This window comes from Aquarana catesbeiana, linkage group LG03, assembly GCF_042186555.1.
Source record: "Aquarana catesbeiana isolate 2022-GZ linkage group LG03, ASM4218655v1, whole genome shotgun sequence".
NCBI classification, from domain to species: Eukaryota; Metazoa; Chordata; class Amphibia; order Anura; family Ranidae; genus Aquarana; species Aquarana catesbeiana.
Window position 1 is genome coordinate 189,360,168 of NC_133326.1, and position 144,179 is coordinate 189,504,346.

Here is a 144,179-nt window from a genome sequence, read left to right on the forward strand (position 1 = left end):
CAAGCTGTACACTCACTACTTTACATTGTAGCAAAGTGTCATTTCTTTAGTGTTGTCACATGAAAATATAGAATAAAATATTTACAAAAATGTGAGGGGTGTACTCACTTTTGTGAGATACTGTATATACTGTATATATTCTGTAGGTAGCGCTACTCCTGTAGGAGCTGCAGGATGTCCAGTTCTTCCCCACAGGCTTTGCCCCGCTGCCAGGCACACAGGCTCATTGACAGGTTTTTTTCAATGACCAGAAAAATTGTGATGAATCGCACACCCTGTTATTTATTACAGCATTAACATCATAAAGTGCAAAAATAGTGCAATATCATGAACGACCGCTAGATGTCCTCAGTGGATTAATTACCATAAGTGAGCATGCAAGATATAAAATATTTGATACGATCACATAATTTACTCTAAAGTGCTAATAAACAAATATACATGAAAATTGGTACCCAATGTCTCCAGCGGATAACAAGATATAAAGTGCAGTGTCCAAAGAATTAATTAAATTATTATTGAAATAGTGAAAAGTCCAAAAACTTCCATCAAATGGTTTCCAATGGTGCATATGATTTAATTGATCCAACAATAGAGTGACTAAGGGTCTTCCTCCACCAACGCCAGTCACACAGCCTACTCGCCAGATTTATATGACCCCCATTACAGGAGTCATATACAGCAGATTGGTACAAGGTTACTCCCGATGTCCATCTCAACGACTCAGCAGAAAGCCTCCAAGGGCAAACCAGATCAAAAGTCACCAGATCTCCAGATATCAATAAGGGAATGTAAGGAAGAAACAATTTTCCATGGTGAAGTACATATATTTTATTAAAATAGCGCTAAATAATTCCACTTTAAACAAGTGCACATAAAATACAAAAGAAGGTGGAAGCAGGGATGCCAGCTGCGCTCCACCTGCGTTCCACTATGGGCAGAAGTGACTTTTCACACTCGACCACACCCAACACGTTTCGTCAGCATGGCCGACGTAATCAGGGGTCACATGACTGGACACGTTGCTTTCATAATTAAATACTACCACCCATCAAGGATATCCAATCCTATTTAACTGCTTAAGGACCAGCCCCTGCAGTTGTACTGTGGCAATGTGGCTGGTTCCCAGGAATCGCCATCATTGTACTTTAGCTCATACACGTCGATTTGTGGGCGTGCACGCCCACTGGCCAGCAGGGGAGCCAATCAGTGGGTGGGGCAGACTCGGTGTCCACCGGCCACCCGCGATCGTTCCCCGCAGTGACAGAATGGGGATCTGCCTGTGTAAACAAGGCAAATCTCCGTTCTGACAGGAGAGATCACACAGATCCTGTCTTTCTGCTATGCAGGAAGACGGATCTGTGTATTTCCCCAGTCACACAGTCCCCCGTACAGTTAGTAAACACACTGAGGGAACACATTTATCCCCTTGATCGCCCCTAGTGTTAACCCCTTCCATGCCAGTATCATTAGTACAATAACAGTGCATATGTTTAGCACTAATTACTGTAATAATGTCATTGGTTCACAAAAAAGTGTCAAAAATGTCAGTTAGGTGTCTGATCTGTCCGTCGCAATGTCGCAGTCATGCCATAGATCTTAGATCATGCCGTAAACGCTATAACTTATGCGCAAACCAATCAATTCCTAGATTGTAAGCTCTAACAAGCAGGGCTCTCTGATTCCTCCTGTATTGTAATTGTACTGTCTGCCCTAATGTAGTAAAGCGCTGCGTAAACTGTCGGCGCTATATAAATCCTGTATAATAATAATAATAATAATATCGCTTATTGCGATTATTTTACTAAAAATATGTAGAAGAATACTTATTGGCCTAAACTTCTGAAGAAATTTTTTTTTTTTACATTTTTTTGGGGATATTTATTATAGCAAAAAGTAAAAAATATTGTTTTTTTTTTTTCAAAATTGTCTTTTTTTGTTTATAGCGCAAAAAATAAAAACCACAGAGGTGATCAAATACCACTAAAAGAAAGCTCTATTTGTGAGAAAAAAAAGGACATCAATTTTGTTTGGGTATGTCATCGCACGACCACGCAATTATCAGTTAAAACTACACAGTGACGGATCGCAAAAAATGGCCTGGTCATTAAGGGGGAAAATCTTCCTGTCCTTAAGTGGTTAATCCTTCCAATTAGTGAACAAAAAGCTCATGCTCGAATTGGCAATGCAACATTTAGCGCAATTCCCAACAATTTTTTGCTATATTGGTCTGATACAAACTATTTTAAGTAGTTATAATAGTCCTTACATTAATTATAATAAATCTATTTGGCAAACAGCCCCTAGTGGAGACAAGAGGAATATCTGCTCCCAATGTTAAATTTGGTATTGCATCATCTTGTGGTGGTAGGGATTATTGCCCATATTAGTTATAATGATTCTTACATTAATTATAATAAATATATTTGGCATACAGTCCCTAGTGGAGACAAGAGGCATATCTGCTCCCAATGTTAAGTTTGGTGTTGCACCATCTTGTGGTGATATGGGTTATTACCCAATGATGTTTAATGGATTAAAGCGGTGTTCCAGCCGAAATGTATTTTTTTTTTTTTAAAAGTCAGCAGCTGCAAACACTGTAGCTGCTGACTTTTAATAAGGGCACTTACCTGTCCAGGGAGCCCGCAATGTCGGCCCCCCGAAGCCAATTCGTCCATCACATCGGGTGCAGGCGCTGCCATTCCAACTAAGGAAAACCGGCAGTGGAGCCTTGCGGCTTCACTGCCGGTTTACGACTGTGCATGCTCGAGTCCCACAGTGCTTTGCGAATGGCCAGCTTGTCTTCTGAGACACACACATGTCCCAGAAGACAACAGGGGGCTTGCCGCAGAAGAGGATGTGACTTCCTCAGCTGCGGCCCGGCTGGATCGGAAGTACTCTTAGTACTTCTAAAAAGGTAAGTTAGAAAGTAAAAAACATTTTTTAAATATCCAAAAACGAGTTTTGTTTTTTATATCCTTTGGGTCATATTACCCCCTCTCCAGTAAGGTTCCACCCTGTCAATGCCAAAAAAAGTAGCTAAACTTGGGTCTTTGTTATGGTGTATCCTAAAAAGATTTGAAAGGCTATGCTTTGTGAACTTTCTTTATATTATTTGGGTGCTCACTAATTCTGGTTCCCAAATTCCTTGTGGTATGCCCAACATATTGCAACCCACAAGGACAGGTTATTAGATAGGTTACATGGGTCGATTTACACATAATAACCTTTTCAATACTACATTCCTTCCCCGTACTAAATTATTTAAATTTGTCAATTTTATTTTTATTTTTCCTTGTGGTATTTTACATTTTCAACAGTAATAGAAGCCAATTAGATCCAGGAAAGTGACTCTCTTTTTAGAGGGTCGTGAATATTAGGGGCTAGTCTTTTCCTTAGGTTAGGTGCTTTGCAATATATAAATACGGTACGCCTAGGGATTTAGTTTGATAATGTCTTATGCCATAATAATGTTATTGACATTGTGTTCTAATGTTTTGTAGTCTTGGTTAAAATTAGTTAGGAAGGCCAGGTGCTCTCTGGTTCTTGTCTTTTTTTTTTGTTTATCCTCCAATAATTTCTTTCTATCCATTTCCATGACCTGTTTTTGTATGGGTACCAAACTTTGGTCATGGTAGCCTTTTTCTTTAAACTTATTGACAACAATATCAGACTGTTGCAAATAGTCACCTAGACTTTCACAATTTTGACAAATGCGCATTACTTGACCCTTTGGGATCCCCCCAGGCAACTTGGGATGATGGCAATTGGCTGTGGGGATATTGCAGTTCCTGTCAGTTTCTTTGAAAAAAGTTTTGCTATTGATTTATCCATTATGTTTCATCAAAACCAGATCCAAGAAGCTGAGTTCTTGCGAATCCCAACTCCCAGGGAACTTAAGTCCATACCAGTTATTGTTAATACTAGCTAAAAATGTTCTTAGAGATTCCTCTATGCCATACCATAATATAATTATATCATCAATAAATCTTTTGTACAAAGGTATTTATGGTATGACTTTACCAAAAATACTTGTTTCCTCCCATTGGCTCATCAGTATGTTGGTCACACTGGGAGCGTACTTAGCTCCCATGGCCACTCCCTGATCTGGTTGTAGTGAGTACCCTCATGCCAAAAATAGTTATTTGACATGGCCAAATTGAGAGCTTCTACCAAAAAATCTTTTCGTTCCCTCCTAAGATCAGACTTAAAGGTTAAGTTCACCTTTACAGATAAATCTGTAAGATGAACTTACACAGGACCCCCACCTCACCCCCCCCCCCCCCCAGTCTCACTGACCTGCATGGCGGTGATCGCCGGTTCTGAGCCCCGGTAAAGCAGCCTCACGGGCCCAGGGCTTAGAAATGCCTGGAGCTTAATTTCCTAAACGTATCCCCTCAGGAGGTACGTTAAGGAGCATTCTAATTGGTCAGCGCCATCACACGGGCAGCGCGGATTTTTCTGTAACAGTGAATTTACACTTTAAGGTCTAGGGCCTTTCTGGTGGTGAATAATACATCCTGTTTTCCCAAATTGGTGTACAATGATTCAACATCTATCGTAACAATCAATGTGTTATCATTGATTGGGGTATCTTTTAGGATATTCATGAGATGTTTACTATCTCTCAAGTAGGATGGATAGGTTTGTACAATGGGCTGTAAAAAACAGTCCAGGTATTCACCTATTTCACGCTAGTGAAGCGTCTGCTCTGGTACTCCTTCAGAACTCCATCCCTTGTACACTTGCCTCCGGCAACAAGAGTGGTTGTCCCTCTGGCAATGGCTTCTCCTTTGACGTGAATATTCAGGGAGGTATCAGGAGGAGGATATATATATATATATATATATATATATATATATATATATATATATATAAATATATAATATATTCTGTAGGTAGCGCTACTCCTGTAGGAGCTGCAGGATGTCCAGGTCTTCCCCACTGGCTTTGCCCCACTGCCAGGCACACAGGCTCATTCACAGGTTTTTTTCAATGACCAGTCTAGGGGATGTTGTTTTTGTGGTTTATATTTTTGGAGAACTTGGATGGGGTTAAAGGAGAAGTACAGCCAAAGCTTGTTTGGCTGTACTTCTCCTGTGGATCACAGGAATGCAGTTCATTCTGGACAGAGCCGGCGGGGGACAGATGCAGCATCGGACCAATGCTGCATCCAACTAGGTAAGTATGATTCTGCAATAAAAAAAAATAGAAATACCTCTCTTTTAACGGTAGTGGTGGAATACTCTAAAAACAACAACTATATATAACTGAGGATTTAAGATATTTTATCAGGACAAGCTATGTTGAAGTCCAGGCTTGAAACAAACAGTAGACTTAAGCTCTAAGGTAGCAGTATTAGTAGTTAACTACGAGCAGAGTCCCTTTAAGTAGTAGGTTAGGTGGACAAAGCTCTTCAGGACACCAGCCAGCCTGCCCTTTAAATAGATCCACAACTGACTATATAGTACCAGAGGGGTACCAAAAGCACAAAGGTCCCCAAGATCTCTCAAGTGTCTGTACAAGGCCCAAGGACAGCTGGTAGCCTCCATCCAATTTCCAAGTGAAACCTTCCTGGGATACCAGACCAGATCTTCAGCAGGCGACCCCCCTCGGTCAGCTCTCTTTAGCTCCTAGGTCTCAGCATTCAGGCCCTTCAGGTCATCCACCTGAGGCATTGCCAACAGCAGTTTCCACCTGAGAGGCCAGCGTGCCCCCCAGGCTGGACTAATTCACTCTGGGAAAAGACCCAAAGCTCAGTCTGCACACAGAATATATACAGTCTCCCAGCATGCCATCAGAGCCTGCCTCTCTGGGATAGGCCAGGGCTGTATCAATATTCATGCTGCCATCTGCATAGCTCCATACCTATCATCCAGAAACTTCTCAAGTTCCCTGGATACAGAGGAAGCTATAGACCAGACTGGCAGCATCTGAACACACTGAGCAGACCTGACAAGCAGATTGCAGCTTCACGAAATACAGCGAACAGAATATGCTTTCACCTAACAAACCTATACAGCCTCACTGACTACAGTGTTGGCAAATAAATTTACATGTCAAAAACACAGCTAGGAGGGTTCTACTTGTACAATTACAGGCGGTCCCCAGGTTACAAACAAGATCGGGTCTGTAGGTTTGTCCTTAAGTTGAATATGTTTGTAAGTCGGAACAGGTACATTTTTTAAGTGTAGCTTCAGCCAAAAAAACTATTTTTAAGCTTTTTGGATAGCATAGGGAAGGGTTAACACCCCTGTAATGTTTGTTTTGCTGTCTGTGCCCCTGTTCAGAAGATTTCACCTCACTTTCTGTCCCAATGACAATTGGATTTTGAAAATTTTGAGTTGTTGTGGAAACAAGCTGTCACGGAACGTCCCACACTCCGCTTGAGTGCTTCCGTCATATACCACTTCCTCCCAGTCTGTATACAGATATCCCAACCTCTCTGAGCACAAAACAAGGCGACACTTGCTTGTTGCTACCAAGAACTCACTTTATTTAGAATCAAAATTACAAGACTTTATAAGCCGTTGGAACCTCCTCTAACAATAGAACTGTAACCTAATTAACATGAGCTAATTATCTAATCCTTTATACAGCCTAGGTGACTGAGACATGACCTTTCGCCCAGACTTGTGGTCACCGAGCTTCACACAGTTATATCAACACAATAGCAGCTCCAATAGGAGTCGTCCCATCTCCTACATTGTATAGAGGACAATGTCATTAGCTCATTCAATTAACATAAACACAGGTAGTTGGAATTGATGACACCAGCATCTCCTCACAGGATGTGTCCCAACAGAATGAATCAGTCTTATCAGCAGGGGGCTGCTGGAGGAATCCCCCCTCCCTCTTCAGGGACACAAATCTACAGTAAGGAGTCCCCATACAATATATACATATATACACGACTGAGTCCGATTAGTACAGTTCAGCCTGGATTTCTCATTCACCTCACAAAGAGTATTGTTCCATTGAAAATCCAGGGCTCATAATCAAAAGGCAACAGGCTTGCATACAGTCCTCTCCAACAGCCTCTGTTTTGGCTAGGTCTGTCACATTTCTCCCCTTTCAGCAGGAGACTAACACAGGAGGAGACCCCAGACGGGTTGACTCCGAAGTTAGTCCATAGTTCCAGTCCTCTACTGCCTGTACCCACACAGTACCCCAAACAAATTGTTCCAAACACAGTATTACTCACCCAGCCATCCTCTGCCTCTCTCAGAGAACATATCCGCCGCTGGGGAGAGGCCCGGACTGGCCCTTCTCCCTGGAATCCTTTCTGCCGCTGGAGAGAAGACAGGGGGACTGGGCTCACTCCATCCTGCTGTTGGGGATCTGGGCCGACTGCCCAGCATCCCTGGGGTATACAGGTGGGGACTGAAGCCCCATCAACCGACACCAGATCAAGCTGCAGTTGTGAGGTGATGACTGCATTCTCTCCTTGGATCCTGATCTGCAGCTCGCGATAGACTGCCACCTCCTCACCTTGGGCCTCCACAATTGCTGCAGGTGTGGGGCAGAGATCTTGGACCCTCTGTCCGGTTGCCAGCACTTCTGCTGGGGGTTTGCCAGGTGGTTCCTCCTCTACAGAAACGTCTATTAAATCCCCAGTCTCTGGAAGTGGTAAAAGTGTGGGACAGAGGTCTTGGACCCTCTGTTCAGTTACCAGATCTTCAGCTGGAGAAGTTTGTTTTAACTCCATAGATGCTGCTGGCAGAAAATCACATGTCCCTGTCAGTGTTGTGGGAGAAAGGCCGACTACCTCTTCTCTCAAGAAGGCCGAAGCCACTGTTGGTGCTGGGCAGAACACAGTGAACTTTGGCCCTGATAGCAGCTCTTCTGCTGGAGGCTCATCAGGTTGTTTTTCCTCAGCAGAAAAGTCTATCAAATCCCATGTCTCTGCAACTGATGTCTGGGGATAGAGGTTCACCATCTCCTGTCCATGGAACCCAGAAGATGCTATCATTTCTGGGCAGAGGTTAGCAGAGCTCTGCCCTGTTGTCAGCACTTCAGGTTTGGGGACGGCAATCTCCGGATTTTCCACTGCCGATTCTCTGGCATGCTGCTGAACTTGTTCTAGCAGTTTCCTGTATGCCCTTTCCAGATGCTGTTCCTTCCTTAGTAAATGGTCCAGATCAGGTTTGAGCTCTGAGACCCCTGCAAGACCGAGCATAGACTCTCTATATTCTCTCAGGTCCTCAAGGTCAGGTTCCCCTTCACTTCATCGCCAAACATAAAAAGATCTGTAAGGTTCTCCCACAGCAATCCAGGGCCGCCAAAGTCATATCCCTCCGGAGAGCATTCTGTCGTCTCCCCTAAATATCCCTCCTCTGCGTGCCATTGCAGAGCCCGATAACGATTGTCCAGCTCTATCTCCTGCTGGACCAACCTGTCCAACTCAGTCACCCATTGCTCCTGGGGCTGCTCTCCCAGGAATGCCATCCGCAATGCCCGTTGGTCACTGGCCCATTGCTCTTGGGTTGGAAAGCACTTGCCCTGTTTTATACCAGCGAGACGGAGGGCTGCAATCCAGAGCTCCACCCGAATTTGCTGCCTAAGCTCCAGGTATTCATCCTCAGACACAGTCCTGGTGTATGTTGAAAGGATGATTCGCAACAGCCCCGGGAATTCTGATGCCAGGTCCATATCTCCGCTGGGGTGACTGAAGTCTGCTATGCTGATCTTGGATCCAGGTGGAGGTTTAAATTTCCCAGACTGCAGGAAGCTTTCCCGCTGCTTGCCACCAATGTCACGGAACGTCCCACACTCCGCTTGAGTGCTTCCGTCATATACCACTTCCTCCCAGTCTGTACACAGATATCCCAACCTCTCTGAGCACAAAACAAGGCGACACTTGCTTGTTGCTACCAAGAACTCACTTTATTTAGAATCAAAATTACAAGACTTTATATGCCGTTGGAACCTCCTCTAACAATAGAACTGTAACCTAATTAACATGAGCTAATTATCTAATCCTTTATACAGCCTAGGTGACTGAGACATGACCTTTCGCCCAGACTTGTGGTCACCGAGCTTCACACAGTTATATCAACACAATAGCAGCTCCAATAGGAGTCGTCCCGTCTCCTACATTGTATAGAGGACAATGTGATCAGCTCATTCAATTAACATAAACACAGGTAGTTGGAATTGATGACACCAGCATCTCCTCACAGGATGTGTCCCAACAGAATGAATCAGTCTTATCAGCAGGGGGCTGCTGGAGGAATCCCCCCTCCCTCTTCAGGGACACAAATCTACAGTAAGGAGTCCCCATACAATATATACATATATACACGACTGAGTCCGATTAGTACAGTTCAGCCTGGATTTCTCATTCACCTCACAAAGAGTATTGTTCCATTGAAAATCCAGGGCCCATAATCAAAAGGCAACAGGCTTGCATACAGTCCTCTCCAACAGCCTCTGTTCTGGCTAGGTCTGTCACACAAGCCTTGGTGATAATGCTTCAGTGCAGACACCTTTTTCCCATAATAACCCTTACAGGAGAGAATTTCCCTTCCTAGGGGTAGATTTTCCCTCACTTCCTGTTGTCTCCTTCCGTTTGTAAGTAGGAGTTGTTAGTAAGTCAGATGTTTGTAACTCGGGGACCGCCTGTAATCATCACTGAAAATAATCTCCAGTCAATGACTACAAATATTCAGATTGATGGGTGAATAAAAGTCACGTTTTTATTGTAAAAAAAAAAAAAAAAAAGCAGTTTCCTGTTACTATAGTATATAGCATACAATATTTCTTTCCACATTTTTGCTTTTTTATGAGTCTGTTGCAGTCCTAAAAGCAGGGATTTATTTCTAGTGATACAATTGTGACATTACCAGGTGACTCCAAACTCTACAGATCCCAGTAGCACACATACAAACCCTCGTTTTTTTTTAAATAAAATTAACAAACATGCCTATACTTACAGTGGGGATGGAAAGTATTCAGACCCCCTTAAATTTTTCACTCTTTGTTATATTGCAGCCATTTGCTAAAATCATTCAGTTCTTTTTTTTTCCTCATTAATGTACACACAGCACCCCATATTGACAGAAAAACACAGAATTGGTGACCTTTTTGCAGATTTATTAAAAAAGAAAAACTGAAATATCACATGGTCCTAAGTATTCAGACCCTTTGCTCAGTATTTAGTAGAAGCACCCTTTTGATCTAATACAGCCATGAGTCTTTTTGGGAGAGATGCAACAACCTGGATTTGGGGATCCTCTGCCATTCCTCCTTGCAGATCCTCTCCAGTTCTGTCAGGTTGGATGGTAAACGTTGGTGGACAGCCATTTTTAGGTCTCTCCAGAGATGCTCAATTGGGTTTAAGTCAGGGCTCTGGCTGGGCCATTCAAAAACAGTCACGGAGTTGTTGAGAAGCCACTCCTTCGTTATTTTAGCTGTGTGCTTAGGGTCATTGTCTTGTTGGAAGGTAAACCCTTTGGCCCAGTCTGAGGTTCTAAGCACTCTGGAGAAGGTTTTTGTCCAGGATATCCCTGTACTTGGCCGCATTCATCTTTCCCTCGATTGCAACCAGTCGTCCTGTCCCTTGCAGCTGAAAAACACCCCCACAGCATGATGCTGTAACCACCATGCTTCGCTGTTGGGACTGTATTGGACAGGTGATGAGCAGTGCCTGGTTTTCTCCACACATACCGCTTAGAATTAAGGCCAAAAAATTCTATCTTGGTCTCATCAGACCAAAGAATTTCTCACCATCTTGGAGTCCTTCAGGTGTTTTTTTTTGCAAACTCCATGCGGGCTTTCATGTGTCTTGCACAAAGGAGAGGCTTCCGTCGGGCCACTCTGCCATAAAGCCCCAACTGGTGGAGGGCTGCAGTGATGGTTGACTTTCTACAACTTTCTCCCATCTCCCGACTGCATCTCTGGAGCTCAGCCACAGTGATCTTTGGGTTCTTCTTCTACCTCTCTCACCAAGGCTCTTCTCCCCCGATAGCTCAGTTTGGCCAGATGGCCAGCTCTAGGAAGGGTTCTGGTCCTCCCAAACGTCTTCCATTTAAGGATTATAGAGGCCACTGTGCTCTTAGGAACCTTAGTTGCAGCAGAAATGTTTTTTGTAACGTTGGCCAGATCTGTGCCTTGCCACAATTTTGTATCTGAGCTCTTCAAGCAGTTCCTTTGACCTCATGATTCTCATTTGCTCTGACATGCACTGTGAGCTGTAAGGTCTTATATAGACAGGTGCGTGGCTTTCCTAATCAAGTCCAATTAGTATAATCAAACACAGCTGGACTCAAATGAAGGTGCAGGACCATCTCAAGGATGATCAGAAGAAATGGACAACACCTGAGTTAAATATATGAGTGTCACAGCAAAGGGTCTGAATACTTAGGACCATGTGATATTTCAGTTTATGTTTTTTTAATAAATCTGCAAAAATGTCAACAATTCTGTGTTTTTCTGTCAATATGGGGTGCTGTGTGTACATTAATGAGGAAAAAAATTAACCTAAATGATTTTAGCAAATGGCTGCAATATAACAAAGAGTGAAAAAATTAAGGGGGTCTGAATACTTTCCGTCCCCACTGTACCTGCTCTGTGCAATTGTTTTGCAGAGAGCAGCCCCGATCCTCCTCTTCTGGGGTCCTCTGTGGGCGCTCCTAGCCCCTCCTCTTCATTGGGTGTCCCCCACAGAAAGCAGCTTTCCATGGGGGACACCCACGTGGGCTCGCTCCTGAGTCCTGCTGCTGCGTCCAATGACACAGACAGTGGAACTCAGCCCTGTCACCTGCTCCTGTATCACTGGATTTGATTGACAGCAGCGGGAGCCAATGGCTTCCGCTGGTATCAATCTGTCCAATAAGGAGAGACAGAACGGCTGGAGCAGCTGAGCTCGTGCACATCGCTGGATTGGATTGGACTCAGGTAAGAAAAAGGGGGGGCTCTGCAGCACAGAAGGTTTTTTCACCTTAATGCATAGAATGTATTAGGGTGAAAAACCTTGAGACTTTACAATCACTTTAAGGCTGGCCATTCATTATACAATTTTCTTGTTCAACTTACCTTAGAGTTACCAAAAACATATAATAGGAGGTCAAACCTAAATGTATGCAATCAGGCAGGCTCTTGCACTACACAGTTGAAGGTAAATCTAAAGAAAATTGAATAAGAAATTTGTGTGGTGTATGGCCAACTTAAGTGGTAATCATTTTGTATCACGTGCAGTTCCTGAATATGTACACTAGATGGCGCCGATGTCCATAAAATAATTCAGCAAACACCTTACAAGAACGGAAGAAGTGACAACATCCAGAGAAGAGAAGGCAAGTGCTGGAGGAAATATGGTAAGTAGGCTGAAAGGCGGCTCGGAATGTCTTTCTTATTTATGATGGAGCAGATTAATCAGTCAGAACATGTATTCAGTGAGCACACTCTATGTCCGAGGCAGTGAGCTGTGATTGGGCGGCTTTTCCTGTGTAAGATGGGCGCGTTGAGATGACATAGCACAGGAGCTGAGGAAGGGCCCCGGATGGAACGTCCTCCTCACACAGGGGCCGCTCAGCTCTGTACTCTGATAATGAGGAGCTGTCATCTCATTGCCTGCAACACCTACACTGTGTGCTGCAGGAGGGCCGCCTCTCCTCTGGGGGCGCTCTAAGTACCTACACCTCAACTCTCTTACTACCATCTGTCAGCCTTTCCCAGGGACAGTCCCCGAAATCTCTTACCCCACATGGGGTGGCCCACCTCTGATTAGACAGCTTCCTGGCGGGATAGGTCAGGTGGGTTCAGACTGTTGTCCATACATAATCCTGATCCCTGAACTCTGTGCAATACCTAATTGTGACCCCTGAACTCTGTGCGTTACCTAATTGTGACCCCTGAACTCTGTGCGTTACCTAATTGTGACCCCTGAACTCTGTGCGTTACCTAATTGTGACCCCTGAACTCTGTGCGTTACCTAATTGTGACCCCTGAACTCTGCAATACATAATCCTGAACTCTGTGCAATACCTTATTGTGACCCCTGAACTCTGTGCAATACATAATCCAGACCCCTGAATTCTGCAATATATAATCCTCACCCGTGAACTCTGTGCGTTACCTAATTGTGACCCCTGAACTCTGTGCAATACATAATCCTGACCCCTGAACTCTGTGCAATACATAATCCTGACCCCTGAACTCTGTGCGTTACCTAATTGTGACCCCTGAACTCTGTGCGTTACCTAATTGTGACCCCTGAACTTTGTGCGTTACCTAATTGTGACCCCTGAACTTTGTGTGTTACCTAATTGTGACCCCTGAACTCTGTGCAATACATAATCCTGACCCCTGAACTCTGTGCAATACATAATCCTGACCTCTGAATTCTGCAATATATAATCCTGACCCCTGAACTCTGTGCAATACATAATCCTGACCCCTGATACATAATCCCGACCCCTGAACTCTGTGCAATACATAATCCTGACCCCTGAACTCTGCAATATATAATCCCGACCCCTGAACTCTGTGCGATACCTAATTGTGACCCCTGAACTCTGTGCGTTACCTAATTGTGACCCCTGAACTCTGCAATACATAATCCTGACCCCTGAACTCTGTGCGATACCTAATCCTGACCCCTGAACTCTGTGCGTTACCTAATTGTGACCCCTGAACTCTGTGCAATACATAATCCTGACCCCTGAACTCTGTGGAATACATAATCCTGACCCCTGATACATAATCCCGACCCCTGAACTCTGTGCAATACATAATCCTGACCCCTGAACTCTGCAATATATAATCCCGACCCCTGAACTCTGTGCGATACCTAATTGTGACCCCTGAACTCTGTGCAATACATAATCCTGACCCCTGAACTCTGTGCGATACCTAATTGTGACCCCTGAACTCTGTGCAATGCCTAATTGTGACCCCTGAACTCTGTGCAATACATAATCCTGACCCCTGAACTCTGTGCGATACCTAATTGTGACCCCTGAATTCTGTGCAATACATAATCCTGAAACCTGAACTCTGCAATATATAATCCTGACCCCTGAACTCTGCAATATATAATCCTGACCCCTGAACTTTGTGTGTTACTTAATCCTGACCCCTGAACTTTGTGTGTTACTTAATCCTGACCCCTGAACTTTGGGTGTTACTTACTCCTGACCCCCTGAACTTTGGGTGTTACTTACTCCTGACCCCCTGAACCCTGTGCATTAGATACTCCTGACCCCTGAACTCTGTGTATTACTCTACTCCTGATCGCTGTGCTTTCCTTAATCCTGAACTCTATGCTTTACTTACTCCTGACCCCTGAACTCTGTGTATTACTCCTGGCCCCTGAACTTTTTGTGTTACTTCTAAACCCTAAACATATGACATTTTGCCAAGCTGGACCAATGTAAGTATATACAACACAGATCATACCAGGAGTTCGGCTTTAAGCACTACTAGTACATGTTTCTGAGAACTGGGTTATCAGATAAGAAGGTACTGTTAAAGGTTTTGTAAAAAAAAATGTAGACAACTATGGTTTTAGGCAAAGTATTCTGCTATTTTCATGGAAGAGGCATTCTACTTATCTCCCACCAGCCACATACACATGAGCTCCTAAATTCCAGGGGGGGGGGGGGGGGGTATGCAGCTGCACAGTCTGTATAACCAGTATGTCCACCTCTGAGTGTACTTCTCCTTACTGCCCAACAAGCATAGCCTAAAGTAACCCAGTGTGTCCTGTCCTAGGTGATTACTTATCCTGAGAGGGGAGTTGGTCCCGTTACTGGAAGGGAGATGGTCCTTGTACTGGACTTCTGTTATGTCTCTGCACCTTTAAGGAGATATTAGTTCCCTCCAGGATTACCTGCCTATTTATTGTATCCCAGGATGGGAACTTTGAATTCATTTTGTTCATTTCAGACTGGTTTTGCATGCCCATTCAAGTCTATGGCAGTGCAAAACAAGCTAAGTCTAGGTTCATACTGAATGCGGCTTTGAAATCGTGCAACTTCACTTGAAATCGCACATCAGTGCGACTTGGCTGACATCTGTGTGACTTCATGCACATATGTCTAAGCAAGTTGCACCTGAAATCGGCAAAAGTGATGCAGGAACTACTTTTTCCAAATGCAACCTGTCATTGAGTTCTGAATGATCTCAGAACCATCTCAAACTGATGTCAAACTAATGGCCTCAACATGGGCAGTGGATTGCTTTTCAGAGGCAACTAGGCACGGTCTGATTGTTGGACGACCGAGCGTCTGATTTTTGTCAAAAGGGCGTGTGCAGGATTTTGTCTAGCATACTAACTATCCGCAAATTGTCATTTGACAAACACAAACGTAGTGATGTACTATGAGAGTATAAAGAGGAAGTTCATTTCTCAAGCACCACCCTTTGGGCCCCTTCTGATAATTTCATGTTAGTAGAAGTTTGGTGAGCATTGATTCTCAATTTTCAGATTGTACAAAAATAATTCCTTTTAAAATACATTTGGCATGCAAGGCAACTTCATTATTATCCCATTAAATGAATTTTGACATTTCATCAATTGCCACGTCACAAATGTTAATTCTAGATTACGACCAGCAGTTTACAAGAACAAACTCTTCCCAGTCGTTCCTTGATTCCGAGCATGCGTGTTTGTACTTGAATTCCTAAAAAGGAAATTTATATGTTCAGTTGGGTTGTTAAATTTAGCACCAGCAGCCTAAGGTGCTTTGAGCTAGACCTATATACATGCACCTTATGACCTCAATCTTATCTATAGATATTTGAGTGTTTCCTGTTATCATTTTTGGTGAAATTGGACAGCAATCATGTCATCTGAGACTGTAGATAAGCAGACAATTGTATTTATAAAAATTTTCATAGTTCACCCATCTAAGCTGCATGTACCTAAAGTATTCAGACCACCTTCACTTTTTTCAACTTTGTTTTATTGCAGCCTGATACTACAGTTGTTTAAATTAATTTATTTCCCTCATGAATCTACACTCAGTACCCCAAAAACTGAAATATCACATGTACCTAACCACTTGATGCCCGCACTGTAGCCGAAAGACGGCTTACATTGCCCAGGAGGGCATACATGGACGATCACGGCTGTTTACTACATGGCCAGCTGTCAAGCCAATGACAGCTGCTCACATGATGTAAACAGAAGCTGGTAATCGGCTCTTTTTTCCCCTCACACTGTTATAAGACCAATTGCCAGCTTCCACACAGTCACCACCAGTGTTGCTAACTAGTGCCACCTACCAGTGCCCATCAGTACTGCTAACCAGTGCCACCTATCAGTGCCCATCAGTGCTGCCAATCAGTGCCACCTATCAGTGCCGCCCACCAGTGCCACCTCATCAGTGCCCATCAATACCGCCTTATCAGTGCAGCCAATCAGTGCCCATCAGTGCAGCCTCATCAACGCCCATCAAGGAAGGAGAAAAATTACCTGTTAGCAAAATTTTATAACAAACTATGATAACTGTTTTTTTTTTCAAAATGTTTGGCCTTTTTATGTTTCTTTAGCAAAATATAAAAAATCCAGTGGTGATTAAATACCACCAAAAGAAAGCTCTATTTGTGTGAAAAAAAATTATACAAATTTCATAGGGTTACAGTGTAACATGACTACGCAATTGTCATTCAAAGAGTGACAGCCCTGAAAGCTGAAAATTGGCCTGAGCAGGAAGGGGGTATATGTGTAGTAAGCTAGTGGTTAGTATTCAAACCTCTTACTCAGTACTTTGTTGAAGCACCTTTGGCAGCCTCGAGTCTTTTTGGGTTTGACTTTGCACACCTGGATTGGAGGATTTTCTGTCATTCTTCTTTGCAAATCCTCTCAAGTTTAGTCAGGTTGGATAGGGACTGTTGGTGGACAGCCATTTTCAGGTCTCTCCAGAGATGTTCAATAGTGGTCAAGTCTGGGCTCTGTCTGGGCCACTCTAGGACATTCACAGAGTTGTCCTCAAGCCACTCCTGTGTTGTTTTGGCTGTGTGCTTAGGATCATTGTCATGTTGGAAGGTTAATCTTCGACCCAGTCTGAGGTCCTGAGTGCTGTGGAACAGGTTTTCATTGGGAATCTTGCTGTACTTTGCTCCACTCAGCTTTCCCTCAACCCTGACCAATCTCCCATTCCATGCAAAAACACCCCCACAGCATGATTCTGCCACCACCATGCTTCACTGTTAGGGTGATATTGGGCAGGGGATGAGCTGTGCCTGGTTTCCTCCATATATAACATTTAGAATTGAGGCCAAATAAACCTTGGTTTCATCAGACTAGAGAATCTTGTTCCTCACAGTCTGAGAGTCCTTCAGGTGCTTTTTTGCAAACTCCAAGCAGTTTTTCATGTGTTTTGCATTGAGGAGAGGCTTCCGTCTAGCCACTATTCTATAAAGCCCAGATTGGTGGAGGGGTGCAGGGATGATTGTCCTTCTTAATGAGAAAAAAATAATTAAAACTGTAGTATCAGGCTGCAACATAACAAAAAAAGTGAAGGGGGACTGAATACTTCATGCACTGTAAATGTTTTCTGTGTAAATGGGGCAAAACTAAATGTTCTCAGGCTGTATTCTCTGCAATTTGAAAAAGAAAAATACTGCATTATCGCCACTAGATGGCACTGAGCTTCTTGGGAATAAACCTAATAGGAAAATTACTGTGAAGATTCGTGGAGCCTGTGCAAGTGATTGACAGAGTAGATTTTTTTTTTTAATACATAGACCCCATAGTGTGTAGTATTAATACTGTGATGCATATAGGCCTGTTCTCAGTTAGCAGTTTGAGTTTAAAGGATTAGTTCACTTTAAAATAAATACTCTATGCAGTCCACAAACACATTCCATATTTCTAAACGAATCCAAATTTACAAATATGCATTTATGCTCTTTTCATACTTGTAGGCCATTTATGCACAGACTGAATCTTGGTTTGATAGGATGAGCGCCTCCTAGCATTACAGGAGCAAGTGCTATCCTTTTTTCAAACCCGGTACATGCACATTGTGCTCGCTGCTGAGCAGATTACCTCATTGGCTGCAATGGGAGAGAGTGTTGCAGCTGCTGAGGGCATCTGAAGTGACAAGATATAGCGATGCGCATGTGCAGTGCTCAGAAGGATGGTGCTCACTCTTGTACCACTAGGGGGCATGCTTCCTAACAGTTGTTCCATCCTAGAGAAGAGGACAGGACGGAGCTATGAAAACATGCATTTGGAGCAGGCTCCACTATATGCATAAATGGCCTACAGGTATGGGAAGCGCATAAATTACTGTTTTAAACCAGATTAGTTCAGCATTATGAAATTATGTTTATGGACTATGTAAGGTGTTTCTTTTTAAGGTGAACTAACCCTTTAAATGTATTTTCCTGAGCAGCAGACTGTGCACTTTGCGAAGTGCAGTTGCTCCAGAGCTTAGTAAATGAGGTAAAGCCTCACTTTTCTAAGAATACGCAATTATGTGCAATGAAAGTGTATAAAAACTGCATTTTTGCTTGCACATGATTGGATGATGGAAGTCAGTGGAGCTTCTGCTCATAGCAGAAAGACAAACACTCCTGGGCACAAGTGAGTCACCAGGTGGACTAACGTTTGTAGTGGATAGTGCCTCAGACCTTACTGCCCTCAAGGATAGGGGTATCCTAATAGTCACAAGAGAAGACTGCTAAGCTCTGAGGAAGAAGGTATCCCTTCGAAACTCGTCAGCCGGCAGTGACCCTTGAAATCTCCCTTGTTACCATCTGGAGTCTGTTGTCAGTTAACTTATTGTTGTCATCTGGAGATCATTTGTATTGCGAACCTTTTCCCACATGTTTGTGAGTAGTTTTTATCCTATTCTTAATAAAAAGACGTCTAAGGATAATGCACAAGGCAGGTGCGCCCTCTTTTTCTTCTTTCTCTTTTGAGCTTCTGCTCATTTACTAAGCTCTGTAGCAACTGCAAAATGCACTGTCTATTTGCCTTTAGTAAATCAACCCCTTTGTGAAAAGGTACAGATATTTTTGCCTTTTAAGCTGTTAGCAAAACATATATATCTGTTTTACGTTTTATTAATGGACACAAATAGTTGTCTGGTCACTTTAGTAAATGAAGGTGTGTCTGCCCATCCAGATGACTAATGTGCAGTCTATTTAAATTGGGACTTTTTTATTAGGCTGATTTTTTTTTTTTTAATTATTATGAAGCTGAATTTTGATTGTTCCTGAGAAAGCACACAAGCTATCTCCAATCTTAGTGCATTGCTCTGTCTCTTTAAAATCTGGCATAGAGTTGGATAAGTGAAATGTTGCACAATAACTATATTGTTTTCTGTTTGAATATCCTCTTTTAGCATCTGCAGGGCTGATCCCATGATGTGATTTCACAGTCGGCTTGTGTTATTAACACACAGCACATACAGTTCAGGGCTGTGACAGTCACCAAAACAACAATCTCTGCACATGAAAGGTTGTAGAAAGCCTGTAATGTAAATACAATGTAATGCAGTCATGTTTTCTTACTGTAGATTTGCACTTTAGCTGAAGTCTTTGGAAATCTAAACATGTAAATGTAACCAGTTATTAGTGTTGGAGTTGAATGGTGAATTGTATCTTGGGATGAGTTCAAAAATGTTAAGAGGAAGTAAATATTGTGAAGTCTTTTAGTAAACAAAGAGCTTGTAAGTAACTAGGAAGTGAATGGCTCAGAAACCCCCATGATGTCAATGGTAAGGTGATAAGTGAAAGCATAGTGAGATCTCATGTTATCCAGTAACCTGTAGTAATGTCACAAAGTTCCCTCAGTTTAAATTATGTTCTTTGTAATGCAATTTAGAATGTTTGGACATAGGTCCAAACCTGCCTGAGCTATCCCACCAAGAAGCTGTCAAAGCCTTGAGTCCATCTTAGGCGGTGGAGGCATTCCCCCCAATCACAGGTATGCAAGGGACATGTATAAAGTTAGGTTCACACCTGTGTATTTTTGAGTGTATTTTAGCTGCATTTTTATTTTTAGTATTTTTAGATTTGCAGCAAAACTCACTGCAGTCCATTTAACATTCGTTTCTATGGGTCACGTTCACATCTATGCAGTTTCCATCAGGGCATTTTTTGAAAAGGGGCGGGGACTTTTTTTTACACATGGCATGGTGCATTTTTGGCTCCGTAGACTTCAATGCAATCGCATCAAAAATGCATGAAAATTGCATGTACGTGTATTTTAAATGCCTTTTCCTGCATGACAACAGCAGCTGTGGGGTGCGGAATGCCTCTGCCTCCTATAAATGGCTGTTGGCTTTGCAAGCTGGCGGGATTGCTCGTACTCGTGTCTGAACATTGGATTAATCCTTGTACAACCGAGGTGCTCAACCTTTTAAAAGCGACGGCTACTGTGCATCCGGAAAGTATTCACAGCGCTTCACTTTTTCCACATTTTGTTATGTTACAGCCTTGTTCCAACATTGATTAGATTCATTATTTTATGATTTTTTTCATTATACAACGTGAAAGAAGTTTGTTTGAAATCTTTGCAAATTTATTAAAAATAAAAAATGAAACAAATCAAATGTACATAAGTTTTCACAGCCTTTACTCAATACTTTGTTGAAGCACCTTTGGTACAAATTACAGCCTCAAGACTTTTTGAGTATGATGCTACAAGCTTGGCACACCTATTTTTGGGCAGTTTCTCCCATTCTTCTATGCAGGGCCAGTGCACAGCCATTTTCAGATCTCTCCAGAAATGTTCAATTGGGTTCAAGTCTGGGCTCTGGCTGGGCCACTCAAGGACATTCACAGAGTTGTCCCATAGCCACTCCTTTGTTATCTTGGCTGTGTGCTTAGGGTCGTTGTCCTGTTGGAAGATGAACCTTCACCCCGGTCATAGGTCCAGAGCAGGCTGGAGCGGGTTTTCATCAAGGATGTCTCAGTACATTGCTGCATTCATCTCACCCTCGATCGTGACTGGTCTCCCAGTTCCTGCCGCTGAAAAACATCCCCACAGCATGATACTGCCACCACCATGTTTCACTATAGGGATGGTATTGGCCAGGTGATCAGCAATGCCTGGTTTTCTCCAGACATGACGCTTGCCACTCAGGCCAAGAGTACAATCTTTGTTTCATCAGACCAGAGAATTTTGTTTCTCATGGTCTGAGAGTCCTTCAGGTGTCTTTTGGCAAACTCCAGGCGGGCTGTCATGTGCCTTTTACTGAGGAGTGGCTTCTGTCTGGCCACTCTACCATACAAGCCTGATTGGTGGAGTGCTGCAGGAATGGTTGTTCTTCAGGAAGGTTCTCCTCTCTTCACAGAGAAAAACTGGAGCTCTGTCAGAGTGACCATCGGGTTCTTGGTCACCTCCCTAACTAAGGCCCTTCTCCCCCCGATCGCTCAGTTTAGCCTGGGTGGCCCGCTCTAGGAAGAGTCCTGGTGGTTCCAAACGTCCTCTATTTAGGGATGATGGAGGCCACTGTGCTCATTGGGACCTTCAATACTGCAGAAATTTTTCTGTATCCTTCCACAGATTTGTCCCCGATACAATCCTGTCTTGGAGGTCTACAGACAATCCCTTGGACTTCATGGTTTGGTTTGTGCTCTGATATACACTGGTAACAAGGGGACCTTATATAGACAGGTGTGTGCCTTTCCAAATCATGTCCAATCCACTGAATTTATCACAGATGGACTCCAATCAAGTTGTAGTAACATCTCAACGATGATCAGTGGAAACAGGATGCACCTGAGCTCAATTTTGAGTGTCATGGAAAAGGCTTTAAATACTTATGTACATGTGATTTTTTCCATTCTTTATTTTTAATAAATTTGCAAGGATTTCAAACAAACTTCTTTCACATTGCCATTATGGGGTATTGTTTGTAGAATTTTGAGGAAAATAATTAATTTATTCCATTTTGGAATAAGGCTGTGACATAACAAAATTTGGAAAAAGTGAAACGCTGTGAATACTTTCCAGATGCATTGTATTTAAGTGATTTGCTAACCGGTTGCAGGCTATAATAATATGAAATAGTTTAGAATTTCTAATTTTTTATTTTTAATAGCAAAGATTTTAAACAACAATCAGAGTCATCATTTTTCATGGGACCAATCTCCATTGGATGTTTAACCACTATTACACCTTGCAGGTGTGGTGCACTTTCTGAAAGTGCACCAAAACCACAGGTTGAGCAGCACTCCTGATCAAGAGATAAAAAGTAGGGGTGTAGTTCCTTAAAGGGGTTGTAAAGGTAAAATTATAAAAAAAAAAAAAAATAACAAACATGTTATACTTACCTTCACTGTGCAGCTCGTTCTGCACAGAGTGGCCCCGAACCTGGTCTTCTGGGGTCCCTCGGCGGCTGTTTCAGCTCCTCCCCGCAAGCATTAACCACCTTAATGTGAGCTCCCTCGCATGGTGGTTAGTGCTTGCGGGCGCGCTCCCGTGATACAGCCGGCGGCTATAGCCGCTCACTGTATCACTCGGCCCCGCCCCCCAGCGCGCCGCGTCATTGGATGTGATTGACAGCAGCGCGAGCCAATGGCTGCGCTGCTTCCAATCCATCCACTGTAGCCAATCAGCGGCCAGTGTGAGCGGAGGAATAGATGTCGGGAACGAGAAGCTGACTTTCGAGGCATCAGGTAAGTAAAACGGGGGGGCTGGGGGCGGCGGTATTGTCAGAAGTTTTTTCACCTTAATGCATAGAATGCATTAAGGTGAAAAAATTTTTACCTTTACAACTCCTTTAAGTCTGTGTAACTTCTATGTTCTCTCTGCAGCTTACATCACCAAAACATTCACACTTCCAAGCCACGTTGGACTCCAATTGGTAACTCAGGGCCTCTGATAAGGCAGTACAGCCAGCCCTCCTTTGCTGGGCCTGGAGCCTATCAGTTCAAAAGGGGGGACCCAGACATCTGCTAAGCAGTAGGGTTGACTGTACTGTTTTATTGCACACACCGATCCTGTTCTGCCTCCCCTTCATCACTGCCAGCTTCTCATCCTCTCCCTCCCTCCAGCTGCACTGCAGGGGGATTGGTTCTAGCACATGCGCCCCTTCCATCTGCTGTTTTGGCCCCCATGTTTGCCCCTTTCCTCCACATTGCTGCCGGCTTCCCTCCACTCCCGCCGGCAGCTGCTGCTGGTACACAGGGAGATGTTTCAGGATCGAGAGGGGCAGGGGCTGGTAAATATGTCACTTATTTGCCCCTTCCTTTCCTGAATGAACAGTAAGTGATCGGTACCAATCACGCCTGTGTCCATTCATCATCACAGAAACATAGTAAACTGTGTTTACTATGCCTCAGTTTGTGAATGAGCAGCAAGCTTCAGAGCACTTCCTTTTTATTCATCTGTGCAGCTGAGGCTGTAGAGAAAGGGACTGATCAATCTATGACCTCAGTCACTTTCAGCCAGTGGGGGGGGTGCTGTTAGGTAAGCTGTATTGGGCCCTGTGATTTATAACAGCATCCCTGTGGTAACTACTTAGAGCCCTTTCACACTTTTTTTCTTCCTAATGCCGCGTACACACGATCGGTTTTGTAGTCAGACTAAACTCCGAAGGTTTCTCTGACGGAATTCCATTCAAGCGGTCTTGCCTACACACGGTCAAACCAAAGTCCGACCAAAGTCCGACCGTCCAGAACGTGGTGACGGAACTAGAAAAGGGAAGTTCAATAACCAGTAGCCAATAGCTCTTGTCTCGTACTTGCTTCAGAGCATGCTTCGTTTTTGGTCTGTCGGAACAGCATACAGACGAACGGTTTTCCCGATAGGAATGGGTTCCGTCGGAAAGATTTAGGACATAGTCTATTTCTAGGTCCGTCAGGATTTTCGAAAGAGAAGGTCCGATGAGGCATACACACGTCCGGATTATACGATTAAAAGACTCCCTCTGACTTTTTCTATCGGACATTCTGCTCATGTGTACACGGCATAAGGGTTACCATTTTATTGATTATTGATGTGGCGTTCCCTGTCCTAGCCATCCGCGGGTATTGCCCTCAGATCCGGCGGCGCAATGTCTCCTGGGGCGGTGCACTGACTCCTGGGAGCTATGAATCAATCTTCCCAGGAGTCAGTGTGGCTAGCTGCCAATAATTATTGCGATCTTCCGAAAGCGGAAGTGACATGATGACGCCAGGACTTTGCCATCACAACGGGGCAGGCACTTCCAATGACGCCGCCCGTTGTGATGGCAACGTCGAAAGTTTATGGTGCTGCGACGTGTACCTAATGCGCATGCGCGGGAACGGGCGGTGCATGCTGGTAGCTCAGCATGCACCGTATCCCGGAAATGCCTTCACAGGCAAGTTGACAACTTCCAGGAACAGATTATATAAGTTATTTTTATATACGAAACCGGACATCACGGGGTAATTTAGAAAAAACAAGTGCGTTGCACACTTACATTATATTAACTTAGGAATTTAGAAAGAAAAAAATTGATTAAACGTTGGAACTCCTCTTTAACAGTACTCAGATTATATTAATTTTTAATTTTCTAATGGAAAGATGAATTTTGGTTGGTTGCAATGATTTTCTGTATTTGGCACATAGCTGTGCTGCTTACTGTGTACTGCAAACTGTAAGTGGAAATATGATCATGGAAGAGTTCACTCAGAATAATGTACATAGGACCACAGGCCAAGTGCTTTAATATAAGGCTTCATGTACACTGCAGCTGCTAAACTCATGTTTAGGAGCAGTTGGGCTTTTTTTCTAGCAGCCCCTAAACTCCCCTCTGTTATCTTATGTGTACATGTACACTGATCCATCAACATGGGGACAAGGTGCTTTGGGGTGGGAGCCCCCCCTGCCCCAAAACACCCCCCCCCATGATGGTGTGTGGCCTGGTATGGTCCTGGGGTGGGGGGTGGGCACTCGCTCGTTCCTGACCTGCCGGGCAGCATGCTCGGATAAGGGTCTGGTATGGATTTTGGGGGGGTCCTACGCCTTTTTTTTTTTTTCTTTTTTGGTGTGGGGTTTCCTCTTAAAATCCATACCAGACCGAAGGGTCTGGTAAGGTCTTAGGGGAGGGGGAACACCACGCTGTTTTTTGTTTGTTTTTTTTTTTTTCATTTTGGCGTGGGGTTCCACTCTAAGATCCTCAGAGCTCAAGTCGCACCACAAGTCGGATTATGATGATCCGCCTTGGATGCGACTTCTATTCAAATCAATGGGCTGAAAGTCAGATCAAAGGCGGCTCTCATAGGGAACCATTGATATTGAATAGAGCCAGAGAAAGGCTGCTAAAAGCTAACGTGGCTAAACCTGCTTTAATGCCAATGCAAAAAGCTGCTAAAAGCGCGTTTTTACAGATGCTTTTTCCTGGCATTGGTAGTGGCTTTACAGCTCGTTTCTTCTAACACCCCATGTGCAGGAAGCCTAAGTTGTAGGTCCCAGAGTGAGCTTTATTCTAGGTTCCCACTAGCACGTGCTTTGAAAAGCGATCTGCAGTGAATCACTTTTCAGAATGTGGCTAAGCAGGTGTTCAAGGGGCAAACTTGCCACTTCCTGAATGCCTGTTTTTTATTTTTATTTCTGTTACTAATACAGGCCTTCTTGACTTGAATTGCTGAGTTTGACCAGCAATGCCACCTGTCAGGCCGCGCTAAATTTGCATGTAAACAGCCCCCATCAGCTGTATTGTAGGCTTTTAGTGGGTGATCAGGGTGAGGTATATCTGTTTTTAACACGCTCCCATGTGAAGGAGACCTGTAGACACACTTCAAGTGAACTTTTCAGGCAATTTGAACATTTAAATGTAAACGTGCTGCCTAAGGCTGTTCATACACTGTGGGCTGAATGAAAAAAAAATCCAACAGATTCCTCCATTAAGGCTATACAGCATTCCATGAATGATACTCATGCCGAGCGAGCAACCTCCTGTGTTCACTAGTAACAGGGCAGCCACTCATCACAAGACCTGAAAGCTAGGAGTGATCACTGTACTAACACAGTGCCTACTATAGTGATTTCTAGTTATTTGTGGTGATGTACTCACACTTTGTTCAATTGTTAAATTCTATCTGTGTCAACCAAATCATTGAAACAAAATTGCAAAATTAAAATTAAGGTAAGTTATGAAGCTGCCGCTATAGTATTGGGTTAATGTAACCGTGTTAGATCAATATCAGAATAAAATAAGCTATGCTTAATACACAAATTTTTGTGCTCTCTCCAGTAAATCAATAAATGTGTTAATTACTTCAATAGTACAATAAACTAACTCACAAAGTTGTCCGTTTATGAAGCAGTGAAAAAATGTCACTGCTTCATTCTCCGCCATTCTCAGAGGAGATCGTTCTCCTTGGTGTGTCAGTTTATGAAGCTTTGTAGATCGTTTCTCCTTTGGAGGAGTGAAGTGATCTACAAACGCTTCAAACAGTGGAGAACGGCCCCTGATACTGGAATCTCATGAGACTTTACGACATTACATTACCAGAAATTCACTGAAACACCGACATGACAGGGGGGCATGGTTACTGTCTTGGGGGGTCTGATCGAGACAGAAGGAAGTTAAAAATCTTCCTCCCTCCCTCCTCAGATCCCCCAGGATTCTCTCTTCACTCCCCGATTCTCCACCTCTAAGCGGGTGAATCGAGTGTGAATTCTGACATAGATCACCAGTGAAGTGCTTAGATCGCAGCTTCATAGACTGGCCGTTTCTGTGTCAGTCAATGAGGATTCTCAGTGTTCAGAGATCATCGGCACCAAAGTGTCTATACATATACAATAGGGCTGCAACTAACCATTATTTTCATAATCGATTAGTTGGCCGATTATTGTTTCGATTAATCGGATAAAATCATTAAAAATAAATGAATATGCCATTTTTTTGTTTTTTTTTCAAATAATGAAATGTGTTACACTCAAACTGCATCACAACATAACTACTAAAGTAAATTCCTCAATCATTACTGACAATGCAGTGAGGGGGCTGGCCCTGAATGGGAGAGGGGACCGTACTGGAGGGTGGGAGGGAGTTAGCTAGTTTGAAGACCAGGCGTTAAGTAGGTTGGGAGGGGGGGAGTTTGGAAGAGAGGCATGTAGGACAGGAACTGGACCAGAGGGGGTTGCGATAGAAAGCGAGTTTGTTTGGACAGGGGATAAGACCCAAAAGGGGCAGAGCGGGCTGGAGGAACTGGACCAGAGTGTGGGAAGGGGAGGTCTGTGTATTCCTCAAACTGACACCAATGGCTCTTTTCAGGAAGGGGAGCGACTCCTCGTGTCCAGTCCGGCCGCCTTCCTGACACCGTCTGCGGCATGGCCGACTACCTGATCAGCGGGGGGACCAGCTACGTCCCGGATGACGGCCTCACTTCACAGCAACTGTTCGGTGCCGGAGACGGACTGACCTACAATGACTTCCTCATCCTCCCCGGGTACATCGACTTCACATCTGATCAAGTGGACCTCACCTTGGCTCTCACCAAGAAGATCACATTGAAGACCCCCCTAGTCTCCTCCCCCATGGACACCGTAACGGAAGCCAACATGGCTATCGCAATGGCGCTGACTGGTGGGATCGGCATTGTCCATCATAACTGTACGCCGGAGTTCCAGGCCAACGAAGTGCGAAAAGTAAAGAAATATGAACAAGGATTCATCACAGATCCGGTCGTCCTGAGCCCCACACACAAAGTACGAGACGTATTTGAAGCCAAGGCTCGTCACGGATTCTGCGGCATCCCCATCACAGAGAGCGGAAAAATGGGAGGGAAACTAGTGGGGATCATTTCATCCAGAGATATAGACTTTCTGAAATCTGATGAGCATGACCTGCTTCTAAACGAGGTCATGACCAGGCGGGAAGATCTGGTCGTCGCCCCAGCTGGTGTTACATTAAAAGAAGCCAATGAAATTCTGCAGAGAAGTAAAAAAGGCAAACTGCCGATTGTTAATCAGGACGATGAGTTGGTGGCAATCATCGCACGTACAGATTTGAAGAAAAATCGGGATTATCCGCTGGCGTCAAAGGATTCCAAGAAACAGCTGCTGTGCGGCGCCGCCATCGGCACACACGAGGATGACAAATACCGTCTGGATCTCCTGGTGCAAGCCGGAGTGGATGCTGTGGTGCTGGACTCGTCGCAAGGAAATTCCATCTTCCAGATAAATATGATCCAATACATAAAGGAGAAATACACAGATGTACAGGTCGTCGCTGGAAATGTTGTGACGGCAGCCCAGGCGAAAAACCTGATCGATGCCGGAGCCGACGCTCTGAGAGTCGGGATGGGAAGCGGATCCATCTGTATAACACAAGAAGTGCTGGCGTGCGGCAGGCCCCAGGCCACAGCGGTGTACAAGGTTTCAGAATACGCCAGAAGATTCGGTGTCCCGGTCATTGCTGATGGTGGAATCCAAAATGTTGGACACATCGCAAAGGCTCTGGCCCTTGGTGCCTCTACAGTCATGATGGGATCGTTGCTGGCAGCGACCACAGAATCGCCAGGTGAATATTTCTTCTCGGATGGCATTCGGTTAAAGAAGTACCGTGGCATGGGCTCTCTGGACGCGATGGACAAGAACGTGAGCAGCCAAAAGAGATATTTCAGTGAGTCTGACAAGATCAAAGTTGCTCAGGGAGTTTCCGGTGCCATACAAGACAAAGGATCCATTCACAAGTTTGTTCCTTATCTGATTGCTGGAATCCAGCACTCCTGCCAGGATATAGGCGCCAAGAGCTTAACGCAACTCAGGGCGATGATGTACTCTGGAGAGCTCAAGTTTGAGAAGAGGACCAGGTCTGCACAGGTGGAGGGAGGAGTGCATGGACTCCATTCGTATGAGAAGAGATTGTTCTGACACTACTGAGCCACATCACCTGCCACCACCCACCGTTCAGAATGTAGCAGCTGCCATCATCGCATGCCACGTGTGTGGAGCCTTTTCCAGCTGCAGCTGCCTTACCCTCATCCGCTCTACTGTCAAAGGATTCTGGGTACTCAGAGGAAATCGTGTTACTGATCACTAATTACTACTGTGCCTGCTGTTTTTACAATAAAAGCATCAAAATTTAAAAAAAAACAAAAAAAAAAAAACTGACACCAATGACGGGTCACTATCCCCCCCCCCCAGGAACACCAATGATGGGGCACTATCCCCCCCAGGAACATCAATGATGGGGCATTATTCCCCCCCAGGTACACCATTGATGGGGCACTATTCTCCCCCAGGAACACCAATGATGGGGCACTATCCCCCCAGGAACACCAATGATGGGGCACTATTCACCCCCCAGGAACACCAATGATGGGGCTCTATTCCCTCCCAGGAACACCAATGATGGGGCACTGTTCCACCCAGGCACACCAATGATGGGGCATTATCCCCCCCAGGAACACCAATGATCGGGCACTATTACCCCAAGAACATCAATGATGGGGCACTATTCCCCTCCCAGGAACACCAATGATGGGGCACTATTCCCCCCAGGTACACCATTGATGGGGCACTATTCTCCCCCAGGTACACCATTGATGGGGCACTATTCTCCCCCAGGAACACCAATGATGGGGCATTATTCCCCCCAGGAACACCAATGATGGGGCACTATCCCCCCCAGGAACTGGACCGGAGTGTGGGAAGGAGAGGTCTGTGTATTCCTCAAACTGACACCAATGATGGGTCACTGTCCCCCCCCCCCCCCCCGGAACACCAATGATGGGGCACTATCCCCCCCCAGGAACATCAATGATGGGGCACTATTCCCCCCCCAGGTACACCATTGATGGCGCACTATTCTCCCCCAGGAACACCAATGATGGGGCACTATCCCCCCAGGAACACCAATGATGGGGCACTATTGACCCCCCAGGAACACCAATGGTGGGGCTCTATTCCCTCCCAGGAACACCAATGATGGGGCACTGTTCCCCCCAGACACACTAATGATGGGGCACTATCCCCCCCAGGAACACCAATGATCGGGCACTATTACCCCAAGAACATCAATGATGGGGCACTATTCCCCGCCCAGGAACACCAATGATAGGGCACTATTCTCCCCCAAGAACACCAATGATGGGGCACTATTCCCACCAGGTACACCATTGATGGGGCACTATTCCCCCCCAGGAACACCAATGATGGGGCACTATCCCCCCAGGAACATCAATGATGGGGCATTATTCCCCCCCAGGTACACCATTGATGGGGCACTATTCTCCCCCAGGAACACCAATGATGGGGCACTATCCCCCCAGAAACACCAATGATGGGGCACTATTCACCCCCCAGGAACACCAATGATGGGGCTCTATTCCCTCCCAGGAACACCAATGATGGGGCACTGTTCCCCCCAGGAACACCAATGATGGGGCACTATCCCCCCCAGGAACACCAATGATCGGGCACTATTACCCCAAGAACATCAATGATGGGGCACTATTCCCCTCCCAGGAACACCAATGATGGGGCACTATTTCCCCCAGGTACACCATTGATGGGGCACTATTCTCCCCCAGGTACACCATTGATGGGGTACTATTCTCCCCCAGGAACACCAATGATGGGGCATTATTCCCCCCCAGGAACACCAATGATGGGGCACTATCCCCCCCAGGAACTGGACCGGAGTGTGGGAAGGAGAGGTCTGTGTATTCCTCAAACTGACACCAATGATGGGTCACTGTCCCCCCCCCCCCGGAACACCAATGATGCTGCACTATCCCCCCAGGAACATCAATGATGGGGCACTATTCCCCCCCCAGGTACACCATTGATGGCGCACTATTCTCCCCCAGGAACACCAATGATGGGGCACTATCTCCCCAGGAACACCAATGATGGGGCACTATTCACCCCCCAGGAACACCAATGGTGGGGCTCTATTCCCTCCCAGGAACACCAATGATGGGGCACTGTTCCCCCCCGACACACTAATGATGGGGCACTATCCCCCCCAGGAACACCAATGATCGGGCACTATTACCCCAAGAACATCAATGATGGGGCACTATTCCCCTCCCAGGAACACCAATGATAGGGCACTATTCTCCCCCAAGAACACCAATGATGGGGCACTATTCCCCCCCAGGTACACCATTGATGGGGCACTATTCCCCCCCAGGAACACCAATGATGGGGCACTATCCCCCCCCAGGAACACCAATGATGGGGCACTATCCTCCCCAGGAACACCAATGATGGGGCACTATTCCCCCCCAGGAACACCAATGATGGGGCACTGTTCCCCCCCCAGGAACACCAATGATGGGGCACTGTTCCCCCCCAGGCACAACAATGATGGGGCACTATCCCCCCCCCAGGAACACCAGTGATGGGACACTATTCTCCCCCAGGAACACCAATGATGGGGCACTATTCCCCCCAGGAACACCAATGATGGGGCACTTGTCCTTCCAGAAATACAAATGATGTGCACAACCCCCCCCCCCCCAGGAACACCTGGTGGGGCACTTGTCCTCCCAGAAATATCATTCAGGTCACTGTAAGTAAGCCGCTATATGTATACCTTATTGATATTGCAGCTTGGCACCCACGTGACTGGCTGCTTCTCTCTTCTTTCTCTCTCCTCTCACAAGGCAGCAAAGCGGGCGGGGCTGAGAATCCCCCCTCTGACATCATCAAAGAGAAGGAGAGAGGCGGCTGGGCCCGGTCATATGAGCGCTGTTATGCGAAATGTATACAGCGGTGCCGCCGGCTTGTACAGAGGGGATTATTGTAGGCTCTAACGAGCAGGACCCTCTGATTCCTCCTGTATTAAATTGCATTGTACTTGTACTGTCTGCCCTAATGTTGTAAAGCGCTGCGTAAACTGTCGGCGCTATATAAATCCTGTATAATAATAATAATAATAATTATAGAAAGAACACTCAGACGGAGGTGGAGCTGACAGGCAGGGAGGAAGGTGCGACAAACCAATCAGAGCAGCTAATCGATAATGAAAATCGTTGAAAACGAATTTCATTATCGATTATTATCAATTTTATCGATTAGTTGTTTCAGCCCTAATATACACTAGATAATGTAAATTAAAGTGCCAGTGCAACAATCTTAATTCATATAGTCCATAAGTGCACATCAAAGTGCCAGTGCACGAATCTTTCAAGTGAGAACCCCCCCGGTGCTGTGCTCCCCACCTTTATTCTCCACTCACCGACAGTGTCAGAATGGTTAATTAGTATCCTGGTATGGTTTGGATGAGCTGTATGCTCCACACTTTTGATTGTATGGTCCGTAACAATGCAGTATATTCATGGCATAAGGATCAACAGAGAGCTCTCCATAGCCTAATACCATTTGGTTTTATTAAAAAAACTTTAAAAGTAATTACACTTACAAAAGTAGTTGTAATACAAGCATGTATTATAGGGTCAGAGTGCCACCTCAGCGTGCGTTCCAATTATCAGAAATTACGTAACTACTCATCCCGCTTCAAACGTTTCACCCCTCCCACTGGGCATCTTCAGAAACAGGCGGGGAGCACGGCACTGCGGATTCTCACTTGAAAGATAATTCTGCACTGGCACTTTGATTTGCACTTATGGACTATTTGAATTAAGATTGTTGTACTGGCGCTTTCATTTACATTATCTATTGTATATGTATGTAGCATCCTCTACCTTTAGGTAGGTGCTAGAATAAGATTCTTCTGGGTTTAAAGCTTTCAGTGTAGGCAAATTTAGACAGGCCTGTGCTTTAGGTTAGGCCTGTTTGTTTTGATTTGAGTTTGGGAGTGTTCAGTGTAGTGGTGGGTGTGACCACCTGTGCTTTGACTCAGAGACGCCTCCCCTGCTTTCAGAAAGATTGTTCTGGAACAGAGGTTGGACCTGAGGTTTGAGTGGCAGGCAGCTCATGTGAGGAGCTCCGACCAATTACTATTCGGTATTGGCAAGGGGCAGGCCTCCCATATAAGCTGGGGTCACATGCTGCCCGGGAGGTTCTGACGGTGCAGGAAAAGAAGAATGGAGCATTAGGTAGCTGCCGCAGGGTCTCCCCACGTGGGGGCTCGCCGAGCGCGGAGGAGGGATGGAGGAGCTGCTAGGATGTATTCCTGGATAAAGATCTTCACCATGGTGTTGGTGTCAAGCTGCTGTGACCGGGGAACACAGGACTTGCACTTTGGAGAAGATCAGTGAAGAAGAAGCAACATTAGGACTGAGGACAGTAAAACAAAGTTCTGTGACCGGGGAACACAGAACTTGCCCTTTGGAGAAGTTCAGTGTGAAAGAAGCCAAAGGAGAATTGTTGAGAGTAGTGCAGAATGCTGTGGCCGGGGAACACAGCATTTGCAGTTATGGACTGGCTGGGAACAGTATTCCGCTTATCACCTTGTGCTAGACCATCGGGGAGAGGTACACCATTCAAGATATTTTATTACAGTAACAAAGAACAGCCAGCAAGCTGGGATTATTGAGAGTGATACCTTCTTGTCTTACTGGAAGTGAAGCAACAGTAATCTAACAGTTTTGCAGTAAAGGATTTGTACAAGAGAAGTGATATTCTGCAGGAGTCAGTGCAGAGGAGGAGAAGCAATAGTCTGCAGCGGAAGTATGCAGAGGAAATAGACTGTGAATGTTAGAGGTGCATCATTTCAAGGCTAAAGCTGCTAATCAATGTCTTACCAATGTGATGACATTTCAATAAGTGCTATGGGCATCCCATATCTTCCTTTACCCGAACCAAGTTGTATCCTGCAATAAATGCAACTAAACTACGCAAATGACTGCTCATTTTCTCAGAGGGGATAGGGTCTGGCAGCAGGGTGATTTGGCGGATTGTTTGTCAGTAGTGCTCACACCATGGCTACATTTGGAGGTGCCACCGAGATCTGCCTTCACTGTTAAACTGCTGGCCGTCGCCCCTAGCAACCGTTAAAAGCCAGGGGAGACTGCATGTTTTGCCAAGTTTGGGATACACTGAGGAAAAGGACTGTGTGTTTGCCTTTAAAACTGACTTTGTTACATGCCGTTGCCCATAGCAACCAAAACTAAGCTTGTTGCCAAGTGCTGTTGTCCATACCAACTGTCCAGGATCGGCTACTAATGGACACTCACAACAGCGGCAAACCTTGCAACTCAGTGACTGTAACCATGTGCTATTACCCATGGGAACCATGGCGAGCAATCACGCTCATTGGATTACAAATATATCCGGCGCTTTGCGGGCATTACCCACTGTTTGCAAATGACTTTATTAATCCTGCCAAACACAGTGGAGAGTGGAAAGTGAGTTTGTGAATGTTTACTCTTGCCCTTAGTAACCTAGCCACAAGGGGGTGTCGTTGACGGGGTCTACACGGTCAGTCCCTAACGGTAGGACATTGCAATGGAGAGACTTTCCTGTGTTAACGGTGACCGCTGCAAAGTTTGCCTACAATTCAACAGCGCCTGCCACCAGGTGTCACCCTGGCGCACACTGAAAATGTAGGCTTACAGTTCCTCGCACGCTGAACCAACAAGTGGGGGGTGGAGTTACGCCCCAGCGGAGAGCTAATAAGTATTCAGCGTGCTACGCGCCAGACACGAGGCAGAGCAAGATGGCGGAAGGTGGTCGGAAGACGCCCGCTATGCAGTGGTCGCCTGATGTGCAGGATCGGGTTTCGGTTGATACCGGCATCCAGCTGGAAATCACCGGAGGACTTGCCTTGGGGGTGGTCGGAGGAGTGGGGTGGCTGTGCATGATATGCCCTGGATGCCACAGACCTATGGCTGGAGTCAGTGCCTGGGCCCTGTGGGGATCCAATGACTCGCTTAGGGCCGGTGCAGCAAGAAACCAGGTACTACTTTACGAGTTTACTAACCGGACTATGCATGCCACAGACAGTTGCAGGTGACCCGGAAGGCCGGAGAGGGCCATGTGTCACCCACCCCAGTTGTGGAGGAGTTTTCAGCGGGCTCGTCTATCTCTGAGTTCCAGGATGTCAAAACAGAAGAGGATGTCGGGAAGACCTGTGGCCTGGCCAGGGGCCCGGAGGTTGCAAGTGTTAGTGTGCGACCTCCGGTTGATCTCCCTGAAGAGCCGGCTCCAAGTAAGACCCTTTCTGTGCCCGTTCGGAAGGAGCCTATGTTGCAGGAGGGGGATCCCTCAGGTGAGCCGGATGAGGTGAGCGAGGGCTGGGTTGTGAACTGGGGTTCACCCAGAATGCAATGGTTCACAGGGAACTCTCCATCCACCGGAACTCCAGCTGAAGCAGCGGAGGAACCACAACGCCCAGCACAAACCCCGGATCAATCCCACAGACTCTTCATAAGTCCGCCCAGCACTACTCAGACCAGAGCGCCCACCTACCGTCAATGGGTCAGTAGGGCCTCTGATTCCTGCCTGGCAGGGGGAAGTCTAAAGAGCTGCCCAGGTTCTCCCGGTTCCAGCGGGAGGTACAAAGGAGGGTTGCTCTGGAGTGGGGCCTGGACTTTCTGTATGTCTCGTCCCAGATTATGGACGTTGTTGAGGACTCCCGAGAGCAGTGGGAGAATGACCTAATCTGGGACTACCTGCATGTCCCCAAGCCAAAACGGGTGCCTGAGAGTGAGGTTTGGGCCCGTTTCCAGGACATCCATCGGGAGTGGAGGCTTGGGCGTGCCATATACAGAGACAAGGTTCTGGTTGTCAAAGCAGGTCAGAACACTAGAAGTTACTCTGTGTTTGTTAGAGGAGAAAGGGATAGGTGTAGGAAGGTTGCCGGACCCACGCTATTACCTGTGATCGGACTACTGTGCTGTGTAGCCTCAGGTAAGGGCACCCACTAGGACTGCCAGATTGCAGCCGGGTTAGGGTGGATTTCCCCAATAACAATCATTATTGCAAGGTACAGCTAATGTCTGTCACTCAGGGTGCCTGACAAGGACAATGTCATGGACACTAGGGTGTGCTATCCTTGCTAAAACCCTTTGTTAATCATTTCTAAAGAAGGACTCCTTTTTCAAGGAGCCAAAAACTACTTTTTCATGAAGGACTCCTTCGCTTAGGAGCCAAACAGCAAGTTTATCTGCCTACGGGCACATGTTTTTAAATTGAGCTTACCAAGAGACATTTTTCTGTGTCACCTTTGAGAAGTTTGAAAAGAATCTGTTTCTGTCACCAAGTCGAGGATTACAACCCCCTCTGCCTGGTGAAGTGTTAATATGTAGTTAGTTTGTGTGTTTGTTTGTGTCTTCTTTTAGGAAAACCTTGGGATGTGATGGCTGTCCATCTCCACCGTTGGGATAGATGAAGACCCGTGGCAGGCAGAGTATTCCTCCCTAGGGAGCAGTGCTCTGGTTCCACTTGTATGTCACAATAGTGATAGAGATTTGTAGTTAGGATGTACAAAGTGTGCAAACATATGTATATGGTTGCAGTGTACATGTTTCATTTTGTACTTTTATACCATGTTTCCCCATCCAAGTTTGTCCCTTTTTCCCTTCCCCATCCAACTAATTGATATGGGATGCCTTTCTTCCTGGGTTCAGGAGGTATTTTTCAAATGTATTCCTCCACAGCTGAGGACAGCTGTGATTTTAGTGGGGGTGAATGTAGCACCCTCTACCTTTAGGTAGGCGCTAGACTAAGATTGTTCTGTGTTTAAAGCTTTCAGTGTAGGCAAATTTAGACAGGCCTGTGCTTTAGGTTAGGCCTGTTTGTTTTGATTTGAGTTTGGGAGTGTTCAGTGTAGTGGTGGGTGTGACCACCTGTGCTTTAACTCAGAGACGCCTCCCCTGCTTTGAGGAAGTTTGTTCTGGAACAGAGGTTGAACCTGAGGTTTGAGTGGCAGGCAGCTCATGTGAGGAGCTCTGACCAATTACCATTCGGTATTGGCAGGGGGCAGGTCACTCATATAAGCTGGGAGGTTCTGATGGTGCAGGAAAAAGAAGAATGGAGTATTAGGTAGCTGCCGCAGGGTGTCTCCACGTGGGAGTGCGCCAAGCGTGGAGGAGGGATGAAGGAGCTGCTAGGATGTATTCCTGGATAAAGATCATCACCATGGAGTTGGTGTCAAGCTGCTGTGACCGGGGAACACAGGACTTGCACTTTGGAGAAGATCAGTGAAGGAGAAGCAACAGTAGGACTGAGGAAAGTAAAACAAAGTTCTGTGACCGGGGAACACAGAGCTTGCCCTTTGGACAACATCACTGTGAAAGAAGCCAAAGGAGAATTGTTGAGAGTAGTGCAGAATGCTGTCGCCGGGGAACGCAGCGTTTGCAGTTGTGGACTGGCTGGGAACAGTAGTCCGCTTATTACCATGTGCTAGGCCGTCGGGGAGAGGTACTGAGTATCTCTGGCCGGGTAAAGCACTCTAGTAATACCTTCCAGGAGACTGTGTAGCTACCAAATTCAATGAGCCACCGGGGAGAGGTATTGTATGCCTCTGGCTTATTGATTTGCTAAAGCAACACCATTCAAAATAGTAACAAAGTACAGCCAGCAAGCTGGGATTATTCAGAGTGATCCCTTCTTGTCTTACTGGAAGTGAAGCAACAGTAATCTAACAGTTTTGCAGTAGAGAATTTGTACAAGAGAAGTGATATTCTGCAGGAGTCAGTACAGAGGAGGAAAAGCAATAGTCTGCAGAGGAAATATGCAGAGGAAATACACTGTGAATGTTAGAGGTGCATCATTTCAAGGCTAAAGCTGCTAATCAATGTCTTACCAATGTGATGACATTTCAATAAGTGCTATGGGCATCACATATCTTCCTTTACCCCAACCAAGTTGTATCCCGCAATAAACGCAACAAAACTACGCAAATGACTGCTCATTGTCTCAGAGGGGATAGATGGGGGTCTGGCAGCAGAGTGATTTGGCGGATTGTTTGTCAGTAGTGCTCACACCATGGCTACATGTATAAACACTTTGAGTTTGTTTATTGTACTTATGAGTTCATTAACACATTTATTGATTTATTGGAGAGAGCACAGAAAATGTGTATTAAGCATAGGAGCTGCGCTTGGTTTTTTCATATATAGTGTTTCTAGCTACATTGATTTCTAGTTCATGGGTTCCCACCCCGCAGCCGCCGTCACATTTAAAGCCGGCACGGCTGTATGGGCAGATTCCACACAGCTGTGTCATTCATTCATGGAGATCTGTAAATGAAAAAATACAAGTCCTACCTGCCATGCAGCAGACCTATTGTTGTTCTCAATGGACTTTTCAAGCGCGCTGATCAGCAAGTTTGTAGTCCATTCACATGTACTCCAGCTTTCTAAATAAAAGCTTGTACAGAGGTACATACAGAAAGCTGGAGGATGTATCGGAGCAGAAGGCTAACATTACACCCATCATCCACTGTTTGTGGGTGCAATGCTTTGTAGGCTCCCATGGGGAAAAAAACAATGCATTTTATTTTCCTGCTAAAAAAATGTGCATTTATTATTATTCCCTTAAATGTGAATTTAACTTTTAATTTGTTTTTCTTCTGGCTTGATGATAAGTGTGCAGGGAAATACTGTACATTTTGTTTTATTTGCTCAGTGCAAAGCCCTTCCATGTGCACCTTACTCTAAAAGCTAGTTATAAATTAGGGCAGTTGTCATTTTTTGCTAAGAAACATAACCAGCCTCTTTTGTTGTTCTAGATATCTTTTAGTAAGGTAGCATAACTACCTTCTAAATATTAGAAATGACATCACCATTCAGCATAGATCGGCATACATATCACTATTTTTACAGCTTATCATACTATTGCATGAATTGTACAAACATAGTTTTTGATGATATATCTGATATAGTGCTGTAGCCAGGGGAAGTGGTCCGTAGCTTTTCTAAATATGTAATCAAATGAATAATCAATGTGGTTAAAGCTTCCTTCCTGATACCAGCAGTACTTCCTCTGTAGATGTAAAGAGGAGAAATAAAGTTACAGCTCCAGTGGCTGTGACACACTCCTGACAGGCAACAGCACAGGCAGTCTGTAATCTCTGCAACTGTACACAAATGAATCTTCAGGGCCAACACCTCCTTCCAATAAGCAGGTAATTTATCCTTATTGCATCCCGTCTTGTGTGTGGGGCTCATTCATTCGGCACAGATGTTTGATTATCTAAAGTTCAATGGTATTTGCTGGGTTGAGTACTTTGTTGCATGCATAGACATTCTGATCAGCATTGTGCTCTATCTTTTTTGTTTTCTTGGTTGTCCTAGATGTTTTCCTGCAACATCAATGTCAGAGTGTATTTTCAATGTCTAATTTAGACGTAATATTTAGTAACTAGACATAAGATTAGCATCACAAAACTATTTCAGCTGTTATAATTTTGTATATAGATCATTATTTAAAAAATATTATTATTATTTACTATTCTTATTATTATTTTGTTTTCTTGCTTTTTGGGTTTTTTTTTTGCATGTGTGTACAAAATAAAAATGTATAGGGTTACCATATGCAAAAAATTGTATTGTGCAATAATAATGGAGAGCAAATGCATAATGCTATTTATGCAAATGTTAAAATGCAAAAGGAGTTTAAAGGTCATACTTGTATGGTTAACTAGAAAAAAAATTAAAATTCAAGCTTATGGAGGATTATGTCCCTTTGCCAGATTCATTTTAATCACCCTGTTTTGCTTTCCTAATTAGTGATTAAAAAGTATCACTTTGGCAATATTTCTGCCTTTTTTTAAACACAATTATTTGAAATTATTTAACATAATGCATGGTGAATATCTAATTATCAATTGCAATAACAATACTATCATAATATTTTTGTTGTGGTCCATCTTCCATGCAATTTATTACAAATTAAATTCGTTAATATGACATTTAGGGTGGAGGAATTCAACCTATGTTTCTATGTTTTGCCTCACAAATAGTTGTTAATAGGGTAAATATTTAACATGGAAATAGCACCCTCATAAAAAATAATAAAGTGTATAATTCCTGCACAAGTTATCTTGTAATGTTATGTTAATAAAATGGCCATTCCAATTCCATTTCCATTGTCATTAAAGTATAACTTTATAAGGAAGGGAAAACTTATTTTATTAGTTTTAGAATGGAGTTGGAGTAGAACACCTTTTAGTTTTTTGCTGTCTGTGTCCCCATTAGGGAGCTTCACCTCTCTATTTGTCTTGTTTACCATTATCACCAAAAGTAAAAGAAAATCCCAAATGTTCAGTTGTCACCAGAACAGAAATAAAAGGGTAATCTTCCAATGAGGACACAAGTTCTGGTGACCAAATTTCCATTCGTTTGGAGGAATTTCTTCTCACTTCCTGTTGAGGCTATGGGGAGAAAAATCTCCCTATTGGAGGATAACTCTTACTTAATCAAAAATGAAAAAAAAAAACATGCCTACAATTCTACTGTAAATTCAAATGTTAATTTCTTGCAACCATGGCAACCTGGAGGTGTTTTGTACACTGTATATAAAACACCCTCAGAAGTAATATCTGGTGTGATTTAATCAGGGTCACTCCCCCATCCCCAGAGCTTGGAGCCAAATTAAAGACATCCTCTGCAGTAAGTACTTCATTTTAATGCAACTTACTGATTACTTTTCTCACTGCTATTACAGCAGTTAGTCTGCTCAGGTAGTTGGTTTGGAAGCATCCTCCAATTAGTGGTCAGTTTCGAGGAGAAAGGACATTGTAAACCTGCATGACTATTTCTAGAACTGAAGTGGGTAACAATCTACAAGAATGTTTGCTAAAATTCTTGCCATGTACATAGTTGATCAGGATGTGAACTAGAGTTTCACTTAAATGATACCAGCACTGAGTTTATGATATACTGTGTGTGTGTGTATATGTATATATATAAATATATATATATATATATATATATATATATATATATATATATATACACACACACAGTGGGGAAAATAATTATTTGATCCCCTGCAGTTTTGTAAGTTTGCCCACTTACAAATAAATGAAGGAAACACATGTTATAAATTAAGTTGCAGTTCAGTGAGTAAAATAAGTATTTTATCCCCAGGCAAAACATGACTTAGTACTTGGTAGAGAAACCCTTGTTGGCAAGCACAGAGGTAAGACGTTTCTTGTAGTTGGTGACCAGGTTTGCAAACATCTCAGGAGGGATTGTTGTCCACTCTGCTTTATAGATCTTCTCTAAATCCTTAAGGTTTCTTGGCTGTCTCTTGGCAACTCAAAGTTTTAGCTCCCTCCATACATTTTCTATAGGATTAGGGTCTGGAGACTGACTAGGCCACTCCATGACCTTAATGTGCTTCTTTTTGAGCCAATCCTTTGTTGCCTTGGCGGTATGTTTTGAGCCATTGTCATGTGGGAACACCCATCCACGACCCATCTTCATTGTTCTGGCTGAGGGAAGGAGGTTCTCATTCAAGATTTTACAATACATGGCCCCATCCATTGGCCCCTCAATGCAGCAAAGTCAGCCTGTACCTTTAGCAGAGAAACAGCCCCAAAGCATCATGTTTCCACCTCTGTGCTTGATTGTAGGGATAGTGTTTCTTGGGTCACGGTCAGCATTTGTCTTCCTCCAAGCATGGTGAGTCAAGTTAATGCCAAAGAGCTCAATTCTGGTCTCATCTGACCACAGCACAGCTTTGGAACATTCTGCTTTGGAGCTGTTTCTCTGCTAAAGTTACAGGCCGACATTGCCACATTGAGGTGCCAATGGACAGGGCCATGTATTGTAAAATATTGCCTTCTTCCCTTAAACCGTCTTCACTCAGCCAGAACACTGAAGATGGGTCATGGATGGGTCTTTCAGCATGACAATGACCCAAAACATATTGCCAAGGCAACAAAGGAGTGGCTCAAGAAGAAGCACATTAAGGTCATGGAGTGACCTAGCCAGTCTCCAGATCCTATAGAAAATTTATGGAGGGAGCTGAAACTTCGAGTTGCCAAATGACAGCCAAGAAACCTTAAGAATTTAGAGAAGATCTGTAAAAAAGAGTGGACCAAAATCCCCCCTGAGATGTGTGCAAACCTGGTCACTAACTACAAGAAATGTCTTACCGCTGTGCTTGCCAACAAGGGTTTCACCAGCAAGTACTAAGTTATGTTTTGCTTAGAGATCAAATACTTATTTTGTTCACTGAACTGCAACTCCATTTATAACATTTGTATTGTGTTTTTTTCTGGATTTTTGGTTGATATTATGTCTTGATCATAAAGCGTTACTGGATCTACTGATTACCAAAAATACAGACCTGATCATGGGTGTGTAAATACGGGGCAATTTCAGAAACAGCGATCACAGGTCAATTGGCTTCAGTATAAATCACACAAATAAGGAAACATAAGGGGAATACAAAGACACTGAATTTCAAAAGGGCCAACTTCCCTAAACTACAAACCTTGTTAGAAGGCATGAATTGGGATAAAATCTTAGGAACAAAGAACACGGGGGAGAGATGGGTTTGCTTTAAGAGCATATTAAATAAGGGCATTAGCCAATGCATCACATTGGGTAATACACTAAGAGCCCTTTCACACTGGGGCGGGGGGCGGCGTCAGCGGTAAAACGCCGCTATTATTAGCAGCGTTTTACCGTCGGTATTCGGCCGCTAGTGGGGCGGTTTTACCCCCTGCTAGCGGCCGAGAAAGGGTTAAATACCACCACAAAGCGCCTCTGCAGAGGCGGTAACACAGCAGGACCATGGATCTGTGTGTGTAAACACACAGATCCACGGTCCTGTCAGAGGAGAGGAGACCGATGATGTGTTCCCAGTACAGCGGAACACCGATCGGTCTCCTCCCCTAGTGAGTCCCCGCCCCCTACAGTTAGAATCACTCCCTAGCAACACAGTTAACCCCTCGATCACCACCTAGTGTTAACCCCTTCACTGCCTGTCACATTTATACAGTAATCAATGCATTTTTATAGCACGGATCGCTGTATAAATGTGAATGGTCCCAAATATGTGTCAAAAGTGTCCGATGTGTCCGCCGCAATATCGCAGTCACGATAAAAATCGCAGATCGCCGCCATTACCAGTAAAAAAATTTAAAAAAATAAAAATGTTATAAAACTATCCCCTATTTTGTAGACGCTATAACTTTTGCGCAAACCAATCTATATACGCTTATTGCGATTTTTTTTTTTACCAAAAATATGTACAAGAATACATATCAGCCTAAACTGAGAAAAAATTTGTTTTAAAGAAAAAAAAATTGGATATTTATTATCGCAAAAGGTAAAAATGATTGTGTTTTTTTTAAAACTTGTCACTCTTCTTTTGTTTATAGCGCAAAAAATAAGAACCGCAGAGGTGATCAAATACCACTAAAAGAAAGCTCTATTTGTGGGGAAAAAATGATAACAATTTCATTTGGGTACAGTGTTGTATGACCGCGCAATTGTCATTCAAAATGCGACAGCGCTGAAAGCTGAAAAATGGCTTGGGCAGGAAGGGGGCGAAAATGCCCAGTATTGAGGTGGTTAAAAGGGGATCAACTCCAGAGATAAAACGATAATTTTTCCACTCTATAAGACTCTGGTCCGGCCGCACCTAGAGTATGCTGTCCAGTTCTGGGCACCAGTCCTCAGGAAGGATGTACTGGAAATGGAGCGAGTACAAAGAAGGGCAACTTAGCTAATAAAGGGTCTGGAGAATATTAGTTATGAGGAAAGGTTGCGAGCACTGAACTTATTCTCTCTGGAGAAGAGAGGGAATATGATTTCAATTTATATATACCGTACTGGTGACCCCACAATAGGGATGAAACTTTTTTGCGGAAGGGAGTTTAACAAGACACGTGGCCACTCATTAAAATTAGACGAAAAGAGGTTTAACCTTAAACTACGTAGAGGGTTCTTTACTGTAAGAGCGTCAAGGATATGGAATTCCCTTCCACAGACGGTAGTCTTAGCGGGGAGCATCGATAGTTTAAAAAAACGATTAGATAAGCACCTGAACGACCGCAACATTCAGGGATATAAATTGTAATACTGACATGTAGTCACACACATGGGTTGGACTTGATGGACTTTTTTCAACCTCACCTACTATGTAACTATGTAATTTAAAATACACCTTTGATAAAAGTTATAGACCCTTCAAGTGGGCAAACTTGGGCAAAATCTGCGGGATCAAATATTTATTTTCCCCACTGTGTATATATGTATATATATATATAATATCTATATATAGATATATCTATATATATAGATATATACAGATATATATATATATATATATATATATATATATATATATATATATATATATATATATTACAAACTAAATTACCAAAAGTATTGGGACGCCTGCCCTTACATGCACATAAATTTTTAATGGGATCCCAGTCTTAGTCCATAGGGTTCAATATTGCGTTGGCCCACCCTTTGCAGCTATAACAGCTAATAATTTGTTCCAGTATCACTGCTAGTGTATGCAGTACCGAATGTGGCCAGAGGTGGGGGGGCCCCGGAGACACTCGGAAACACTCAGAGCCGCTCGGAGACACTCAGGAACAGAGTGTTTCCGAGTGTCTCCGAGCGTCACCGGCACCCCTGCACCTCTGGCCACATGCGATACTGCACAGCCCAGAGGCTTGAGCAAACCGAGTCAGGATTAAAAAAAAAAAAAGTTTGTGTTGCGAAACGCTTTTAAACAGCGTTACTCGCAATCCAAGGTTTTAATGTACATGAAGAAAGAGTATTTATTTGTAAAAAATTTTAATAGAAACTAAGAATTTTCTAAATTTTTGGTCTTTTTTCATTTATATAGCAAAAAGTAAAAAACACAGTGGTGATTCAATGCCACCAAAAGAAAGCTCTATCTGTCGCAAAAAATAACTTCATTTGGGTACAGTGTTGCATAACTGAGTAATTGTCATAAGTATGACAGTGCTGAAAGCTGAAAAGTGGTCCTGGGTGAAAGAGCGGACTTGAGGTGATTAAACCCCCAACTTTCTGCAATAATTGATGGCTAACAGTGTACAAGACTTTGCTATTCTAGTTATTTATAAAGTACCAAAAATAAAAGCTGTGTAAGTGCCAAAAATTAAATAATAGCAAAATAAAAATGGCAATTTGTATATTTTATACTCTATTTCTGTTCATAGCTTGAAGCTGGCATGGCGCTGGAGAATTATGACCAGCCTGTTGTACTAAGAGATGAAAATAAAAGGAGAAGAAGAAAAATGAGACCCCACTCAGCTGCAACATCCAACGTGTTCTCCATGGAGCTTATACCAATAGAATTCATTCTGCCCACTAGCCATAAGAATAGCAAGGTTCCAGATACAATTCTCTTGGAAATTGCTGGAAATTGCACAGTTGAGCAGATGAAAGCACAAGTGTGGATGAATGCAATAGAGAAAAGTCACAATAGTGATTTCTACCACAGACTTAGTCCAGACCAGTTCCTCTTGCAGTATCAGAAAAAAGGTCAGTGGTATGAAATATATGACAAACATCAGGTGATTCAAACATTAGACTGCATAATGTACTGGAAGGTTTTACAAAAAACTGTAGGAAAGATTTATATCATCCAAAAGCAAAAATCCTCTGAAGAGACAGTGGAGTACCAGAAAAAGTTAAATTATCTAATTGGATATGATGTGACAGATGTCAGCAATGTACATGATGATGAACTAGAATTCACCCGCCGTAGACTAGTCACTCCACGTATGATTGAGCTTGTTAAAAGAGATGCCAGGCTATATTCTATGGACCCTTGGGTAACATCAATGCCACTTTCAGAGCATTTATCTAAAAAACTTACTTCCAATAATATTTTCATAATTATACACAAGGGCATGACAAGCCATACAATCAGGGTGTCCATCGATGACACACCAGATGAAGTACTTCAGTCGTTCTTTACAAAAATGGCCAAGAAGAAATCACTGCTGGACATTTCAGAGGAACACAGTGAGCAAGATTTTGTCCTAAGAGTGTGTGGGAGAGATGAGTACATCATTGGGAACTCACCACTTAAAGATTTTTTTTACATAAGACAATGTATTAAGAGTGCAGATGAGATACATTTTGTTCTTGATCTCCCTCCTGATCCATCTGAAGACATTGTCCAGAAAGAAGAGTGGCCTTTGGTTGATGACTGCACTGGAGTAACAGGTTATCACGAACAGCTTACTATTGAGGGAAAAGACCATGAGAAGATATTTACAATATCTCTTTGGGATTGCAATAGAAAGTTCAGAGTAAAAATTATTGGAATTGATATCCCAGTTTTGCCAAGAAATACTGAACTAATAGTGTTTGTTGAAGCCAACATTCAGCATGGACAGCAGGTGCTTTCCCAAAGGAGGACATCTTGTAAGCCATTTACAGAAGAAGTTCTATGGAATACATGGCTGGAATTTGATATAAAAATCAAAGATTTGCCTAAAGGAGCCCTTCTGAATCTACAAATAATTTGCTGTAAGGCTCAAACTGTCTCAAACAAAGGAACTCCCCATGCAGCAGACGCTACGGGCTCAGACTCAAAATGTAAAAACCAGCTTCTTTACTATGTAAACCTGTTATTAATTGATCACAGATTCTTATTAAGACAGGGGGAATTCGTCCTTCACATGTGGAAAATACCTGGGAAAGGGGAAGAGCAAGGAAGTATTAATGCAGATAAACTGACTTCTGCCACTAACCCCGATAAAGATACTTCAATGGCCATTTCTCTGAGTCTAGACAAATACTGCCATCCGGTAGCCCTTCCTAAACACAAGTCCGTGTCTGATCCTGAACTTGACAGGGCAAGGTCTGAAATGCCCAACCAGCTACGGAAGCAGCTTGAAGAAATTATATCCACAGATCCCCTGCATCCCTTGACACCAGAAGACCAAGAGCTCATGTGGCATTTTAGATATGAAGTTATGAAGCACCCGGAGGCTTACCCTAAACTGCTAAATTCAGTAAAGTGGGGAGATCAGGAGATGGTGGCCAAAACATATCAGCTATTAAATAAAAGGGAAGCATGGGATGACTGCTCTCTGGATGTTGGCCTAACAATTCAGCTACTTGATTGCAACTTTTCTGATGAAAATGTACGAGCCATGGCAGTTCAGAAACTGGAGTGTTTGCAGAATGATGAAGTCCTTCATTATCTTCTACAGCTGGTACAGGTAATCCATATTTTGCATAAAAGCACGTGTAGTTTCTTAGTACCTCTTTTTATTTGCGTGAGTACAAAGGCTTACTAATAATTTATGAGTATGTAGCTTTGTTTCCTTGGCATACTGTAGATGCTTTTATTATTCATTTATAAATATAGTATTTCTTTGTTTATTCTTTTGCATGCCAGTTTCTTAAAGCAATATTTTTTTTTATCTCTGTTCTAACATCAGTATTTTTATAAATACATACAGTATCAGTCGTTTTTATGTAATATACTTGTGTATATTGTACCAATAAGAGTCCGCAGTGCTTTAAAATAGCTGTAAAATATTTAGATCAGCCCTTGACTCTGAGCATTCTTGCAGTTTAATGTTCTTTATAGACAAAGAGGGTATTGGATACCTGTGCGCACACCCAGAAGATAATTTTAAAAAATAAAAATAAAATATACAATAATTAATACAATTACTAAAAAATTAAATGTTAAAATAGCACACACTAAACAAGGATAAAAATATTGAAGTAGTAGCTGCCACAAATGAAAGTGTTCACACACCAATTAACAAAATAATTAAATAGTAGATTGCGGCGCTAAACTACATACTAAATTTGTGCAACTCTCACCATACCAGGAAGGTCCAGAAATAGAAGCTCCAGGTAAATGCAGTCTAAACAATTAATCTTCCACTAGTATTGTGCAACCAAAGGTCACAGAGACACCAATATTGCATCAAACAATGAATCAAAATAACTGATAAAGAGGTCCCTATAATAAAGCTGGTATGAGGGATTGAATCAATCAAAATGGTTTCCAATCAATAACAGGTTCCTCAAAGTAGATGAAAAAACTGGGGAACAAACTGATATTATATGAGTAGCAAAACTCCAGAAAATATAAATTTAAAGTGTAAAACGAGGGTTAAACCCCGTCCCAGGTGCCAAGTGTACTCAAAAAATATTCAAACTCCTAGAGTATAGCCACAAAAGTGCTACTTAAACAATCTGATACAATTGTGACAATAATGAAACCAATAAATAGGTCAAAGAAAATAATACATTAAAGTGCATAACGTGCATAAATCCAAACAGTGCAGCATTAAATATTCTCAAGCTACAAATTAAGCAATAAGTGCACAAGAAATATAACGATGTGTGCAGCGTTCAGTTTGCATAACCTGGCAACCAATTATAAAACAAGTGGTTAAAAATAATATTGATAACAGTAACTAAATGTATCAGAGTGAATCCCTCCAAGTGTATCACATAAATGTGAAAGATACGTGAAATAGGTGATCAAATTATAAATCACATAAATAGTCCATAGAAAGTCCCATACATAGTCAAAACCCCCAAACGTGAAGTAATGAAGAAATGTGTCCAAAGAGTTCCTCCAGGTGCAACCGAAAAATAAGTGATGGTTCCCCCAGCCTCTCACAAATTGCACCCACTGTAATAACTTACAAAATTTCTTTAGCATGTTTGGTAGTCTATGATACTGGGTATCGATTAACAACATTTTGACAGCTGAATAAATTACTTAAATAGGAAACACTGTCACCTTGCACATGCACGGCAAGTTAACAGGATCTCTGGAAAGGACATTCCATGTCCCACTAATACTCGCTTTACCTTTGCTTCCTTGCAGCTGATGCTGAGATCAGGACATCAATTTCCCAGTCATGTGAGAGTGCTTGAGAATAGCGATTGGCCTCTAGGCCTGGGCACTGTCCTATGCTCCCCCACTCCCAAAAGTGTTGGGTATTTCCCTCAACTGCGAAGTATAAAGATGTCTGTGTCTTTTTAAATTTAAAGAGCAAAATATTAGACCCATTTCTTATGTGTAGAACCAACTCATACCTCGGATGTGAAGAACACACCGACAAAGGTTTTGATAAAGTAAGAGATAGAGATGCAGTAATGGCATGTTGCCGATTGTAATAAATACCCCAAAAAATATTTTGCCCCTTTTGCTCCAAATTTATTTTACCTAACTAACTTTGATGGAGGCTAGTTTAAAATTTAGATCATCAGAGAATAAATATCTGGTGATTCTACTAGTGCATATTATTTTTTTGTTCAGAATGGCAAAACTGTGCTGGCCAATCTGGAGCTGCCCTACAACAGAACAGGAAAGTAAAAGAAGGTTAATGAAAATAAATAACTATTAGTTTTATGGGCTTTTTGTAAAACAATTTTATAGATATTTAGAAGGATATTCTTTTTTTAACAAATAATCACATGACCGCCAGAGCATTTATTGTGCTCTGTGTGGTCCCAGCCAAATGACAAGAACACACTGCACTGACATGTGCAGTACACGTCACAATCTGGTAATGAGCCACATATCACCCACTGAGTTGCAGAGGACCTGGGAAAAGATCACATGAAGTTAATGAGTAGCTACAGTCCCCTAATAAAAAATTCAATAAAAATATACACATGCTCCTTTAAAAAACAATAATTTTTCTGAAAGCTAAGAACTATGTGCACAGTAAGAAAATGTTGTTGCCTAAGGTGAAATCCACACATTTTTCTATTGAATTGGCTTGTAAAAAAATATTCTGATTCAGTTATCTTCATTTTCTTTCTCATGTACAGGCTGTTAAGTTTGAGCCATACCATGACAGTGCTCTATCAAGGTTCCTGTTGAAGCGTGCATTGAGAGTAAGCTATGGATGGTGACTTATTTTATTTTTCATACATATATTCATCTTGGCAAGTCAGTGTCTTAGGTATGGTGCAGCTTCCTAGTTATATATAATGTAATGTCCATCCTTGCAGTGAATAGCAATTGGATTCTGTAGTTGCGTCGAAGACAAGTGGACAGCTGCAAGTAATGTTAACCTCAGAGCTCCTGGCAATGATCTCTGAGCTCCTGGCAATGCTGATCAATATTTTGTTTTTCTGCTTGAAACTCCCGCCAATCTGTAGCATGGGACATGCGGGCAGATGGAAAACGTACCTAAAGGGGAAGTTTGGTTAATTTTTTTTCTTCTACATAAACATTTTTATTAGAAATAGGAATCTGCACAACACAGAGTTCAAAAGCAGTAGCACTTCATTAAGGCAATCATAAATGATATTCATGCTCCGAGAAAACTCAGGAGACCATAATAGAGTACATATGAGGAATCATAAAGACAAGTAAAGTAAAAAGTTTTAGGCACTTTACACATGTATTGCATGACATAAGCACATCTTGTCCTTTTAAATAAGTAAAGGGGAAGGAAAAAAGAAAGACGAGAAAAAAGTAAAAAATATATATATATATATATATATATATATATATATATATATATATATATATATATATACAGTGGATGTAAAATGTCTGCACACCACTGTTAAAATGTTAGGTTTCTGTGATGTAAAAAAATGAGACAAAGATACCGTATATACTCGAGTATAAGCCGACCCGAATATAAGCCGAGGCACCTAATTTTACCAAAAAAACTGGGAAAACTTATTGACTCGAGTATAAGCCTAGGGGGAGAAATGCAGCAGCTACTGTAAGTGGAAAATAGGGTCAACATTGCCCATTTGCAGCCTCACTGTGGCCATCTGCATGCCTCAGCCTCACTGTGCCCATCTACATGCCTCAGCCTCACTGTGCCCATCTACATGCCTCAGCCTCACTGTGCCCATATGCATGCCTCAGCCTCACTGTGCCCATATGCATGCCTCAGCCTCACTGTCCTCAATTATGTAACACTGCATTTACTGTGGGGGTTTACAGGCATCTGCAGTGGGGTTTAATTGGCCATCAGGGAAAGCTCCCTGTCTCATGTACCTGATCTCCCGGCGCAGCCTGTGTCCATCTGGAGCCTTACGAACTCCTGGCTGTCCTGTCAAGGTTTCTGCCTGCAGTGTGGTAATGAAGGGTAATGGTCTGGGGGAGGACGGAAGGAATTCTCTAAGATCTCCTGATGTCCTGTCGAAAAAGGTCCCCCGGCGGATAATGCCCCGCCATACTGCGCAGGCGCAGTGCTTGCGCAGTACGAACCACACCGGAGCCGACAAAAATAGCCGAAGGTGAACAGCTGTAGTCTAGTCAGCGGCCGTGCAGTGTACCAAAGCCCCACCTCCTCCTCGTCCGTGACGAAACACTGACTCAGTTTGCCAGTAGGGAGTCTGTATTCAGCCTGTCACGGGCGAGGAGGAGGCGGGGCTTTGGTACACTGCACGGCCGCTGACTAGACTACATATCACAGCGCCGGGAGATCGTAAAGAATTAATTCCTTCCTTCCTCCCCCAGACCATTACCTTTCATTACCACACTGCAGGCAAAAACCTTGACAGGACAGCCGGGAGATCGTAAGACTTCAGATGGACACAGTGATGAAGGAGACTTGAGTATAAGCTGAGGGGGGCATTTTCAGCACAAAAAAAGTGCTGAAAAACTCGGCCTATACTCGAGTATACACGGTAAATCATTTCAGAACTTTTTCCACCTTTAATGTGACATAAAATGTACAACTCAGTTGAACAACAAACTGAAATCTTTTAGGTGGAGGGAAGTAAAAATAAAAAACTAAAAAATACGGTTGCATAAGTGTGCACAACCTTAAACTAATACTTTGTTGAAGCACCTTTTGATTTTATTCCAGCACTCAATCTTTTTGGGTATGAGCCTATCAGCATGGCACATCTTAGTGGCGGAGCGTCCATAAGGGCGCACGGATGCCGCCCCCTTTCTCTAGCCACCCCCTCTATGACCAATGGATAGATTCATGCATAGCATGAATCTATCCATGGCCGCCACTGCCACCCCCTATTCAGGCGCCCAGCCTCTTTTCGGGCGCTGGGCGCCTGAATTACAGCAGCGGGGGGTGTTTTTGAAGCACCTGATTAGAGCCATATAGGCTCTAATAGGTGTCAAAAAAGGTAACCTGCAAGCGCCTTGCTTGTTGCTCGCAGTTCACCCAGGTGTGTTAGAACAGCAAATTAATATTTGCTTTCCTAACACTGAACCGCCTCTCCGCCAGTCAGGTGCTCGGGTCTGTTACCTGTCAGCTGATTGGCTGAAGCGACATGCGCCTATCAGGAGGAGAGGACGGGAGGAGAGGACGGGAGGGGACTCATGGAGATGCATGGAGAACACTGCTTACTGCCACCCAACCGAGACTGGGTAAGTGCCAGGCAGGCGGCGAGTGGGCTTGGGTGGGTCAGAGTGGCGGCATTCCATGGCAATGTGGCAACATTTGATGGCACAGTGGCCGCATTTGATGGGCACAGTGGCAGAATTTGATTGGCACAGTGGCAGAATTTGATGGGCACAGTGGCTGCATTTGATGGGCACAGTGGCAGCATTTGATGGCACAGTGGCAGCATTTGATGGGCACAGTGGCAGCATTTGATGGGCATAGTGGCTGCATTTGATGGCACAGTGGCAGCATTTGATGGGCACAGTGGCTGCATTTGATGGCACAGTGGCATCATTTGATGGCACAGTGGCAGCATTTGATGGGCACAGTGGCAGCATTTGATAGTACAGTGGCTGCAATTGATAGTACAGTGGCTGCAATTGATGGCACAGTGGCTGCGTTTAATGGGCACAGTGGCTGCAATTGATGTTTTTATTTCAAAAATTTTCAGTTTGTTTGCGCCCCCCAAAAAAATTTTGAGCACCAGCCACCACTGGCACATCTTGACTCTTGATCACCCCACAGATTTTCAATCGGATGCAGGTCTGGGCTCTGGCTGGGCCCTTCCAAAACTTTAATCTTCTTCTGGTGAAGCCATTCCTTTGTTGATTTGGATGTATGCTTTGGGTTGTTGTCATGCTGAAAGATGAAGTTCCTTTTCATGTTCAGCTTTCTAGCAGAAGCCTGAAGGTTTTGTGCCAATATTGACTGGTATGTTGAACTGTTCATAATTCCCTCTACCTTGACTAAGGCCCCTGTTCCAGCTGAAGAAAAACAACCCCAAAGCATGATGCTGCCACACCATGCTTCACTGTGGGTATTGTGTTCTTTTGGTGATGTGCAGTGTTGTTTTTGCGCCAAACATATCTTTTGGAATTATGGCCAAAAAGTTCAATCTTGGTTTCAGCAGACCATAAAACATTTTCCCACATGCTTTTGGGAGACTTCAGATGTGTTTTTGCAAAAAAATAGCCAGGCTTGGATGTTTTTCTTCATAAGAAAAGGCTTCAGTCTTGCCACTCTACCCCATAGCCCAGACATATGAAGAATATGGGAGATTGCTGTCATATGTACCACACAGCTAGTACTTGCCAGATATTCCTGCAGCTCCTTTAATGTTGCTGTAGGCCTCTTGGCAGCCTCCCTGATCAGTTGTCTTATCGTCTTTTCATCAATTTTGGAGGGACGTCCAGTTCTTTGTAATGTCACTGTTGTGCCATAGTTTCTCCACTGGATGATGACTGTCTTCACTGTGTTCCATGGTATATCTAATGCCTTGGAAATTCTTTTGTACCCTTCTCCTGACTGATACCTTTTAACAATGAGATTCCTCTGATGCTTTGGAAGCTCTCTGTGGACCATGGCTATTGCTGTAGAATGGTAATAAGAAAGACCTACTAGAACAGCTGAACTTTATTTGGGGTTAATCAGAGGCACTTGAACATGAGTTTGAATGTGATTGCTTAATTCTGAACACAGCTACATCCCCAGTTATAAGAGGGTGTGTACACTTATGCAACCACTTTATTTTAGTTTTTAATTTTTACTTCATCTAAAATATTTCAGTTTGTTGTTCAACTGACTTGTACAGTTTATAGGTCACATTAAAGGTGGAAAAAGTTCTGAAATTATTTATCTTTGTATCACTTTTTTACATCACAGCAACCTGACATTTTAACATTTAGGGGTGTGTAGACTTTATATATCCATTTTGTATTTTTTTTCAAAATAACCAAAAATGAAAAACGCCTGTAAACGAAACGTGATTTACCGCGTTTAGCCAGGTTCATAAGCGTTTGGCGCTTGAAATGCCTCTAAACTCAGCGTCTGAACCCATTTTTTTTTTTTTTCAAATATAATTTTTATTGAATTTTTGACAGGGAAAAGAGAAAACAAAAACAAATACGAAAAAAAAAAGCATATCATAATCGATATAATACATCCGTGGTCTTTCTATTAGCATTCTGACAAATACCGTCATCATATATCCTTTCCATTAAAGTGTTCCATTCTATCTGCATGGAAACTGGCCTATGACATCATTTATCCTCTTTAGATTCGTGAATCCGTCTTTGTAGTCCATAGGTATATTAACCACCATACAGTATTACAATATAACCGGAATGACATCTTCCCAATATTTGCTTATTCTTACATAATTCCATCATAGTTGGTGTGAATGGAAAGTTGTCTGTTACTGAAATAATAGACCACTTATTGCACAGAGAAAAGAAAAAAAATATATATATAAGAAGTAAAGGCAGAGTGGAAGGGGTGAGAAAGGGAGGGGGGGGGGAGGGTTATAGATAGACGCAAGCGCGATGGATCCGGCCAAGGTTCTATCCCGTAGCCGCTACCTAGTCAAGGGGTTCTCAAGAATTTAGTAAGGTTTGTCCTTCATCTGAGAAAATATATATGTTCCAGGATAACCAGTTTCTTGAATGTTTGTCTTGTTTGTGTTGGGCAGTCAGTATTAGGTCTTCCATCTTTTTGATTTCTTCAACTCTACGTAGCCACATTCCCACCGTAGGGGGTGTACTCTGTTTCCACAGTGCTGGAATACAGGACTTCGCTGCATTGAGCAGATGTCTGACCACTGACTTTTTATATGATTTAATTGGGGCTGAGGTGGCATGTAACAGAAAAACGGCTGGATCTCTTTGCGTTATGTGATTCGTGAATTTTTTAACAATTGTCTCTACTGCTACCCAAAACTGCTGTACTAGTGAACAGGTCCAAAAAATGTGTAGGAGCGTCCCCTCCTCAGAACCGCACCTCCAGCATCTATCAGAAGTGCCGGGGAAAAATTTGTGTAATAATTGAGGTGTGTAATACCATCTAGTCAGAATTTTGTAATTTGTCTCCTGAATTTTTGTACAGATGGATGATTTCAGTGTAAGTTGAAGTATGTTTTGTGTTTGTGCTGCTGTAAAATTACATTTTAGATCCTGTTCCCATTTTCGTAAAAATAACAAGTCTGGTTGTTCAGTCGGTGTGTTGAGTAGCGAGTATGTCTTGGAGAGCACCTGAGGCAGAGTGCCCTCCCCTCTACAGTATTCTTCTAGCGTCGTCATATCACGCTTATATCGCATCGGTTCTGGTATTGAGTAAAGGAAATGGTGTAGCCGAATCGCTTTCCAAAATGACAATTGAAAACCCCCGTTATCATTCGTCAGAGACTGAATTGAGGTCCAGTGGTCGTCTTCCACATAATGTGATGCACAGTCTTTACCTGCCTCCCAGAGCGTCTCATAGTTTGAATAGTCTAGCCCTGGTTCGAACGCTGGATTCCCCAGAATAGGGAATAAGGGGGATTGTTTGGAGGTCAATGAAGTGTTTTTAAGTATATTTAACCCTACTGACAGCGTGGCACCAATGGTCGGGTGTGAAGTCATGTCCCTAGGTAATTTATCGTAGCACCAGATAGCCCCCTTCAAGGGTATATTAACCTGATGGTTCTCTACTTGGATCCATAGTTTGGTTTTGTCGTGTCTGTTCCAGTCAATGATCCTCCCTAGGTGCACAGCTTGATAATAGTGCTTTGCGTCCGGGAGGGCGAGACCTCCATAATGTTTCGGTAGAGTCAAATAGCATCTTTTTAGTCTAGGCTTAGAGTGTGACCACACAAATTTTATAAATAGGGAATGTATTTGTTTAAAATAGTTACCGGGGATTCTTATAGGTAAGGCTTGAAATAGGTATAGAAATTTTGGGAGAATGCACATCTTGATTAGATTGCATCTCCCAAACCATGAGTGAAGACCTTTGCCCCACTCTGCGAGTAACTCTTTAACTGTGCTCAGGATTGGAGGGAAGTTCAGTTCAAATGTGCGTTTCAGATCCCTGGGTATGTTAGTGCCCAGGTACTTGAAGTGACTGTCTGACCACTTGAAATTGAATTTGGACTTCAGAGAGGAAAGTTGTTCCATCGGCATATTGATTCCCATTGCTGCTGATTTGTCAAAATTAATCTTTAGGTTGGACATGTTCCCGTATCTCCGAAATTCTTTAATTAAATTTGGGAGGGAGATAATCGGATTGGTTAAGGAAAATAGAAGATCATCCGCGTATGCGGAAATCTTGTATTGTCTGTGCCCTATGGAAATCCCAGAGATATCTGGGTTCCTGCGTATCGTGTTTAGAAAGGGTTCGAGTACCAGGGCAAAAAGAAGGGGTGACAGCGGGCATCCTTGTCTGGTACCATTAGAGATATTAAAAGGAGCAGACAGGATTCCATTAGCCTTGACCCTAGCCGTAGGTAACGAGTAAACATTAGAGATCCATTGCAACATGTGGTTACCTAATCCGATATGCTTGAGGACTGCTGTCATAAATTCCCAGCTCACCCGATCAAATGCTTTCTCAGCATCTGTGCTGAGAAAGGTACAAGGCGCTTTAGATACATTAGCTCTATGGATCAAATTAAGGACTTTTGTGGTGTTGTCCCTAGCTTCACGCGTAGGGACAAAACCCACCTGGTCTAAGTGTATCAGGTTAGTCATATGTTGGGATAATCTATTTGCCAAGATTTTGGTGAGGAGTTTAAGATCTATATTTAGAAGAGATATGGGCCTGTAGCTACCACAGGCCGCGGGATCTTTCCCTTCCTTAGGTATAAGGGATATGTGCGCGCTTAATGTGTCTCTCTGCAAGTGGCCCCCTTCCGTAAGCTTGTTAAATAGTTTCAACATACGTGGGCCTAGAATCGGCAGCAGAGTCTGGTAGTACTGCAGAGTCAAGCCGTCCGGACCCGGAGCTTTACCTGGTTTCATGTTTTTAATTGCGCCTTGTAGTTCTACCATTGTGATGGGTTCTTCTAGGGCAGCTGCATCTTCTGCTGATAGTTTGGGGGTATTAGCTAGAGAAAGATATTCCCTTATTGCGGTGTCAGTGACTCCTGACTTCGGGAGGTTATATAAGGAGGAGTAAAAATTTTTAAATTCATCTGCTATTTGCGTGGGTGTCGCCCTTTTTTGCCCTGATGGGGATATGATTTGTGGTATATATGCGCGTAACCTCTGTTGTCTAACTGCCCTTGCAAGAATTTTCCCACATTTATTCCCCGATTCATAGGTGAGTTTTCTACACGCTTGTAAAGCTGCTTTCGCTTGGTAATGTAATATATCTACCGTCTGTCTGCGTAATGTAAGGAGTTCTGTTTCTATGGATGTGGTCGGGTTTTGTTTATGTGTTTTTTCTAAATCGTGGGTTTTCTGTAATAGAATTAATAACTGTTTCTCCCGTTCCCTTTTGATATGTGCACCTTGTTTAATCAGGATTCCTCTGATCACAGACTTATGGGCTTCCCAGAGTATCCCAGGGTCACAATTGTCAATATCATTCGTCTGAAAATAAAATTTAAGTTCTTTTGTGACATCAGCTAACACTGTGGGGTCCTGAAGTAAACTTTCGTTTAGTCGCCAAAATCTTGATTTTGTCGTCGCTGTTCGTGAGAGGGAATATTTCAGGGTAATAGGAGCATGGTCAGACCAGGTGATTGTGCCTATGTCGACTCTGTCTATTGCCTCCAGTTGGTTATGAGGCAAAAGAAAAAGATCGATGCGGGAATATGATTTGTGTGGTGATGAGAAGAATGTATAATCCCTCTCTCCGGCGTGTAAAAGTCTCCATACGTCAATCAGTCTGGTCTCATGTAGTGTCTTGGTGATTCGTTTGTGTACACCCCTCCGGAGAGAGGACGTTCCATTTGATGTGTCTACCGATGGGCACAGAGGAACATTAAAATCGCCGCCTAGTATTAGTTGTCTTTCTGCAAAAGGTAGCAGTTCGTTCAATGTTTTGGATATGAAAATATCCTGTCTGTCATTTGGGGCGTATACAGTCGCTAGAGTCACCAGTACATCACCAATCAGTCCTTTGAGAAACACATATCTCCCCTCTGTGTCAATTCTGGTGTCTCTACAGGTCCAGGGCACATTCCCCGAGATCAGTATAGACACTCCCTTTGATTTGGCTGAGGGATTGGTAGCGTGGTATGTAGTTGGGAAACATCGGTTTCTCAAACACATCGGTGCACCCGTCTTAAAGTGAGTCTCCTGGATAAACGCCACATCTGCTTTAGATCTTTTAAGATCATTTAGGAGCATGCGACGCTTTTCCGGCACATTCAGCCCTTTGGTGTTTAGGGTATAGATAGTAATTTGATCCATCGCGCTCACGCCAGTAAAAAAAAAAAAAAAAAAAAAAATTTTTTTCTTTACAAAGAAAAAAAAAAGGGGGGGGGGGAGGGGGGGGCAGTAATGAAGTAGGGAATGGAAGACTTGAAGGAGCAGGGGGAGGAAAAGGAAAAGGTAAAAAGAATAAGAGCAAAGAGAGCTCTAGAAACAAAACAAAAACAATGAAAAGGGGTGAACGATCAAACCAAAAGATCGTCCTACACGTACTAGTTGTCGTTAGGCAACTAGGTGCAATTCCTTGCAATGAAACACACTCCAGTTATCACCGGGAAGGTGTTTCGGCCTAATGGGGATGAGGTTAGACTACGACCGGGGGAGCTAATCCCGGCCCGCCCCCTCCCCTACCCTTACATATAAGATAGGCATGTAAGCATTGTAACCATCACAAACCTTATTAAATGAACAGATAAGGTAAAACACCAACCATATTCTTATTATTGGTAACTTCTTATCTATCTGCATCCCTTGTATTGTCTGCCCCCAATCTTATCCTTCATTGCTATTGCCATATAACTGAGCAAATTCCAACTGGCCCTTCTTACAACAATCTAATTAGTGTTTCCCTCCTCCCTCCATACCGATCACTCTTACTCAAAATATAAATGTTCTGTTTTCCCTCTCCCCCCTCCCCAGTTGACCTTCCTCCCGCAATACTGATATGCAATCGTGGCTTACAGTGATCCCTAAGTTTTCAAATTCCTGAGAAAAAGTTCCCTGCGGTAATACACAGACATATTTAAAGTGTGCGTAACTTAGTGCAAGATAGTTCCAAGAGAGAAAACACACTGGTGTGGAACCAGGATAGAACATTTCCGGCACAGGGAGCAGTGACATATTGATACACAATATTCCCAATACTGATTGTCCATTGCGTAGCGTGGAGACAGGGTTGGGAGAAATTAACTCCTGCCGTCCGTATGGCACAGGCAGAGTCACCATCAAAACCCCTTCATCAATAGAAAGTTCCTTATTCCAGGGACTACCATTAGGGGGTGCAGTGTTAACCTGACTCAATTCCAGGACTCCTTCTCCAACTTCCCTGGTCACAACAGTAACCATATCCTGTCCCAAGTAGCCAGATTAGTGGGGGGGGATGGCTCATATCTGCAACTCTGAGGGGAGGACAGTCGGTTCTTTTGGTATGTTGTTAGGGGAGTTCAGACTACACAGCCTTAAGAATGGGGCCTTAAGCGGTGAACAGTAAAATATGAAAAATAAGAAAAATAAGAAATCCAAACAAACGTGGATAAAAAGGCAAAAGTCAAAGCATCTGGGGCAACATACATATTCTCACCACAACAGACGACTCTAGGTTTCTCTGTCTTCTGCTGGAGACGTGATCCTTGATCTGCGTTGAGTGCGTTGTGGTCTTGCTGAGCCTGGCCTTCTCAGATTTGGACCTCCTGGGCGGTTAGCAAATCTTGGGATCAGTTGAAGCCAGTCTGGAACCGTTACTGGATCGGTTTCTAGAAAATCAAACAGTGTAGGAAGTTCCGCATAGGATCGTAAGGTGAAAAATTGTGATCTCTTCTTGAAAGTCACCGATATGGGGTATCCCCAGCGATACGTGACGCCCGCGCGTTGGGCCAACTCAAGCACTGGCTTCAACATCGCTCTGCGCTGCAGGGTGGCTCTGGAAAGATCAGGCATGATCCGGATAGATGCACCGTCAAATTCCACATCTCTCATCTCCCATGCTTTCCGCAGGATGATCTCTTTATGGGTGTACTGGTGTACTCTGCAGATCACATCTCTTGGGCGGTTCGGATCCGTTGATTTCGGCCCCAGCACCCTGTGAATCCGGTCAAAGGACATCGTCGCAGGAAAGTCCGCTCTTGCTATGTCTCTGAAGATGGCTATAGCAGTAGCTGTGAGATCCTCTGTACCCGTGGCTTCGGGTAGGCCCCTTATACGCAGGTTGTTCCTCCTGCTGCGATCTTCAATTTCTTCTAGGTGAAGTTGCTGGTTCAATAGTGATTTTGTTTGATTTGCTTGGATATCTTCCACTTGCTTTAGGTGCTGTGTAAGTTCCGTTACTGTGGCTTCTCCTGCACCCATGCGATCTGAGAGTGCTGTGATGTCGGTGCGCACTGCTGCTATGTCTCTGCGGTGTGAGGCTTCCAGCCTGCTGGCTAGAGATTCAAAGTCTGCTCTGGTAGGTATTGCTCTCAACAGTGCTCTCAGCTCCTCATCCGCGTGCAGGGTCAGGGGTGTATTATGTGAGACCTGTGTGTCTTGGATGACATCCCTGAGCAGCAGAGGGGTAGAGATGGCTCCATCCGATGTACAGGGTGCCATGGACGGTGTTGGTGAGCAGTGCTGTGAGGTACTCATAAGCTCTGTTGTCCGGAGCAACAGAGGTGTAGTAATGTCTCTATCAGATGCACCGGGGGCCATGGGCTGCGTCAGTGAGCAGTGCTGTGGGGTACTCACATGTTCGTTCGTCTGCATGGCGGCCGCCATCTTTGAAGCGGGGGATGGGTCACTGGGGTCCGAAAGATATTGTCTGATGGCTCCGTTCTGCTGTGTTTTTGGCGGTGGTCTTTTATGTTGTCGGTTGCTCTTTCCTCTGCGTCTTCCAGCAGAGTACATGCCGCTGATTAAATGCTGGTATGACTGGTTTAAGGGCAGGAAAGGCCGGGGCGGACCGGGAGCCGCTCAGAAGCGTGTCTTCACACGGCCATGTCCAGACCACGCCCCAGAAAGGTCTTTTATAAACATGATGGGGTCATTGATCAGTAGCCCTGTGGACTTGTATAGTATTTGTGGGGGGGTGATTGTTAGGGCAAGTGGATCCTGGTGCTCCGTGAAAGGATGGCCAGCCGGGTATCATAGGACAGTCAACAAACACTTGTAGTCTCCCCCCTTCACAGTGACAGGCAGGCAGAGGCCAGGTATGATGGGTGGTATATCAGGGGTGCCAGTGTGCAGAAGGCCCTGAGCAGTGTGGCAAATGCAGCAGCCAGTGGGGCACACTAAGCTATCCAATACCTTGGGTCAGTCAGGCAGTCTCTGGTAATGTCTCAGGCCCTGGCAGGGACCAGGGTGTTTGCCCAGGCAGGTGAGGAAAGGGGGCCTGTAAATAGCTGTGGGCCTGACCGGTCCCGATGACCTCCGGTGGGGATGCGGCCTCAGGAAAGAGCGGGGATCCACAGGCCTCACTAGGCCGCACTAGGCCGGACCAGGCTGCGGCCGCCACGAGCGTCCCAGGAGCCCAGCAGAGCCACCGGACCGTGCCTGATGCACAGGGGGATAGTCTGTGTGTGTGGATGAGGGTCCCCTTACCTCCGGATCCGTCCGGATTGCGATCCCTCTGGGAGGCCCTGGGCCGGCAAGATGGCGGCGGCCGCGGGAGTCCGGAGGCCTCTTGTAGGCCAGATTTCTCTGAAATATCCCCGGATAGTATAGCAGGGAGTCCCGGTGATTAGCCTGGCGGCTTTTTGTTGAGTTTTTTGGGGTGTAAATACACGGATGCCGGTGGATTAGCCAGCAGGGCTCTGGAGCTCTCCACCAAGACGTCCGTCGCCGCTCGCATCCGGACACGCCCCCTGAACCCATTTTTTTGCGTTCCAAAAAAAGCCTCTAAACTCAACTGCCTAGAAACAACTATAAACGACCCTGTGTACATCTACTGATAAGATAACAGAGGAGAGTTCAGGAGCAGTTGAAAAAAATGCCCAACTGCTCCTAAATGTCAGCAGTGTACATGAGGCCTTAGAGAAGTTAAAGGGAAGTTCCACAGAAATACATAGATAACAGAACAAAACAATATTTTTCCTTGCTTGTAGTTATAATATAGTTTGTTTCAATTTACTGCATGAACAAAAATCTGTTTTAAAGACAATTTTCAAAATGTGGTTCTTTTTGCAGAGCAAGAGAATTGGTCACTTCTTGTTCTGGTTTCTGAGAAGTGAGATTGCGCAGTCAATGCATTATCAGCAGAGGTTTGCTGTCATTCTGGAAGCTTACCTAAGAGGTTGTGGAACTGCTATGCTAAATGACTTCATTAAACAGGTTCAAACTACTGAAGTCTTACATAAAGTCACCATGGAGATTAAAAGTGTCTCTGCTGAGAAGTACGATGTTACCTCACAAGGTAAATGCTGATTACTATTTCTTAGTAGGTTGCATATTGTAATGTAGTACAGTTCAACAGACCTTCTGTGATTCAAATTGGCCAATGAGCAGCAGATTATAAATTATATATGCTATCCAAGTTATGCCTAGACATTTGATTGTGTGCCACTTAACCACTTAAGCCCCGGACCATTTTGCTGGCCAAAGACCAGAGCACTTTTTGCGATTCGGCACTGCGTTGCTTTAACTGACAATTGCGCGGCCATGCGACGTGGCTCCCAAACAAAATTGACGTCTTTTTTTTCCCACAAATAGAGCTTTCTTTTGGTGGTATTTGATCACCTCTGCGGTTTTTATTTTTTGCGCTATAAACAATAAATAGCGACAATTTTGAAAAAAACGCATTATTTTTTGCTTTAATAAATATCCCCCAAAAATATATAAAAAACCTTTTTTTTTTCCTCAGTTTAGGCCCATACGTATTCTTCTACATATTTTTGGTAAAAAAAATCGCAATAAGCGTTTATTGATTGGTTTGCACAAAAGTTATAGAGTCTACAAAATAGGGGATAGTTTTATGGCATATTTATTAATACTTTTTTTTTTACTAGTAATGGCGGCGATCGGCGATTTTTATCGTGACTGTGACATTATGGCAAACACGTCGGACAATTTTGGTGCGATTTTGGGACCATTCACATTTATACATCGATCAGTGCGATTACATTTGCATTGATTACTGTGCAAATGTGACTGGCAGTGAAGGGGTTAACACTAGGTGGCGCTGTAGGGGTTAATTGTGTCCTAGGGATGTGTTCTAACTGTAGGGGGGATGGGCTAGCTGTGACATATCACTGATCGCCGCTTCCAATCACAGGGAGCAGAGATCAGTGACACTGTCACTAGGCAGAACGGGGAGATGTTTGTTCACATTAGCATCTCCCCGTTCTTCCTCTCCGTGAGACGATCGCAGGTATCCCCGCGGACATGAAGTCGCGACCCGACTCACGGAGCTCCCGGCCGGCGGGACCCGGTTAAAGACTTGAAGTATAACTAAAGATAAAATGTATTTTTAAATTTGTATGGAGTGGAGAAGGATTATAATTAGGGATGAGTTGAACACCCCCCAGTTCGGTTCACAGCAGAACATACGAACAGACAAAAAATTTGTTCGAACACGCGAACACCATTAAAGTCTATGGGACACGAACCAGACAAATTAAAAGTGCTAATTTTAAGGGTTAATAAAGTTATTGTCATAAAAGTGTTTGGGAATCTGGGTCCTGCCCCAGGGGACATGTATCAATGCAAAAAAATGCCCCCCAGTCCATTACCAGGACCTTTGGGTCTGGTATGAATATTAAGGGGAACCCAGAACCAAAATGTAAAAAAAAAAATTGCGTGGGGGTACCCCCACATTCCATACCAGGCCCTTCAGATCTGGTATGGATATTAAGGGGAACCCTGCGCCAATTTTTTTTTTACAAAATGGCGTAGGGGTCCCCCTCAAAATCCATACCAGACCCTTCAGGTCTGGTATGGATTTTAAGAGTAACCCCGTGCTAAAATTTAAAAATAAATGGTGTGGGGGGTCCCTCCCAAAATCCATACCAGACCCTTATCTGAGCACGCAACCTGGCAGGCCACAGGAAAATAGGGGGGGACGAGAGAGCGCCCTCCCTGAACTGTACCAGGCCACATGCCCTCAACATGGGGAGGGTGCTTTGGGGTAGCCCCCCAAAGCACCTTGTCCCCATGTTGATGGGGACAAGGGCCTCATCCCCACAACCCTTGCCCGGTGGCTGTGGGGGTCTGCAGGCGGGGGACTTATCGGAATCTGGAAGCCCCCTTTAACAAGGGGACCCCCAGGTCCCCCCCGTTTGAAATGGTAACGGGTACATTGTACCAGTACCATTTCACAAAAAAAGTGTCAAAATGTTAAAAAAAAAACAAGACACATCTTTTGACAAGTCCTTTATTAAAAAATAAAAATGTCCCACGAAGTCCATTCATCTTCTTCTATGGCTCTGCCGATGGACCGAAAAATAAAATAAAAAAGATCCGCCTCTATGGGAGGCACCCGCCTTATGACGCTTCAGCGCAGATGACAGTTCTTTTATAAGTGAGGGCGGGGCCACCCGGTGACGTACCCGGGTGGCCCCGCCCCCCTCTGACACCACAGAAGATGAATGGACTTTGTGGGACATTTTTTTTTTATTTCTTAATAAAGGACTTGTCAAAAGGTGTGTCTTGTTTTTTTTTAACCTTTGGAAACTTTTTTTGTGAAATGGTACCGGTACAATGTACCTGTTACCATTTCAAATGGGGGGCCAGGATCTGAGGGCCCCCTTGTTAAAGGGGGCTTCCAGATTCCAATAAGCCCCCCGCCCGCAGACCCCCACAACCATCGGGCAAGGGTTGTGGGGATGAGGCCCTTGTCCCCATCAACATGGGGACAAGGTGCTTTGGGGGGCTACCCCAAAGCACCCTCCCCATGTTGAGGGCATGTGGCCTGGTACAGTTCAGGGGGGGCGCTCTTTCGTCCCCCCCTCTTTTCCTGCGGCCTGCCAGGTTGCGTGCTCGGATAAGGGTCTCGTATGGATCTTTGGGGGGACCCCCACGCCATTTTTTTTATTTTGGCATGGGGTTCCCCTTAAAATCAGGTCTGGTATGGATTTTGAGGGGGACCCCTACGCCATTTTTTTAAAAAAAATTTGGTGCAGGGTTCCCCTTAATATCCATACCAGACCTGAAGGGCCTGGTATGGAATTTGGGGGGAACCCCACACAATTTTTTTTACATTTTGGTTCGGGGTTACTCTTAATATTCATACCAGACCCAAAGGGCCTGGTAATGGACTGGGGGGGATCCAATGCCGTTTTTTTCAGTGACTTTTATCTGTATTGCCGGGACCCGACAATTCAATATAGCCACGAGTAATTTTAAATGACTTTTTTTCATTTAGAAATGTCATTTTGTGCAGGGACTGCAGGGACTGTTCTAAACACGGGAAAAATGCGCCACTTTACAGGCATACTATAGACACCCCCCAGGTACGAAATTTAAAGGAATATTTCACTTTTATTGTTTCACTTTAAACATTATTAAAATCACTGCTCCCGAAAAAACGGCTGTTTTTAAAACTTTTTTTTGCATTGATACATGTCCCCTGGGGCAGGACCCAGGTCCCCAAACACTTTTTATGACAATACCATGCATATAAGCCTTTAAAATTAGCACTTTTGATTTCTCCCATAGACTTTTAAAGGGTGTTCCGAGGCTTTCGAATTTGCCGAGAACACCCCAAATTGTTCGCTATTCGGCGAACACCCGATGTTCGAGTCGAACTTACGTTCGACCTGAACATCGGGCTCATCCCTAATTATAATAGAAGTCAGATTTTTATTGTTGTTCGTGCCCCCATTAGGGAGATTCATCCTCTCTATTTGTCCTGCTTACCATTATCTTCGAAAGTAAAAGAAAATCCCAAAACAGTAATAGAGGTGAAATCTTTCAATGAGGACACTGGTTGTGGTGACTGGTGACAACTGGAGATTCCCTCTCTTTGAAGAGATTTCCTCTTACTTCCTGTTTTGGCTATGGGACAGAAAGTGAAGGGAAATCCCCTATAAATGGGATACAGAAAACCTGACAAAATTGCATTTAATTCTAGTTTAATCACTAGCCGACCAGCGTGCGACGATGTACGTCAGCACAATGGCACAGCTGGGCAAATGGGCGTACAGGTACGTCCCCTTTAAATTGCGGCATTGTGGGCGCGCGCGCACCCGCCGCGTACTCCGTGCCCACCGGTCCCGCAGGCTCGATGTCCACTGGGGGCCCGCGGTCGTGTCACAGAGTGAAAGAACGGGGAGATGCCTTTGTAAACAAGGCATTTCCCTGTTCTGCCTAGTGACATGACAGGGATCTACTGCTCCCTGTCATCGGGAGCAGTGATCGCTGTCATGTTAGTGGTAGCCCATCCCCCCCACAGTTAAAATCACTCCCTAGGACACACTTAACTCCTTGATCGTCCCCTATTGTTTAACCTCTTCCCTGCCAGTGTTATTTAGACAGTAATCGGTGCATTTTTATAGCACTGATCGCTGTATAAATGACAATGGTCCCAAAATAGCATCAAAAGTGTCGCAGTCATGATAAAAATCACAGATCACCACCATTACGAATAAAAAAAATTAATAATAAAAATGCCATAAATCTATCCCCTATTTTGTAGACGCTATAACTTTTGCGCAAACCAATCAATATACGCTTATTGCGATTTTTTTTTTTTTTTTTTTTACCAAAAATATGTAGAAGAATACATATCAGCCTAAACTGAGAAAGAAATTAGTTTTTTTATATATTTTTTTGAAGATATTTATTATAGCATAAAGTAAAAAATATTGCTTTTGTTTCAATATTGTCGCTCTTTTTTTGTTTATAGCGCAAAAAATAAAAACCGCCGAGGTGATCAAATACCACCAAAAGAAAGCTCTATTTGTGGGGAAAAAAAAGACATCAATTTTGTTTGGGTGCAATGTCGTACGACCGTGCAATTGTCAGTTAAAGCAACGCAGTGCCAAATCACAAAAAGTGCTCTGGTCAGGAAGGGGGTAAATCCTCCTGGGGCTGAAGTGGTTAAAGAGAAATTCCAATTTTGTTGAAAAAAAAAACCTCTGGGTGATCAAAGTTCATTGTAAGGATTTTAACAAACTTTGTAGTAGATTCCTACCCTTAGTTACTGTTAAAAATAACTGTCGGTTTCACCGGACTAATCATATATACATTTTGAATCGGAGGGACTGGTTCATTATGAATTAGCTGATGTACTCTCTGTCTTCTAATGAGAAGAGCTGCAGTGTCTGACACACTTTAGAAGTGATTAATGCCGCGTACACACAGCCGGACTTCCCGACAGAAAAAGTCCGATGGGAGCTTTTGGTCGGACATTCTGACCGTGTGTATGCTCCATCGGACTTTTTCTGTCAGCATTTCCGACAGACTCAGATATAGAACAGGTTCTAAATCTTTCCGTCGGAAATGGCGACGGAATTTAGCCCGTTGGCAAGTCCGTTCGTGTGTATGCGGCATTACTCTCAGGAAGTATCTCACAAAAACATATATTTCTGTTGAAAGGGGTGCCTAAAATCTGGCTTGTGTTTATTGGAAACTGTTAAAATCAGTGAGCCAATAACACAAGCAGTAAATGATGTTTTTTGGAGACCAGCTGTATACAGAACGCCTCCAGGTTACCATACTGCACTGAATATTAGAGAAAATATTAGAGAAAATTAATAGCGCTGCCTGAATAGGAAAGATAATTGTATTTTGTTTTGTTATGAATGATTTTTCCATAGATATTAACCTTTCACTGACGACAGAATACATACATACAGCAGCGGGAAAAGTGGGGTTTAATGCCCAGCAGCCCCATATGTCTGCAGCTGCTTTGAAATCAAAAATTGTGAGGGAGAATTCCGTTGATATCACTTTTCTGTGCAAAGATATTTTGGCTGCCTTCAACTGTTTTCTTTTCGTATATGAAACAAATTCTTTGTTAATGAGTGTGAATTATTTGATTATTAAAAGATAAACTCTAGATAATGGGGGACATTTATCAGAACTGTAGAATCTTGAGCAGATGTGCATGGCAACCATTCAGCTTCTATTTTCAGCTTGTTTAGTTAAAACAGAGTTCCAGGCAAAAATTAAACTCCTTAGAAAACGAAACCACACCCCCCCCCCCCCCCCCTCATTTTTGGATACTTTTTTTTCATACCTTTTTCTTCTATTTTCTTTGGGCTTCCGTCCCATAGGGCCGCGGTGACATACGTCACTTCCGCAGTTTTATTTTGCCCTCTTCCTTCCCATTTGTCGCCTTCTGGGACCTGTGTGTCTGTGGAACTTTTCAAAAGGCACTAGAAAACAGCCTGTGAAGCCGCAAGGCTTCGCTTCCTGTTTCCCTTAGTAGGGATGCCGGTGCCTGCACCCAGAGCCGATGGACGTGATGGGCTCTCTGGAAAGGTAAGTGTCCTTGTAATAAAAGTCAGCAGCTACAGTATTTGTAGCTGCTGACTTTTAATTATTTTTTCACCCAGGCTGGAACTCCTCTTTAAGCTTTGAAAGTGAAAGATAGAAGCTGATTGGTTGCCACGCCCAGCCACTCGAGATTCTGGCTGCTCCAGTTTTGATAAATCTCTTTCAATTTGTTTTAGTTTTGGATTGATTGGTATTGGCACTTTGGTCAGGTGAATAAAAATCAACCAAGCACAGGGACGCATGAATAAAAAAATCAATGGAGTTGCAACCACTCTGCCCAACAATAGAAAAAATGTTGTGATTGAATTCTTCTTTAAAGAGTAGCTACTGTCTTCCAGAAGAATTTTAAATAAACACCTTTGTTCTTCTTAATTATCGCTCTTCCCACATTGGGTATTGTTATAAATACTAATGGTATGTCAAATATTTAAATCCCTACCTGAACTGGCACTCTCGAATGGCTGGTTAAGTGCCATGTCAGCTACCGGCATCTGAAGCCACCAGCTGTTCTCTTCCTGTATTTTGTACAGCTGGCTACACAACATGCATATCCTGATCTCGAGCATGCGCGGTAAAAACACTGTGCGAGGCAGCGGAGGATGCCCGTTGTTTCCTGAGCTTTATTACACCAATATCCCGGGAGTCAAAGTGGCAGGAATTTTAAATAAAAAAGGTACTTATGCCAAAAAGAAATAAAAAGCAATTTCCAAATATTTTAGACAGAGGCTATAGCTACTAATAGGAACATGGTTGTTAGGTAGGGTAAAGCTCCGATTTAAAGAACATGAATGCATGATAAACTATCATTTACTGGATACTATGTTTGTATTGTGTTGAGTTTTTGAGGCATTTTGTCATATTACTTTTCAGTTATCGCACAACTACGCCAAAAGCTGGAAAAACTCCAGGGATCTCTACTTCCAGAAAGCTTTAGAGTGCCCTATGACCCTGGACTGAGAGCTGGTGCATTGGTTGTAAGTCAAACATAAGTTCATCAAATTTGTTTTTTTTGACAGGCCTGACATCCCTCTCTGAAGGTGAACTTAAAGTGGATGTAAACCCGAAAAAATTATTTATTTATTTATTTTTTTTATGTCATAATGTAGAATATAAGATTTCCTATCATTTGAGCCCAGTCTTGCCACAAAGAGTTAATCCATCTCTGAGCAATCCTCTTTTATTGTTCAGTGAGATAAATCTTGACAAACAGAGAAAAACTTTGTCAAATTCTCCCCCTTGCTGTGAGTGACAGGTGATTTACATCTCGTGCACTAGCCTAAGACATGCATTATTTTTTAATTCCCACCCCCACTCCTTTCTTCAGCAGCTCTGCAAGGATTGGCTGTTCCACACCTCAGCATGATTTGGCATGCTGAAGTCATGTGGTTACTTTCCTGTCTTTTCACTGGATGTTAGAGATCATAGCAGAAGTTCAGAGTAAGAAATACACAGGAGAAAATGCATATTGACAAGGGGAGTGTAGAGGTGGGCGGGGAGTCTACTGACATCACAACTCCACCCACCGAGCTCCAGACCCACCCACAGAATCTGCAGTTTTTCGGGTCTCATAACAGACAGAGGGGGACGCTTGGCGGTTAAAGATACATGCAGGAGGCATGTATATCCTTATAGATAATCCCTATGGCAGTAGTTTAGAAAGGATGACATTGGGTTTACATCCACTTTAATGCTCTGCACCATACCATCATTATTGGCTATTTTCTGTTGTTTTTAACCACTTCAAAATTGGGCCAATTCTGAATTTTCTTACATACATGTAAAAATGTACCCCCCTTTTTTAAACCCCCCCAAGAAAAATTGTGGTTGTTGCATTTTTTATGTCACAGCGGTTTACAAACGCAGATTTTTCAGGAAAAAATACACTTTAATGAATTTTACTGCACACAAACACAATATAATACCCAATTTGTTGGTAATATATAAAAGATGATGTTACTCCAAGTAAATAGATACCTAACATGTCTCACGTTAAAATTGCACACACCCGTGGAATGACCACAAACTACAGTACATTAAATTATCCATAGGTGACATCTTAAAAGCCTTTACAGGTTAACAATTTAGCCCCAGGTCACACCAGTGTGACTTATCATGCGAGTTTCAAATCGCATGACAAGTTGCACCCCATTGTCTGTAATGGAAGCAGTCAAAAGATTTCAAAGTCGGATTCATTGTGACGGAAGCCTTAGGCTAAGTTCAAACTGGTATTAAAAGCAGGCTTTTGAAAGGTGTTAAAAACGCCCCTCAAACGCCTATGAAAATGATACAATGGACAGCTGTTCACACTATCAAAACATGAAGCGTTAGCGTCACGTCACTTAAAAACTGAAGCCTTATGTCGAGTTAGGAGGCGTTTAAAGTCTTTCAAGGCCTATCATTCAAGTCTGTGGTAATGCCTTGCAAACGCTTTGGTAGGCAGTTGCGGGGTGTTAAGGTTAGCTTATTAACTGTAATGGAATAGGCGTTTGTGGAGCAGTTTTAATGCGCCTTAACGCTGATCAAATGCTTCAAAACTTCCCATAGGGCGTTTGGGGCGCATTTTAACTCCCAATTACACTTGTAGAACGCCAGTCTAACGCCGATACTAAAGCTCATTAAAGCGAGTCCAATGCCCATACTATTGCTCTAGGAGCATTTGTTAAGCATTAAAAATTTAGTCAAGTGTGAACAAGCCCTTAGAGTTACAGAGGAGGTCTGGAACTAGAATTATTGCTCTCACTCTGATGTTCATGAAAATACCTCACACGTGTGGTGCGATTGGGGTTTACATATGCGTGCGGAACCTACGTAGTGCATGTGAGCACTGATGGACAAGTGGTTAAATTCCAAGTGAACACATAATTTTAAACATGTTATTTTAATGCACAAACAAATTTAGGAGAAGATCTGCATTCTTTTCCATACCTTTGGAGCTAAACATGATGTAGTCTGAAGTAAATGGATGCAATTTCGTTAACATCCAGCTGCCCATAGATCAAACATAGGTTCCGAAAGCAAACTATTAAAAGATCCCAAAAGGTGACCAAAAAAGCCAATGGCTGCAGTGCTGATCTGTGTATTCTGACAGCGAAGGAATCCCCCCACTGACAGAATACTGTAGTGGGAAGGATTCCCCTACCCACCTTATGGGTGGATGTGGAAATCTGTTCAGTTGATTTCATTCTGACCGCTGGTTGACCAAAAAAACAGAGCCATGTATGGCCAGCTTAAGTTTTAAAGTGGTTTTAAAGTCAGAAGGTTTTTTATCTTAATGCATTCTCTATCTCTATCCAGCGATGTTGTAGGATTGTTTTGGCTGCTCTGGACTCCCCTCCTCGCTGGCTGAAACAGCAGTACGGGACCATTGGCTCCCACTGATGTCAATCAAAGTCAGTCAGGCAATGAGGAGAGAGGAGGCAGGGCCAGGCAAGCTGCTTGCTGTGGGGGCACTCGTCAGGAGGGAGGGGCCAGGAGTACCGAAGAGGGACCTCCTAATACAGTGGTTCTCAACCTTCCTAGTGCCGTGACCCCTTGATAAAATTTCCCAAGTTGTGGGGACCCCTAACAGTAAAATTATTTTTGCTGGTCGCGTTTGCTGGCACAGTGGCGGCGTTTGCTGGCACAGTGGTAACAATTAAAGGGCACAGTGGCTGCGTTTGATGGCACAGGTGGCAACGTTTGCTGGCACCATGGCGACAATTTATGGGCACAGTGGCTGCGTTTGGCACAGTGGCAACAATTAAAGGGGTCAGTGGCTGCATTTGATGGCACAGTAGCTGCGTTTGATGGCACAGTGGCAACGTTTGCTGGCACAGTGGCAACGTTTGCTGGCACAGTGGCGACAATTGATGGGCACAGTGGCTGCCCTTGGCACAGTGGCAACAATTAAAGGGCACAGTGGCTGCGTTTGATGGCACAGTGGCGGCATTTGCTGGCACAGTGGCGACAATTGTTGGGCACAGTGGCTGTGTTTGATGGCACAGTGGCGACAATTGATGGGCACAGTGGCGACGTTTGCTGGCACAGTGGCGACAATTAATGGGCACAGTGGCTGCGTTTGGCACAGTGGCAACAATTAAAGGGCACAGTTCCTGCGTTTGATGGCACAGTGGAAGCGTTTGCTGGCACAGTGGCGACAATTGATGGGCACAGTGGCTGCATTTGATGGCACAGTGGCGGCGTTTGCTGGCACAGTGGCGACAATTGATGGGCACAATGGCTGCATTAGATGGATTTGATATATATATATATATAATCTCCATAATAAAAAAAATGTTGTCTTGTCAGCTTTTCCTGTGTGTCTGACTTACCAGAAGTCACAGGTGTTCTTATATATATACGTCGTATATATATATATATACGTCCCAGTTGGTTCCTCAAAAGTAGTTATTCCGTGCCAGTGCTAGATACATGTTTGGAAGCTATACACTTTGTGTATCTAGCACTGGCACGGAATAACCACTTTTGAGGAATCAACCGCAACGTTTATATATAAATCAGTGGTGGGGGCGCAAACAAACTGAAACAATCAGAAAAAAACCCCCATTAAAACGCTGCAACTGTGCCATCAAATGCAGCCACTGTGCCCATCAATATATATATATATATATATCTCCATAATAAAAAAAATGTTGTCTTGTCAGCTTTTCCTGTGTGTCTGACTTACCAGAAGTCACAGGTGTTCTTCTTCTTCAGCAAGTTTCGTTGCCTCCCTCTTGGTACACTCGTCCGCAGCAAGCAGATTTCGGTGGGTGTACAAAGATGTCCGCTTGCCGACTTCTAAGTCTAAGCCTTACTGCGGACGAGAGTACCAAGATGGCGGCGACGGAAAGTCACTTCCGTGTAGTCCCTCCTCTCCAGGAAGTGACATCTCGCTGGCCGAGACGGACGGACTCAGGCAGTAACTTCGGGTCTGTCTCGGCCAGCATTCGCGACCCCCTGGAGAATGGGCAATCGACCCCCCAGGGGGTCGCGACCCCCAGGTTGAGAACCGCTGTCCTAATAGGAGGATCCAGGCTGCTCTGCAAATCCACTGCACAGGGTAGGTAAGTATAACATGTTTATCATTTTTAACAAAAAAGGAGACTTTAGTATCACTTTAAAGCCCAATGGTGTGGTAAGATGGCTATCAGGTTGATTATTCACTCTCAGGGGGATAACTTTAATAAAACAAAAAGAGAAGGTGATCCTGGGAGCTCTGCACCATCAAGCAAACGAGAGAGGTACTCGCCTATAATAGTATGAGGAGGGTGTAATCAAAAATTAAATTGTAAAATAAAATAAAAAAGAAAATATAAACGCACCCTATGAAATACCTCTACAAAAGTTTATTGGCATATAAAATGCAGAAAAGTCAGCATCAGGACCCAAACCCCCCCCCAATGATTTAACCTCCCATGTGAACCCCACTACACATAGCAACCCTAACCAGTAATAACCCTCCCTAAATGCACCCTTCCTAATAATGAATACTCCAGTGGGAGCAGATGTATCATTCCCTCAGAGCCCCCGACTCCCTGCCTATCTACCTGCACAAACACAAAAACAATATAAAAGTAATAAATAAATGTGACTGCCTGTACCCTGAGGAGCTAGGACCCCACCATAAAACCACAATGGGTGAATGAGGCGCTAAAGCTCTACACGGTAGAGGCTAGAATCCCGGGCCTGTCTGGCAAGCCTATAACACATATGACCCAGAAAAAGTCCTGTTGAGAAAAGAGTCCATAGATAGCAAATCCTGTTCCATGAACCAAAATGTAAGTCAAAAACAAAAAACAGTGTCATATACAAGTAAGACCATGACTGGCCGTATGGAAACAATATGAACAAAGAAAAATTCCTAAGAGCCAAAATGAACCTAGTGCTAAAAGTAAGCACTACACAGCCGCATACATGAATCACGCCTTGTAATGCGTGTGAAATATTAAATAAATAAATATGATGCGCTAGAGTGTGCTAACCGTGCCCTAATCCTGGCACACGGAGATACAGTACATATACAACAGAGTATAAAATAATTTAACCCCAATATGTGCTATTTCCCCCACAATAAACAAACTTAATGTGCACAAATAAACAGTGCAGTGAGCATGTGAAATGATAATATCAACAAAAATGCTCCAAAATGAATCAGTGCAAACCAGGTGCTAAAAGTGCAATAAACAAATAAATAATAAATAAATAACGTTAATTCATAAATGATTCATATATGCAAACAAAAGCTGAAAAATGACATGTGCCAGCCAAAAAGTGCAGAGTGTCACACAATACATATACTTAATCGTCCATCATAAAATAGACATATATTAAACACAAAAGTCCTTAATGAAAGTGATGACAACTGTGCTTCAGTGATGATGTTTTCAAACATGCTGCGATTCCATGTGCCACATATCATGCGATAGTGAAACAAAAAGTGACCCCCCCCAAGGTAAAGCGCTCACCTTAGGGAATGTGACTAAGTCACTAGACAGAGTCAGGAAACGCTTTTGAGCCACCCAGGGCTCAGTATGGATCACAGGAAAACAGGCTCCAGCATAGGCTCAAATCATAGGCAAAAAGAGAAAGCAACCATATGGTGTGATAACTTTTAAAAAGTGTTTATTAACAAGGTCAGATAAAAAACTCTCCCCCAGAAGGGGGTACTCACATTTTGAGGGTGCGTCAGTGCACCACTCAGAAGAGGCATATAACCTGGATAAAACAAAAGGTAATGGATGTAGCAGTGAGGTTATGGAGACCGTCCCAGCACAGACAGCTGCTGCTGCCTAACACTCCGTCCTTGCCCATCCCCTACGCGTCTTCGACACAGGGCATACGTGTCATCATCAGGGGAATGTGATTCACATGGAAACAATAGACAGTAATATGAAGAAAAATAACCATGTTCATATCCTGGGATAGTGTGATGTGCCCATAGGCTGCTAGATAGCCATGTGAGATCTATAGCTATATCAGTTTGAGATGTAAAAATCCGCAGTTGATATCAAAAGCAGTTAAAGTCAATGCTGTGGGGAATAGAGCTATGATATGCAATAGCAGGAGCAAGCCATCCAATCCAGCTGAGTGTTATATAATGTAGACCAGGGATGCCCAACCTTTTGAAGAGCGAGGGCCACTTAAGTGACTTGGTAACCGGTCGCGGGCCACAATGAGTGGAGCGGGGGGGGAGTGACAGGTCTGTGTCCACTCTGCATATGGAGAGCTGACACGGACACAGCCCACTCTACTCTATGGGCTATTCAATCCGATGCACCCAGGCGGAAGGGGATGGATCCCTTTTAATTTTTTTTTAGCGGATCGGATTGGAGGTAGGCGGTGCACCTGCGGATCAGTTTGAAAGCAGCCCAGTAACCACTGCAGAACGGATATGCCCATTTTTTTATCACTCTGCCTGTGACAGGAGTCAATGCTATACTGGAAGCATCTGCTTATGCAGCTCTGCTATGCAGCCGCTTCCTTTCTCTACCGCCGGCTTCATTCACAACATTGATGCTCTGGGATGACGGATCAGCAATCCGCGATCTGGGCTTGCCAACCAGCCATCCCAGAGCAGGAGGTTGTGGGCCACATCAGATGGCTCTGCGGGTCACATGTGTTCCCCAGGCCACTGGTTGGGCACCCCTGATATAGACTCTCTAAGGTGTTTAAGGTCCGGCCTGTAGCACTAGGGTGGTCCCAAGTTGTGGGTAACCTATCCCCTGTGTCTGCATACAGCCGAATGACCATTAGCAGGAACACCTAGGGTCTGTCATATCTATGGTCTGTCCAAAAGCTGCTCACTCTGCTGTGGTATGTCTCAACTGCTCTCCAGAGGGTAAGTATGCTCGGGTGACGGTTCCCGTTGCAGTCTCAAATCAAAAAAATCAATCATAAAAAAATCAAACAAACTCCAGAACAGGTTGTGTAGCAACACAGGGAGAAGGGAGCCCATCCCTATGTGTACATGTTTTGTTCCACCCACCAGAACTTCGTCAGGACGTACGAGACCGTGAGCTCTCTCCAAGTTAAATCAGAGCTAAATCCCACCCCTTCTAATCCTAAAGTGACCCGGGATTCAGGTCCATAATCATCTCACTAGGAGTTTTACAATAACACTAGCTAAGTTACACCTAAAATGCCTTGTAAGTAAGCCCAATATTACTAATACCCACCCCACATATTTGGGGGGTAGGTTGAAATAAAACAAGTATGTACAAAAAACTTTAATTAATTAGATCTCAACCGTGGACTAGAAAGAAAACTCGGTACCATCCAGATAGGTATATATACACATCCATAATGGATTCATATCCTCCTCACTTGAGCAGCCTAATGCCCTGTACACACGATCGGACATCGATCGGACATTCCGACGACAAAATCCGTCTGATTTTTTCCGACGGAAAATCCGATCGATCGAACGCAGTGAAGTAAAACACGTACGTCGGGACTATAAACGGGGCAGTAGCCAATAGCTTTCGTCTTTTAATTTATTCTGAGCAGGCGTGGCAGTTTGTGCGTTGGATTTGTGTACACACGTTCGGAATTTAAACGATCGGATTATGTTGTCGGAAAACTTTCTATCCTGCTCTCAAACTTTGTGTGCCGGAAATTCCAATGGAAAAAGAACCGATGGAGCCCACACACGATCGGAATTTCCGACAACACAATGCGATCGCACTTTTTCCGTCGGAAAATCTGACCATGTGTACAGGGCATAAGAGGGTAACAGTACCATTTGAGTCATTCCATTGGTTTAGCGAGAATACCAGGAGCCCGAGGAACAGGGAAGTTCTTTCCAGTATTAGTCCCAAGAACAGGGACGGTGGCATGTAACCAATTCTATATGGATAGGCCTTTATTAATGTGGTATAGATCTGCTTTATTGAATCATCAGATATCTTACTAAACCCTGATGTCTTCTGCATACATTGCAGTTGGAGATCAGGGCGATTGAATAACCAATCCCTGGCTTTTCTGTCTCCTTACCTAGGGGCTTTGAACATAAACCTAGATGTATAAATACTGTATATTACCTCCATAAATCACTAAATGCTGCTATGATGAAAGTGTACAAACAGCTACTGAAACCAATAAATAAGTAAGGGCAAATAGTGTGAAAATCATTAATACAAAAATATAATAACAATGTGCAAATTAAGTGTCCACAAATATAAAGTTCCCCAAAATTCACAATCTTGTGTTAGAAAAAATAAAAACCAAGTGAAAACAAATACGTGCTCTTGTTCTTCTTCAAACACCGTTGTATATCACCACTCCTGGAAACAATATATCTTTTCTTCTCCTTCCAAAAAAAACAACAATCCACCTTCATAATATTGTGCGCCACACCCAGTGCTTTACAAGAATAAGGCTGGCCATACACTATACAATTTTCTGATTCAATTTCCTTTAGATTTACCTTCAACTATGTAGTGCAAGGGCCTGTCTGATTGCATACAAATTGAAAGGGTTTAGGTTTGACCTCATATTATATGGTTTTGGTAAATCTAAAGGAAAGTTGAACAGGAAAATTGTATAGTGTATGGCCAGCTTAACTCACCAGAATTTCTTGACCTTAATTAGTATAAGATCTGAAAGAGCTATTTCCGATTCTTAATATAAAACTCCTCCATTTATCTTCAAAAATTGTAATTACACTCAAAAGGAAAGAGAGAAAAGCACTCTTCGTAGTGTTCTACCATTTAATACATTTATTTAAAAACATCTAAAATCGATGCACTCACCTCAAACTATACAATTAGAAGCTCTGATCAAATCAATTCACAGGACTTCAACTCCAGGCTGCTCACTCTGCTTGGTAATCGATTGCAGGAAAACCAAAGTAACTATGGAGTTTATCTACTAAAGGCAAATCCACTTTGCACAACAAGTGCACTGCAAGTGCACTTGGAAGTGCAGTCGCTGTAGATCTGAGGGGTACATGCAAGGAGATTAAAAAACAGCATTTTTGCTTGTACATGATTGGATGATAAAATCAGCAGAGCTTCCCCTCATTTCAGATCTTCCCCTCAGATCTAAAAGGACTGCACTTCCAAAACCACTGACGCATTTCATTGTGTGGACGAAACAATCAGTTATGCAATCGCTTACCAAATGGAGTAGTCTGGAGTCCTGTTAATTGATTTGATTCATTGCCTAGATGTAGCAAATCTGCCATTGGCTACTCACAAGAAAGAAAGCCACGAAGAACTTGTTGCCTTGTTGACAGTGAAAGGGGCAATTGGCTGTATATCTGAAATGTTTCCATTAGATTCAGCACAGTAATTTATTAGATATGTGAGCAGTAAGGTTGAAATAAAACCCTTGTCCATTCTGTAATTAGCTTAATAGTTGTAGACATGCATTTGTGAAGTGTGAAGGTCTGCCTTCTATAATTAGCTTAATAGTTGTAGACATGCATTTGTGAAGTGTGAAGGTCTGCCTTCTATAATCATATGATCAGTCCACGGTTTAAAATAAAAACTGCATCCCAGTGCCGTGCCTTTAGATTTCCAGCACCCTTGAGTTATTAACTTCTTGTTTTAATTGTTTTTGTCATACAAGGTAGAAAAGTGCAAGATAATGGCCTCAAAAAAGAAACCCTTATGGCTGGAATTTAAGTGTGCAGACCCAACTGCTTTGTCAAATGAAACCATTGGAATTATATTTAAACATGGGGATGACCTCCGGCAAGACATGCTCATTTTACAGGTACTTCGTGCATTCAGTTAAAGGTACTCTGTTTAGTTTTGTGTAGAAATGACACATTGCACCCCATCCAAGTGTCTGTAAGTTCTGTGTGTGTTCCTAATAACCATCTTAAAGCTTTATTTTATTCAGTAGTAAGATCTTTTAGATTAGGGGTCTCCAACTGGCGGCCCTCCAGCTGTTGCAAAACTACAAGTCCCATGGGGCATTGCAAGGCTGACCGTTACAAGCATGACTCCCACAGGCAGAGGCATGATAGGACTTGTAGTTTCGCAACAGCTGGAGGGCCGCCAGTTTGAGACCCCTGTAGATAAACCAGTCTGAATCTTCTATTTTTCTGGTGCATTATGAAAGAGAACAAAATGCTCTTTTTTTAAATATTTTTGCTAGCTAAGTGATATACAGCTTTTCCAGTAGCCATAGATTCTGTCACATCCATATAGCAGGATGTCCATAGGGCCTGCTAAAAAAAAATGTTTATTTGCATAGGGCAGTACATAATGTATAAAGTCCCTAGCTGTTACACGTTGCTTTCAATGCAAGAAGAAAGTAACTTATCCTAGATTCACTGTTTTAGGTGTAGGTAAACCATAATAGCGAATATCTTGTAATATACCATTCAAAGTATTTTGTTACAGTATATCTGTTCAACAAAATCCCAGTTGAAAATGGGAGAGTGGAAATCTTCCTGTGTGCTTTGTGTGTACTGTACAGTTGCTCCCAGTTTTTTTCTGAAAAATACAGAACACGTCTTCCTATGTTATTGAGATGAGGAGAAGGGAAGTGTTTTGTAGACCTAAAATACTTCCTGCCAAAAATATATGTATAAGTTTCGTGCATACAGTATGTAACCACTCAGCGCACATGAATATCAATATCTGCCAAAATACAATTTGCCAAAAGTCCATAGCAAAGTCCCAGAATAAAGTCAGGGGGGGAGCAATTCCTGCAGCGCCACAGAAACAAATCTTGGGAAGCCAATCCATCCACAGCATGTGAAAAAAAAATAAACAACAAGGGTGCAAGAATTAAAAGGCTGTCAAAATGTATCCACACAAGTGGTATCATTCACATGTATATTGCTTGCATCCAGCCTGAAGTGCGGGAGAATTGCTGTAAGGCCCCATTCACACTTTTGCAACTTAAAAATCTTGCAATTTCCATTGCGATTTTACTGCACAACTTGATGGACTTTGATGCAACTTTGGATGAGTGCGACTTGTGCTGAACTGAAACTGAACCGAAAAATGTATTAGGTTTCTTTATTTTCTAACAAATTCCAAATTTTCTGAATGATTGGAATTTGAATCGGTCAAACTTGATCGGCCAATTCAAATTATGTGTGAAGAATAGCTGGTTGTTAAGGAGCGGGCTGGGAAGCCGGCCACCGTGTCCTTAACAACCGATGACTCATCAGCTGTCAGCAGGCTTCCCCACTGACAGCTGAATGTAAAAAAAAAGAATGCCAGCAAAAAAAAAAAAAAAAACGGCATGGGGCCCCCCATGCATACGCCAAAAGTTTTTACAAAAACAGCATGAGGTCATCCCCAAAATCCATACCAGACCAGATTTTGGGGTCCAAAGTCGCATGACAAGTCGCACAAGTGTGAATGGGGCCTAAACAGTGTACCAAAGACTCCATGGTGATCAGCATTAGATGTTGTTAAAAATCACACCTCTTTCACATAAACACAGTGAGCTTCTTCAAGAGACCTCCTTTTATTCACTTGGATAACTTCCTAGTTACCTTCCATTGTTTTAAACCAGTAGAATTTGTTAAAAACAATGTATATTTTCTGAAAAAAGGAAATATTTAAATTTTTTTTTGTAATTTAAAGTGGATGTAAATCCTCTCCTTTACCCAGTGAAGTGAACAGCCTCAGATGATGCACAGGAAAGAAGCAAATCTCCCTACATATGTTTTACATGCATATCTGCTATCTTCAGCTTGCAATATTCTTTAGATTTCTTACATCATGTTAGAATTTTTATTTCCTCATTCAGCAGTAGGAGTATAGTCTAGGCTTACACTGTGTGACAGCTAATTGGAGGAAAGGCACACTCCCCCACTCCACATAGGCAGAAGAACGAAGATACTTGCAGAGCTGTGCTGTGACATGACAAGCTCTCTGCTAATCTATTTATAGCACCCATCCCGACACAAATTTCAGGCTGGTTTTATCTTCTGTCTCTGAGAACTTGTCAGAAGTTATCATACTGATAACAGAGGAACGAAACAGCAGATAGACACTGGACTCAGGGCTTTGGAGAGAGATAAGTAAACACTACAGATATATGTGCCTAGGTGAAATTTCATGAATCGGGTTTACATCCACTTTAATTCTAATAGAGTTATAGGATTATGAGAGATTCAATATTAAACAACTCTTCATCATGGCTACCTCCCTAAAAAGGATATGGAACTACAACGTACTTCCATGGTAAAAAAAAAAAATTGAATAGAATTGGGATCGCCTTCATGTTTCTGTTTGTATGCTCACTTAATTTAGAAGCTGCTATACCTGTATAAATCAGCCTTATATGCTGCTGTGATTCCATTGATGCTGACCAAATTCCCCTAACATACAAAGAGGTGTAAGGGCAACAAATGCAATAAACTATATATTATGATTTATTACATCTTTAACGCTACAAAATAATAACCTATCATCTGATCATTTTTGCCTTTTATTATAAGATTGCACATGTAGCAATTTGTGCAGATTTTCCGTGCTGTTTGCATAGTAAAATCCGATCTTTTTTTTCTTTTTTTATAGTTAGTTCTCATTTAATATATTTCATAAACTGTTACATCTGCAAAATGTTGTTGTTGGAATTTTTTTTATATACTCTACCTTTTGTTTAATCCCCTTGAAATTTAGGTCAGTAACTGTCATTCTCCTGCTTTATCACCTATTGGAGAATAATCTACTTTATTTTATGTAATGAGCAAACAGGTTTTGTTTAACAAAAGTGAGGCTCCGCATCACTTAGCAGGCCCAGACGGGATCTTTCCTTTTCCAACCATATGCCAGTGCTCTTAGTTAGCATCATCCAAACGTTTTTGTCACTTTTTTTCTCTCCTAATCCCCCTCATCCATGGACCAGCTTACCATGTTTGACCCCCACACTTCAGGACAGATTTCCACTCTATATCTCACAGTGCTTTCAATCTTTTCCCTAGGCCCCCATCCTATGTTAGTAAATGGGAGTCTAAACTCTGTATCACTGTTCAGCCAAAAGATTGGACTTATATTGGCAGGCCACCAGGTCCTGTTCAGTGAACGTTGCCACACAGAAAACCTCATTCAATGTTTCCCACTGGTACCTGGTCCCAGCTCGCATCCTTAAATATGAATCGCACTAGCTGAATGTTTTTGGGGCTGCAAGGATTTAGAAACACTCCTGCATGTCAGGTGGATGTGCTCCATAGTTTGCAGGTTTAGGACAGAAGTTTTTGCTGTTCTCTCTGAGCTGAGCAAGACTATTGCTCCAGATCCTAGTATCACTATACTGAATCTACATTCCCCAAATGTAACCATTGGCCAGTTCAAACTTCTGCAAATTATTATAGCAACCAGACAGGCAGTGGTAGCCTGGAAAACCCCCACCCTTAGCTTAATGGAAGTGGCAGATTGACATTGGCATGGCAAGCTTGATGCCACCCTACATGACCGTATTCCCAAATACGGTCACCGGTATACATACATAGCCGAGTGTACTCGGCTAGGTTTGGCTAGCTCCGCTCACAGTCACGCCCAGTCCCATCCTATGATGGACATAACATAATGACTGGGCGTGACTGTGAGCGGAGCTAGCCAAGTACACTCGGCTATGTATGTATATCGTCTCTTCTCAGCTCCGCTCACAGTCACGCCCAGTCCCGCCATTGGACCTGTGTTATGTCCATCATAGGGCAGGACTGGGTGGGACTGTGAGCGGAGCCAAGAAGAGCCGAGATACACAGGACCGGCTCTGTGTATCTCGACGGCGGCGCCATATTTAGACTGCAAATTATCTGACAAGGCTGCAGATGAACAATGCAAATGACACTGATAAGGCTGCAAATGATCTGACAATGATGCAAATGACACTGACAAGGCTGCAAATAACACTGATAAAGCTGCAGATGGACACTGATAAAGCTGCATTGATGGGCATTTAAATGTAAGTTTTTTTCTCTTAAAAAGTTTTTTTCTATAAAATTCCCTCCTAAACTTGGGGTGCGTGTTATACGCCGGCGTGTGTTATACGCCGATAAATACAGTAATTGCTTCTCTTTTCTATCCCCACCTGTTTTCATGTTATTTCAGGGATGTCCTCATTTTTGCATATGCCTTCCTCACTGTACTCATTGGTTAATGATGTATTTTATAGGTTTATAGCTGTCTGTATGCTTATTTGGCCTAAAGGCCTAAATCCGTAGGCCTCAGCCTTGTGATTACTGTCTATGTTTTCAAATGTGAGTTCTTTCCTGTTTTTTATATGTAAACCTTGAAAACTTGATTAAAACTTTCGAACAGAAAGAAAAATGTGGCTCCATGGATGTTTTGAAAACATTGGAGATTACATGTTACAGATATTCAGATTCTCCCTTTTTTATATTATGTTGTGGAGAATGTCATAATCATAATCTAAAGACAGTAGTAAAACTGTAGAAGAACTTAGGTCTAATGACATGTCATTTCTTCTAGATTTTCAAGCAAGACCTTTCAATCTAGCATGCCTGTAAGGCACATTATTATGCCATGCTTTAACCAGTGAACAGAAATAAAATATTTAGCATCTAAAATGTGCAAAAGAAACAAGAGGTACACACTCAATAAACTCTTATGCCCTGTACACACGATAGGATTTTCCGACAACAAATGTTGGATGTGAGCTTGTTGTCGGAAAGTCCGACCGTGTGTATGCTCCATAGAACATTTGTTGTCGGAAATTTCCACCAACAAATGTTTGAGAGCAGGTTCTCAAACTTTCCGACAACAAAACTTGTCGGAAATTCCAAGCGTGTGTACACAAGTCCGACGCACAAAAGTCCACGTATGCTCAGAATCAAGCAGAAGAGCCGCACTGGCTATTGAGCATTTTTCTCGGCTCGTCGTACATCTTGTACGTCAGCGCGTTCTTGACGTTCGGAATTTCCGACAACATTTGTGCAACCGTGTGTATGCAAGACAAGTTTGAGCCAACATCCTTCGGAAAAAAAATCCACGGTTTTGTTGTCAGAAAATCCTATCGTGTGTACAGGGCATTAGTGTGTCTCATTAGCACACCTATATCCAAAGGCAGAATATTGTTTTCTAAAAGTGTATGTCAAGATAAAATAAAAAAAAATATGTAGCACATATCTGCAATACATGCACATTTCTCCATGTTTTATCCTTTTTAAAAACCCTGCAAACTATGAAAAATACATTTTGATCCTGGTGGAAATGCACTCAGTGCCTAATTTCCCATTGCTGGCTGGCAAAACAGTGCCTTCACTGAACTGAAATTGCAAGTAATAGCATCAGCCCTGCCCAGTTATCTTTTGATAATCTAAAAAAAAACAACCTTCCTCTCTCCCCAATCAACTAGAGAGGTTAATTAGACTCTTTAAATTATAACAAAGGACAAATCTTTTTATTAGTTTTAGATTAAGTGGATATAGATTAAAACACGTGTCAGGTTTTCATTACTGTCTGTGTCCCCTTTAGGGAGATTCACCCTCTCTATTTGTCATGTTTACCAATAGCACCGAAAGAGAAAGAAAATCCAAAATTTTGTCACCAGAACAGGAATAGAAGGGAAATCTTCCAATGGGAGCACTAGTTGTGATGACTCTGGTGACAAACAGGGATTCCCTCACTATGATGGGATTGTATCTCTGTTGTGGCTTTGAGAAAGAAAATGAAAGGAAATCTCCCCAATGGGAAAAAAATGGCAACAAAAGTATGGGTTATAATTCCCCTCCCCCACCCTCATTCTCTATCTAAAATTAAAATAAAGTTTTGCCTTCAGATTTATTTTAACCACTTGCTTACGGGGCACCTAAACCCCCCTCCTGCCCAGACCAATTTTCAGTTTTTAGCGCTGTCACTCTTTGAATGAGAATTGCGCAGTCATACAACACTGTACCCAAATTAAATTTTTATAATTTTTTTCCCACAATTAGAGCTTTCCTTTGGTGGTATTTGATCACCTCTGAGGTTTTTTTTTAAATTACAAAAGACCGAATCCAAAAAAAAAATACAAAAACGTTTTATATTTTGTTATTAAATTTTGCAAACAGGTAATTTTTCTCCTTCATTGATGTACGCTGATGAGGCTACACTGATGGGCACTGATAGGCTGCATTGATGGGCACTGATAAGGTGGCACTGATGGGCACTATTAGGCGGGACTGGTGGGCACTAATAGGCGACACTGGTGGGCAGTGATGAGGTGGCACTGGTGGGCACTGATGGGTGGCACTGATGGGCGGCACTGAAGGGCATTGATAGGTGGCACTGAAGGGCACTAATAGGTGGCACTGATAGCTGGCACTGATGGGTGGCAGTGATGGGCACTGATGGGTGGCAGTGATGGGCACTGATCAGCACTGGTAGGCGGCACCACTAGGTGGCACTGATGAGGCACCGCTGGTGAGCATAGATAGGTGGCACTCGTGGGCATTGATAGGTGGCACTCGTGGGCATTGATAGGTGGCACTGATGTACTTGTGGGCACTGATTGGTGGGCACTGTGGGCACATATGAGGCTGCTTCACCTCTCCCTGCTCAGGACCGATGTCCCTTCAACAGGAGGCGGTGATTGGCTTTTTTTTCTTCTCACGCTGTCAGCATGAGAAAAAAAAAAACGATTACCGATCCTCTGTTTACATCACGTGATCAGCTGTCATTGGCTGACAGCTGATCACGTGGTAAGGGGTCGGGATCGACCCCTTACTCCGATCTGTGATCACCCGAGTCCCATTGATTCGGGTGATCACAGCGTGCACCGCATGCGGCCTGCTTGCAAAGGGGAGGACGTCTATTGACGTCCTCCCGGCAAAGCAGATCCACGCTGTAGTCATTCGGCTATAGCGCAAATCTGAAGCAGTTAACACAGGTGGAGTGCACAGCATATGAAATCTCTGAATTTCTAACAGAGTTAAGTATTTTTTGCAGGTATCAAATAGATATAACCAAATATTTTAGTGGTATACGAAACAGACCACAAGGGTATATGTTAGGGTTTGCATATACCTTAACCTTATTTCTATAGCCTAAGTGCCCACAGAATAGTGGATGCCTGATGGACGTTTACTGAACCAGACAGACAGACCTAATGCAGCTGGCAGTTTTTTTTACTTTCTTTGCTCTTGTGAAACAACAGCAGAGATTTTTTTTTTGTCTGACATTAGATTACAAATGTAGTAGAAATTGTCACAGTGTAAACACACTTCTTCTAGTTAACCACTTGTTTACTGGGCACTTTTACCTCCTTTATGCCCAGGCCAATTTTCAGCTTTTAGCGCTGTTGCACTTTGAATGACTATTGCAGCACTATACCCATATGACATTTTTTTTAATCATTTTTTTCACACAAATAGAGCTTTCTTTTGGTGGTATTTAACCACCACTGTTTATTTTTTATTTTTTACTAAACAAATGTAATAACATTTTGCAAACAGGTAATTCTCCTTCACTGATGTGCGCTGATGAGGCTGCACTGATGTGCACTGATGGGCACTGATAAGCTGCACTGATGGGCAGTGATAAGCTGCTCTGATGGGCACTGATGAGGTGGCACTGGTGTGCACTGATGAGGCTGCACTGATGTGTGGCACTGATGGGCACTAAAACTCAGCACTGAAGGACATTAATAGGTGGCACTGATAGACAGTACTGATGAGGAGGCACTGATTGGCAGCACTGATGGGCACTGATTGGCAGCACTAAGGGGCACTGTTGGGGCTGCACTGATAAACAGAAAACAGATGATCGGTGCCCTGATTACCAGTGCAGATGTCCCCTTTCACACTAACCGGTTACTGGCTCTCTCCTATCCCTACGCTATGACAGCGTGAGGAAAGGAATGTCGATAACCGGCAAGTGTGTTTACATCGTGATCAGCTGTGATTGGACACAGCTGATCACGTGGTAAAGCGCCAATGTGATTGGCTCTTTACCCCGATTTGTGATCAGCTGTATCCGAAGGACACAGTGATCACAGAGTGCGCTGGGTGCGCGCTGCAGCGGGCATGCGGGGAGCTTGATCACAAGAGGACGTCATATGAAGCCGTCCCAGAACTGGCTGACTGCGCTGTAGCTGTCATTTTGCTATAGCACGGTCGGCAAGTGATTAAGTCTAGGGCAACAAAAAGCTCCCATTTGACAATGCCCTAAAGATGACTGTGATCAACGTTTGATTTTTTCAGGTTGCTATGGTTATTAATTCATTTATTCAATCATTAATGAACAATAGGCATTGTATTTATGTTTATTAACAGGATGTTTAAGTCTAATTTAGCTTTTTTTTATTTTTGTGTTTAGATTCTTCGCATTATGGAATCAATTTGGGAAGCAGAATCATTGGACCTTTGCTTGCTACCCTATGGTTGCATTTCTACAGGAAACAAAATTGGTTAGGTTTAACATTTATTAATGTAGCTTCTCTGGTCTATTTTTTGTATGCTTTTTTTTGTGAAAAATTCAAGGTTACGGGCCAATGACTTAATATCCCAGTGCTGCACCTAAAATTAGTGGTGAACTAATAATTCATGAAAAAGTGTGTGTATAAAGGGCACTATCTGGATGAAACTATATAAGTGATAAATTAATAATTCCTTATATAAATACAAATGACCAAAAAACACAATTCATCAATTTACATCAAAGTCTATAAATGTCTATATAGACAATTCTTCAATATATGCTCCAACACCGTGCTTCTAAAATAATATGTGCTCCAAAACCTCAGACACGATAGTGCTTCACCCGAAATGACTTTAAAATGCGCTCACCAGAATTCCTTGGCCAACAAGTGACCATAAAGCATATAATGTGAAAACCTCCTCAGTTCATAGGTCTATCTCCACGTCTATTTCACTCCTCCATGTGTGGATACCATACGATAACAGTCAGATATGCAATTGTATGTGGAAGAAACTCTTTCCACTATCAAATATCATCTGTCTCCCATCACGAGACTCTGTGGAATTGGTTCAGCCACAAAGAGCCACAGAAGGCAGGTATAGTGTAATATTGTAATGTGAAAAATGCAGCGCTAAAACAAAATCTGTATATAAAACACATATGTGTGAACTAACAAAGTTCAGTGATAAAAGGGTATAATCCAGTGCAATGTATATGTGAAAAAACATAAAAAGGTGATGGAGTCCAAACAATGAGATGGATGACAAATCCAATGAAACTATGGAGGTCCTCCGACATGCAATTCATATAAGAATAACCCTTGAAGTGAAGAAGGTGTAAACACTCTTACCAGAGCAGATGGATTTGAATGCCAATGACACCGAATCAAACAGGCTTAGAGATCCAGATGAATGGTTCTCCCAGGTAGTGATAGGGGTCCCAGATCTCCAATGATATCTCCTCTAGACTGGAACAGCTTTAATGATATCCACCGAACCGAGGAAACGACACATCCAGTGGGAACGTCCACATCTCCACTTTCCTGTAACAGTTTTGCAGGGAGTCAGAATATGACAGTGCAGTCCAAAAGGCATCAGAATTTCCTTCTGAATGCTGTGGGTACACCTGTTGACATCACCTTACTAACAGCATCTTCAGTTGCTTACATTTTAGCAGCCCATGAAACAACCATGATGCGCCGGGTCCTGTGAACCCAGTGAGCACGAACACTTCCATGTGCGATGTCCCTGGGCACCCTCCCATAACTAGCTGACCATGCTGAAGCCGTCATTCAGCTATGGCCCGGTTGGCAAATGGTTAAAAAAAATAAAATTATTTATTTTTTTATTTTCCTTACACGTGATTGGTATTTTTTGCAAAGTGAAATTTCAACAACAGATTCACTAAGTTAAGGGGAAATTCCATTGCAAAGTGAACAGCTTGTTTTTCTTTAGTAAATCAACCCCTTAATGTCCATATTCAATACACCTAGAGAGGTAATATTGTCAACATTTGCAATAAGTGTGCTTTTATTGTTGCATTATACTATAACAATGTTTTCTGTAGGAAGTTATTGTAGTTTATTTTCTTGTCATTCCAAAGGGATGATTCAGATCGTGAAGGATGCCACGACTATTGCCCAAATACAGCAAAGCATAGTGGGCAACACAGGAGCATTTAAAGATGAGGTTCTGAGTCAGTGGTTAAAAGAGAAATGTCCAATTGAAGAGAAGGTAGGTTGCCATTTCTGTTTTATTCTATTTTACTTTGCTTTAGATATGTACAGTATATATGTCATAAATAACTTGGTTAAGGCTGGCACATCCTATTCAAACTGATATCTAGTAGGAACTTTTAGTTATTAGAAGTAAAATCTGCTTGCTAGAAATCATGAGATTTTAGCTAAATTCGAGATTATTATGAGATCCAAGCCATATTCTCAGATGTTGCGAAAATGACGCCCCCCTTCCTCTTCCACAATGTTTAAAAGCTAGAGGATTAAAAAAGAAGGAATGTTTTGTCAAGCCTCAAAGACTGGGGTTTCCAGCTGTTGTATTTCGGCCCGTGTGAGATTTTCAAAATAATGTCCTATTATTTGCTAATGATGTCTTCAGCATTCTGAAACTGTCTGCTGTTTAGAGCCAATTGTCAAAGAACTGTGCTAAGAGTTTCTGTTGGAGTGAGAGGTGTTGCAAATGTAAAGTAAACATTTTTAACACAAAAAAATAGAATATAAATATGAACAGGGGCAACAAAGCAAAATCAAGGTGACAATTTATTTCATTCTAATTTTGTACAAAAGTCACACATTTTAAAGTCATTAAAGTATAGCAATAGCTTAACTAACTTAGGGCCAGCTACCTACTACTACTTTATTTTGGTGGTGTTTAATCATCAATATTTTTATATATTTTTTACTATACAAAGGAAAAACAGCCAAAAATTGCGAAAAGAAAAAAATGGTTTAGACAATATACTGACCTTCAGTGAAGTTTTTTCCTTTACACGGCTGACATCCACTTAGTGGAAGTCTGTTCTATTCTCTCTCTCTCTGGCTCTGTTAACACCACGGAAGCTCAACTGAGCGCACACACTTTTTTGCGCATTTCCATGCAGTGTATAGCAACAGCCTGTTAAATTCAGTGGGCTGCCCGATGCATGAGAAACACACAAAAAGGTACCTGCACCATTTTAAAAAAATGCACTGCACCAAAACACGTGCTACTGCAATACTACATGTTTTGGTGTGCGTGAACATGCGTGTGTTTGCAAGATTTGTGGGGCCATCATTAAAACTGAATGGCACCACCATGCACTTGCCACAGCACTGGATAGGGAATTAGCTCAGGTAAGTAAAAGGGGGGGGGGGATTCTGTTACACACAAGGTTTTTTACCTTATTGCATAGAATGCATTGAGGTAAAAAACCTAGGTGAGTTTATAATGCAGATTTTCTCCTTTCAGGATAAACAGCGTTTAAAGAAACCAGTGTGCATGAGGCCTTAGGCTTTAGAACCACTTTAAAGTTACACCTATGTAAAGCATGTGTCCTAGTACTTGAAATTCTCTGTAGATGTACTTTTAGGAATTGTACGTAAGCATGAGACAAAGAAACACAAAGCATGCCTTCAGGGGAAAATTGTGATCAGTTTGTGATTAGTGTGGAGCTCATTTGAAGTGCACATTGTTTAGAAAAAAGCAAAGCAACCCCATTCATGGTCAGAGCAGCAATAATTGCAAGTGTATAGATCCATGTAAGGTCCAATTCAAATATTGTGGTGTTGATTTACTAAAACGAGGGAGAGCAAAATCTGGTGCAGCTGTGTTTAATGTTTAAAACAGTAGTCAATCAGCTTCAAAATTCAGCTTTTTCAATTAAGTTTTAGAAGCTGATTGGTTTCTACGCAGAGCTCCACCAGATTTTGTACTCTTCAGATTTAGTAAATCAACCTGTGTTGCAATGTCTTCAGTGATGCTTCACAAATGCATGTCAAAAGCAAAATCTGAATACTCATGCTTTTCCATAATCCCAAAAACTAATGAGGGCAATGAATCAAAAACAGTCAAGATCCAAGGAACAGTTGATCTACCTGTTATAGTAGTTGTCAAATTTGCTTTAGCATCATTTAGGGGTCTTCTCTGTGCCAATAAATATTCCAATTTAAAGTTACTATACATGTGAAAGTACTGAGGTAATATATCTCAAATCAAAAACCTGGCATGGTCTATATTCCCAAAGAATAGTATAGTATGACTTAACTGAGTGTGGGTCTGTTAATAGATCTTATAAACACTGAAGGGACCAGATATATTAAGGAGAGCAGAGGAAAAAGGTACGTGATTTGCCCTAAGATGAGTATTTTTCTAAATGTAGGCATTCCATATATGAATAGGTGTATAGTGTTAGACGAGGTTGCAATAAAAATAGGGATGTGTCCCCAAAATTTTCTTTATAAAAAATAGATATATTGAATCCAAAGACTGGGTACTTTGAAGCCAAGTAGGCAGAATGATGAATCAGTTTCCTAGATATAACTCATTTATCAATAAAAGCACCTTGAACATAGAAAGAGATAATAATGCTGTCAGATTTTTGTCGCTGTCTGTATCCCTGTCATAGAGGTTTTTCTCACATTCTTTGTGGTGATAGGGACATAGCAGCAGTAGTCTGACAAAGGCTGCAACCCTTGCCTAAAATTATAGAATAAAGTTCTGGCTGAAGCTATGGCTTTAGAACCGTGGTCTTCAAACTGTACCCAATGGCCAAATGCGCACTGAATCTCCCACTGACAACAGTGGTGGGGCACTGTTCCTAACACTAATACCAATGAGGAGGAACTATTCCTCCCACTAACACCAATGATGGGGAATTGATCCTCCCACTAATACCAACAAAGGGGCACCTCCTCCTACTGGCCAGGTGCTGTATACATTTTTTTTTTACTCCCACTGTCTGCCAAGCCTGAGACATTATCTACACCCACTGACACTTGGGCATGATGGACAGTAAATCAGACCTTTAGTTAGAAAATTTGAGGATCTCAGCTTTAGAATAAGTGGTGCGTGTATGTGTGTGTTTGTACAGTATATGTAATGTATATGGTAAAATAACATATTTATCACACTGTTGTTGAACTTTCCTACTCTATAGCTGAATGCAGCCGTGGAAAGATTTGTGTACTCCTGTGCTGGTTACTGCGTTGCGACTTATGTACTTGGAATTGGGGACAGACATAATGATAATATAATGGTAACTGAAACAGGTAAGATGCTCTTGGTGATCAATCATCATGTTATTTTATCATTTCTTTCATGTTTCCTTTTCCATCATATTTTTTGGTGATTTGTTTTTCACAACTGCAGATTAGCACAGTCAATTGAAGTAAACAATAAATATGGTTTGTATTTGTAAATGAACATGTACTGTACGGGTCTTATTTTTGTCTTTCAACACAGGATTGCTTTAAATATTTAATCTCCACTAAAATATTTAACGACTCATAATGGCTCAGTGACATGGGAAATAAACACGGATTAGGCTTAAACCAGGAATGTTCTTTTGCAGCTTTTCCCTAAACATCAGTGCCCAATTTATTATTCCAAATAAGGCCATGCTTTTCACATCATTCACAAAATATCGGCATGTGCTGTACACATTAACTTTTTATTCTCTGCGTTGATCCTGAGTCCCCAAATTCCTGTTTGACCATCACAGTGTCTTTTTTTTTTGGCTGGCTAAACTCAAGCAGTGGTGTGTTTTCATGATCAGCACTAGTTACCCATGTTCTGCCATATTAGCAGAAATATGGGCTGTGTTTAGGCCTGCTTTACCTATGCCCTGTGCATTTCTCTGCCCAGTAAAAAAATTGTTGGCAGCATCAGAAATCAAGTTGTACGAAAACTGCAAATGATGTTTTAATTAGTTGTGCCGACCCTTGTAGTGTTCCTGTTTTTATCTACAACGTTACTAAGAATGCAAAATGTCTAGATCATACATATTTATGGTCAGTTTGTTACTAATTGGGGTCAATACATCCCCAATATGGTCCCCATACACTAGACGAAAAATTGTTTGAAAATCTGTAATTTGGACTGTTCATTCGTTTTTTTTTTTGTCCAGTTAATGGGCACAAATAGAAAATCGATTTTGACTTTTCCGAGCAAAAAAAATCAAAGGAGCAGGTTGGAAATCTTCTACTGAACAAATGATAAATTGAAAGGCTAAAGCTGGTTTCACACAGGCTTTCCATTTTTATGTTCAGTTCAGTCACGTTTTTTTTTTGTAAAAAAACGGGTCAAAAACGGATACAGATGTCAATTTTTACATCCGTTTTCATATCCGCTGACATCCGTTTTTTTTTTTTTTTAAAGTGACTGAACTGAACTTCAAACACTATATATAGCTGGTTGCTAAGGAGGAGGCCTGGAAAAAAATTGCCGGCAAATATAAAAAATGCAAAAAAAAACTGTGGGTTGACCACCCAGGTTCATACCAGGCCCTTCTCTGAGCATGCAGCCCGGTATGTCAGGAAAGGGAAGGGACAAGCGAGCGCCCCCCCCCCTCCTGAAACATACCAGGCCACATCCCCTCAACATGGGAGAGTATGTGCTTTGGGGCGGGGGGGGCTCTGCGCCCCCCACCCCAATGCACTTTGCCCCCATCTTGATGGGGAAAAGGGCCTCTTCCCGACAACCCTGGCCGGTGGTTGACAGGGTCTGCAGGCGGGGAGCTTATCGGAATCTGGGAGCCCCCTTTAACAAGGTGGCCCCCAGATCCCAGGCCCCCCTATGTGAATGGGTATCGGGTACATACTACCTCTACCCATTCACCAAAGGGCAGTGAAATGTAAATAAAAAAGAGCCGGTTTTTGACAATTCCTTTATTAATAGCTCTGTCTTCTCCTGGTGCCTTCCTCCGCCGCCGCCGTCTCTTCCCGCCACCATCTCTTCGTGCCACCATCTTCTCCTGCCATCCATCCCGGTGCTTTCTCTTCCGCCACCATCTTCTCCTGCCACCATCACTCCCAGTGTTTTCTCTCCCGCCGCCACCTTCTTCCTTCTTAGCTGCTAAAAAAATAAAGCCGCTGTTCTTCTGTTGCCGTCTTCCTCCATTGTGTTGTCGTCCACTGTCTGGCATCTGTTATATAGCCATAGGGGGTGGCAATCAGATGACCTCACCTGGAGAGCCCGCCCCCTGTGATGTCACAAGGGCGGGCTCTCCAAGTGACATCATTGGATAGCCAAGCCCCATGGCTTTATAACAGATGCCAGACAGCGGACAACAACACAACGGAGGAAGATGGCAACAGAAGAACAGCAGCTTTTTAATTTTTTTAGCAGGTAACCGGTGGTGAGGAAGAAGCCGGCAGCAGGAGAAAAGGCATCGGGAGTGACGGCGGCAGAAAAAGACGGTGGCGAAAAGAGATGGTGATGGAGAGAACTGCACCAGGAGAAGACATAACCATTAATAAAGGAATTGTCAAAAATTGTTGAGGGCATCCGGTCTGGTATGGTTCAGGAGCAGGGGGGAGCGCTCACTCGCTCGTCCCCTCCTTTTCCTGACCTGCCGTGCTGCATGCTCGGATAAGGGTCTGATATGGATTTTTTTTTTTTTAAATGGCGTGGGGGGTCCCCTCCAAATCCATACTAGACCCAAAGGCCTGGTATGGACTTGGGGGGAGACCCAACGCCGTTTTTTTTGCAATTTTTTTTTGCCGAATTTTTTTTTTTCTTACATTCATCGGTTGACATGACTCATCGGTTGTTAAAGACGTGGTGGTCAGCTTCCCAGCCCCCTCCTTAGCAAGCAGCTATATACAGTGTTTTTAATTAGGGGGGGGGGCTTTAAAAACAGATGTCAGAGGATCGGATGTAAGCGGATCGTCTGCTAACATCCGTTTTTCGTCCGTTCCTTTTTTTTTTTTTTTTATGGATGAAAAAATAGGGCTTTCTTCCGTCATAAAAGACAGAGCTTGGTGGAGACACATGTTAGTGGATGTCAGCGAATGATCTTCCGCTATCCCATACAGATACATGTATGTCTGTTTTTCATCCGTCCACAGATGGATGAAAAAATGTACATATGGAACGGCCGTGTGAAAGGGGCCTAATATGTTTCTCACCTGTTAAAAATTGAACTGTTTGCACTGCCCAAATGTAACAAAATGAACGAAAAATTGATTCATTGAACAATTTATCGTTCGAAATTCGGTCATTACATGATGGCACTATTGTTTGCTCTCACGACCAAGTAATCAAACGACTTCAAACACTCCCTGATGCCCAAATACCAACTTTCTGAAACCCAATATTATATACCAGTAGTGATGGAGGTACTGTAATACTGAAGTGGTCTGTGAATCTTCACTTTCAGTAAAAGGAGGAATTCAAAATCATAAATAAATATTCATTTAATTTATTTTAGGCAATCTATTTCACATTGACTTTGGACACATTCTTGGCAACTATAAAAGCTTCCTAGGCATTAACAAGGAACGGGTCCCTTTTGTGTTGACTCCAGATTTTCTACATGTGATGGGCACCTCAGGGAAGAAGTCAAGCTTGTACTTTCATAAATTTCAGGTATTATATAATGCAATTAACAAAAATCTATCATGCTGTAAAGTTATATTTATGTAACTACAATAACTGTGTTTCTAAATGTATACCTTTTAAACAGAAAACTCTTTCCTGGGTTGTCAATTAAGACAATACTCAGTTATAGTTTTGAGGTGTGGGCTACCACAAATGCGCAAGCTTGTGTTCTCTCTAGTAATGTATCCCATCCTCCAGGATTTCAAATCGGTGGATCCTGTCTTTGATCTTTAAGGCTGGGTTCACGCTAGTGCGAATTGGATGCGGTATATTTCACCGCATCCAATTCGCATGTCAGGAGACTGTGACCGGCTCTTAATGGAGCCGGTTCACACAGCTCCACGACGGTTGCGGAGCAGTTTGCAGAAGAGTCTTGTGCTTCTTCTGGTCCGTTTCAGGTCCGAGTCCAGCCAAAAATTTGGTTCTGATTCGTCCCTTAAAACGAAGAACAAGGACACATTTGTAGTTTGTAGTTCCTGCTTTTAAAGTGAGCCTGCTACATGGAATTAGTTATGACTTTGGCACTGAAAAGCATGCATCACAAAAGACCTGCTTATCTTTTGGCTTGGTAGGTACATTGAATGAATGTGTTGAGATTGCATCCAGAGTTATAGTAAGTGCTTGTGAGGGAATTTTATCCCTTCATGACCAGGCCATTTTTTGCTATTTGACACTTCACTACTTTACCTGGCGATTGCGTGATCATGCAATTCTGTACCCAAACATTTATATAATCTATTTCACACAAATATAGCTTTCTTTTGGTGGTATTTGATCACCTCTGGGTTTTTTATTTTATTAACAAAATAAGACTGAAAATTTTTTTGGGGGGGAATACTTTTTACTTTCTGCTATAAAACATATCCAATAAAAAAAATGTAAAAAATAAAATTTCTTTATAAATATTGACTAAAATGTATTCTGCAACGTTTTTGCTAAAGAAAATCCCAATAAGTGTTCTTTGATTGGTTTGCGTGAAAGTTATAGTGCCTACAAACTATGGTATATACAGTTGGGTCCATACATATTTGGACACAGACATAATTTCATACTTTTGGCTCTGTATGCCACCAGAATAAAATGAAAACAAAACAATCCAAATGAATTTGAAGTGCAGACTTTGAGCTTTAATTCAAGGGGTTGAACGTAAATATCATGTACAAATGTTAGGAACTGCAACCATTTTTATATACAGTCCTCCCATTTTCAGGGGCTCAAATGTAATTGGACAAATGAATATAATCATAAATAACATTTTAATTTTTAATATTTTGTTGAGAATCCTTTACTGGCAATGACTGCCTGAAGTCTGGAACCCATGGACATTACCAAAGACTGGGTTTCCTCCTCTCTAATGCTAGGCCAGGCTCTAACTGCAGCTGTCTTCAGTTGTTCTTTGTTTGTGGGTCTTTCTGCCTTTAGTTTTGCCTTCAGCATGTGAAATGCATGCTCAATTTGGTTGAGATCTTGATTGGTTCTTTTCCTTCAAAAGCTTCTGGCTTGCATTTGCAGTGCGTTTTATATCATTATCCATCTGTACTGTGATGTGCCATCCAATCAAATTTGCTGCATTTGGCTGAATCTGGGCTGACTGTATATCTCTGAACACTGCAGAATTAATCCGGCTGCTTCTGTCTTGTGTCACATCATCAATAAACACCAATGACCCTGTGCCACTGGAAGCTATGCATGCCCATGCCATCACACTGCCTCCACCATGTTTTACAGATGACGTTGTGTGCTTTGGATCATGAGCTGTTCCAAACCCTCTCCACACTTTTTTCCTCCCCTCATTTTGGTACAGATTAATCTTATGCCCCGTACACACGATCGGACTTTCCAACAACAAAACCGTGGTTTTTTTTTTCCGAAGGATGTTCTAACTTGTCTTGAATACACACGGTCACACAAATGTCGGAAATTCCGAATGTGAGAACGCGGTGACGTACAAGACGTACGACGAGCCGAGAAAAAGGAAGTTCAGTAGCCAGTGCGGCTCCTTCTGCTTGATTCCTAGCATGCGTGAACTTTGTGTGACGGACTTGTGTACACACAATCGGAATTTCCGACAACAAAGGGAAGTTGGCGGAAAATTTGAGAACCTGCTCTAAAAACATTTGTGGCCAGAAATTCCGACAGCAAATGTTCGATGGAGCATACACGCGGTCGGAATTTCCGACAACAGGCTCACATCGAACATTTCCCGTCGGAAAGTCTGACCGTGTGTACACGGCATTAGTTTCATTTGTCCAAAGAATGCTTTTTCAGAACTGGTCTGGCTTTATTAGATGTCTTTTGGCAAAGTCTAAGCTTTTCTATTCTTCGGGCTTATGAATGGTTTGTACCTTGTGGTGAACCCTCTGTATTTGCTCTTGTGAAGTCTTCTCTTGATTTTAGACTTTGACAGTGATACGCCCACCTCCTGGAGAGTGTCCTTCACTTGTCTGGATGTTGTGAATGAGTTTTTCTTTACCATAGAAAGGATCCTGCTATCATCCACCGCTGTTGTCTTCCATGGACGTCCAGGCCTTTTTATGTTGCTGAGCACACCAGTGCATTCTTCTTTCCTCAGAATGTACCAAACTGTTGATTTGTCCACTCCTAATGTTGCTGCCATCTCTCTGATGGATTTGTTTCATTTTTGAAGCCTTACAATAGCCTGTTTCACTTGCATTGACAGCTTCTTTGAACCCATGATGTAGGTTCACAGCAATAGATTGCAAATGCAAATACCACACTTAGAATCAACTCCAGACCTTTTACCTGCTTAATTGATGAAGAAATAACGAAGGAGTAGCCCACACCTGCCCATGAAACAGCTTTTGATTCAACCGTCCAATTACTTTTGGTCCCTTAAAAAAGGGGGATGGCTATTCTTAAGAGCTGTAATTCCTAAACCCTTCCTCCGATTTGGATGCACATACCCTCAATTTAAACCTGAGAGTGTGCACTTTCATCCCATGTCCATTATATAACTATAGCTTATATATGTTTTGGTAAATACCTGAAAAAACTAATAGTGTGCCTGTGTCCAAATATATATGGCCCTAACTGTTTACTGGAATTTGTTATTTATTCTTTATATTACTAATGGTGGCGATCAACAGCTTATACCGGGTCTGCGATACTGGGGCAGTCAATCTGACACTGGGGGGAACTGACTAACTGCCACTGTGATAATACTTTACACTCTCACTGGGAAGGGGTTAGCATCTATGGCGATCAAGGGGTTAAATGTGTGCCTAACTATGTGTAATGTGTGTACAGTGTGCTACTTTTACTACCTGATCTCTTATTTTCTCATCCCTGCTTTGAAGGAATGAGAAACTGTCAGATCGTTCCTTCCTACAGAGCTCTGTGTTGTTTACCAACACAAGAACTCTGGGCTGTGATTGCACACAGCCGGTCAGCAGGTCCCGGCCATGAATGATTGGCCGGGACTTGCTGACAGGCTCCCGTTGTGTACAATCACAGCAGGAGCTGGGCGGGGGCATGCCCTAAACTTGGAAGTAGGCAGACGTACATTGTACAGCAAGCGGATATGTAGGAGTATGTCATTGGGTTTTGTTTCTACAGTGAGGGGAAAAGTATTTGATTCCCTGCTGATTTTGTACAGTTGCCCACTGACAAAGAAATGATCAGTCTATAATTTTAATAGTAGGTTTATTTTAACAGTGAGAGACAGAATAACAACAAAAATATCCAGAAAACCGCATTTCAAAAAAGTTATAAATTGATTTGCAGTTTAATGAGCAAAATAAGTATTTGATCCCCTATCAATCAGCAAGATTTCTGGCTCCCAGGTGTCTTCTATACTGGTAACGAGCTGAGATTAGGAGCACTCTCTTAAATGGAGTGCTCCTAATCTCAGCTTGTTAACTGTATAAAAGACACCTGTCCACAGAAGCAATCAATCAATCAGATTCCAATCTCTCAACCATTTTTTTGATTGAAAATGTATACTTTATTTTGCAAGAAAATATACAAAAAACAAATACTTAAACAGGGTACATTCAGTACTGCGACGCAGCGCATAAATACACTACATAACAGTACATTGCCAAGCATACAAATAAATTACATTCATCCTGCGGTATGATGCCTAATGTGTTGTGCAGAGTAATAATACCCCGAAACATCACATCATGCATGACGCCGCATTACCCTGAAAGCAGTACTTCAAAACCATTTCACCAAAAATTCCGGTCATACAGTCAAATAACATTCAAATGGGCAACGGGTGTGATGGGGGGGGGTGGAGAAGGTGGGGTAGGGGAGGGAGTAAAAGAGTTCACAGGCCCGAAGCTTTATTTGAACTGCCAAAGGATACACGGGGGAGAGGGGGGGGGGGATGGGGAAATCTTCAGACCTCCTCTTCCTCCTTGAAGTCCATCAGGTGATAGTCTCTGAGCAGACTGTGAACCAGTCTGCGACAGTCCTCGATGGACATCCTCTCCCGCTGGTGGATGAGGCGCTTTCTGGCGCACCATAAAGCGTCCTTAAAGCAACACAGCACCCGCCAGGCACCGTCAATGTCCTCCTGTGAATGAGTTCCACAGAAGAGTCCGTTCAACACACCAAAGTGTGTGATTGCAGTCTGTGGCACAAAGTCTTTGAGCTCAGGTTCCAAGGCCCTCAACAGGTCCTGTGCAAAGGGGCACTCCCAGAAAACATGCAGAGCAGTTTCCTCCTGGATGATGCAAAAGGGGCAGTGCCTGTATCTGCACAGGTTTCTGGCATGCATGAATGTCCTGAGTGGCAACCCCCCTTGGATTGCCATCCATGCCAGATCTTTGTGCCTGTTGGTGAGTCTCTTTGAAGAAACATTCCTCCAGACCACTTTACAAGTGGCTGAAGGGAGGCCTGGAACAGTCTCAACAATGTCCGATGCTCTGATCAACTTGTGGATAGTTTTTGGCTTCCACAAGTCGGGCTTCACTCCATGTAGCCCCAGCTCCTTAATAAACTTGAAGGTGTCCAAGTAGTACCAAGGGGTGTCCCAGTTGTAGGGGATGGAGCTGTCCCATTTGTCCCAGCCCAGGGTCCTCCATAGAGGCAGGAGGAAAAAACGGGACATAGAGTTACCACCAGAGTCCACAGTTCTGTCCACCAATGTCCTGCGGATGCAGTTACAAGCAAAGCACACCCTCAATAGTGTAGCGATGTCGGGCACGCCCTTACCGCCCTTGAGGGGTTCCTTGAACATAACCGCCCGCTTCACTCTGTCCATTTTGGAGCTCCAGATGAAGTGAAACACCGCCCTGGTGATGGCCTTACAGGTGTTAACCCAAGGGGGCCAGGCCTGGGCGAGGTACTGCAACACAGGGAGGAACTCGCTGCGGAGTACCAGTGTTTTGCCTTCGATGGTGAGTTCTCTGAGGCTCCAAAGTCCAAACTTCTGTCTCATCTTTGACAGTCTTTCTTCCCAGGACTTCAGGGCTGCGCCCTCAGCTCCAAACCAGACCCCAAGGATTTTGATGAAGTCCGTCTTGACGCTGAAAGGAATTGGTGCAGAAGAAGGCAGGAACCACTTTCCGAAGAGCATGACTTCTGACTTCCCGCAGTTGACCTTTGCCCCTGAAGCTTGGCCGAAGTCCTCACAGGTCTGGGCGAGTGTGTCGATGGAGCGCCGATCAGCACAGAACACCGTCACGTCGTCCATGTAGAGTGAGCACTTGACCTCCCGTCTGTCCGGTCCTGGTGCGGTGATCCCTCTGATCTCTGGGTTCCGTCTGATGCTTCGGGCGAAGAGCTCTATACAACAAACAAAAAGCAGAGGTGAGAGAGGGCAGCCTTGTCTGACCCCAGACAAAATTGGGAAGGGGTCAGTTTTCCAGCCATTTACCAGCACCAAACTAGAAATGTCAGTGTACATTACATTTACATACGAACAAAACATTTCCCCAAGACCAAACCTGCGCAGAGCTCTGCACATAAATCTCTCAACCATTGCCAAGACCAAAGAGCCTTCCAAGGATGTCAGAGACAAGTTTGTAGATCTACACAAGGCTGGAATGGGCTACAAGACAATCGCCAAGAAGCTTGGTGAGAGGGTGACAACAGTTGGTGTGATTATTCACAAATGGAAGAAACACAAAATAACTGTCAGTCTACTCGGTCTGGACTCAATGCAAGATCTCACCTCGTGGAATTTCAATGATCATGAGAACGGTGAAGAATCAGCCCAGAACTACACGGGAGAATCTTGTCTACAATCTTGAGGCAGCTGGGACCATAGTCACCAAGAAAACAATTGGTAACACACTACATCGTAAAGAACTGAAATCCTGCAGCGCCCGCAAGGTCCACCTGTTTAAGAAAGCACATGTACAGGCCCGTCTCCAGAGGAGAACTAGGTGAAAATGTTGTGGTCAGATGAGACCAAAATGGAGTTCTTTGGCATCAACTCAACTCGCCATGTTGGGAGGAGGAGGAATGCTGCCTGTGACCCCAAGAATACCATCCCCACCGTCAAACATGGAGGTGGAAACCTTATGCTTTGGGGTGTTTTTCTGCTAAGGGGACAGGAGAACTTCACCACATCAAAGAGACGATGGACAGGGCCATGTACCATCAAATCTAGAGTGAGAAACTCCAACAAAGGAGTGGCTCAAGAAGAAGCAAATTAAGGTCCTGGAGTTGTCTAGCCAGTCTCCAGACCTTAATCCCATAGAATATATGTGGAGGGAGCTGAAGGTTCGAGTTACCAAATGTCAGCCTCAAAACCTTAATGACTTGGAGAGGATGTGCAAACCTGGTGGCCAACTACAAGAAACGTCTTACCTCCATGATTGCCAACAAGAGTTTTGCCACCAAGTACTAAGTCATGTTTTGCAAACGGGTCAAATACTTATTTCACTCATTAACCACTTCAATACTGGGCATTTTCACCCCCCTCCTTCCTAGACCAATTTTCAGCTTTTAGCACTCTCACACTTTGAATTGCGCGGTCATGTAACACTGTACTGTCACACAAATAGAGCTTTCTTTTGGTGGTATTTAATCACCACTGGAGTTTTTATTTTTTACGCTACAAATTAAAAAAGTCCATTTTTTTTTTTTTAAATGCAATTTTCTTTGTTTCTGTTATAAAATTTTGCAAATAAGTAATTTCTCTTGATAAATTTGACCAACAATGATGCTGCTACATTTCTTTGGTAAAAATAACCCAAATCAGTGTTTATTTGGTGTTGGCAGTGATATAGGACAGACAGATGTTTTATGGGGACACTGACATGTGTATGGGGACAGGGGTATCAGTGGTGCTTGGTGTACTGATTGAGGGGTGATCTGTAACAGCTCTCTGTCTGCTCATCCTCACACAGGGAGCTGTCACAGATCTGCAGATCCACCGGCCACAAACCCTCTCCCCGCACTGAGCTCTCACTGAGCTCAACGGGGAGAACTGTCCCAGAGACACGCGCCTTTGTTTACATTGTGACGGCTGTGATTGGACACAGCCATCATGTGATCGAGAGAGCCAATCACAGTACCCATATCCCGATCTCTGCTCAGCTGGATTCTGTGATCATAATGATCACAGAATCGAGCCGCAGCACACCTCGTGGCCGTGCTGCGAGCACTTACCTCAGAACAAGGTAAGGACCACCTGGCCGTTTATGTGCAGCTGAGACATGTTACTCTCTTGTGTGCAGTATAACACTAAGCACAGTAATCAGCATGATTTTAAATGTTACTATTTTTTTCTTTCAATACTGCTTTTTGATTTACTGCTGAGCTTTTAACCTTGTAGGTTCTTTGACAGTAAGTTTTTTCAGTGTTTTTCTACATGATGATAAGCTATTATACCAACATTCTTTCTAGGACGTTTGCGTGAAAGCTTACATGGCCCTGCGACATCACACCAACCTTATGATCATCCTTTTCTCCATGATGTTGATGACAGGCATGCCTCAACTAACAAGCAAAGAGGACATTGAGTACATTCGGGATTCACTGACTGTTGGGAAGAGTGAAGACAGTGCTAAAAAGCATTTTCTTGACCAGATTGAGGTCTGTCGGGATAAGGGCTGGACTGTGCAGTTCAATTGGTTCCTGCACCTTGTATTAGGCATTAAACAAGGGGTGGAAAAACACTCTGCTTAATTCCATCCAGAAACCTCTAAATACACATTTAAAATGATTTGAATTGCCACCCTAAAGAGGTTGTTATGAAGTATTAAGATATGTACTGTAAGTACAAATTCCAGGAAAATCATTGCACGTTCGTGACTGTAATGGACTGGCATTAATATGTAAATATTTTAGTGGGGTAATGAAAAATTTCTAAACTTATGACTAAGTTTACTTGCACTGCTAATTGTATCTTCCAATCCCTTGCATTGTTCAGCCTGGGAATAGTAGTAGCAATAGCCAAACTTGTTATAAAAACGTCATAATACAGGTTTGCACATAATAGCACATTTCATTATTGCTGGCCATCTACTGCTGCTTTCAGGCAATTTCACCAATATTCAATTGCAGAATGATCAAACATCTCAAGAAAGCCTACCACAAACATTCTTTATTAAACTGTAAAGCTAGCCATACACAAGGCTGTTTTTAGTCAATTTCAACTACTTTCTAGCAACCAGGAATTACACATACAATCACAAGTAATTGCCAGAAACGAAACAGTGGTCAACCCTCAAGTTTGATCGACCACTTGAATTCAGTCGATTGTGAAATAAAAACTGGACAACAAATTGACAGCTTAAATCAGTTCATTGAAAGATTGAATTGAAAACAGAGAAAAACTATAGCATTGTCTTTGAAAGTAATTATATTTTTCCACCAGGTTTAATTGAGATAATTCTAACCTCTTCTTCTTGTAGTTGATTGAAACCTCTAATCTACTGTCTTTGTTTCTTTTTCAATTATTACAAAAATGAAATCAAAAGTCTGATTGGTTTATCAAATAGCAAGCGTGTTTATGGCGCAAGAAAAGGATATAAAGACACTGGCCACATATAGCCCCAAAAAAGGGGGTGGGGATCCAACTACTAAATATCAGTCTAAAGAAGTGTGCAAGTGTATATGGATCCACTTGTTTAGTATCTCAAGTTCATGAAGTTCCGTAAAATACTATTGTTTCAGTAGGCAGTTCTCTGTAAACACAAAAGAAACACAAGGGGGTATTTAATGAGATAAAAATGAACCACCAAATGCAAACTCACAAGGATAAAAACAACGAGAGCTTATCTGCAACCATAATGGATATAATGTGGTTGGTCCGCAGCGGGACGTCACATCTGGCTCCTGCGAGCCAGGGTGGTTCTTCCTACTTCCGCGATCGGCTGAACCAGCTTCTCTATTGACAGACACACCACTGGCTGCTCCATATGCTACACGCAAATTATCCAGGTGGACCAGCTACATTAGATCCACTATGGTTGCAGATAAGCTCTCTTTGTTTTTATTGCATTTGGCGGTTTATTTTTATCTCAATAAATACGTACTAATCAGAGGTGGGGGACTCGAGTCACATGACTTGACTCGAGTCGGACTCGAGTCACTTGTTTGAGGACTTGCGACTTGCTTGACAAAATTAAATAAATGACTTGACTTTGACTTGCCACTAATGACTTGCGACTTGACTTTGACTTGGGCTATTTGACTTGCAATGACTTGCAATGACTTGGCACCACCAGTGCCGTGTCTTGGCCTAGGCTAAAGCCGCCCCCCCACAAAAGAAAGCTCCCCCGAGTCCCGGCTTCTGCCCGCACAAATACAGCTTGCTAACATTGTGGGCGGGGATCGGATAGGTGTCCGCGAGCGGCGCTTGCAGTGTTCGCGGCCGCCGCAGACATTTTTTTATTTGATGATGACTGCACTGCAGTTTCTCCTCCTAGGCTGTACAGGTCTCTGTATTCCGTCCGGCCAGGCCGCGGCGCCGCCCCCCTCCTGCTGCGGAGTGATCTCTGAGGGAGGGGCTGGGCTTCTGTGCAAGTGTGGAGAGCCAGCAGCGTGAGTCGCGGGCCTCACGGTGGGGGAGGAAGAAGGAACTGGAAGTTGCCCAAGGAGCCAGCCAAGCCTAGCCGACTGACCGAATCTGAGTGGAGTCCAGTCCAGCAGCCATAGAGTAAGTCATGGCAGACTATTATTCTTCTACTGAGGGGGCAATGGAGCAGGGACAGTCACACGACTCAGGGAGGAACTGGTCTGAGAATGGGGGTCAGTGCAGTGGTCGTCGCAGTGCAGAAGAAAAAGCACAGAGCCGAGGAGGAGGAAACAGATTTGCAGAAGCTGCAGGTTTGTTTGATGCAGTGCCAAGCAAATGAAAACTTCCCTGCAAACTTTGCAGGGAAGCATTAGCTTGCTTGGCACTGCATCAAACAGACCTGCAGCTTCTGCAAATCTGCACTAGTGATGTAGCAGCTAGCAGGACCCTGGCCAGTGGTCTGTACTGATGATTGCAGGATACAGATATGATTGCAGATGCAATCAATCATCAATATCATTGCACATGCTAAAACTATGAAACCTAGGTAGGTACAAACCTTCTTTCCTTGTTTTCTCCTCCTCCTCGGCTCTGTGCTTTTTTCTCCTGCGCTGCGACGGCCACTGCACTGACCCCCAGTCCCAGACCAGTTCCTCCCTGAGTCCTTCACTAATTAACTATTACTTGTGCGAAGTACAAAGTGCTCAACGTGAATATTACATAAAAATCATATTGCAATTAAGTGCTCCATGCGTACTACAAACTCATTAAACAGTCCACATCCAGTGAAAGTTCATGTACTGCAGTGCTCCATGCATGCTGAAATTAATGCAAACTTTAGCACTGGTCACTGTATTGGTGTCACTGGTGCCCAAAAAGTGTCACTATGAGTCACTAATGTAAAATTCTAATCTGGAATGATAAACGTGTCACTGTTTTAAACAAGGTTAGGTTAGGACCGTATATATATAATACATTAAAAATAGTTCTGTAAGTACTAGTGTACTAAGCAACACCTTATTTTCAGGCTTGTTGGCCATTTAATTGCTGAGTGTTCTGCTCCTTGTCTGCTATTTGGGCATTCAAAGTGTTTCTTTAATATGCCAAGAAAAAAGCACTAAGCAGTTTTGTTAATGTTGAAAATAAAACAAAACCTTTCCTGAAAACTGACTTTTAACTCATTTAAAGGATGGAAATGGGGTAGGTCGGTATTTTGACTTAATTTGTGACTTGACCAAAATAAATGACTTGACTTGACTTGCTTGACTTCTAGCAAGGACTCGACTTGACTTGCTTGCTTTTTGCCACAGTAACTTGGGACTTGCTTATGACTTGAAGGTTAAGACTTGAGACTTGCTTGTGACTTGCACATGTGTGACTTACCCCCATGTCTGGTACTAATATTGCACTTAGTTGGCACCTCCTTGTGTTTCTTTTTGCTTTATCAAATAGCCACATGTATGAGCCACTTCTATTAGTGTCTTAATCCATTCAGTCAGTTTTATGATAGAAAACTACCTGAAAAATGAAACTGGCCAGTATTTTAAGTGTTTGTTTACATGGGCTCAGAGGTAAGACAAATGCAGCCTGCTTCCGGGGATAAGTGGCTTGTTTTTTAAATGCGTTTCACATGGATTCACATACCTACCTAACAGTATACGCAGAACTTCAAAATCTAAATTCAAGCATTGCATTCCTGATCCTTCAAAAATGATCCACAAACATATCAGAAGCAGAATACAAACCCCTGTGTACACTAATCCTATATCAGTGGTTTCCAATCTCAGTCCTCCAACAGGTCATGTTTTCAGGATTTCCTTCACCTTGCACAGGTGCTTTACAGCAGTGTCAATGACTTAGTCATTATGAGAGCTGTTTCATCTAAGGGAAATTCTCAAAACATGGCCTGTTGAAGGTACTTGAGGAATGAGGTTTGGTGCTCTTTATGAATATTTTCATGTAATATTTGCCAGGCTGTGCTCCCTAGAAAGTGCACCTGACTACTGGCTTATATTTACACAAGCTATCCCCCCTTCGGGCTTTCATGAATTCTTTGGTCACATTTATCAACCTTACCAGCCATTTGGTTTTCCCCTTCATTCTTTGTCAATCCCTCCACTTCAAAGACCTTCTGCTGTCTAGCTTCCTTCCCTCCTTCCATGCGGGACTGCAGGATTTTTCCAGAGCCTTTCCCTTCCTCTTGAACTCAGTACCCCAATTTGTCTGGCTATCTCCCACTCTGTCTTTAAGCAATCCCTGAGCTCTCATCTCTTCTGGGAAGCCTATACCACGTCCACCTAAAAAAACTGTACATTGACTTGCTCATCTTGATCAGCTAATCCCTAAAGGTATTACCTTTTGTATTTGATCCTCCCCTTTAGATTGTAAGCTCTCATGAGCAGGACCCTCCTAACCCTCTTGTATTGATTTACATTGTAAGTGTACTGTCACCCTTTATATTGTAAAACGCTAAGCAAACAGTTGGCGCAATATAAATCCTGTATAATAATAATATTAATATATAATAATGATAATACAAGCATTAAACCAAAAGCTATAAGCATCCCTTTTGGGTATGTAGTTGCCTTATCAACACATCTCAACAACTTCTCTTTTTTTTTAACAATCTTTATTTTAGTCAGCATTGTGAGGGAACAAATCAAAAGTAAAGGACCAGAAAAAATAAAAAAACAAGGTAAACAAACAAGACAGTAAAAAAAAAATAGGTATACGGTATACCTAAGTCCCAGGTGTCTTCACTCACAACATAGGTAATAGACACCATAGAGGGGCCGAGAACTAACTCGACACCATTAAATACAAGGTGGCTCTCCTGTGTCTCGGACTTTCTGTCCCAGTCGACACAACTCTCCAAACTAACAGAGTAGCGGAGAGAACCACTCTCGGGAAAATAAATGTAAATGTGTCTAAAACTCACATAAAATGATTCTCCATTATCCGATAGTGGATGGTCTGCCAAACGCCAATAAGGCTTTATCTAGGCTGGATGAGATTGAGATTGGTTGGGGAATGTGTTCCTTCCAGTTTGCCCAAATGAAATCGAACATCTGTCTCCCGTCGGAACCCAGGGGGTGTACTACAAGTTACGACCGGCAATAGTCTTTTCCAGTGAGACCCATAGTTTAGAGATGTGTGAAATTTCCAGTCGAGTAAATGCTGCAAAGCTATCACCTGATAATATTGGAGGATATTAGGCAGACCAAGACCTCCATGTCTCTTGGACCGCTGCAGTATGGCCGTAACTACTCGTGGCTTCTGGTTTCTCCACACAAACTTGATAAAAAGACTACGGAGTCTGGGTAGGTGGATAGGTATCATCTGCAGGAGAAACAATATGCAGGGGAAGATTGTCATTTTTTGGATATTCGTGCGACCAACCCAAGTGAGAGTCGTCTTATCCCAAGATTGTAAATCTAGGCAAAGCTTCTTTAGTAATGGGGTGTAGTTATGAGTAAATAGAGCTTCCACGCTACTAGTAAGCTGGATTCCCAGATACCGTATTGAAGAAGATGCCCAAGCAAAAGGGAAAGCTCCCTTCAGGGCGGTAGTCATGACTGGAGGGATCGTAATCGGCAAGATCTCTGATTTGGTATAGTTGATCTGAAAGTTAGAAACTTGGCTATAAGCTGCTAGTTCCTCCATCAGGTTCGGCAGTGAGACTATAGGGTCTACCACATAAAATAGGACATCATCCGCGTATGCAGAAAGTTTATATTCTGAAGAACCTACAGTAACCCCTCTGATGTTTTGATTAGCTCGTATTTTCCTGAGCAGAGGTTCCAAGACCAGAGCAAACAATAGTGGGGAAAGTGGACACCCCTGTCCTGTGCCAATCCGGATAGGGAACTCTGATGATAAACAGCCATTCACATTGACCTGAGCAGAAGGAGACGCATAGAGTGCTGATATCCAGCACAACATCTGAGGCCCCAACCCCAACCTAGCCAGTCGAACACCTTTCAACAACTTCTTTTGACAGTGACTCATTAAGGAAAGAATTGCATTGTTATTTAAAGGGTGATTCCATTTTCATGAGGAAAAAATAGCAAATAAAAAAAATAGCCTATACATTTGTGGCACAAGTTATATTGTCATTAAATGTTATGAAAAATTACCTTTGCTTTTCAGTCTGCAGCGTTGTAATTTTCTGTAAAAGGCAATGCAATATGGCTACTTAGAGGCGTTCTGTACACTGATGGTGTACAGAACGCACCCCAGAAACGTAATTTCCTGCTTGTGTGTTAGGCTTACTAATTTTCCCAGAAGTTTGCGCTAAGATACAGTCAGATTTTAGGCATTCCCTGCAATAAAAATGCCATTTTGGTGAGATACTCCCAAAGGGTTAATCATGTCTAAAGAAATACAGACCCTGCAACTTTTCATCATTAGAACCCTGCAAGTGCAGCAGCAGATTGATAATTATAAAATCACCCCTATTCACATTCATTTTGCACATGGGCACAGATAAACAGCTATTTCTTCAGAATAACATATGGTATTAATCTGTATCAAAGTTTGTTAAAATCCTTGCAATGCACATGGATCACCCAGAGGGTAATGGGGTTTTTTTTCTCAAAAAAGTTACTCTTTAAAATCTATTTGAAGTTTCAGCCCAAATGCCAAAACTTAAATTAATATGTAGCAAAATAACAGTTCAGAGTCTCACCATTGGTTAGGTTTGTAAAGCATTCCCATCAGAAAATTCTTTACCTGACAGTAACCTGCAGTGAAGGACCCCTGTGAGAGTAGTGGTCTCTCTGCAGCAATTCAACATATCCCCTGCCTTGTCACCAATACAGCACTGCAATGTGCAGCTGTGAAGAGTAGGCTGTGTGGATTGTAGCACCATAGTAGTGAAAAGTCAAGTGTGTGTTAGACTGCTTCAAAAAGGCCAATGCTCTCACACAAGCAACATTATGGGGGCACTCAGCAAAGAGGAGGAGCCTAGAGAGCTGTCAGGGAACTCCAGAAGAGGAGGTCTGGGGCAGCAGTGTGCAATATTATTGCACAGGGCAGGTAAGTATAATATGTTTGTTATTTTAATTTGAAAAATTTCCTTTTTATTCTTTTGAATTTTTGTCATTTTGGCTGAAGCTTGAATTGGGCTTTAAGCAGTTTACAGTGTTGTATAAGGAAACACGTACAGTATTGAAAACATTAGTATTAACTATGAGTTGAGAGGGAACACGGACTGCAAAGAAGAATATACTGTATATTTTCCCCTCTAAGTCAGAAACTATTATATTGTGCAATTAGATGCATTAAAAATAACTTGCACTTTGCATACAAAAATGGCAGCTTATGCCATGGTGAACCATGAGCTAATTCAAACGAAATGATGTTGCACACAATGAAGATGACTGATGCATTTCTTCAAATACCCAGAAATGAAATATGTAGTGCAGCATTACCACAAAGATGCTGAACATGCATCTATGAGTTTTATTCATGCCATTAAGGTCCATGCACACTGGCTTAAAAAATGCTGATCTACAGGTGTTTTTCCTGTAGAAGCAGCTCAATGTTCTCCTATGTGTCCATGTACATTAGAATAACATTTTAAGCTCCGCGTTTAGAGGCAGAAAAGAAAACCCTTCTGGTTTCTGTTTGTGAGAGGAGTTTTCTGGCAGGACAAAAAAGCGAATCCAAACGCCTGTAAGATAAAAACGCTCTATATGAAAGTTTTTTTTCTGCCAAGGGAACTGGCATTTTTTAAGCCCAGTGTGCATGGACCCTAAGACCATTGCAAACAGCATTGGATCAAGAGAGATGACTTTTATCCTGTTTTTTTGCACCCTGCTTCCCCCAAGCTCTCTGGATAGGTCCACCAGGAGAGCTTTGTTAGTTGAAGGGAATACATCATCATATTCAGTCTAAGCCTTACGGCTGCTTTCACACTGAGGCGCTTTACAGGTGCTATATCGCTAAAAATAGCGCCTGCAAAGCGCCTTGAAAGAGCCTCTCCTCTCACTCCAATGTGAAAGCCTGAGTGCTTTCACACTGGAGCGTTGTGCTGGCAGGACGGTAAAAAAAGTCCTGCAAGCTGCATCTTTGCAGCGCTGTAGGAGCGGTGTATAAAGCACCCTTGCCCATTGAAATCAATGGGCAGCACCTCCGGCAATGGTTTTAACCCTTTTTCAGCAGAGGTTTTCGCCCGATAGCGGGGCGCATTTAACCCCCACTAGCGGCCGAAAACCTCTGCAAAAACGACGGTAAAGCGCCGCTAAAAATAGCGGCTCTTTACTGCCAACGCCCCAGTCTGAAAGTAGCCTACATGCCATATTCCTTTAGCATGCTACAGTATAAGGTGAAGTGAATGTTTGTTTAATGTATCTATTTGTGTGACCTCATGCTTATTACATTGTTCCAAGCCCAGGGCAAGCAACATTGTCAGTTGTGCTAAGAAAAACTGCTGACAGGTACCTGCACCAGATGCACCTCTGTAAAGCTCACAATGTTATTCTGAGAAGTGAAACTTCACTTGCTGGTAGTGTCAAACACAGCCCACTCCCACCATCTCCCACACATTCCTTTTGGCCCATCATTGAGATGGACTGCCTTGCTGTGCCACCTCCAGATTCCTGCATTTTTTTTGTTAGTGTTTTATACTACTGGTAGTAGATTTCCTTTTAGAGAAGCATCCCAAACACCATATTTTGAAATGTGTATGATGCCTTACTTTAATGCTACATAAAATACTTATAAATATATATACAGGTATCTATATAATTTAATTATTGGTTGATTTACAGTGTTCATAAATGTTATTAATCTGAATCATGCCTACCAAAATCTTTGAAATAAACATTGTGGTTTTGTTAAATATTTACTAAAATTTTAGTAATAGTAACTCTGTCTCATTTTCTTTGCTATTCTCATCTAAAATCTGGCATTACATTCTCCAACTGTTCCACTAGCTGCTAAGTGTTTTTGTTCACACCTAAAAGAAATGCATAGTCTTCTACTTCTTCTTCTACTTTCTATTTCCATCTAGTAGATGGACCTTCAAACTCATTTTCATGTTTACCAGGGTAATCTAAAGTATAACTAAGAGCAAAACTTTTTAATTTTTTGATAGTGTGGAGATGGATTAGAACACCTGTCATGTTATTATTGCTACCTCTGTCCCAGTTAGGGAGATACACCCTCTATATTTGTCCTGGTGTTTACCGTTATCATCATATATGAAAATAAGAAAATCCCAAATTTTAGGTTGGCCCCAGAACAGTAATAGAAGGGGAAATCTTCTAATGGGGAGACTAGTTCTGGTGACCTTGGGGGCCCCAGTGGATTCCCTTAATTTCAGGGATTTCCTTTCATGTCCTGTTTTGGCTATGGGACAGCAAGTGAAGGTACAGTATTTCATTAAAGTGAGTACACCCCTCACATTTTTGTAAAATATTTTATTATATCTTTCATCTGACAACACTGAAGAAATGACACTTTGCTACAATGTAAAGTAGTGAATGTACAGCTTGTATAACAGTGTAAATTTGCTGTCCCCTCAAAATAACTTAACGCATAGCCATTAATGTCTAAACCGCTGGCAACAAAAGTGAGTACACCACAATATTTTGTGTGGCCACCATTATTTTCTAGCACTTCTTTAACCCTCTTGGGCATGGAGTTCACCAGAGCTTCACAGGTTGCCACTGGAGTCCTCTTCCACTCCCCCATGACGACATCACGGAGCTGGTGGATGTTAGAGACCTTGCGCTCCTCCACCTTCCGTTTGAGGATGCCCTACAGATGCTCAATAGGGTTTAGGTCTGGATACATGCTTGGCCAGCCAATCGCCTTTACCCTCAGCTTCTTTAGCAAGGCAGTGGTCTTTTGGAGGTGTGTTTGGTGTTGTTTATCATGTTGGAATACTTCCCTGTGGCCCAGTCTCCAAAGGGAGGGTATCATGCTCTGCTTCAGTATGTCACAGTACATATTGGCATTCATGGTTCCCTCAATGAACTGTAGCTCCCCAGTGCCGCAGCACTCATGTAGCCCCAGACCATGACACTCCCACCACCATGATTCACTGTAGGCAAGACACACTTGTCTTTGTACTCCTCACATTGTTGCCGCCACACACACTAGACACCATCTGAACCAAATGCATTTATCTTGGTCTCATCAGACCACAGGACATGGTTCCAGAAATCCATGTCCTTAGTCCGCTTGTCTTCAGCAAACTGTTTGCGGGCTTTCTTGTGCATCATCTTTAGAAGAGGCTTCCTTCTGGGACGACAGCCATGCAGACCAACTTGATGCAGTGTGTGGTGTATGGTCTGAGCACTGACTGGCTGAACCCCCAAACTCTGGAGCAATGCTGGCAGCACTCATACGTCTATTTCCCAAAGACAACCTCTGTATATGACGTTGAGCACGTACACTCAACTTCTTTGGTTGACCATTGCGAAGCCTGTTCTAAGTGGAACCTGTCCTGTTAAACCGCTGTATGGTCTTGGCCACCGTGCTGCAGCTCAGTTTCAGGATCTTGACAATCTTCTTATGGCTCGGGCCATCTTTATGTAGAGCAACAATTCTTTTTCTCAGATCCTCAGAGAGTTTTTTGCCATGAGGTGTCATGTTGAACTTCCAGTGGCCAGTATGAGAGAGTAATGCCCCGTACACACGGTCGGATTTTCCGATGGAAAATGTGTGATAGGACCTTGTTGTCGGAAATTCCGACCGTGTGTAGGCTCCATCACACATTTTCCATTGGATTTTCCGACACACAAAGTTTGAGAGCTTGCTATAAAATTTTCCGACAACAAAATCCGTTGTCGGAAATTCCGATCGTGTGTACACAAATCCGACGCACAAAGTGCCACGCATGCTCAGAATAAATTAAGAGATGAAAGCTATTGGCCACTGCCCCATTTATAGTCCCGACGTATGTGTTTTACGTCACCGCGTTTAGAACGATCGGATTTTCCGACAACTTTGTGTGACCGTGTGTATGCAAGACAAGTTTGAGCCAACATCCGTCGGAAAAAATCCATGGATTTTGTTGTCGGAATGTCCGAACAAAGTCCGACCGTGTGTACGGGGCATTAGAGTGATAATACCAAATTTAACACACCTGCTTCCCATTCACACCTGAGACCTTGTAACACTAACGAGTCACATGACACCAGGGAGGGAAAATGGCTAATTGGGCCCAATTTGGACATTTTCACTTAGGGGTGCACTTACTTTTGTTGCCAGCAGTTGGGATATTAATGGCTTTGTTGAGTTGTTTTGGGGGACAGCAAATTTACACTGTTATAAAAGCTGTACACACACTACTTTATATTGTAACAAAGTGTCATTTCTTCAGTGTTGTCACATGAAAAGATATAATAAAATATTTACAAAAATGTGAGGGGTGTACTCACTTTTGTGAGATACTGTAAACCCCCCCAATGTGACACAAATGGCAAAAAATAAACTGACAGGTGTTAAAACTCTTCCTAATCTATTGAAAATTATAAAGCAAGTTTTGGCTGTAGTTCTACTTAGCTTAGAGCTTAAAGTGGTTGAAAACCCACAAAAAAAAACCTGCAAGACAAAGGCATAATGAGCTAGTATGCATAGCATATTAGCTCATTATGAAATATTCACCTTAGATCGAAGCCCCCGCAGCGGTCCCGGCACACTGCTCTGCTAGGTGACATGTCTCCCGGAGTTATTTCCGGGTATCGCGGGCTCCGGTGCTGTGATTAAATATTTCTAAAGAAAAAATTTGCGCTGGGTGTGCAAACAATAACTAAGTGAATATAACAACCTGTGAAAGAATATCCTGCAGCTAAGCACTATACCTTGATAAGGGCACTACTAAATAGATATAACAAAAAGTGCAGCGCTGGATATATATACAAAACCCAAAATTGGTATTGCTAATGAAGGACAAAACAACTTTCATATGTGATTTATAAATAGTGAAAAATAAAATAAAATAAACAATAACATAAGTAAGTGCTTCACTGTAGTGGTATGTGTGCGTGATTAATACCAATTTTACATCCACATATTTTGAGAAAGTCCAAAATACAGAAAAAGTGTCCAAAGGAACGATTAAACGTGACTTTTTTTATATATGATTAAATCCGTGACTGTCACCGTGTTGAACGCCCGTCACCTGGTATAGATTGAAGGCTTACCAGACAGCCTCTGATCAGAGGCATAGAGCTAACAGCTTGGGGTTTTCACTCCACAGCGACTGGAACTTTATCTGGGATGATGGATGTAGATCAGCAAGCGATCACCATAGGCCTCCAGACAGCAGTCCAATCAGGAAAAAGAACTCTCACCGATATGAAGGTATCCAAGAGGAAAGAGAAAACTCCAATAGTATAGAGCGGTTTAACTCTCATTTATTAAAAAACGCCACACTGGCATCCATAAAACACTTTTCCTTGCAAGGAACAAACTCAGCTTTAAAACGAAACTCCGCGCATGCGCCGTCGGTACGAGCGTGTCAACCCTACGGCCGTTTCGTCAGAAATGACATCATCAGGGGCCCCTGATGATGTCATTTCTGACGAAACGGCCGTAGGGTTGACGTAAGGTAAGCCTTATTATAGGCTTACCTGTAGTGAAAAGTGGTTGTAAAGGGTTTACAACCACTTTAATGTCTAAGGACCAGACCTAACGTAGGTGACTGATATATCCTTATTTACTTGCCTGGCTCTGAATCCTTGTCTTTATCTGGTATTTCCACTGTTTTGGGGGCACAGTCATCCAGTTACTTTGTATCAAGAGAGGAATTTCTGCAGTCATCTCTGGTTTGCATGATCCTGCTGCTTTGAAATGTCTGGGATACATGAGGAACATCTTCAGGATGAGAAGGAGGAGTAATTTGTTGGGGAGCAGAAATCCTTTGTAGGTAAGGCCTTCCAGGAGGAGTCTCAAGCTCCAGGGCAGTCTCAGATACAGAAGCTCACAGTAGGCTTCCTGGCAGCAATGGTGCGGACTAACTTGAGGTTGCCACTCCTGGAGTCCTCCTCTTCTCCTAAAGTCACAGAATTTGGGTCCTTGCGTCTGCCTAAACAACCAAACTTTTTTCCTGTGCATCCTCACTTACGGGAAGTGGTTTTATGCTGATTGGGCTCACCTGGAGAAGGTGTTTTCACCTCCAAAGTGTTTTGCTCAACAGTACCCCGTCGAGGAGAAATTTAACAAAAAATTGGGTTCTCTAGCTGTTCACCTGGACATTTCTCCCTGGCAGTCCTGGTGAATGAGGTCATGGTCTTTAACCACTTGACAACTGGGCACTTAAACCACCTTCCTAACCAGACCAATTTATAAGCTTTTGGTGCTCTCACATTTTGAATGACAATTACTCAGTCATGCAACACTGTATCTTTATGAAATTTTTGTCCTTTTTTTCACACAAATAGAGCTTTCTTTTGGTGGTATTTAATCACTGCTGGTTTCTTTATTTTTTGCGCCGTAAAAGAAAAAAGACCGAAAAATCTGTAAAAAAATACATTTTTCTTCATTTCTGTTATAATATTTTGCAAATTAGTAATTTTTCTTCATATATTTTGGCCAAAATTTATACCGCTACATATCTTTGGTAAAAATAACCCAAATCGGTGGATATTATTTGGTCTTTTTGAAAGTTATAGAGTCCAAAAGCTATGGTGCGAATATCTGAAAATTGATCACACCTGAATTACTGACGGCCTATCTAATTTCTTGAGACCCTAACATGCCAGAAAAGTACAAATACCCCCCAAATGACCCCTTTTTGGAAAGAAGACATTCCAAGGTATTTAGAAAGATGCATGGTGAGTTTTTTGAAGTTGTCATTTTTTCCCACAATTCTTTGCAAAATCAAGGTTTTTTTTTTACTTTTTTTTTTACTTTTTTTTTTTTCCACAAAATTGTCATATTAGCAGGGTATTTCTCACAGACCGCATATGCATACCACAAATTACACCCCAAAACACATTCTGCTATTACTCCCGAGTACGGTGATACCACATGTGTGAGACTTTTACCCAGCGTGGCCACATACAGAGGCCCAACATGCAGGGGAGCACCTTCAGGCGTTCTGGAGCACCCAGGCCAATTCTGACATTTCTCTCCTACATGTAAAAATCATCATTTATTAGCTAGAAAATTACTTAGAACCCCAAAACATTATATATGTTTTTTTAGCAAAGACCCTAGAGAATACAATGGCGGTCGTTGCAACTTTTTATCTCGCACAGTATTTGCGCAGCAATTTTTTTAACGCGTTTTTTTTTGGAAAAAAAATGTTTTGTGCTTTACAAAAAACAAAATAATAAAGTTAGCCCAATGTTTTTGCATAATGTGAAAGATGAAGTTACGCCGAGTAAATAGATACCCAACATGTCACCCTTCAAAATTGCACGCGCTTGTGGAATGACGCCAAACTTTGCTACTCAAAAATCCCCATAGGCGACGCTTTAAAATTTTTTACTGGTTACATGTTTTGAGTTACAGAGGAGGTCTAGGGCCAAAATTATTGCTCTCGCTCTACCGATCGCAGCGATACCTCACATGTGTGGTTTGAACACCGTTTTCATATGTGGGCGGGACTTACGTATGCGTTCGCTTCTGCATGCGAGCACACAGGGACAGGGGCGCTTTAAAATTTATTTTTTTTTTTTTCATTGTTCATTTTACTTTATTTATTTTAGTTTGATGCTTTTTTCCAAAAAAAAAAAATTTTTGACCACTTTTATTTCTATTACAAGGAATATAAACATCCTTGTAATAGGAATATGGCATGACAGGTCCTCTTTACAGTGATATATGGGGTCAATAAGACCCCACATCTCACCTCTAGGCTGGGAAGCCTGAAATTAAAAAAAAAAAAAAAAAAAAAGATCCGGTCGGTAGAAGCACCGCAAGGCGGCGGGAAGGGGGGACGTCCCCTCTCGCCTCCCGTAAGAACGATCAAGCAGTGGAACAGCTGCTATGATCATTCTTATGGTGTAGGGAATCGCCGGCTGAAAAAGCTGATATCTGAATGATGCCTGTAGCTGCAACCATCATTCAGATATCTCCGCACAAAGTCAAGGACGTTGTATGACGGCGGGCGGGCGGGAAGTGGTTAACCACTTAAGGACCGCCTAACGCCGATTTACGTCGGCAAAGCGGCACGGGCAGGCAAAATCACGTACATGTATACTGCATAGTATACTGCATAGTGTCAGTTTGTGACAGTTACAGTGTTGGGACAGTTAGTATTACCCCCCTTTAGGTCTAGGGTACCCCCCTAACCCCCCCTAATAAAGTTTTAACCCCTTGATCACCCCCTGTCACCAGTGTCGCTAAGCGATCATTTTTCTGATCGCTGTATTAGTGTCACTGGTGACGCTAGTTAGGGACGTAAATATTTAGGTTCGCCGTCAGCATTTTATAGCGTCAGGGACCCCCATATACTATCTAATAAATGTTTTAACCCCTTGATTGCCCCCTAGTTAACCCTTTCACCACTGATCACCGTATAAACGTTACGGTTGACGCTGGTTAGTTCGTTTATTTTTTATAGTGTCAGGGCACCCGCCGTTTATTACCGAATAAAGGTTTAGCCCCCTGATCGCCCGGCGGTGATATGCGTCGCCCCAGGCAGCGTCAGATTAGCGCCAGTACCGCTAACACCCACGCACGCAGCATGCGCCTCCCTTAGTGGTATAGTATCTGATCGGATCAATATCTGATCCGATCAGATCTATACTAGCGTCCCCAGCAGTTTAGGGTTCCCAAAAACGCAGTGTTAGCGGGATCAGCCCAGATACCCGCTAGCACCTGCGTTTTGCCCCTCCGCCCGGCCCACCCAAGTGCAGTATCGATCGATCGCTGTCACTTACAAAACACTAAACGCATAACTGCAGCGTTCGCAGAGTCAGGCCTGATCCCTGCGATCGCTAACAGTTTTTTTGGTAGCATTTTGGTGAACTGGCAAGCAAGCACCAGGCAGCGTCAGGTTAGCGCCAGTAGCGCTAACACCCACGCACGCACCGTACACCTCCCTTAGTGGTATAGTATCTGATCGGATCAATATCTGATCCGATCAGATCTATACTAGCGTCCCCAGCAGTTTAGGGTTCCCAAAAACGCAGTGTTAGCGGGATCAGCCCAGATACCTGCTAGCACCTGCGTTTTGCCCCCTCCGCCCAGCCCGGCCCGGCCCACCCAAGTGCAGTATCGATCGATCACTGTCCCTTACAAAACACTAAACGCATAACTGCAGCGTTCGCAGAGTCAGGCCTGATCCCTGCGATCGCTAACAGTTTTTTTGGTAGCGTTTTGGTGAACTGGCAAGCACCAGCCCCAGGCAGCGTCAGGTTAGCGCCAGTACCGCTAACACCCACGCACGCAGCATACGCCTCTCTTAGTGGTATAGTATCTGAACGGATCAATATGTGATCCGATCAGATCTATACTAGCGTCCCCAGCAGTTTAGGGTTCCCAAAAACGCAGTGTTAGCGGGATCAGCCCAGATACCTGCTAGCACCTGCGTTTTGCCCCTCCGCCCGGCCCAGCCCAGCCCACCCAAGTGCAGTATCGATCGATCACTGTCACTTACAAAACACTAAACACATAACTGCAGCGTTCGCAGAGTCAGGCCTGATCCCTGCGATCGCTAACAGTTTTTTTGGTAGCGTTTTGGTGAACTGGCAAGCACCAGTGGCCTAGTACACCCCGGTCGTAGTCAAACCAGCGCTGCAGCAACACTTGGTGACGTGGCGAGTCCCATAAGTGCAGTTCAAGCTGGTGAGGTGGCAAGCACAAGTAGTGTCCCGCTGCCACCAAAAAGACAAACACAGGCCCGTCGTGCCCATAATGCCCTTCCTGCTGCATTCGCCAATCCTAATTGGGAACCCACCGCTTCTGCAGCACCCGTACTTCCCCCATTCACATCCCCAACCAAATGCAGTCGGCTGCATGAGAGGCATTTTCTTTATGTCCTCCCGAGTACCCCTACCCAACGCCCCCCAAAAAAGATGTTGTGTCTGCAGCAAGCGCGGATATAGGCGTGACACCCGCTATTATTGTCCCTCCTGTCCTGGCAATCCTGGTCTTTGCATTGGTGAATGTTTTGAACGCTACCATTCACTAGTTGAGTATTAGCGTAGGATACAGCATTCCACAGACTAGGCACACTTTCACAGGGTCTCCCAAGATGCCATCGCATTTTGTGAGACCCGAACCTGGAACCGGTTACAGTTACAAAAGTTAGTTACAAAAAAAGTGTCAAAAAAAAAATATATATATAAAATAAAAAAAAATAGTTGTCGTTTTATTGTTCTCTCTCTCTCTATTCTCTCTCTATTGTTCTGCTCTTTTTTACTGTATTCTATTCTGCAATGTTTTATTGTTATTATGTTTTATCATGTTTGCTTTTCAGGTATGCAATTTTTTATACTTTACCGTTTACTGTGCTTTATTGTTAACCATTTTTTTGTCTTCAGGTACGCCATTCACGACTTTGAGTGGTTATACCAGAATGATGCCTGCAGATTTAGGTATCATCTTGGCATCATTCTTTTCAGCCAGCGGTCGGCTTTCATGTAAAAGCAATCCTAGCGGCTAATTAGCCTCTAGACTGCTTTTACAAGCCGTGGGAGGGAATGCCCCCCCCCCCACCGTCTTCCGTGTTTTTCTCTGGCTCTCCTGTCTCAACAGGGAACCTGAGAATGCAGCCGGTGATTCAGCCAGCTGACCATAGAGCTGATCAGAGACCAGAGTGGCTCCAAACATCTCTATGGCCTAAGAAACCAGAAGCTACGAGCATTTTATGACTTAGATTTCGCCGGATGTAAATAGCGCCATTGGGAAATTGGGGAAGCATTTTATCACACCGATCTTGGTGTGGTCAGATGCTTTGAGGGCAGAGGAGAGATCTAGGGTCTAATAGACCCCAATTTTTTCAAAAAAGAGTACCTGTCACTACCTATTGCTATCATAGGGGATATTTACATTCCCCGAGATAACAATAAAAATGATTAAAAAAAAAAATATGAAAGGAACAGTTTAAAAATAAGATAAAAAAAGCAGAAAAATAATAAAGAAAAAAAAAAAAAAAAAGCACCCCTGTCGCCCCCTGCTCTCACGCTAAGGCGAACGCAATCGGCGGTCTGTCGTCAAACGTAAACAGCAATTGCACCATGCATGTGAGGTATCACCGCGAAGGTCAGATCGAGGGCAGTAATTTTTGCAGTAGACCTCCTCTGTAGATCTAAAGTGGTAACCTGTAAAGGCTTTTAAAGGCTTTTAAAAATGTATTTATTTTGTTGCCACTGCACGTTTGTGCGCAATTTTAAAGCATGTCATGTTTGGTATCCATGTACTCGGCCTAAGATCACCTTTTTTATTTCATCAAACATTTGGGCAATATAGTGTGTTTTAGTGCATTAAAATTTAAAAAAGTGTGTTTTTTCCCCAAAAAATGCGTTTGAAAATCGCTGCGCAAATACTGTGTGAAAAAAAAAAATGAAACACCCACCATTTTAATCTGTAGGGCATTTGCTTTAAAAAAATATATAATGTTTGGGGGTTCAAAGTAATTTTTTTGCAAAAAAAAAATAACTTTTTCATGTAAACAATAAGTGTCAGAAAGGGCTTTGTCTTCAAGTGGTTAGAAGAGTGGGTGATGTGTGACATAAGCTTCTAAATGTTGTGCATAAAATGCCAGGACAGTTCAAAACCCCCCCAAATGACCCCATTTTGGAAAGTAGACACCCCAAGCTATTTGCTGAGAGGCATGTCGAGTCCATGGAATATTTTATATTGCGACACAAGTTGCGGGAAAGAGACACATTTTTTTTTTTTTTTGCACAAAGTTGTCACTAAATGATATATTGCTCAAACATGCCATGGAAATATGTGAAATTACACCCCAAAATACATTCTGCTGCTTCTCCTGAGTACGGGGATACCACATGTGTGAGACTTTTTGGGAGCCTAGCCACGTACGGGACCCCGAAAACCAAGCACCGCCTTCAGGCTTTCTAAGGGCGTAAATTTTTGATTTCACTCTTCACTGCCTATCACAGTTTCGGAGGCCATGGAAAGCCCAGGTGGCACAAAAACTCCCCAAATGACCCCATTTTGGAAAGTAGACACCCCAAGCTATTTGCTGAGAGGTATAGTGAGTATTTTGCAGACCTCACTTTTTGTCACAAAGTTTTGAAAATTGAAAAAAGAAAAAAAAAAATGTTTTTTCTTGTCTTTCTTCATTTTCAAAAACAAATGAGAGCTGCAAAATACTCACCATGCCTCTCAGCAAATAGCTTGGGGTGTCTACTTTCCAAAATGGGGTCATTTGGGGGGGTTTTGTGCCACCTGGGCATTCCATGGCCTCCGAAACTGTGATAGGTAGTGAGGAGTAAAATCAAAAATTTACACCCTTAGAAATCCTGAAGGCGGTGATTGGTTTTCGGGGCCCCGTACGCGGCTAGGCTCCCAAAAAGTCCCACACATGTGGTATCCCCATACTCAGGAGAAGCAGCTGAATGTATTTTGGGGTGCAATTCCACATAGGCCCATGGCCTGTGTGAGCAATATATCATTTAGTGACAACTTTTTGTAAATATTTTTTTTTTTTTTTGTCATTATTCAATCACTTGGGACAAAAAAAATAAATATTCAATGGGTTCAACATGCCTCTCAGCAATTTCCTTGGGGTGTCTACTTTCCAAAATGGGGTCATTTGGGGGGGTTTTGTACTGCCCTGCCATTTTAGCACCTCAAGAAATGACATAGGCAGTCATAAACTAAAAGCTGTGTAAATTACAGAAAATGTACCCTAGTTTGTAGACGCTATAACTTTTGCGTAAACCAATAAATATACGCTTATTGACATTTTTTTTACCAAAGACATGTGGCCGAATACATTTTGGCCTAAATGTATGACTAAAATTTAGTTTATTGGATTTTTTTTATAACAAAAAGTAGAAAATATCATTTTTTTTCAAAATTTTCGGTCTTTTTCCGTTTATAGCGCAAAAAATAAAAACCGCAGAGGTGATCAAATACCATCAAAAGAAAGCTCTATTTGTGGGAAGAAAAGGACGCAAATTTCGTTTGGGTACAGCATTGCATGACCGCGCAATTAGCAGTTAAAGCGACGCAGTGCCAAATTGGAAAAAGACCTCTGGTCCTTAGGCAGCATAATGGTCCGGGGCTCAAGTGGTTAAAACGCTTTTTTTTTTTTTAACACAAAGTTGTCCATTTATACAATATTTCTACCACATAACATGTACATACCAAAAATGACACCCCAAAATAGATTCTCCTGCTCCTCCGGAGTATGGCGATACCCCATGTGTGAGACTTTCACAGCCTGGCCACATACAGAGGGCGAGTACAGCTGAGCATGGCTCAGCATGGCAGGGTATGGCGGGGTATTGCGGAGTATGGCGGGGTATGGCGGAGTATGGCGGGGTATGGCAGGGTATTGCGGAGTATGGCGGGGTATGGCGGAGTATGGCGGGGTATGGCAGGGTATTGCGGAGTATGGCGGGGTATGGCGGAGTATGGCGGGGTATGGCGGAGTATGGCGGGGTATGGCGGAGTATGGCGGGGTATGGCGGGGTATGGCGGAGTATGGCGGAGTATGGCGGGGTATGGCGGAGTATGGCGGGGTATGGCGGAGTATGGCGGAGTATGGCGGGGGCATGGCAGAGTATGGCGGGGGGCATTGCAGAGTATGGCGGGGGCATTGCAGAGTATTGTGGGGGCATTGCAGAGTATTGCACAGCATTGCAGAGTATTGTGGGGGCATTGCAGAGTATTGCACAGCATTGCAGAGTATTGTGGGGGTATTGCAGAGTATTGCACAGCATTGCAGAGTATTGTGGGGGCATTGCAGAGTATTGCAGAGTATTGTGGGGGTATTGCAGAGTATTGTGGGGGTATTGCAGAGTATTGTGGGGGTAATGCAGAGTATTGCACAGCATTGCAGTAGTGAGGGATGGCTGAGCATGGATGGATGGATGTCTCTGTGCAGCGCTGTGGGCACTACACATACAGCCCACAGCGCTGCAGACATCCATCCGTCCCCCTCCCCGCTCACAGTGTACCGATCGGTACACAGGAGGGGAGGAGAGGAACCGGCGTCATCAGATGACGCCGGTCTGTTTACATGTGATCGCGCCGTCATTTGACGGCTCGATCACATGGTAAACGGCCGCGATTAGCGGCCATTTACCGGGATCCGTGATGCGCCGGGTCCCCTGGACCCGGCGGTCACGGATGTGTTCGGGTGCGCGCCCCAGGGGGCGCGCAAGAGGGGAATTCTGGGAGGACGTCATAGTACGTCCACCCAGAGTTATCCAACCGCCCTGCAGCCGTCATTCGGCTATGGGCCGGTTGGTAAGTGGTTAAAGATGCCACAGATAAGGGGTCAGAAGCCCTCTTTAAGGCTTCCTCTTTTCTCTGGTGGGAGCAGCTCTGCAGCCTGAGGTGGCTACAGTGGGAGTGTCCCTAGCCCTCAAAGTTTGGGCAAATCATATGCTTCTATCAGAGACCTGGACCCAGGGGACCCTGCCACCTGGCAGTTCCTGAAAGGTTTTCTAAGAAACTTAAGTCTCTCTTAGGACAGGGACATTTAATAAGGTACCTTTTCTGGTTGGGCACTATGTCTGCCCACATGAGAAGGAACCTATGGCTCAAGTGCTGGTTGGCGGTACTTCTCTGCAAAAAGAAAATCAAGAATCTGCCCTTTGAAGGGGATGCCTTCATCCAGAAGTTGACATAGGGAAAAGCACACTCTCACCCCTAAAGAAGAAGGTAAAAGTAACAGGCCAGAAACCAGTGCCACCTTCGGAATCCAAGAAGAGTTCCTTTTGTAAGCACAAGTCTTGGACTCTAGGCAGAAGTATATGTCCCAGTACCATAACTGGACTTCCAGATCTGGAGGAAGGTCCTATTAACAGTGACGGGGTTTCCCCACTTGCACAAGTGAAGGAAAGTCTATTGGCTTTCTGGATTCAGAAAGTAGTCACAGACAACTGGATCTGCAGTGTGTTGTCCAGAGTTTACAAGTTGGAGTTTCGCTGCTTTCCCCTTTACGCTTTATGCACTCAAGGGCATTGTCAAAAGCACAAAAAAGCGCTTTGTTTTTGTTTGTTTGTTTCATTTCAGGAAAGGCTGCTGTACCAGAGGTTATCACTCCTGAGCCAGAAGAGGAGAGGTCTCACGGCTTCCACTCCAACCTGTGTACAGTTCCTAAGCCAGACAGAGACATCTAGCAAAATCTGGATCTCAAGGGTCTCAGCAAGTTCCAGAAGGTACAAAAAATTGAGGATAGAGCCTATCCAGTCAGCGATTGCTTCGCATTATCAGGGGAATTCCTGGCATCAGTGGATATCAAGGATGCCGACCTACACATTCTGATTTTCCAGCCTTATCCACAGTTTCTGAGATTCACAGAGGATTGCCACATCCAGTTTTCACTGCCATTCATCCTGTCCACAGCTCCCAGAGTGTTTACCAAGGTGTTGGCTCCAGTTAATTCATGTTGGTAATTTTTTCATTGCCTTTTGACAAATATGCTATTTATGACTTTACAAATGCACTATTACATATCTTTTACTGTTCAAGTCCTTAAGGGATAAAGGAAGAGAAATTCTACCTTTACTCCCATGTAGTAATTACATTTGCCATAAATTATAGGAAGAGGAGAACACTAAATTTCAAAAGAGCCAACTTTACTAAGCTACGATCCATATTATATGGTACTAAATGGAATTAAATTCCTGCAACAAAGAACAGTGAAGTGGGAGCACTTTAATCCATTTTCGCCTGCGCTACAGCCGAAATATGGCTACAGCGCGGGCCTAAATTGCCAGGAGGGCGTCCATGTTCGTCCTCCCGTGCAGGAGCTGCCTGCACGCCCCCTGTGGAACACACACGGAGTGCTCTGTGATCAGCGAGTCCATGAGACTCGGCTGATCATAGATCGGAGTAAGGGGCTGATCCCAACCCCTTACCACGTGATCAGCTATCAGCCAATGACAGCTGATTACGTGATGTAAACAGAGCTGGTAATCGGTTAATCCTTTTTTTTCCTCACACTGATAACTCTTAATGGGTTTCATCTATGTTGTTTTAACAAATTTTGTAATAAATAATTTTTGTTAATTTTGGTTGCTGCGTCTCTTTCTGATACCGTTAAAGTCCGTAAAATTGCTTCTTTTTTTCTAAATCCTAATGCTGATAGCGCAAGGAGAAAACAAAAACCCAATCACCAGATTCTGTCAGAGGGACATCGGTTCTGAACAAGGAGAGCCGCCACCGCCGCCTTATCTGTGCCCACCAGTGCCACCTGCCAGTGCCCACCAGTGCCACCTACTATTGCAAATCATTGCTGCCTATCAGTGCCACCTACCAGTGACATCTATCAATGCCCACCAGTGCCACCTATCAGTGCTGCCAATCAGTGCCTCATCATCAGTGCTGCCTATCAGTGTCACCTATCAGTGCCACCTATCAGTGCCACCTATTAGTGCCATTCAGTGCCACCTATTAATGCCACCTATCAGTGCCCCCTTATCAGTGCAGCCCATCAGTGCAGCCTCATCAGCGCATATCAATGAAGGAGAAAAATTACTTGTTTGCAAAATTTTATAACAAACTATAAAAACAGTTCTTTCAAAATTGTTTGTTTAGCAAAAAATAAAAACCCAGTAGTGATTAAATACCACCAAAAGAAAGCTCTATCTGTGTGAAAAAAATTATAAAATGTTTTATTTGGGTAAAGTGTTGCATGAATTGTCATTCAAAAAGCGACAGCGCTAAAAGCTGGAAATTGGCATGGGCAGGAAGGGGGTTTTATGTGCCCAGTAGGCAAGTGGTTAAGGACATATTAGACAATGGCATTTGTTAATGCATTCCAATGTTCCAATTTTTTTTTAAATAACCAACCTGTTATACTCACTGACTCTGTGCAATGGTTTTGCACAGAGCAGCTCTGGTCCTCCTCTTCCCAGGTCCTCCTCCAGTGCTCTTCGCTCCCTCTCCCCCGGCGAGTGCCGTCATAGCAAGCCGTACTATCGGGACCCGAAACAACCGATTCTGGGTCACGTGATTGCTCTGGTAGCCTCTGATTGGCTACCACAGTAATCAGTCACTGTGAAGCTCGCGCCTGTGGTTTTCTTTCTGTGAATGGAGAGGAAAGATACATTGTACCTTTCTCTCTTCTTGCAGAGAGAAAAAACAACAACTGTGTGTGTAGAAAATAATAATAATAATAAAAAAATAAAGAAATAATACCTAGTGCCAGGGTTAGTGTTTGGGTCAGGTAGGAGTCAAAGGTCAGGGTCAGTATATTTTGGGCAGGATTTAAAAAAAAAAAATTAAACTGATTGTAGCACTTCGTTTTTTTTTTGTTTTGTTTTTTAAATAATAAACATATTATACTTACCTGCTCTGTGCAAGGGTTTTGCACAAAAGCAGCCCCGATCCCCTTCGTGCGGGCACGCTCTCGAGTCCTGCTGCTGTGTTCATTGACAGACAGCAGGACTCGGCCCTGCCTCCTGGCTCCCATGTCTCCCGCTGCTATCAATCTATCCAATGAGTACCCGAGACAGTGGCTGGAGCTAATGTGCTCGTCCCCGTCACTGGAACGATCGGGCTCAGGGGGGGCTTCTGCAGCACAAAAGGTTTTTCACCTTAATACATTGCCAGATGTTTTTTATACTGAAATATTAAAACAATTTTATATTTATGGAAATAAATAATGATCTAAAAATTTCACAAATCAGTGAAACAATTAAAATTATTTTACCCACGCTAAGTTGAAGACAAAAGAAGATGTGAACAAATATTGTGTAAAAATAAATATATTTATTTACTAAAAATCAGTGCAAAATAATATCAAAATATAACATACACAGGATATAAATCTACATTTCAGTAATGTAAATAAAAAGGAAGTTAAGACTATAACCTCAAGCTTTGGTTTTAAAATCTCAAAGTAAAACTAAATAGCCATTCAAGAGGCAATAAACAGCTTTTAGTGACTAACATATTATAAAAACAAGCAAGTGTGGATATTGACACCTAGACTTCTCCAACAAACAGATCTTATACTCAACTTCTTAAAAACACATGAACAAAAATGTTGTCCTGTGTACAGAGCTTGGTATATTATCCAAGTCTGTCTTTAAGGCAAAGAATTACCTCTAGTGCATTTCCTGCTTAAACATATCCTAAAACTAGGCCATTCACTGAAACTCAATTTAGTATTGTGAGATATAATTAGTTAATTGGCGTATAACACGCGCCGGCGTATAACACGCACCACAAGTTTAGGAGGGAATTTTAAGGAAAAAAAATTATATTTAAATGCCCATCAATGCAGCCTTATCAGTGTCCATCTGCAGACTTGCACAGCGTCCATCTGCATGCTTGCCAAGTGTCATTTGCAGCCTTGTCAGTGTCATTTGCAGCCTTGCCAGTGTCATTTGCAGCCTTATCAGTGTCCATCTGCAGCCTTGCAGCCTTGTCAGTGTCCATCTGCAAGCCTTGTCAGTGACATTTACAGTCTTGCCCAGGCTGCAGTTAAACTGCAGGGACTTGTCAGTGTCACTGCAGTTTGAAAATGGCGCCGCCGGCGCCGAGATACACAGAGCCAGTCTTTGGCTCTTCTCGGCTCCTCTTGTAGTCCCGCCCAGTCCCGCCCTATGATGGACATAAAACAGGTCCAATGGCGGGACTGGGCGTGACTGTGAGCGAAGCCGAGCGCCGCCCATATACATACATAGCCGAGTGTACTCGGCTAGGTTTGGCTAGCTCCGCTCACAGCCACGCCCAGTCCCTGTGTTATGTCCATCCATGTATGTATATCAGCGGCCGGCGCTCGCTCCGCTCACAATCAGCGGGGGGGATCGGCGTATAACACGCACCTGTGATTTTCCCCTCATTTTAAGGGGAAAAAAGTGTGTGTTATACGCCGATAAATACGGTATATATAAATGTATATATATCTATGTATATATGTTTTCTCTTTAATTGCATCCGTAAGATTTCATACTGCAGTTAAAAATCTCTCAGATCCAATCAATACTGGGATATGTTCAAACCATCTATTGCATACAGAATATATGATCTATACTTTACCAAAACTTTTGAGCTCTTTTGTTTGAGAAGATGTCTGCTGTATCTCCCAAGGGAACTTTCTTTTCCTCGATATCCCTGAACTCCCAGCTCTCCAGATCGTCTCCCCTTTCCAAAATTCTTTCTGCCTACCTTCAAGGTCATGTGTAACCCTCTATATTCCTCAAGAATGTGCGTGTGGGAATGCCTTTCACGTCACAAGAGACGTCAAAACACGTCATTTCCTGTACAACCCTTCTAGGGCAATTGTAGTGTCCTTACACATAGTTTTCAGTAGGGGCAGTATAGGATAAAAATTATATTGAAAAGTATTTTAACTTGTCAAAAATCAATCTTCATGTAACCTTTAACTTCAGGCTCAACAGAAAACTATAAAATATCTAGAGCTGTTTAACTGATGTCAGACTCTCCAGACTATGGTCTCTACTCATGAACTATATGTTTACTAAGTGAATCTAACCCACACAATTGACTTGTGTTCTAAATACCTTGAGAATTAAAGGGGTTGTAAACCCTCATGTTTTTTCACCTTAATGCATCCTATGTTAAGATAGAGATATGCCAATACATTTTTATGAATATATCCAGAAAATATATCATAATTAATATGAAAAAAAAATATATTATATATATATATATATATATATACATATATATATATATATATATATATATATATATATATATATATATAAAATGCACAATGCCAAAATATGTGATATTGTTCAATTAATTATGTATATGATTACTCTAATATAATGTAATAATAATGATGAGCATTATGGCTGTATTTGTATATTTGCAGTAATTAATAAAGTATTTCAAAAACATAATTTGTTAGTATGTCTCTTCTACTTTCATTCCAGAGTCAAAGAGACAATGTCTGTTCACTGTTATTTGAAACTTAGGAGTCGCTTATCTTAACATTACATTGGGTCTTCTTGGCCAATGCCTTAACTGGTTTACTGACAAGGATTCATAATTTACAACTTAGTAAAATACAGGGTGAGGCCTTAAAACCTTCCTATGAAAATCTTTTCTCTAAAGACAGTGAACTTAGTTTCAACTTTAGAGAGAGAGAAAAAAAAATTAACAAAATGGCTTCTGAGTTGTCCATTAAAACATGGGTAAATAATATGATTTTGGCCTTTAAAAATAATTATTTTAGCCTTAATAGTTCTGACAAATCCCCCCTTTGTTTCTTCTAATATTCAGGTGAACAACCTTGGACATATTAGGGAAATTGGTCATAGGAAATATCGTAATTATTTAATAGATATCGCCATATTATTATTTTTTTTTTTTTATTTGAAGAATGTTTCTCTCTTTTCATCCATATGGATAAAGGAATATTATTATCTACTTTGGATTTTAATGAATGTTTTTTTTTTAGATAAGAATATCAACCAAAGGATACATCCTATTGATAATATATATATGTCACTATTTCGGATATACTTATACCAACATTCAGAGTGTCAGGGTACCATTGGCACCGAGCCAGGGCGTCGGCGTACGCCTATGCGCCGGCGCGCTCCGTTATGCGCTGTTCAGCAAATCCCTGTTGTTCCCGGGCGTCGGCGCGGCGCTAGGGCGCGCGCGGGTACGCGGCGCTTGTGCGCGCGCGCGCGTGTGCACGTGCGCGCATACGGGCGTGCACGCGTTCGCGATAGCGCCGGCTTGGCGCCAAAGTGCACATAAAAGTCCCCCTGTGCCTCTGGCACATTGCTGCTTCGTCTCAGCTTCATGATCCTTGTATTTGAACCTGATTGCTTGCTACCTATCTGACCCGGCTTGTCTGACCATCCGTCCTGCTCCAATCCGACCCGGCCTGTCCGACTATTCTTCTACTACCTGCCTGATACCGTTGCCGATCTCTGCCTGCCTACCGACTCTGCCTCTGCCTGCTGTTTTTGCCTGTCTCATATCCTTGCTGACCCGGACCATCTGACCCTGCTTGTTCCTGTTTAGTCCTTGCTGTTGCACCTTCAGCCTCAGCTCCAGAGACCTCTGCATCTCCAAGTGTTCCAGTTTGCTGCCTCCAGTCTCACCTGATCTGCAGTCCAGCCATCCCTGTGGGATCTCTCATCACTTCAGCATCAGAGACTCAGCTCAACAGGCACTCCTACCCCACTGTGCTCAGGAGACCACTGTCCCCACTCCAGTGGCTCCTGAACCAGCGTTGTATGAGAGGTCTTCTCCTACAAGTCAGGCTCTACTACCAGGTACCTAACAGTACGAAGCAGCCATGTCTGAGCCTGCAGGAGATACCTCTCTATTGAAGGAGATATGCACACACCTGGCAGCTCTCACCCAAGCAGTGCAAGCCCTTCAGGACAATTATAACAGACTGGAGGGACAAGTTCAGAATCTTGCAGGGTCTAACCCTTCAACCTCCTCTTCAGCTGCTGCCCCAACACAGACTGTTCCAGGGCCTTCAGTGGTAATGCTCCCGCCTGAACCACGGGTCCCCATTCCTGAAAGGTTCTCCGGAGACCGGGCTAAGTTTCGGGGTTTCCGCAATGCTTGCCAGCTCTTTTTTGCCTTACAGCCCAGAACCTTTTCGCTGGAAGCCACTAAAGTTGGATTTGTAATTTCCCTCCTACAAGGGGAACCACAGATCTGGGCACATCGTTTACTTGAAGGGGACTCTGCTCTAACTCAAACCTTATCCGCTTTCTTCGAAGCCATGGCACAATTATATGAGGATCCTCAACAGACTGCCACAGCCGAATCTGCTCTGCTCGCGCTCCAACAAGGCCGCAGACCTGCGGAGGACTATGTTACTGAATTCAGACGTTGGAGCGCGGACACCCAGTGGAATGACGCGGCTCTGCGTCATCAGTTCCGCATTGGACTGTCTGAAAGTTTAAAAGATGAACTTGCTCGAGTTGGTATTCCAAATACCTTGGAGGCCTTGATCACCCTAACCATTCAGATCGATCGTCGCCTCCGAGAACGCCGATCTGAACGATCAGTTCAACCAAACCGCCCGACCTGGATGACACCACGAGCCCCGATTCCTGCATCACGCTACTTACCTGTGCCCAGTCCAAATTCAGTCAACACCACACCAGATACCTCCGAACCAATGCAGTTAGGTCTGATGCGACCTGCCCTGTCTCCCGAAGAACGTGCCCGACGTCGACAATTAAATCTGTGTCTTTACTGTGGAGGAACCGGGCATTATGTCCATAATTGCCCAGTCAGAATAAGTAAGGGTTCATCTCCTATACTTACCAGTCTCTCTGCTTTATCTACAAATCCTACCCACCTTGCCATTCCTCTCTCGTTACAGCTTCAAGAAAGGACACTCCAAGTCAACGCAATTATTGACTCCGGGGCATGCAGCTGCTTTATAGACTTAAACTTTGCCAATCAGCACAACATCCCTTTACGGACTAAAGCCCATGGACTTTCTGTCTTTCTTGCCGATGGCTCCCGTATTAGATCCGGACAAGTGACACAAGAGACCCTGCCATTATCCGCTACAACTTCTTCTCAACACAAGGAATTGCTGATCCTTGACGCCATCACCTCCCCTATGTTTCCCATTATCCTGGGCATTCCCTGGCTACAAGCCCACAATCCACACATCCACTGGGCATCAGGAGAAGTAAAATTTCTGTCATCCTACTGCCAGGAACACTGTTTGGCGAAAGATTCCGATCCCCAAGCTACCCTGCTTTGCCTGGACTCCGACCAGACAAATTGTCAGGTCATTCCCAAACACTATCATGACTACATTGATGTCTTCAGCAAAAAGGGGGCAGATTCTCTTCCACCTCATCGTCCCTACGATTGCCCCATCGAATTGCTGCCAGGATCCGAAATTCCCTTTGGACGCATCTTTCCCCTATCTGAGAAGGAACAAGAAGTGTTGAAAACATATATAGATGAAAACTTGGCCAAAGGATTAATTCGCCATTCTACTTCTCCAGCAGGTGCGGGAATATTCTTTGTTACTAAGAAGGACAAATCTCTCCGCCCGTGTATTGACTACCGAGAACTGAATAAAATCACGGTCAAAAATCGTTATCCCCTACCCTTGATACCCGAACTGTTCCAGAAATTAAGGACTGCCGTCATTTTTTCTAAGCTTGATCTAAGAGGGGCCTATAATCTGATCCGCATTCGGGCTGGGCATGAGTGGAAAACAGCTTTTCGGACCCGATTCGGGCATTATGAATATTTAGTCATGCCTTTTGGACTCTGCAATGCCCCTGCGACCTTTCAACACCTAATTAATGATGTGCTTAGAGACTTTTTAGATCTGTTCGTGATCGCATATCTAGACAATATTTTGATCTTTTCAGAATCCCTAGAGCTCCATCGGAAACATGTTTGCCAAGTGTTGGGTCGTCTCCGCTTACACAGACTTTATGCAAAGGCGGAGAAATGCGAGTTTGAACAACAGAGCATCCAATTCTTGGGCTTGATTATCTCCTCAACTGGCATCAAGATGGACCCACAGAAGGTTTCTGCCGTTCTGGACTGGCCGGTACCCCTGGACAAGAAAGGGGTTCAGCGATTCATCGGGTTCGCAAACTTTTACAGGAAGTTTATCAAGGGTTTCTCTGCAATAATCGCACCAATCACACAACTGACCAAACAGAATACCCGTTTTTCCTGGAATCATCTAGCCCAAGAGGCTTTTGAGAACCTCAAGAGACTTTTTACCTCAGCACCTATTCTCAGTCACCCTGAACCATCCTTGCCATTCATTTTAGAAGTGGACGCTTCGGAGATAGCGGTCGGTGCGATACTCTCGCAACGAAAGGGCAGTAAGGATGTTATGCACCCCGTAGGGTTCTTCTCCCGAAAACTCTCCTCTGCGGAGAGAAACTATGATGTCGGTGATCAGGAGCTTCTTGCCATCAAGACTGCATTAGAGGAGTGGAGGTACCTGTTGGAGGGGGCTGTGCATCCAGTGCTAATTTATACTGATCACAAGAATTTAGAATATTTACGATCTGCTAAAAGACTAAAACCCCGTCAAGCCCGTTGGGCGCTGTTTTTCTCACGCTTTTCCTTCCACATTACGTATCGGCCAGGTTCAAGAAATGTCAAACCAGACGCATTATCACGAATGCATGACAACCCAAGGGACTTATCTGCTCCGGACACCATTTTACCTGCAAACAATTTTTTGCTCATACAAACTGATCTTCTCTCTCAGATTAAGGAAGCATCTTCTGAATCAGCCAGACCCACAGGGTTTACCTTAAGTAGCAAGGACTGACTGTTCTGGAAAGGTAGCCAAATTTTTGTTCCTGAGGAGGTTCGGGTCAAGGTCTTGGCACTCCTGCACGACCACCCACTGGCAGGTCACTTTGGGGTTCGTAAAACCCTGGAATTGGTACAGCGTACCTTTTGGTGGCCCAATTTAAAGGACTTTTGTGAGAAGTATGTCAAATCTTGCCCTATCTGTACCCAGAATAAGACTTCCAGGAGTCGAGCTTGGGGCCTGTTAAAACCTTTACCAGTACCCGATAGGCCCTGGAAGATGATATCCATGGACTTTGTTGTAGAGCTTCCATGTTCTGAGGGGTGTTCTGCTATCTTCGTGGTAGTAGACCGTTTTACCAAGATGGCCCATTTTCTTCCATTAAAAGGAACTCCGTCAGCTATTGAAACGGCTCACATCTTCATTAAGGAAATCATTAGACTTCACGGAATCCCTGTAAACATAACCTCTGACAGAGGGGTACAATTTACCTCACGTTTCTGGAGAGCCCTGTGTGAGTCTTTAAAAATTAAACTGGCCTTGTCTTCGGCCTATCACCCTCAGACCAATGGTCAGACGGAGAGGACCAATCAGACTCTTGAGCAGTATATCAAATGTTTTACTTCTTTCTCACAAGATGATTGGGTATCCTTGCTGCCTTTGGCAGAATTTGCCTACAATAATGCCAAACATTCAGCCACCGGTCAATCTCCCTTTTTCGCTAATTATGGTTTCCATCTAACCTTTTTACCCGATTTCCTTCCAGAGTCCTCAGTTCCGGCAGTACAGAGTACGGTAGACTTCATCAATCATAACAACCAGATGTTGCAGGAAGCAGTATCCAAGGCTCAGGCGGACAGCAAGAGGATCTTTGACCGGAAGAGAAGAGGGGAATTGAAGCTTCAGCTTGGCGATCAGGTATGGCTATCTACAAGTAATATCAAACTAGCATGTCCTTCTAAGAAGTTGGCACCTAGATTTATGGGACCATTTCCGGTTAAAAGAAAGATCAATGAAGTTTCGTATGAACTAACTTTGCCTGACTCTCTTAAAATACACCCCGTGTTTCATGTGTCATTGCTCAAACCTGCTGTACCTGATCCCTTCCCCGGTAGAGGAACTAGACCTCCTGAACCTATTGTGATTGATGGCAACGAGGAATTTGAGGTCGAGGCTATCCTTGATTGCAGGAAAAGACAAGGGCAGATCCAGTTCCTAATTAAGTGGAGGGGCTACGGCCCAGAAAGTAATTCATGGGAACCAGATAGTAATGTGCATGCTAGGCGTTTAGTGCGAGCCTATTTTTCTAACCATCCGGAAAAGAAAAGGCTTTTGGGCACCCGGAGGTTGCCCCTTGGGGGGGGCAATGTCAGGGTACCATTGGCACCGAGCCGGGGCGTCGGCGTACGCCTATGCGCCGGCGCGCTCCGTTACGCGCTGTTCAGCAAATCCCTGTTGTTCCCGGGCGTCGGCGCTAGGGCGCGCGCGGGTACGCGGCGCTTGTGCGCGCGCGTGTGTGCACGTGCGCGCGTACGGGCGTGCGCGCGTTCGCGATAGCGCCGGCTTGGCACCAAAGTGCACATAAAAGTCCCCCTGTGCCTCTGGCACATTGCTGCTTCATCTCAGCTTCGTGATCCTTGTATTTGAACCTGATTGCTTGCTACCTATCTGACCCGGCTTGTCTGACCATCCGTCCTGCTCCAATCCGACCCGGCCTGTCCGACTATTCTTCTACTACCTGCCTGATACCGTTGCCGATCTCTGCCTGCCTACCGACTCTGCCTCTGCCTGCTGTTTTTGCCTGTCTCAGATCCTTGCTGACCCGGACCGTCTGACCCTGCTTGTTCCTGTTTAGTCCTTGCTGTTGCACCTTCAGCCTCAGCTCCAGAGACCTCTGCATCTCCAAGTGTTCCAGTTTGCTGCCTCCAGTCTCACCTGATCTGCAGTCCAGCCATCCCTGTGGGATCTCTCATCACTTCAGCATCAGAGACTCAGCTCAACAGGCACTCCTACCCCATTGTGCTCAGGAGACCACTGTCCCCACTCCAGTGGCTCCTGAACCAGCGTTGTATGAGAGGTCTTCTCCTACAAGTCAGGCTCTACTACCAGGTACCTAACACAGAGATAATATCTGATGATCACGTAATGAATACTACAAAGTATTTATAGTTAGATTATCTTTCTTTACCAATAACTCAATTGTATGATTAGGTTTATTATCCAGTAAAAACTTCAGATCAGGATTCATAGGAATCTCTTGCCCTTGAAATGCATCCACAATCAGGATTTCACTTTCCCAAATATCATTTCCCACTGGATAAAGTGTAATGTCTCCAATAACGACTTCAGTATCTTTAGGGACTTGAACGATAATTACCAGAGCAGGTAACAATATCTTTTTATTCTGAATTAATTCTTTATAATAAACATTTGCCTCCTTTTCCGTAGTACTCACTAACCACTCTTTCCAACTAATGTGGCCTGGACACTGGCGTTATCAGATGTTTTACTAATAGTGACCATACATTTTTCTGATCCATATTTTATATAGTCCAACCCACATAAAGCCTGTGATGCATCATATACAAAAGGTTTTCCTTCACATTGAAAATTATTGTCTTTAAATTGAACACATTCACTTAATATTGCAACTGAAAACACTTCAGGTTCTGATAATTGATATGTAACTATCTCTGGAGTCTGTATCCTAACGTGAAAATTGTCCTGGTATGTCCCAACATTATGAATGTATTTCATCTGAAATATGTTCCTTTTATCCATATAGGGTATTGACAATAAAAAACAAATCTCCATTCTTTCTGAATTGATATATAAAGGTAAAGCGCTTCCCAATTCAAAAGATAAATGAACGTGGAATTCTTCCAATGCCATTTCACCTAATTCAAACAATATTTTCTTTATCATATCTCCAGAAACAAAATATAATGGAACGCGACCATGAAGTAAGTCATTCATCCCATTTTGTACTTCATCTAAAACATCAATGTATGGAACATTATGGGATCTCCTAAGAACAAAAGTTCATCTTTAAATAGTTCATGACTTTTATGTAGGTCCATAGTCCGTGAAATCAATTCAGAGTGTAAGTTTGTAGTAACTTTAATGCTGTTAATGCGGTTAATGCTTTCACCAATTTTTCCATGTTAGCCTTTTGAGTTTCAATTTCCTGATATAAATATTCAATATTTTCCCTCAAATTTCCTACTTCAGCCTGTAAAGTTTTTATGGAAATAGAATTAACTGCGGAAGTGGTAGTGCAAACCACCATCCCAAGTGTAGTGAAAACAATGCTGGCAATCAAGAAACTGATGAATCTCTTTCGTCGCTCCTATTTAGACATGGGTTGGATAATGAATGGTTTCCTTGCATGTTCTAAGGTGTATTGCACTCTCCTCTGAGCCCTGTTTACATGTGCAATGTACCATTCTTGCATCTCCACAAGTTGGAAATGGGATATATTATAATTCTTCTGGATGAATATCCTCGGATCCAAGCTCACGAAGATCTTTTGAGACAAAATCTTTTTTTCCGTCAATAAGAATCCTGGAGCGTCTTGTATCATAACTCCTGATGAAGGACCCAGTTTGATGATTTGGTTCCGTACAGAATTCGGCACTAAGGATTAACACCATCCATAAGATTGATTTGTCTTTGGTAGTCATCATGGTCTTTACCAATCAACGATCTGGTCTGGATTGTCAATCTTTTTCTATTTAAATAAATAAAGAGTATGAATACATATTCTTATTCATTAGGATTTACATGTTCTAGCTTTGCTACATATGATCAATGTTAATGCTTAGAAGCAGTGGTGGCTGGTGAAGTTTTAGGATGGAGAGGCGCCAGACCCCGCCAGACCCCGCCCTTCCTTTTTGACCCCTCCCACTTGGAAAAAATGGGTGTGGTTTCAGCAAAATAGTGGGCGTGGCTCTAAGGTGCAGTGGTTAGCGTCTGAGATGAACGAGAGATGGAGGGAGAGGGATGGAGGGACAACAGGCCCAGATCCCACACAACAATAGAAATATGTGTATTCTAGAAAGTTTAACAATCAGCAGATAAAGATACTCCAAACACCTGGTGTTAGTGCTTCAATCATCCAGGCACCATGGTTGTTATGGTGTCAGGATGATTGAAGCGCATTATTTCTATTATTACATTGTAATATAAAATGAAATCATTCAACTCGCCATAATGCAGAATCAGTGGGAGCCTTGAGCGTGTCACTAGCCACGCCGCCTGCCACCAGATGCCATCAGGTGTCCCCAGCACAGTCCGTCCTTACATGCAGCCTGTGTCCCATAAAATGCAGCCTGTGTCCACCAAATGAAGCCTGTGTTCCAACAAATGCAGCCTGTGTCCACCAAATGCAGCCTGTGCCCCACCAAATGCAGCCTGTGTCCCACCACAGCAGCCTGTGTCCACCAAATGCAGCCTAGCCTGTGTTCCACCAAATGCAGCCTGTGTCCACCAAATGCAGCCTGTGTCCCATCAAATGCAGCCTGTGTCCACCAAATGCAGCCTGTGTCCCACCACATGCAGCCTGTGTCCCACCAAATGCAGCTTGTGTCCCACCACATGCAGCCTGTGTCCACCAAATGCAACCTAGCCTGTGTCCCACCAAATGCAGCCTGTGTCCACCAAATGCAGTCTGTGCCCCACCAAATACAGCCTGTGTCCACCAAATACAGCCTGCGTCCACCAAATGCAGCCTTGCCTGTGTCACATCGAACCCCCCTTCCCCCCATTCTCCGCGGGAGCTGCACATTGGTACCTAGCTTGCTGTGTGTTGTCCTCTCCTGCGGTGTCTCCTTCCACAGCGGTGATGGAGGGTTCCGCTCCCCTCATACTTCCTGTTTCCTCTCTCCCGGGCGCAATGGGAGAGAGAAAACAGAAAGTGACATCAAACTGAGATGTCAATCAAACCGCCCGGCCTTAGTAATAGATACTACGAGCGCCGGGCGGAAGCTATTCGGCGCTTTGGAAAGCGCCGCAAGGTGGGATAAATGCCCGCAAATGAAGCGCCGCGTCTGCAATCTTGTGATTGCATAGACGTGGTGCTTCCCATAAGTGCACTGTGTCTGGCATTGAACTGTGTCCGGCGTCCGAACACAGTGCACTTAAGGACCTTTTTTTGTAATTTTTTTGTTAAAGGGCCAGTATTAAAAAACATTTTTGACATTTTTATTTCTCTGTGACTGCCTAGAGGGGGGCGGCGCCTATGCGCCCCATATGGACGGGCCGCCACTGCTTAGAAATATAAGATATGAAGATCTGTAGGTAGAGCGAATCATCACAATGTCAAATTATTACATTCACATTCTCTTTAGATCCTTTTCAAGTCTCTTCTTCTACATTACCTTCCAGAATTCTCAGTTGAGACCTAGGATGACAAGCACACAATTGATTGACATGAACCCATTTATCCATAAAACCATCATTTCTTACAATTCTTATTTTGTAAACCACAGGTGAGATCTTGTAAATTATATTGTACGAACCTTTCCAAGATGGAAGAAACTTATTTTCTTTTACCTGGTTCCGAGCAAAATTGTACAGATACACTTTATCACCTGTTTCATACTCCTTCTTTGTGGTTTTGAGATCATAAGTTTCATTACTTCCTGAAGCTTTCTCAAGATTCTTCTGTGCAAAAGCAAATGCGTGTTGAAGGTGCTGACGAAGTTTTCCACATACTGATGTGTCGTGGCAGCATTGATCAGGTTATGATCTGATGTACAATACAACAGATGTTGTGGAAGTACCATTTTCCTACCTGTTATCAACTCAACAGATCTTAGTAGCAGCGCTTGGTGTAGCTCTAAAAGCCATGAGCAATAGAGGTAACGTCAGGTCCCAGTCTTTACCTGATTCCTTGATAAACTTGTTTAGGATGTTGACAATGGACTGGGTATAGCGCTCTACTGATCAACAAGATGCTGGCCGATAGGCAATGTGTAATTTCCTTTTGACACCCAAACTTTTCCACATCTTAGACATTACCTCACTTGTAAAATGCTGTCCCTGATCCGAGTCAATTCTTAACGGCAAGCCAAATCTAGAAAATACATGGTTAATAAGCAAATTGGTGAATGTTTCAGTGGTGTTATTATGAGCCGGTAAAATATTCTACCCATCTGGTGAATACACAAGTGACCGTTAACATGTATTTGTTTCTTCTGGATGACTTGGTGATAGGACCTATCAAGTCAATCTGTATGTCGGACCATGGCAATGAGAAACCTTTTCTCTGAAGTGAGGCACGATGTGTGGGACCTTGAGGTTGGAATTGGGCACAAACTAGACAACCTTGACAATAGTTTTGGACGTCTTTCAACATGTGAGGCCAATATGCATAATCACGTAGCAATTCATAGGTAATCTTCTCACCTCGGTGACCTGCTGTAGGTGCATCATGAGCATGTTGTAACACTAGGCCTCTAAATACACTAGGAACTACCCACTGTTAAATACCATGTTTAGATGTCCTCATTAGTAAACCATCTTGAATGCTGAATTGTGATATGGTATTTACTAATAATCGGAGGTCCTCTTTTTGGGCATAATCATCCTCCGAAATGGGATTATTACTAGGATCTTCAATATGCTTATATAAGATCCCAATTATAGGATCCTCTTTTTGGCTTTTAATAAGATCCTCACTGGTAGATTCTTAGCTCTATTGGGCCACATTATTTACAGTCTGTACTTTGGCTTGGTTTCTAGTGACAGCTTCAATGGGTATCATTCCTAGTAAATGATCTATCTCTACCCTGTTTGGCAAGGTGATCGGCTAAATCATTACCTTCCTTGTCCATGTTCTGGGTTTTAGAATGACTTTAGTTTTCTTCCAATAAATGGTTAAGCCATTACTATTGACCAATTCATCAATGGTGCAAAACAATTTGGCATGTTTAACAGGTTTATTGTTAGACCGTAACATGTTATTTCTTTTCCAGGTAGGCAGATACTCGACAAAACTATTGCGTACATAATTGGAACCTGTAACTATAACAAATTTGGTGATATTATGCTCTATAGCAATTTGGACAGTCTTGTATACAGCTGCTAATTCTGCTAAATCCTACTGATATATTTGGGAATTAATTTGTCCATGTGATTCCAATACCAGCCACTAGCTTTCTCTCCTCCCCTACAATAGTGTGATAAGCACAACCATCCATGTATACACAGGGGAGTTGTCAGGGCTGGCTCAGCCCTTCCTTCTCTGAGCTGGCCGCTCAGCTGTCGGCTAATTGCCAGCTCTCATCTCTCTCCACAGTTAACCAGCGGTTGTGGATCTGCTCGTCAGTCCCGCCTACTTAAAGAACTCCAGCTCACTGCATTCCTGCCTTCACCTTGGTCACATCACAAGAAACCATTTCTTGCGTTCCTATTTAAAGACTGGCTTTGCTGACATCCCTTCTGGCTCCTTATCCTGCTTGCTGTTCCTCTACTTGGATCCTTGACTTCTGGCCTGGCTTATTACCCGATCTGGTTACTGAACTCTGGCTTGGCTGATTACCCGATCTGGTTACTGAACTCTGGCTTGGCTGACTACCCGATCCGGTTACTGGACTCTGGCTATGCTTTGACTACGCTTACTCTATTTACCTTTTTATTTTTATTAACAAACCAGCGTGATTTTACTTCTGTCTCGGTCTGGTTCATGGTTTCTGACAGGAGTAGAGGACAGTAATCCCCTTTATATGCTTTGTAAGGGGAAGAGACTTGTTCCTCTAGGAAATCATCTAACAGCTCTTCTTTATCAGAAGGAGCCGCACATTCAAGAAGTTCGGCAAGTCCTTGAGCTACTGGGCACTTCTTATTTTGTTCATACCGAACTTCTAATGGCCATCCTTGTAGAGATAATGTCTAAGCAGTGATTCTGCTGTTTGACAAATTACCATCTCTTATTTTGTCACTTTGTAAATATTGTAGAGGTTGATGTGTGGTTTCAATGATGATTTTCTCACCCTGAATGTAACTTCTGAAGTTTTGAAGGGCCCAGACTGTGGGGTGTAACATTTTTTCACAGTCACTAAATTTTACCTCTACAAGTTACAAGGACTTACTTGTATAGGCAATGATTTTGTTAAAATTGTCTTTTTTTTTACATAGTTCAACACTGATACTGAGGTTTGTAAAACCAGGTTTACCCCCCTCTGTATATATCAGACATGGGGCTTGGTTGAGTTTTCTTTTAAGCTCATTCACGGCCTGCTCTTGATCCTCTCCCCTACATCCTTCTTAAATAATGTCAACAATGGTTTACTGATTTCTGCATAATTATTAATAAACTTACATGAATAATTCATCATACCCAAAAATGATCTCAGTTCACTGATATTGGTAGGTGTTTTTGACTTCATCACAGCCTCTACTTTCTTCTTTTGAGGATTGAGGCCTTCAGAAGTAACCTCATGTTCTAAGAAATTTATCTTGGAACGGCGCCATTGGTCTTTCTGTAATTAAATTTTAACTCCTGCCTCTCTCAACTGATTAGGAACATGTCTAATTTCTTGGATGTGTTTTTCAAACATTTTTCAAACAGTACTTTTTTATCAGGATATCATCCACATATGTCAAATTTCCTCATTCAGTGGCATCAGGCATAGCTTTATGTAAGAATACAGCAAATTCATGCCCAGAATTAATATAATCAAATGGCATTCGGTTACAGGTATATTGTTCCTTACCAAATGTGAATGCCAGCTTGTACCGGTCTTCAGAACTTACCTTAACGGTCCAATATCCTTGAGCACAATCTAGTTAGTAAAGTACTTAGCACCTTGCATCTGTACCAAGCATTGGTCAATTTATGGCACAGGCCTGCCGGACATATACAGTGGGGCGAAAAAGTATTTAGTCAGCCACCAATCGTGCAAGTTCTCCCACTTAAAAAGATGAGAGAGGCCTGTAATTGTCATCATAGGTATACCTCAACTATGAGAGACAAAATGTGGAAACAAATCCAGACAATCACATTGTCTGATTCTTGAAATAATTTATTTGCACATTATGGTGGAAAATAAGTATTTGGTCAATATCAAAAGTTCATCTCAATACTTTGTTATATATCCTTTGTTGGCAATGACAGAGGTCAAACGTTTTC

General features: G+C 43.1%; 2 protein-coding genes across 3 annotated transcripts; both read left to right on the top strand.

The window, feature by feature from the left end:
- The first annotated feature begins 12,226 nt into the window (after nucleotides 1–12,226).
- Nucleotides 12,227–105,996, top strand: PIK3CG (phosphatidylinositol-4,5-bisphosphate 3-kinase catalytic subunit gamma). 2 transcript variants are annotated; one of them, XM_073619658.1, is made up of 11 exons: nucleotides 12,227–12,317; nucleotides 44,901–46,919; nucleotides 49,510–49,575; nucleotides 62,123–62,348; nucleotides 69,242–69,345; nucleotides 78,923–79,069; nucleotides 87,586–87,676; nucleotides 89,290–89,420; nucleotides 92,338–92,449; nucleotides 95,611–95,768; nucleotides 103,605–105,996. In XM_073619658.1, the coding sequence occupies exons 1-11, from the start codon at nucleotides 12,315–12,317 to the stop codon at nucleotides 103,884–103,886; spliced, it is 3,339 nt and encodes a 1,112-aa protein (XP_073475759.1). In that variant the 5' UTR covers nucleotides 12,227–12,314; the 3' UTR covers nucleotides 103,887–105,996. The 2 variants fall into 2 exon arrangements, with proteins under 2 accessions (XP_073475759.1, XP_073475760.1); XM_073619659.1 differs by lacking the exon at nucleotides 12,227–12,317 and adding an exon at nucleotides 38,712–38,867.
- LOC141131872 (inosine-5'-monophosphate dehydrogenase 2) lies at nucleotides 27,141–28,967 on the top strand. Its single transcript, XM_073619657.1, has one exon. It carries the CDS (start codon nucleotides 27,212–27,214, stop codon nucleotides 28,754–28,756), a length of 1,545 nt encoding a protein of 514 aa, XP_073475758.1. The 5' UTR covers nucleotides 27,141–27,211; the 3' UTR covers nucleotides 28,757–28,967.
- Nucleotides 105,997–144,179: the final 38,183 nt, after the last annotated feature.

Excerpts from the sequence above, each read along its gene's own strand:
- PIK3CG (XM_073619658.1), top strand. Across the intron at positions 89,421-92,337 it reads AATGTCCAATTGAAGAGAAG|CTGAATGCAGCCGTGGAAAG; the intron begins GTAGGTTGCCAT and ends CCTACTCTATAG. Across the intron at positions 92,450-95,610 it reads TATAATGGTAACTGAAACAG|GCAATCTATTTCACATTGAC; the intron begins GTAAGATGCTCT and ends AATTTATTTTAG.
- LOC141131872 (XM_073619657.1), top strand. The coding sequence starts at position 27,212 with ATGGCCGACTACCTGATCAGCGGGGGGACCAGCTACGTCCCGGATGAC.